The 137,995-nt window shown below is 51.5% G+C and overlaps 9 protein-coding genes and 1 long non-coding RNA gene across 14 annotated transcripts; 4 read left to right on the plus strand and 6 right to left on the minus strand.

The window, feature by feature from the left end:
• Positions 1-8,638: 8,638 nt before the first annotated feature.
• On the minus strand, positions 8,639-10,707 carry LOC310917587. The gene is made up of 3 exons (XR_014591462.1): positions 10,599-10,707; positions 9,393-9,601; positions 8,639-8,863 (listed from the first exon to the last, which is right to left on the minus strand). It is a non-coding gene; the product is annotated as an uncharacterized lncRNA (long non-coding RNA).
• Positions 10,708-10,805: 98 nt separating this feature from the next.
• DPP7 (dipeptidyl peptidase 7) lies at positions 10,806-27,538 on the plus strand (the record flags this gene model as incomplete). Its single annotated transcript, XM_083876024.1, has 13 exons — positions 10,806-10,947; positions 11,234-11,347; positions 12,326-12,465; positions 13,167-13,330; positions 14,064-14,199; positions 17,298-17,379; positions 19,773-19,939; positions 21,136-21,196; positions 22,979-23,097; positions 23,181-23,337; positions 23,642-23,706; positions 24,544-24,614; positions 25,130-27,538. The coding sequence occupies 13 exons, from the start codon at positions 10,806-10,808 to the stop codon at positions 25,269-25,271; spliced, it is 1,560 nt and encodes a 519-aa protein (XP_083732150.1). The 3' UTR covers positions 25,272-27,538.
• MAN1B1 (mannosidase alpha class 1B member 1) lies at positions 26,076-45,156 on the minus strand. Its single transcript, XM_083875987.1, has 13 exons — positions 44,977-45,156; positions 42,670-42,778; positions 41,414-41,550; positions 40,288-40,439; positions 38,495-38,604; positions 37,067-37,252; positions 34,834-34,982; positions 34,020-34,208; positions 33,000-33,190; positions 31,783-31,903; positions 29,924-30,121; positions 29,508-29,639; positions 26,076-28,704 (listed from the first exon to the last, which is right to left on the minus strand). The coding sequence occupies exons 1-13, from the start codon at positions 45,103-45,105 to the stop codon at positions 28,501-28,503; spliced, it is 2,007 nt and encodes a 668-aa protein (XP_083732113.1). The 5' UTR covers positions 45,106-45,156; the 3' UTR covers positions 26,076-28,500.
• A 1,831-nt stretch (positions 45,157-46,987) lies between these two features.
• Positions 46,988-65,025, minus strand: UAP1L1 (UDP-N-acetylglucosamine pyrophosphorylase 1 like 1; the record flags this gene model as incomplete). Its single annotated transcript, XM_083875988.1, has 9 exons — positions 46,988-49,312; positions 50,181-50,247; positions 51,009-51,194; positions 52,735-52,875; positions 53,695-53,888; positions 54,819-54,991; positions 56,021-56,196; positions 57,494-57,698; positions 64,749-65,025. The coding sequence occupies 9 exons, from the start codon at positions 65,023-65,025 to the stop codon at positions 49,226-49,228; spliced, it is 1,506 nt and encodes a 501-aa protein (XP_083732114.1). The 3' UTR covers positions 46,988-49,225.
• A 2,153-nt stretch (positions 65,026-67,178) lies between these two features.
• Positions 67,179-77,660, plus strand: SAPCD2 (suppressor APC domain containing 2; the record flags this gene model as incomplete). 2 transcript variants are annotated; one of them, XR_014591457.1, is made up of 7 exons in its annotated part: positions 67,179-67,584; positions 68,944-69,077; positions 73,101-73,247; positions 73,362-73,460; positions 73,954-74,067; positions 74,926-75,139; positions 77,238-77,660. XR_014591457.1 is itself a non-coding variant. In XM_083875845.1 (6 exons), the coding sequence occupies 6 exons, from the start codon at positions 67,179-67,181 to the stop codon at positions 75,052-75,054; spliced, it is 1,029 nt and encodes a 342-aa protein (XP_083731971.1). In that variant the 3' UTR covers positions 75,055-77,660. The 2 variants fall into 2 exon arrangements, 1 of the variants encoding a protein (XP_083731971.1); XM_083875845.1 differs by having other exon boundaries at positions 74,926-77,660.
• Positions 77,661-90,030: 12,370 nt separating this feature from the next.
• Positions 90,031-94,512, plus strand: ENTPD2 (ectonucleoside triphosphate diphosphohydrolase 2). Its single transcript, XM_083876113.1, has 8 exons — positions 90,031-90,187; positions 90,684-90,834; positions 91,447-91,606; positions 91,699-91,926; positions 92,246-92,512; positions 92,718-92,837; positions 93,115-93,249; positions 94,249-94,512. The coding sequence occupies exons 1-8, from the start codon at positions 90,109-90,111 to the stop codon at positions 94,447-94,449; spliced, it is 1,341 nt and encodes a 446-aa protein (XP_083732239.1). The 5' UTR covers positions 90,031-90,108; the 3' UTR covers positions 94,450-94,512.
• A 2,376-nt stretch (positions 94,513-96,888) lies between these two features.
• Positions 96,889-98,566, minus strand: TMEM141 (transmembrane protein 141). 2 transcript variants are annotated; one of them, XM_083876182.1, is made up of 5 exons: positions 98,484-98,566; positions 98,304-98,370; positions 98,129-98,212; positions 97,835-97,966; positions 96,889-97,195 (listed from the first exon to the last, which is right to left on the minus strand). In XM_083876182.1, exons 1-5 carry the CDS (start codon positions 98,535-98,537, stop codon positions 97,116-97,118), a joined length of 417 nt encoding a protein of 138 aa, XP_083732308.1. In that variant the 5' UTR covers positions 98,538-98,566; the 3' UTR covers positions 96,889-97,115. The 2 variants fall into 2 exon arrangements, with proteins under 2 accessions (XP_083732308.1, XP_083732309.1); XM_083876183.1 differs by having other exon boundaries at positions 98,535-98,561.
• Positions 98,536-100,762, plus strand: PAXX (PAXX non-homologous end joining factor; the record flags this gene model as incomplete). The annotated part of the gene is given in 4 exon segments (XM_083876025.1): positions 98,536-98,679; positions 98,682-98,711; positions 98,943-99,219; positions 100,194-100,762. Coding segments are annotated over 4 exon segments (717 nt in total). The 3' UTR covers positions 100,460-100,762.
• A 268-nt stretch (positions 100,763-101,030) lies between these two features.
• Positions 101,031-104,404, minus strand: CLIC3 (chloride intracellular channel 3; the record flags this gene model as incomplete). Its single annotated transcript, XM_083875552.1, is given in 7 exon segments — positions 101,031-101,815; positions 102,154-102,329; positions 102,650-102,756; positions 102,879-103,004; positions 103,320-103,429; positions 104,290-104,364; positions 104,366-104,404. Coding segments are annotated over 7 exon segments (795 nt in total). The 3' UTR covers positions 101,031-101,653.
• Positions 104,405-104,778: 374 nt separating this feature from the next.
• ABCA2 (ATP binding cassette subfamily A member 2) lies at positions 104,779-137,836 on the minus strand. 3 transcript variants are annotated; one of them, XM_083876057.1, is made up of 49 exons: positions 137,744-137,836; positions 131,493-131,586; positions 129,162-129,273; positions 128,577-128,740; positions 128,225-128,352; positions 127,952-128,056; positions 127,303-127,488; positions 127,003-127,221; positions 126,095-126,429; positions 125,687-125,846; positions 125,359-125,487; positions 124,931-125,098; positions 124,139-124,235; positions 123,616-123,789; positions 123,433-123,535; positions 122,787-122,901; positions 122,247-122,437; positions 121,865-122,015; positions 121,373-121,577; positions 120,764-120,928; positions 120,277-120,457; positions 119,770-119,982; positions 119,266-119,462; positions 119,003-119,185; positions 118,406-118,590; positions 118,198-118,318; positions 117,472-117,759; positions 116,229-116,447; positions 115,985-116,087; positions 115,307-115,632; positions 114,640-114,853; positions 114,011-114,116; positions 113,600-113,711; positions 113,121-113,181; positions 112,690-112,864; positions 112,497-112,612; positions 111,900-112,047; positions 111,570-111,693; positions 110,618-110,750; positions 110,327-110,444; positions 110,015-110,193; positions 109,569-109,710; positions 109,099-109,233; positions 108,819-108,922; positions 108,460-108,552; positions 108,063-108,165; positions 107,788-107,925; positions 107,389-107,595; positions 104,779-107,158 (listed from the first exon to the last, which is right to left on the minus strand). In XM_083876057.1, the coding sequence occupies exons 1-49, from the start codon at positions 137,807-137,809 to the stop codon at positions 107,123-107,125; spliced, it is 7,527 nt and encodes a 2,508-aa protein (XP_083732183.1). In that variant the 5' UTR covers positions 137,810-137,836; the 3' UTR covers positions 104,779-107,122. The 3 variants fall into 3 exon arrangements, with proteins under 3 accessions (XP_083732183.1, XP_083732182.1, XP_083732181.1); XM_083876056.1 differs by lacking the exons at positions 131,493-131,586; positions 137,744-137,836 and having other exon boundaries at positions 117,553-117,759; positions 120,277-120,460; positions 129,162-129,337; XM_083876055.1 differs by lacking the exons at positions 131,493-131,586; positions 137,744-137,836 and having other exon boundaries at positions 120,277-120,460; positions 129,162-129,337.
• Positions 137,837-137,995: the final 159 nt, after the last annotated feature.

The following is a 137,995-nucleotide window of genomic DNA, read 5'->3' on the forward strand; positions in this document are numbered from 1 at the left end:
GGCCATAAGCGGCTGGCACACACCCCCCCCAAATCAATGTTCCGGGGGTTCTCGGGGCCACACGAGCACTCCGGGCGTTTTACCGGTTTCTCCTCGCCGCCTTCCCCGGGGAACTCCCGGCTCGGCTCCAGCTCCGGGCACAGCGCCAGCGTGTCCCGCCCGCCCGCCCGCCGGGGGATCGGCAGCGGCCCCGACACCGCCTTCGAATGGCCCGCCGAGGAAGCGGCAGTGACGGCGGACACCGGCCCGGGGTCGCCCCGGAACTGCCCTCGGCTCGTTCGGTTCGGCTGAGGGGGGCAACGTTCGGGGAAAGTCGGACGTGTTCGGCTCTTCGGGGAAACTCGGCTGGGTTCGGCTATTCGGGGAAACCCGGCGATTTCCGTCAGTAGTCGGCTATTCTCGGCTGTTCGGAGAAACTCGGTCATTTCCGTCAGCAGTCGGCTCTTTTCGGTGACGTCGGCAACTCTCGGTCATTTTCGTCACACCTCGCCTTTTTTGGTGGCAGAGAGCATTACGTCACTTTCGCCCCTCCATGCCGCCATCTTTAGAAGGTCAAGAGCAGCGAGCCGAGCCGCCATCTTGGTTGTGGCGCCCCTTAAGACCCCATAGGTGTCTAAGACAGGCGCCTGACTAAAATGAGTAACCTGAACCCGCCTGCAGCGAGGATGAACCCACAGCCCGTGTCCCTACACCTGGAGACGCCACAGAAAATTGTCTCCGGGCGGCGTCGTGGTCGGGATTTTTGTGCAGGCAGTCTGATAGACACACATGCGGGGGGGGCCTCATTTTTCCCGCCCTTTTGGCCGCCATCTTGAGAAGGTCAAGCGCCGCGAGCCGCGCCGCCATCTTGGTTGTGGCACGCTTAAGGTCCCCATCGGTGTCTAACACAGGCGCCTGACTAAAATGAGTAATTTGAACCCGCCTGCGAGAGGATTGATCCCACAGCCCGTGTCCCTACACCCGGAAACGCCACGGAAAATTGTTCCCGGGCGGTGCCGCAGTCAGGTTTTTGTGTAGGCAGTCAGATAGACAAACATGGGGTCCTCATTTTTCCCGCCCTTTTCGCCGCCTTCTTTAGAAGGTCAAGCGCCGCGAGCCGCGCCGCCATTTTGGTTGTGGCACCCTCCCCAAATGTCCCCCTCGGCTGCTCGCACAAACGCCTGACAACATCGACTGCCCAAACACTGCCGTGGCGCCGCTCAGCCCCCATCCCGTGTCCACGCACCTGCGTATGCCGCGGAAAAATCGCTCCCTGGCGGCTCCGTGGTCCGGGTCGCGCGCAGGCAGCCGGCTGCCACGTGCCCTGGGTCCTCTCATTTTTTTTCCCTCCTTTTTGGCCGTGAACGTTCGGCGCTCGGGCGGCAGCACTGCCCGTGAGCTCAGAGACCGGGGCTGCTGCGCGTCTCGGGTACTGGCACGGGGGAGAATTGCAGTACCGCTGTATGTCCACAGGATGGCAGCACTGCCGCACAGCTCTCGGGACGGGCGCGGGGGACAGTTGCAGTACCGATCTTTATCCACAGGATGGCAGCATTGCCTTACAGATCGGCTGGGGGGGGGGGGGGAGGGGGAGCTGCAGTACTGACCTTTATCCACAGGATGGCAGCATTGCCTTACAGATCGGCCGGGGACAGTTGCAGTATTGATCTTTATCCACAGGATGGCAGCATTGCCTTACAGATCGGCTCGGGGGGGGAGCTGCAGTACCGCTCTATGTCCACACAGTGGCAGCACTGCCGCAGGGAGCGGAGGCAAAAAAGAACGTGGCCAAAATTCCCCTTCCAAACATCCTCTAAAATAAACGCCCCAAAAGACCCCCAACCACAACAACTACGAGAACCCTGCCATCAAACAAACCGAATCCAAAAAAGCCTTCACTTTAGGCTGCATTTCAAAATAACTTCAATTTCTTACTTTGATATATCTAATAACCATTACAAATTTATCTATTATATCATGTACATTATATTAAGTATATCTTACATATTATAATAAATGGAACATGTAATAATCTAGTGTATCAATAGTGTATCTATTCCCATTATCTTTCATATTTTATCGTTCTCATTTTGTTACTTATATTTTTATTTTTTTGCATTTGTATTTCTTTTCAATTCGTATTTACTTCTTTCCATTTTTAGCGATATTTTAAACTATATGAATTCATTGACCTAACACATCACAACCACAGTTAATTAGAATTGAAGGAGCCTGGTTTTCTAAGAGATAAATATTTAATCGTTATTAAAATATGGGCATATTTTCTCTTTCTGCGTGCTTTTGGGGAGAGGGGGTTTGGTTTGGATTTCTTGGCTAATAAACAAGGAGGTTCAAAGAACTACAAAAAAAGTGTCTATATTATTTTATCTCTGCCTCTGAAATACACCTTGACATCAAGTTACTGCTGGTAATACTGTGCATGGGTAGAATGAGACCTGAAAGGAAAAAACAGGCACCACAGTGTTCACAGCTTTCTCGGTTCAGGTTTATTAATTTAGCAGAAAATACAGAGGATTTTTAGTAACTGCACTCTCAATTATATCCAGACGTCCAGCAGACAGGGAGGTCATTTCTCAACTTCTTCCTTGCTGAGAGTCAACCTCCCACATACTCGGGGGAAAAAAAAAAGGATGGATTTTATACCCCTGCATCTGAAAGAAAGTCAGGACAAAAGTCAAAGTGCTGCAGGAGAACTTGACAGCTCCAGACACTTTGTGTCCATCTAGGGATACCCACTGCAGTCCAACTACACCCTACATGACAAATTTCCACTCCCCAGGACTTCTCCCATTCCCCCCACACCCAGACTAAGCAACAAGGCAGAGCCGCTCCGAGCCAAACACCAACACCCGTGACACAGGACAGGACAAAAGGGGGGACACAACAGGGACAGAAATATCTCAGCAAGAAGAATGACCCTGAGGACCGAGAGAACTCGCAATGAGATGACCGAGGTAAGACCCATGGGGAGCTGACCAGGCTCAGAGAACCCTGCAGGAAGAAGATGCCAACGGGATCACTGACCCCAAGAAAAGCAGAGATGGATGCCTGAGAATCCTACGGTCAGAAACCTCTACCTGTCTCTGCATTCTGACAAGACCTAATCCACCTGAATGGATCACAGCAGTGCACAGCTGTGGATACAGCTCAGAACAAAACCTGGAAAGGCATCAGCCTGGACACTTGTGAAGAGAGATGGATTCTGAGGAGGCTCCTAGCTCCCGAGTCAAAGGTTTGATGCCTGGCCTGGTATCAGCACCAGGAATAGGAAGATGTTAAGAACAATGCCTGGAATTTCCAAAAGACCCCTTGAAGGGTTAAGGCAAAAGACACACAAAACAGAACACACAACAGACACAGAGTGCACAACAGACAAGTGACACAACGTGCCCTGGGACTGCTCTGCCCTGCACACCTCAGCACTGGGATCAAAAATGAGATGTGCCCTTTACACAGCCTAAGGGGTCACATCTTGGACATCCCCATCTCCAAACCTGATTTAAAACACCCTCCTGGTGACCCCTGACCCCACACCCCACTTTCATCCCCTCTGTGGCTCCAAGCCCTCCACTTATCTCTCAGACATCTGGGGATGCCAATCCGTGACAGGTGCCAAAGAAGGTGCCTCTCCCTCAGGGAAATTCCTGCTGTCACTGGGCTGGTGTCTCTCAGTCAGCTACAATAAAGAAAAGCAAACCTGACCGTGTGATCTCAGCAGCACATCGGCCAAAAACCAGCAATTCTGCTACTCACCACCTCCTGAGCACACCCAGGTCCTCGGGCCCTGTGCTCCAGCTGTGCTCAGACACCAACACTGCGGGGTGTGCCTGGGTTAAGAGCAGACAAGGTGATGTGGCACTGCTGAAACTTGAGCAGACCCTCGCTCCTCCTCCCTGACACACCTCAACTCCTCGGCTGTTACCAAAGCCCACCTGGATGGCCCCGTCAAATGGAGAAGGTCAAAGCTTCACCACAGAGTCCTGTAATGCCCCCATTGTCTGGCTGGTGAGGGGAGCTCGACATCGTGTGAGTGGAACACCTAAAACACACAGCACTGGATGCTCAGAGTTCCACCAGCAAGTGAGGCTGGAGCAATAGTAATTGCTTCTGTCCACTGATCACTGCTCACCTTGTCCACTTCACCTTGACTGCTGATATCCAGCCTTACCTCCTAAAAATAAGGCAAAGAACAGAGTGCTGTAACATGGCCACCATTTACACTCCCCTGCAAACACAAACAGTGACTGACCTTCTCAGGGGAGCCCCCTCACACAGGATGGGGCCACTCTGCCATGGATTGAATCCATCTGCATCTGAAACAAAGTCAGGACAAGAGTCAAAGTGCTGCAGGATCACTTGACAGCTCCAGATATTTTGTGTCACCCTCACTCTTTTTACTCCTGAGGGGTCCATCCCACAAGGGCCCTCACCTCTCTAAGGTAACTTTAAATTGCCTCCTGGGACTGAAAAGGTTTTTCCCCTTCTCCCAACCACCAGCCCCAACAACTTAACTTTTGGAATACGAGCAGACAAAATCCATCCTGGACAGAAATGAATGTGTTGGCTCCGTGGATTTGGAGATGTTCTCTCAGTGCTGCCATATCCAAACTCCAGCTGTGCACCTCCTCACACTACCTGCGACCACAGAACAGAAAATGTGACTATTCCCCTCCAGAAGAGTCACCCCCGGGGCTCCTCTGCACCGCTGTCCCGGCTCCCCCTCAGATCTTCCCCCCACTCCAGAGGCTGCCCAGAGTGAACCCAGCAAAAGGAAAAGGGACACACTGAGCACAGCACTCACCTCTGGGCCACCTGCCCAAGTGCCAACTCACCCACTCCCTCTATTCCTTGGCACACCTGGGGCAGCAGAAGCACCTGCAAAGAAACAAAAAAGGAAAAATCATGGTGAGTTCCTGTGAAACAGCAACGTCCACACTCTGACTGAAGTGCACCACAAGTGAACCTTAATGTTGCACCCATCCACCCTCTGGCGTCCTGGGCCAGCACATCTGCCAAAGGGATCACCTAAAATAAAACAAAACAGACCAGTGAATGCTTAGAGTAGAATCAGAAGTGAGACTTCAGCAAGAGCAACAGCTTCTGTCCACCCATCACTGCTCACCTCGTCCACTTCACCTTGACTGCTGATATCCAGCCTTCCTTCCTAAAAATAAGGACAAAGAGCAGTGCTGTAACATGGCCACCATTTACACCTCCCCTGCAAACACAAACAGTGACTGACCTTCTCAGGGGAGCCCCCTCACCCAGGATGGGTGACTCTGCCATGGATTTAATCCACCTGCACCTGAAAGAAAGCCAGGACAAGAGTCAAAGTGCTGCAAGATTACTTGACAGCTGCAGGCATTTGTGTCCATCCAGGAACACCCATTCCAGCCCAACTACACCCTACATGACAAATTTCAAGTCCCCAAGACTTGTCCCATTCCCCCTACACCCAGACTGAGCAACAAGGCAGAGCAGCTCCGAGCCAAACACCAACACCCGTGACACAGGACAGGACAAAAGGGGGGACACAACAGGGACAGAAATATCTCAGCAAGAAGAATGACCCTGAGGACCGAGAGAACTCGCAATGAGATGACCGAGGTAAGACCCATGGGGAGCTGACCAGGCTCAGAGAACCCTGCAGGAAGAAGATGCCAACGGGATCACTGACCCCAAGAAAAGCAGAGATGGATGCCTGAGAATCCTACGGTCAGAATCCTCCACTTAGCTGTGCACTTTTAGAAGACCTAATCTGCCTGAATGGATCACAGCAGTGCACAGCTGTGGATACAGCTCAGAACAAGACCTGAAAAGACACGAGCCTGGATGCTTGTGAAGAGAGATGGATTCTGAGGAGCCTCTGAGCTCCTGAGTCAAGGGTTTGATGCCTGGCCTGGTATCAGCACCAGGAATAGGGAGATGTTAAGAACAATGCCTGGAATTTCCAACAGACCCCTTGAAGGGTTAAGGCAAAAGACACACCACACAAGGCACACAAAAGACACAGAGTGCACAACAGACAAGTGACACGACATGCCCTGGGACTGCTCTGCCCTGTTCACCTCAGCACTGTGAGACCTTCCCTCTATGTGCCCTAAAGGGGTCACATCTTGGACATCCCCATCTCCAAACCTGACTCAGAAATCCCTCCCGGTGACCCCTGACCCCACACCCCACTTTCATCCCTGCTGTGGCTTTTAGCCCTCCACTCATCTCTGGGACGTCCAGGGATGAGAATCCACATCAGGTGCCAAAAAAGGCCACCTCTGACTCTGGGAAATTCCTGCTGTCACCGGGCTGTTGTCTCTCAGCCAGGTGCCATAAAGAAAAGCAAACATCTCAGCAGGTCTGTTGGCAGGTCAGTGAGGAGATCTCTGTGTAATACAAGTGACCACCTGAAACACACAAACAATAAGGGATGTTTAGAGTTGCACCAGAAACACCACGACCCTGACCACACAAATATATCAATTTCAGAAAACAAAACACAAACAAAAGTCCGCCAAAAAAAAGCCAACTCATTACCCATACTCATGCCATCAAATATAATAAAAATAACCCTATGTCCATTCCCCTCTAAAAACAACCAAAATATATACCCAGAACCCCCAACTTAAAGACCTGCCTCTAACCAAATAAGAAGCAGAAAACCCATGTTTTTTGAACTATATAAATTCATTAACCTAATGCATCAAAACCAATTATTCCTAATTCAGTAAACCCATAATACCTCAAAACGAGCAAAACAAAGACACCACCTATAAATACACACAAAACCAAAAGATCAAATCAACTACAAAAGACATCTCCCAAATTTTCCAAAACTATAAAACATATAATCGCAAACATGTGTAGTCAAACATGCTAAAGAAACAAACCCTTATAATGCAATAAACAATAATCTGACTATAAATATTAAGAAACTCTAAAAAATGAACTACATCACACCATCTCAAATCCACTAAAACAAACCCTATAAAGCCACCACTAAATAAAAATCTCCCCTATACCTCACACTACAGCCAATTACACCATTATAAGCTTTAGAAAACACACCCTTGAAAAGCACAATAGCCCGCCAAAACTAATTCAAGGGTAAAACTGGGTTCAAAAATCCTCTGAACCAACATGTAAACTACAAAACCTAACATGAAATAAATACACCACATCCCTCATCATATGGCATCTACAAACTAAATAAAGCTACACAACAAAACATTAAAAACCACCAAATAACAAAAAATAACTAGCCCTATCCAACCTCAATCCCTACATATAATACACAAAACCCAAATAACACACTAGTCATACCTAAAAAAAAAAAGCTAGTTAATTCTTCCTCAAATACAAAGTGCCCATAAAGTTATCTTCACTCAAAAACCAAATTACACATAATAGAAAATACCAAACAATCAAACAAAATGCTACATACCACCAAAGAACATAACACTGAATAAAACCCACATAGAAATACCACAACTCATTAAAATTCCAGGTGAAAAGAAATTCCCTCCAGTTTAAACACAGACAGCAACAGAAGAGGAAAATTTTTTTGCTCAATTTCAACTCCTTTTGTCTCCATAACACCTTTTTCTTCGGGGAGCACCAGGGAGGGATTAGCAAGATGAAGCTGAAAAGGAAAAAAAGTTCCCCCTATAAGCCAATAGTGGTTTACCCTCTCCTGCTGCTTCGCATGAAGGTTTGTCCCTCGTCGGCTCCCAAAGTGATGCTGCAAATCCAAATGCTCCAAATCCAGGTGCTCCCGCAGCTGCTCCATGAACCTCAGCCGGAACCACGGCCAGAACTCCTCACCCCCCCACGGCTCGAAACCAAGCTGAGCTGAGGCTCCCCCTCTTAAACTGCCGCCGGCCAGAACCGCCCCCTCGTTATCCATTACAGCTCCCACCTGTGCCTGGTCTGTCCCCTCCTCATCCAAACGGCTCACACCTGTGGGGGCCGGCGGACCGAGGCCCGGGCCGGTGCCGAGAGCAGGGCGGAGCCGGAGGCGGTTCTCAGGACCCGCTGTCCAATCAGCGCTGCCGATGCCTCAGCGAACCCGCCAATCACGAGCTGGGCGGGGAGTCTCCGGTGGGGTCCTGGGGCCTCGCACCTGGGACCCGCCCTGCGCCCCTGAAGCCCCGCCCCCGAGCTGCCCGCCCCCGCCCCCGGCCACCTGTGGGCCCCGCCTTCTCCAAGTCCCAGTTAACCAGAATGATTTTTTGGGGTAGGAGCACCCAAAGCCAGCAGTACTGGCCTTAATCACTTTTTGGGGGAATCTCTCTTTTCTTCCTCACCAAACTCCCACTGTCAAAACCCAGCCTCAGGCTCAGCTCCCCATCCCTTCAATCCCTCCAAGGACCTCGGCTTGGATTTCCCAATCCAACAAGGCAGAAATGCTGCTGTCCTCATTGTATATCTTAATTGCAGTAATTGCTTAAGAAATAATTGAAAGACATTAAAGGAATGAAGAGAAATTAAACAAGAGCTGCCTGCTCCAAGGGCCATCCAAGGGTTGCTCAAAACCCTCAAACCAATAATTTGCTTTAACCAACTCAAATGGAGTAATTAACACCACATTGATACAGTATGATCCTTTATAACTGAGTTACAGATTAATACTGAAGAATGTAAAAACCTTTCAAAACCTTTTAAGGGATATACAGAAATTCTTTTAAGAGACATACAGGGCACAGCTGCAGACAGAGTCTGGTGATTCAGAGGAAAAACCCCAAAGTTTTCAGTCTTTAGCATCTTCCACAATGTCACCGTTGACAGCAAACATGGCTTCAGCCTCAGCAAGACAGACTCAGAGATTTTGCAGATCCTGGTCTCGCCTCAGCCTTTCAGCAGGTTCAGTCTGCAAGGAGAGAGAAGAAAATGTGTCAGAATGGACAGCCTACCTCCAGAAAATCAGCATCATCCATAAAGCATTAAGTAGAGCTGGAAGACCTTCCCCAAAGGTCCATTTCCCTGCGGACTGAGGGCTCCAGGTTGAAGCAGAGGCTGCACCTGCCAAGGGCAGGCTATGGAAACCCCAGAAGTAAAAGCTGCTCGGCCAATTCCATAAAGCATTCCAAAATCAGGCTCCTAGGATGGACCATCTCTTCTCTCACCTTCAAATATCCAGAATGAGGTCTATTGCTGTTGAGCAGCATTCAAAAGCTTGTTAGAGCAGAAACTGCCTCCCAAATGACACTGGAGAAATGGAAGCTCTTATGCAATTTCTCATACAAAAAGCAGACATGGTTGTTTTGTTTGGGGTTTTTTTTCTAGGATTTGCCTTACACAGGTGATGTTCCTCACAACTCAGCACTACAATGCCAACAGCAGCAATACAGAAAACCCCTCTGGGACAGAGCAGCAGAAAAACCCACCTCCAGACTTACCAGAGAGATGACAGGAGGGCCCTCCGTGCGATGCCTGCTGAGCCAAGTGGAGCTGGCAGGGTGACCCATGGACATTCTGTGTTCACCTTTCAACAGAGTCAATGCGGAAACAGAACAAATCTCTCTCGGTGTCGAGATCCCTTCAGGTGCACTTGGAGATGCTCTGGAGTGTCCTTCAGCAGCCAGAGCAGAACAGGGTTTCTACTGTGCTGTAAGTAAGGAATAACATTTGTTCAGAAGAAAATAAAAGGAAGGACCTCTCCCCATGCCTTTCTAAAACATAAAAATCATACATTAGAAATTATTTAAGCATTCCTTCTTGATTTACACTGTGTAAATTACGAGCACTTATCTTTCAGCCTGAATTTGCAACAGCTCCTCAGGCTGACTGACCTCAGCAAGACCACCAGAATCACTGAATTGCGGAAGGGAAAGCTCGTCCCATTCCAGCCCCCACCCAGGGCACGGACACCTTTCACTAGCCCCGGCCGCTCCAAGCCCCAACCTATAGATATATTAGTTTAGGTTTTAATAAAACATGTTAACTTTTTGCAGGATGCTTTCATTTTGTAACTAGCTGACAGTTATGAGAATAACTTGGAAATAGCTGAAACTGTCTGTGTGATTAGATAGCATTGAAGGAACCACACATATAACATTGGAAAAAGGATGTAGAAAAACTCCTGTTACTGGCTCTGCATTCCGTCTGTTGTTGTGAGGAAGTGGCACATACATTGTAGAGAAACAACATACGCGAGTCCCCAGAATAAAATCTACACTGTTGAACAACGGGTCAAGGGTAGAACAAAGCTGGAAGAATTCCCAGAACAAGTAAAAGCAATAGTAATCTTTGAATATGCATAACCTTGTGAATAGGTATATAACCAGTGCACCAAAAAAAGTATGTAAGAAAATATTTACTTTTGAATGTTTTAAGCTAATGTTTTAATGAATGTTTTAAGCTAATGGTGTGCTCCTGGCATTTAGCCAAGGCATCCCAGAGCTGGATATTCTCCCTTTTATCCTTTATTAAGCCTTAAAAACTTTTAAAGAGTGAGTTGTGTTTCTCACACTTAGGAGAGACCGCAACAAACCTCATCGGGAAGGGAGTGCCCCCTTCTCCTGGCTCTGACCCAAACATACAGAGGATGGAGTGGCCAGGTAACCCTTACCAGATGTGCAAATTACAGAACGAGCTTGCCACACCTGCTACGTTTTTATCCTCTGCAGTACACCGTGGCACGGCTCCCTCCAGCCCTCCGAGGCTCGGGAGGCGCCAGCCCAGCCGGACGGGCAGGGACACCCGCCCACAGCCGCCGCCATGACGGACCCGCAGCGCGCGCGGCTCTCGCGCCGTCAGTGAGGGGACGCTGGGTCACGTGACTGGTGCCCGTGCTGGGGACAGCGGCTGCCATGGGGCCGCCGCTGCTGTTCCCGCCGCCGCTGCTGTTCCCGCCGCCGCTGCTGTTCCCGCCGCTGGTGCTGTTCCCGCCGCTGGTGCTGTTCCCGCCGCTGGTGCTGTTCCCGCCGCTGCCGTCCGCCCGCGCCGCCCCCGGTGGGTGTTTCGGGCCTGTCCCCCCTGCTCCTCTGGTCCGACCCCTCTGCCTGACCTTCCTTGGCCAGAGCCCCGGCTCTGCCATGGACGGAACACTCACCTAGCTTTTCCAGGCCCCCGGCAGGATCCCGAACTAGCCTCGCTGCGCCGGAGTCCTCAGCCAGCCTGGGGAGCACCGGGAGGGCGCTCCGAGTTTCCCCGGGTCCCCGTTCCCAGGCTGGGTTGTGCCGTACGGGGTGACAAGGCCTGTTATCGGTTTTCTCTGTACTGACGACGCCCCTTCCAGCTGCCCGGGTCATGCGGCCCGGCCTGGAGGAGCGGCTCTTCCCACAGGTGAGGGACCACTTCAGCTTCGAGAGCTGCGGCAACGAGACCTTCCCGCAGCGGTACCTGGTGTCGGGTAGGTCCTGTGGGTGCTGTGCCTTCGGAATGGATTCCTTTTTGCTTAAGTTTTAACTGCCTCTGTTCCGAGGTGCAGAGCAGGAGCTAGATCACTGGGCAGCCAAGAATCAGCATTAGCAAAGGGCCAACTCTATACGAGCCAAGCATTCCCCAGCATTATCCTCCTCTCCTTTTCCTTTTCATCCACTTTTCACAAAGGCGTGTACTTACAGGACAAGGGAGTTTGGCTTTAAATTGAAAGAGAGTAGGCTTAGATTGCATATTAGGAAGGAATTCTTCCCTGTGAGGTTGGGGAGGCCCTGGCACAGGTTGCCCACAGAAACTGTGGCTGCCCCATCCCTGGAAGTGTTCAAGGCCACATTGCACGGGGCTTGGAGCAACCTGGTCTGGTTGGAGGTGTCTCTGCCCATGGCAGGGGGCTTGAACTGGGTTGTCTTTGAAGGCTGCCCCCAACTCAAACCATCCTACGATACGTAATTTACAACCTTATACATCACAGTAGGAAGATCAGAAAGATACAGGCAATTCCCTAACGTCAGTTTTGTGTGAAAATTGAGCTGTGCAAATGTTTTAGAGGGAGTTGGGCTAAAAAGGGTATATAAATGGGAAATAGCTCTTTTGGGGGGCAACTGTCTGCAAAGGACTTACAGAACTTGAGATTTTAGGTATTTTTCAAGCAGAAATGAAATTTTCAGGCGATGAAAAGGAAGCTCTTATTTACCCCCCGCCCAAATGAGAGATTTCTGGAGCCTGGCCTTTCTAACACAGTTGTGTCCCAGGTCAGGACTTAGGAATTAGCCTGTTCACGGGCTTCTCCCTTGTTAAGCTCCTTCCTAAAGTCACCAAAAATTTACTCATTTCATGCACATATTTTTGTTGCGTTTTTGGGGGTATTATGTGTTTTTAGTGGGTTTTGGGTTTTGTGGTGTTTTTTTTTTTTTTTTTTTAATTTATTTCTTTATTTCAATTGCCTCAGCAAAGTTCTGGAAGAAAGGATTTGGACCCATCTTTTTCTATACTGGCAATGAAGGTGACATCTGGACTTTTGCTCAGAACTCTGACTTCATATTTGAATTAGCAGAGGAACAGCAAGCACTTGTCATTTTTGCTGAACATGTGAGTATTTTAGTCATTATGTATCCTTTAGATTGCTGTTCTGTTCAGTGTTACCAAATTCTGCTTTCTGCAGGTCTGGAATAGTGGTACCATTTCTTGCCATGGAGCTGAGTCAGACCTGCTGTAAGCTTTCTCCCCATGACAGCAGATCTTCTTTACATAATCATGGCTTTTGAATAATTTTCTACTATACCTTCCAGCACTCCAGGATACAGACTTGTATTTCAGTACAGCCTATGCCAGGAATGATTTGCTTTTGTAAATAGTTTCTACAGGCCTTAAACTCCGTGTTGGAGTAGAGAGATGCTTTGTTTGGGTGATGTTTAATCTCTTTACCCTGCAAAATCCCAAGCCAACCTTTCCCAGACTAGCCTATTAAATCTACTATCTATCGTCTTAGGCATGAAAAGATTATCCTGTTCCTTTTTGTAGTTGGGGACTTCAGGAGAGATACACCTGCTGAGAACCCACTTGACACCTACTGAAGCAGCCGTTGTATACTGGTCATCCACTGCATGATCTGTTCTGAAGGTGTCTGTGTATCAGGTGCAGAAGACAAGGCACTTCCTCAGTTATGGACAAGTTAGAGGACACCTTACGCTCTGTTTTCTCTTTATATGAGTGCACACTTAGCCCAGCTCTATGGTGAAAGCAGAGAAGACCCAGATCAGCATTGCCAGAGTGTATGTCTTTCGTTTCAGAGGTACTACGGGAAGTCTCTTCCATTTGGACTTGAGTCAACACAGCTGAAGAAGACTGCTCTGCTCACTGTGGAACAAGCCCTTGCTGACTATGCAGTGCTCATTACTGAGCTTAAGAAGCAGTTTGGTGCTGCAGACTGCCCTGTCATTGCTTTTGGAGGCAGGTAAGGCTTGTGTGGGCTCCTTCTCGATGCAGAGCTTTAAGCTATCCTTTTGAGAGCAGATGGTCCTGTGCCTCAGCTCCCATGAGCTCATTACCAGGTTCCACTCTGCTTTCCTATCAGAAATTAATCTCCATTTGTGGTTGCTTTGGAGAAGCGCCCCTGACTGGATGCAGCTGTCATTTGGGGTGCCCAGGGAGGATAGTTTCCACTTTCCAGGAGTCAAGAGGGCTGCCTGTTCTGCCACATTCAGGAACACCTTTTGCCAAAAGCCTGGCAAAGTTCTGACTAGTTCTAACTAGTTTTTGTCTTTCTGTATGCAAAATGTACAGTGTGTATTCTCTCTTTGAATGGTGAGCACTTCACTCAAACCCTGCTTTGCTTTGTTGTGAAGCTGTCAAGACATGCTCAGGAAGGTCCAAAGTTAAATATTGAGGCAGGATTTACATTTGTCTTCAGAAGCAAACTGAGCTGCTGTGTTCCCAGCAGAGCTGATGTGAGCATTTGAGGAAAGGCCAGTAAGAGCACTGTGTGTTGCTCATTAGCTATAGCTGAATCAACATGAGGAGGAGGCACAAATCATCACAGATATCCGTGAGCATCATGCATATCACAGATACTCATGAGCTTCTTGTTACGTTGAGTTAGGTGAGCCTGTAAATGTTGGCCTGAACTTCTGAGTTATTACAGTATAAATGGTGTGTTAAAGGAAATAACTCTTGTCTCTCCTTGGTAGCTATGGAGGAATGCTGAGCGCTTACCTGAGGATGAAATACCCAAATGTTGTGGCTGGAGCATTAGCTGCCAGTGCTCCTCTGCTGTCTGTGGCTGGGCTTGGAGACCCCACCCAGTTCTTCAGAGATGTCACGGCAGTAAGTAACGTCTATTTTCAGGAGCAGTATTTTCTTCCTTTAGGAATGCTGTTTCTTTTTTCTTTTCCAGGTGTTTAAATAGTTATCTGTCTTCACAGCATCACTGCTAAGCAGGGAGTGCAATTAAATGGCAACTGCAAGGAAAAGCAGTAGCTGCAGTATGGCTGAGCACTGCCTTAGCGAGGGCAGCTCAGGGTTCAGAGGTGCTGCTCTGAACAGCACAACTCCGGGTCAGTACCTTTAGTACCACTAAGAATTGGCTTTCCCATTTTTAGTGGCTTGACCGTTATACAGCCTGAAATTTTTCCCTTGTGCCTTGGCTGAACCCTTTTTGGATAATTTATTTTTCAAATCCTCTCTCAAAATGCTGTATTGGTACCAGTGATTCATAGCATCTCCTTAGTCCAAGGTGATTGGATTTCAGTGAAGGACTTGGAAATCTTAATTTCATAACTAAAAATGTGCAAGGTGTCCTGAGATCACTTAGACTAAAATTTAAATATAACTTTTGCAGTTTAAGGCCATGGAAAGTTAATGTTAGAACTGACTTACATTTATCTTATAAGGAAAGAAATGTACTACCTGGTTGTACTGAAATCTTGTGATGGTATCTGTTCTGCCTCTTTTTTGGCATGAATTTCTAGATCTGGGTGACACAGATGGCTTTGTATGAACTACTTTTGTTGTCCCTGAGTTGGGGCTGATGTCTGTGCTTGGTGCAGGAGCCAATGAGCACACAGAGCTGAGACCTTTCATGCTTTTCTGCCCAGAATTAGTGCTAGTCTATAATTCATTAAGCTGGCACCTCTCTTTGGCGAGTTTGCAGGCTTTTATATAAGTTACAACAAAGAAGTTACACAGAACTTCTTCACTGGTCAACTTAACCAGTGCTTTTTTGCACATGCTCTAGTCAGTGCCCAGTTCTCTATACCAGGGTGGTCTGACATTAGTATGTGAGATGTCTCAGGGGTGATTTTTACCTTGCTGCTTAGTCTTAGGTCACTTTTGGCCACCTTAGCATTCTTCTCTCCCATCCTGGAGATGATTCATCTTTATTCACATATTCTTCTCATTCCTGTGTTACTTTGCTGTTATTCTCCACTTCAAAGACCCCACCTGTTTATGTAACTTCTGGTGTCTTTGTTCTTATTGACATACATGAACAATTGTTTCTATGCAGAGATTTGCACAACAGATAGCTTTAGCAGTAAGTATAAAGAAGAGACTATTATATGAAAATAAATACATTAGAAACTCCTAAGTGCATAAAAGAATAATAGACATCTTGTCTTAGAGTTACGTGTTTTCAAATAAAAAATGTAATATCATTTTGTGTGGAAAAATTCACAGTGCCAGAGGTTTATGTCCAAAAAGGAGACAGAGGAGCCCTGTAATTTTATTTGAATAAAGGGGGAAGCCATGGGGCATTTCCCACAGGATCTCTAGAACTGATAGTTTCTTCTGTTGCTTCTCTGTCTATACGTCCCTGGTCCTATCTACAAGCAGATTCACAGTCTGTTTGTGGAGACACATTCATCCTACTGCTTTCAGTTTAGTCAGCTAACAGGCTCTGCAGTGGGAATTCCCTTTGTCCCAGTATCTCTGTCTTCAGCTTCAGCTGTAGATATGCTGTGAGTCATTACGTACCCTCAAACTTAGAGCTTTAACCTTTCCACGTGGAAAAACTTTCCAACTAATTTAAAAATCTATTTTCTCTGCAGCAGTAAGCCAAGGCTGAGATTTCAAGCAAGCACTATGTGGTTTCAGTGTACTTCCATCTTCAGTGGAGGTTGCTCTGATTTCCAATTTACGCATCTGAAATCTGAATTGTTCTTCTTGCTGAGAACACCTGTGAGAGCTGTTAATCCCAATGGAGGCACATGAAATGGCTCCAATTCTTCCCGCCTCTGCTAAGCTGAACTGTGTCTGGTCTGTAAGGGTCTGGAGGTGAGCTTAAAAAGGTCCTCATGCCAGGCAATGCTTGGCAGCAGCCCAGCAGGAGAGGAGAGGAATGCCTAGAGGAGAGCTCAGCCATCACAGCAGCCAGACCAGACTTGCTCCTCTGTCCCAGGCCAAACTATTTCCACACTCCAGTTAGAGCCATTAGTAGGTAAAGATCCATAAGCATATCCAGAAGAATATTTGGAACTCCTAAAGGGATGCCCAGGTAAACTGTGGAAAACTCCATAATGATTTCTTTAAACATAGTTATCAAAATAGGAAGACAAATAGGAAGAATTAGGTGGGAGAATAGGAGAATTAGGAAGAAAAACAAAGGTCCCATATCTATTTTTTAGTTGAGGGTGGGTCTTTATAAGAAGAATGCCTAGCTGCTGATTTGTGGTTACTTACCTTGCTCTAGCAGGATAAAGAGACCTCAGAAAAGTCCTAATAATTCTTCTTGTTACAAAACACTGGTTGCCAGCAGATCTAAATCTGCCTTACTACTTGAGAGAGGAGAAAGAGCTTGAGTTCCTAGGGCTTTCAATCATAGGAGCAATTTGATCCACCATAACCAACCACAGCTCTTCAAAACCTAACTTAAAGTGCTTTTTCAGGTACAGTGATGGTTTTTTCAAGAAAAAGGACATGGTCATTTGGCAGGCCACTAGCAGGCTTAAGAAGAAAAGCAGATCTTGCTCTTGTACTCCCAATGCATAACTGACTTTTCTCATGGCTCCTTCTCACAGACTAAGTGCAGTTTTCAAGGACTCTGCTTTGTGCTTAAAAACAACAAAACCCTTATGACACTTGCAGCCTGCCCTCCTCTCTGAGCATGCTTCATATTCTCTTGCTGCTTCATGTTCATCCTGATGCTCCATGAAGCACAGAATGTTCTGTCTGATGTCTCATCCCAGCCAGACCTGGTGACACAGCTGCTGCTTGGCCTGAGCTGTGCAGAGTGTTGGCTTCTGCAGAGACATGCTGACTCTCTGAAGGCAGAAGCACTGGTGTCACTGCTCCTGGAAATACAAATGGGGTGCTGACCAGTAGACCAATAACCCCTGTCATCTTCTGGTGCTTCTGGCAGTTCTTTCCATTGCAGCCTCTTCAAGTATCTCCTGTGGGAAACCGTCATATCTTTTCTGTCCCTTCAGGATTTTCAGAAGTCCAGCCTAGGCTGTGTCACAGCTGTCCGTAAAGCCTTCCAGCAAATCAAGGACCTGTGCCTGAGCGGAGGTAAGAAGGGAACCCTGCAGATGGCTCCTAAGAGCAGCCAGCATTCCCAGCCACAGGGGAAAAAAGTTGATACAACTTTACCTCAGCTAGTTGTTCAGATAAATCAGTGCAGGTGCCCACATGGCTTCTTCTTTCTGCTTGCACAATTGATTTTTTCTTTCATTAATAGTTTCAGTTAGCATTAAAATTGGTAACCAGCACCAAAACATAAGTAGCTCTGTGGAGTTTTGCACTGTGTTAATGAAACCATTTTTTGTGCACCAAAATGAAAAATCACTTGCAGGTGAAAACCGCTTGCATGTTATTTTATGCTAGTAAAGCCACATGTTTCACCAGATACTTGCCCTCAATATCCATACCATGAAGAGCTGTTCTGGTGGATATGACAGCTGTGTGGCTCAGCTCACTGGAAAGATCTGAGAAATATGTGGAAGATCCTGAAGCAATCATCCAAGTCCCTTCTGTCTCCAGTCTTGGACAGTTAGCACAGACTGGTGAAGACCTCTGCAATGGCTCCTAAGTGGGCTGGACCAGATGCAGTGGGCTGATGCAGCATCTCCTGGAAGCTGTGCATGGTGTTGGGATGGATGTATTGGCTTCTGGGTCTGTCTTGAGCCTTGGTCTGTGATGTTGCGTGTCAGGATCTTGTGCCTCCCAGCTGCTACTGGCCCTGGAGCTGCCAGAGGAGCCCAAGGATCAAAATGCCATTTTAGCTTTGGGTCACAGTAGGAAGAATGTTACTGTTAACAAGTCAAGCTCTTCCAGCTCTGCCTGGGGCCATGCTTCCTGCAGCTAGGGGTAAGGTGGTTACATTTAAGGCTTAGGTCCTCAAGTGTGTATGCAGAGTCAGGTCCCAGGCCATGGGTTTCCAAGCAAAAGCAGCTGTGCTCTAGAGGTCAGCTGTAGAGCAGGATGTGGACAAGAACTGTAACTCCAAAATGTGGAGGATGAAAATGAAGGGAGCAGCTTTCCTCAGCAGAAAAGCAAAGGTGTATGGATACATCTTGAAGGAATGTCTTCAAAGATTAATTTCTTGACTCCAGCTGACCTCTGCATCCCACTGACATTTGAAGGCATGTCTTGGGAGTCCTTGGTGAGGACTGGTCTCATTTGGCAGTTCTTACTGTAGATGCACCCTCCTCCCAAGAAGCTTTTTTTTGTTTTGTTTTGTTTTGTTTTGTTTTGGTTTGGTTTTTTTTTGAGTAGGGGGTGGGATTGGTGTTTGGCTTTTTGGGGTTGTGTTTTTTGTTTTCTTTTTAAAATTTTGTTTGTTTGTTTTCCCCTGCCAATTTTTACTGATTTTGAATCTCACTGGGTCTTATATGTTCTACTCTGCTCTCCTGCGTGAGAGCTTGCCTGGGGACCCTGCCTTGCTGGACACAGCAGCCCTGCCAGGGAGGGAGCCTGCAGGCATGAGCAGGAACAGCCATCAGGGCACTGGCAAAGACAGGCTGTATCAAGCTGCTCTGCTCACTGTTTCAGCTGAGACCAGTTCTGTTCTAGCAGGTGCTGATTGCTGCAGGCTCCCCATGGAGGTATTAATCGTCCCATGAGGGGCAGAGCATGGGCTGTGGGCCACACGAGGTTGCGACGCTGCTCAGGGAGGCTGTGTCAGGATCCGCTAATGCAAGCGGGAGTCGTGATGGTTCATTTACTGATTGCAGAGTGCAAAACAACACAGAGGGGATTTCAGTATTAATCAAAACAAATGCGCCTTTATTGTGTGCCAACAGCAAATGCAATAGAAGGATTTGAAGGGAAATAAAGGACAGCGAGAAAAGAGAGAGGGTGGGTAATAGCTACCAACGGAGAGACGAAATCCTTGTGGTCTGGCCAATAGATCCTTCTTCTTCCGTGGGGTGATCACAAAGGCTTTGGTTAACTCAGGGGTCTTTATAGTCCTTTCCAAAGTGACAGGCAGTTGGCCAAAAGGTGGGGAGATCATTATGATGTGTTCGTTTTGAAAGAGCGAGAACACGTACAGCCGTCAGCAAGTGCGGTCAATTCACCGTGACTTGCCCATTGTTTCTGCTCATGTTCTGATGGAAATGTGTGCTATTTTTTCCATTGAACACACCTACAGGCAACACTTGGCAGACATCCCCCCTCAGCCAGGCCAGAACTCCTGTGTTGGGTTTTAGAGTCCTTTAAGGGTTTCAGTCTCTGTCCTTGATGATGGTCATGAGGCAGACAAGGGATCTTTGGACTGTCTCTTACAGGCTGTGCCTGAACATTCCGTTCACATGTGTAAATTTAGATGTAACGTGTCCTTTCCACTAAAAACCTCATCTTATGTTACGGCATCTTCTTACTCCTGAGTGAAACAAGATGCTGAAGCTTGTGTTACTTTCCTCTGTTGAAATTTGTGTCTTTTATTTTCCTTTCTTTTGCAGCCTATGATGAGATCAGCAGCAAAATGGCCACATGCAATAAGATCTCTAACAAGGAGGATGTTTACCAGCTGTTTGGGTTTGCTAGAAATGCCTTCACCATGATGGCCATGATGGACTATCCATACAAAACCGACTTCATGGGTAACCTCCCTGCCAATCCAGTGAAGGTGAGGACATTGGTGTGAGTGGGTGACTGGAGCTTAGGACACTGTCAGGCAGACACCACTGGTGATGGTCACAGAGCAGTAGTGGTGGATGTTGCAGCCCTCCCAGACTTCCCTGCTTTTGAAAGGTACCAGCTTTGATCTCAGATCACCAGAGGCTGTTGCAATTCTTGGTGTGTTCTGGTGTGTTGTCAAGCCCATGGGACTTCATTTGCTGTGTGGCATTTAGGGTTCTAGTCCTATCTGGAGCGCACTGTGCAAGAAGTCACACAGGCTCTGCTGCATTGGAACTCTGGATGTGCTACCTCTGGCTCCACTGGGCACCCAGTTTCCTTCTAGGGTCTGTGTAATGACCTCTAAAATGGAAATAATTATTCTGCACATTACCCCCACTCCTTGAAAAGGGCATTAAAATATTCTGATTGTGTACTGTTGTGTATCACTGTGGCCCTTCCACAGCTCCCTGTGGTGACTCCAAGAGGAGTCACCTCTTGTCACGTCTCCTTGCTTCTATGTATTTTGTTTCTACAGGGGACGGTAGTAAAGCATTTCCCACACCCAGCAAGTGTTTTCTATATAGGGAAAAGTTAAGGCTCACCCTTCGAGGTAAAGAACCCAGAAACTTCTACATCTTGCTGACAGAGATTGGCTCAGTGCCAGCACAGGGGCATGGATTGGGCTCTGAGAGTGTAACTCAAAGCCTCTTAGTGATCTTATTGGCTGCAAGCCAGGTTATCCCTCCTAGAACATTCAGTATTTAGGAAGGAGCACTAAGGAAGTGAGAGGCTTTTCGGAGTGTCTTAGCAAGGTGTAAGAGATTTCTCAGACACCTGTGTGCGGCTTTATTATTTGTTTTCTGTAACATTTGTTATTTTGATATTTTTCCTTATTAAACCTTTTGATTTGCAAAACACCTCCAAGGAGCAGTCTCACTAATTAATTATAGGCACTTCTCTGCAGATGGCTGGTCCTTCGGAGATTGATATATTAGCACGTGGCTTATTACACTCTGGCCACGTGCTGCTCAGTATCAGGGGCAGAAGCTAAAAGCTTCAAGACCTGTTGCATTACGCCTTTGAAAAGCCATCGAACCATAAAATATGTAAATGATAATTTTAATGAATCTTCCAGCTTAGCCCTTCCACAGAGCAACTGGTAACTGTTCGGTCTGCTATTTGCCTGTAATGTGTCTCACCCAGGTTGGCTGTGACCAAATTACTGCCCACAAAGACCCAGTTGAAGGCTTGGCTGCTCTTGTTGGTGAGTTAGTATTATCAGTTTGATCTTTTATGTTCTAGAAGCATCTATTAGTAGACCTGTCACGTTGCTGTGTCAGAGGAGCTGGTATGACTCTGATCTCCCTCTGGGACATTTTGCCTCTTGTTGATTTTGTTGAGATGTCTCACAGTGGCCCATAGGTTCACCTTTGCCAACTTATTCTAGTCATGTTTCTCAGGCATTGCAACCCCATAGTCTGTTGTCTGTCCACGAGATGTGGACTTCTAAAGTACTTAGTTCTTTTCTAGAAGTTTACCCATATTCTGGCTCCAGCAGTCACAGGCTCAGTGCACGTTTACTGAAGGAAGTTTTCTGGTCTCCTTGTTGAGGACAAGTCCTGTGGTCTTAATGCAGGGGCAAGGCAATCTTAAATATATAATGTATACACATAAATACATTTATCTCTGACAAAGCAGATAAAATAACTTTTGTCAGCCAGCAGTGTTTGTAAGAAAATTATTAATAGACATAGAAATTGAAGAACTTTTGAAGACTTCCTCATAAAATCTCTCAAGTTCCTTATTAAAAATGAGTTCTACCTTGGTCATTATTCAGAAAAACAGGTTCTGAATGACATTTTAAAAAATGAAGGAGTTCTTACAGGTTTAATGCAATTTAGTATGACTGGGAGCTATTTTTTTTTTCCCAAATGATGTATGTGCCCCAAGTCAGAAATGTACCAATCCTAAATCACTGCTAAAGATGTTTGGCTGGCAGCTAGAAGCGTTGTTAAAACACTAATGTCTTGGCAAACACTGTCAGATCTACTGGATGTATTTACATGCTACTTCTTTTGTGAGGAGTGGGAGTCTTATTTCTTTGAGATGAATAAGCCAAGGGTGGATTTCTTCCTCACAGTTGCAGGGGAGGAGCTCATGCCTCTCCCTGTCTCCCCAGATGCATTCACTTGGTGGAGTTTAATCATACAAGAGGAATGATCCACCAGAAGTTCAGGCAGGGGACTGGCTTTTCTCTGTATTTGCTCCACTGTGTCACACAGGAAAACACTGTGTTTTTTCTACATGTGCTGCATCAGCCCACCTCCTACCAGGCAGAGCATAGTGCCATGGGCTGTAATGTTGAACTGGCAACAGGCGAATGGGGACAGTGTTGTCCACTGGTTGCTTCCAGGGCAATAATACTCCATATCCTTAATGTGAATCCATTCCTCCACCTGCAGAGAACCAGACTAGCACTTACCCATCGTATCATGTCTCAAGTGGTATTGCTGTATGCTTGATTCATGATAAATGAAACTAGTGTCCCAACATCTGTTTGAACATTGTACTGTACTGATTTTTGATCCAGATTTAGCAATCAGAAGAAACAAAGAGAAATTTAGCCTCAGAAGAAACTGAAGAAAATACCAGAATGGCGTGGCTTAGAAGGAGTTTCCTTCTTGGGAAATCAGAGTAAGCTGAGCAAGATGCCACAGGGACCTGCCAAACCTGGCATAGCTGAAACCCTGCCTGCTTTCCAGGATTTTAACCCATTAGAAAGGAAATTGTTTAAACAGGAGAATATTGCATTGGATTAGGGGCAATAGCCAAGTTTGTGTCATCTGGAGAAATTTATCAGCCCCATGTAAAAGCTTTGCTATAAGGCTGGATTGTAACCTTGCACAGTTCCAGGCTCTGTGAGTTCTGTCCCATCCTTGCACATTCACTCAGCCCTTGGCTTGGTTTTGGCCATGAAGTTCACGTGGGAGGTGGTGGGCGAGACAGCAGTTATTGACTGGTTTTGTGCTGTGTTCCCACCTGGCAGGGGTGTTCTACAACTCCTCTGGCTTGACGCAGTGTTATGACATATACCAGCTGTACCAGTCCTGTGCTGACCCCACAGGCTGTGGCATCGGCTCGGATGCAGAGGCTTGGGATTACCAGGTAAGGGGTTGGAGCCCCCAACAGGTTTCAGCTGCTGTCCTGGCTCTGCCCCTGCCCCCTGACAGCTCTTGTGCTTCTCTTAGGTTTGCACTGAGATCAACTTAACATTTAACAGTAACAATGTGACAGACATGTTCCCTGAGATGCCCTTCACAGAGGCTATGCGTGAGCAATACTGTTGGAACAAGTGGCGTGTGAGGCCGCGAGCACACTGGCTGAAGATAAACTTCTGGGGAGAAGGTGAGTTGTGCTAATTGCTTGTCCCTTTGTGCTACCCTGTAGCTGTGTCCCTGTTTCCCTCTGTCCAGCTGAGCCCCATGAGGAGAGGCACAGCACACTAATGAGTCCTGGCAGAAAATCACAGCCTTGTGCTGACTTCAGCCAAACAGACCTTTCCCTATCTCTTTGGGACAGAAGAGGAAAACATAAAAACTACCAATAATTTATTCAGTTCTTTAATGTTTTCTGTTCTCGGTCATGTTTGCTGTATTTGGGTAACTGGGCAGGAAGGAGACCTCTCAGTTATGAACTCTCTGAATTTCAGACCTGAAAAGTACAAGCAATATCATTTTTTCAAATGGAGACTTGGACCCCTGGGCTGGAGGTGGGGTAAGCATGTGCACTCCTGTACCCTGAGCACAGAGCAGCCTTTGCAGGTGACATACTACACTCCTTCCCTCCCTCCCTCCCTTTCAAAGCAGCACTGGCATTCAGTTTTAACCTGAGTTTCTGTGAGCAGCTGTTGCATTGGGAACCAGTGAGGAATCTCGGGACACTAATGACAGACACATTGAGTAGTGTCCGTCAGCCAGGAATACTGATGGATAAAATGTGGCTTCACTAGTGCAGACACAGCAGGACCTTCCTTACCCCACACCCAGGGTCTAAACCACAACCTGGTGTGTTTCTGTATTCACACATGGTCTCAGTGCTGCTGGCCATGTGCTCCTGGCTCTCTCCAGTCCCAGCACACTTGGTGAGACCAGGTGGGTGCTATGAGCAGCGACTCAAACCAGGACATGTTTTGGCTTAGATTTAACAAAACTTCAGAGTGCTGTCACTGTCCACATTCTAAAATTTAAGAACAAAAATGACCCAGGACTGGATTTTGAGTTAGTTGAGCTCCTGATTAAATTCAGAAGCTCAGTGTTTTAGACTGGCTTGGAATCCCAGGAGGAATTAGGGTGCATGGGCCCAAAGGAGACTTAACTTCCTGCTGCCTGTGCTGGAATCATCTCAAAGTTCCCACCTTGTGGAAAACATTTCCTTCATTTGGGACAGGTGATCTGGTCATTCAGACTGTTAGCTATGAATACCAGCCATACCAAGGATGTCTTCCCATGCTTTCCCTCAGTCTTGCCCAGATCATATTTGAGTTTTCAAAACTCACGTCCAATTCTTCCCGGTAACTTGGTGAGAATTGGTCTTTGCTCCTTCTCCTCCCAGATAAACAGCAGCCTCAGCCCTTCACTGATTGCCCTTACCATTAAAGGAGGTGCCCATCACCTTGATCTCCGGTAAGTACCGAACTCTCTTTTGGCTGGCAAAATACTGATGCTCTGGGTATTTGATCTCAGCAAGCCACAGCCCAAACAACTAGGAGATATTTTAGAATCACAGAGTTGTTGGGATTGGAAAAGACCTCTAAGATCATTAAGTCAAACCACACCACCATGTTCAGCACTAAACCATGTCCTCAAGTGCCACATCCACAAGTATTTTGAATGCTTCCAGGGATGGTGAATTCAACACTTCTGTGGGCAGTCTGTTCCAATACTTTACAATCCCTTCCATGAAAGGATTTCCCTGTTATCCAGTCTAAAGAGCTCCTGGTTCAACTTGAGGCTGTTTCCTGTCCTGTCCCTTGTTACCTGGGAGCAGATCGGACACTGCAACTTGGTTTCTAGGGTATAAATGTGAAGCACAAACCAGTCAGTCTGTCCTTAAAATCACAGACTCTGCCTGCACAGGAGGCAAAAATCCACTGTCCAGTAACACTGTCCAGTAACTGATACTGCTCTGCTTTCCCTAGGGGACACAACCCAGCTGATCCCCCATCTGTCACGGAAGTGCGCAAGCTTGAAGCTGGGATCATCAGCAGCTGGGTAAAAGCGGCAGGAATGGAGCGGCTGCGGGAGCAGGGCACAGGAGCTGCAGCAGGCAGCCAGCCCTGAGCCCTTCCATCCCCACAGCCCCTGGGTGCAGCTGCTCAGGACATGGCAGCCTGCTGTGCTGGTTCTAGGCTGCCTGGGACACTATTCTCTCCTCTGCCATGATGGTGGGAACTCCCGTTTTCCAAACTGTCCCATCTACACCTCACTGAGCATCAAAAGAAACGCAAAATGCCAAATCACTGACAGAAGCCAAAACCACATTTTCTGGGCTCCATGCTTGCCTGCTCAGAATGAGCCGTTAAAAAGTCCACAGTTCTGCAGTTCTCTGTGGCTCTGCCTGTGCCTGGCTGTTCCTCAGTGGAGGCCCAAGGCTCTCCATTGTGAAGGAGAGAATCCCTGGCTCAGTGGTGGCTTTCCCAAAACACTCAAGCCATGAGTGCCCCAGCATGCAGAAACACCAAAGTGGATTATGGACTCAGCAGTTCAAGCCTTGAAACAAGGAACCACAAGGAAACTTTGAGCTTCTGTTGCACTGGGGGAGCACACCATGGAACAGAAATAGGCTGTGGAGCCCAGAGTTTGTTAAGGAAATAAAAACAAATAAGCAATTAAAATGATCTCTGCAGAAGAACGGGAAAAACAGATGAGCTTTGTTGAGATTATTTAGTCTGTGCTATTTCACACATGATATAGGGGTCCAAAACAAGCATTTGTTACCAAAGGGAGTGAGAGCTAACAATCTGAACCTCGGGTTTAAAGGCTGAGGACAAAATGTAAGGCCACATTTTGAGGAGACTGCATGTCCCAAGAGACACTAGACAGAAATCAGTTGGACCAAGAGGCTCAGCTAAAAGACAAGACATGTTTGGGAAAGTGACAGTTTATTTTCTCTCCTTCAACTCATTAGGAAATGAATGATTACTCTCAAGCCAATCATAAGGCAAAAAAAGTATCACACAGACTCCCATAATTGCATTTGTAGAATCAATTAACAGTAAGACTTGTATACCTTCAAAACCGGAAGACTTTTGGTAAGGTTTATATGTATTCCATTTTCTAAGAAATGTCTCTCTAGCTTCAGTCAGGCAGCTCTCTGGGTGAAAGACCAAACCCTGAAGTCTTAAAATCCATACCAAAGTCATAATAAAAGGTTCAAAATTTGCTTTATTCAAAGGCACAAGGCCAAAGCAACACAGGTCAGCAGGACCTGAGTAATGTCACTGAACTTATATTTTTCATTTTTTTATTTAGTCTCCAATTTTAAGCCTTTAGCTTTTAGCCAAAGCTCAGCTCCTCAAGCAGCACAAACCTGCTTCACGAACAAAAAAGCTGAAGGTGTTTCCTTCTGCATTTGCCCTGCACTGTCCTCATTTGTTGTTGTGCCAAAGAAAACAGAAGCCTTGGCAGCAAATCAGTTGTGCAACCAAAGCTGCAAAGTTGCGCAGCCTATAGTGACTGGATTCCACTGCACTTGTAAGTGAGAAGCTCGTTCTTAGAGTTACTTGCTGGCATGTGAACAGGAGGAACGTTAACATTCTGCACTGACTAGTCATGTCCTGTCAATCCCTGGACAGGGTCCTTCTGATGACAAAGAAATGTGCATTTAAATAATTTGTAAAATTTGTCCATTTCCATTACTACATGGAATGATAAATAATATATAAAAGACTTAAATAGTGGTCCCAAGAGTAACTTGTAACTCCAGAAAACAGAATGGACCAGCATAAAACAAATAAAGAGGCATCTTACTTTACAAATCTAAGGTTACAATTACTATAAAATACCTCCCTCAGTCACTGGAAAATGAACCATTATAGTAAAATTCAGTCAGCTCCATTAATTGCCAGGGACCCCTGGATTTAGTGGGGACTGCAGCTCCTGGCCCTGCCCATAACACCCAGTCCCATGGGGGAAAGAGACTTTCAGTCAGACCAACCTCTTCTGGAAATATGAACAATCCCATTTCTGAGATCTTATCTGTGAATACAGGACTGTCCAAGTCCAAATTCAAAAGGAAAAGCACTCTAGAACACACATTTCCAAATTCATGGCTTAAAATCTGTAACCGTGCACATATAAAAATGTAAGATCTCAGGGCTCCTGTAAGATTCTTAAAAAACCTGGGTCTACTTTATCTTCAAGTAACTGAAATTAATTTCTCCAATTCTACTGGGGTCTAGAACTGCTGTAATACCTTTAGACTTTCTGCTTTTAACACTACTGCTGAAAATACCAAATGTACTCCTAAGGAAAAAAACCAAAACAATGAAAACTTGTCCATGGTCCAAGAAATTATGAATAACATGAATTTTGCTGTACAGTTATAAGCTTGTTTTGAGTCAACAAACACCCATGATGTGATATCTTAAGAGGAAGGGGTGGAAGGAGGCCAATACCTAATATGCTCACAAGCTTTCCAGTGCCCAACCTCAGAAAGCAGCTTTCAGTCAGAATACCTGAGTCTAACTGATGCAAATAAGATATAAAATGCACATGTAGTTTTACTTGCATTTCACATTATCTCCTGCATTCCTGCAGGGAAGTTAAAAAACTGCAATACCTCTACAAAATTATATACCACTTTGAGCCAAACCAGCAGCAAATTCTCTTTCACCATTAATTTCAGCCACAGCTTGAATAGACTCTTCAAAGTGCTCTACAAATCTAAGACACTATACAACAAATGCTCTGCTGCCTCTTCCTTCTAAGGTGATGCAGCATAGCTTGGGAGTTTGGAATGAGATCCGAGTACCAGCAGCAATACTGACAGTTTCTCCCTGGGACAGCACTACAGCTTTTTGTTTATTCCACTTTCCACCTGAATCACTGTCCCAGTCTGACAAAGGAATGGCTCTGTAATCCAGTATTTCAGTGAATCTGGGATAAACCAGAAAACTGTAGGCTTATTCCTGCTCTCCAGGAACAACGCTGTGCCCTAAGCCAACTCATTGCATTTCCAGTATTTAATGTGCATTTTGCAACACTGACATAAGTGAGCTCTGGATCATCAGAGCCCCTGAGAATGTCATGGTCCACACTACAATTACCTTCTGAACCTCATCATCAGTACCAGGGAAACCAGCTTCATATGGTACAGCTTTGCCCATCCCAGAATCAGGGATTAGATTTAAGACTGACATGATTTCTTCAAACTGAGATGCTTTTCCCAAGCTTTTGTTTGTTGTTTGAAGTCAAAAAAGGTGCATTATAGCATCTCTCCTCAAACCCCGAAAAGTAAAGTGACTAGAAGATAAAAATGCCACCACTGGAAGATCCACTGATGCAGAGTCTATGCTGGCACCCAGATAGGGAGTGGATGAGCCTCCGTGTTAAAGATGTATTTGTCAAGGTTGATTAAGTCTACGTCATCTGAAAACAGCAGAAACATGTATTTGAGTGTTTCCCCAAGGAAGAAGCTCTCCATTTTATCCCGTGGTTCTGGATTACTCGGATTCTGAACATTGTTAATGGATGTATAACCACCTGTAGGAACCTGTGCAAAAAAAAAAAAAAGTATCTTTACATAATCTTAAATAATTTTTTACTTCCTAACATCCAGATGTACTTGGAGAAGGTAAGTGCTAAGAAACAGATCATCATGTTTTTGTGCTTTTCATTTCATACTTAGCTTTTCATTTACATGTAAAGCTTCAATGATTAAAAAAAAAATTGCATTGCATTTTAAAAGAAACCACAATGATAAATGAAGCAAAATATCCATTTGTGCTTAAGGTAGAGAGGTAACACAAAGAACATCCCTTCGAAGTTTCTGGACAAATATACAGAAAGGAACCAGCAATTTCTACATTAGAGCTGGTCCAAGCCTTGAAGCCATTTCTCTTCAGAACAGACAACTGATATTTGGTGCCACACTTTCACAGCACATCAGTGACCTCTCCATAAGCACTGTAGTCAGAATGAATAGAAAAACCTTTTATTAAACCATTAATGCCATTTTGTGCTATTTTTTTTCTTTGGCAACTTTAATTGAAAAGTTCTTTCAATCCAGCCATGTCCTTCTCAGCTTCCAAGGTCTAAAAACTACAGATACTAACACTTTGGTAGTCTTGCCTAAAGCTTCTGCATTTTTCCTTTTCATCAATGTAATACAAGTTCTTTCATTATATGGACTAAGCAGGGTATCTCTATCTGTAAGAAAACGATTTTTCTGTATATACTTACAAATTCCTCCACATTCCTGATGAATCTTCAAACATAGTATATTTGCAAAGTCGCTGTTAGAAAGCAAGTGAGCAAATACAGTCCTGACAGAAGGTCATTATAATCTGGCCTTACCCGGGTGTATCTGTTGAAATTCTGAAAGATTTCCCAGCCCCAGTCTTGGTATTTCTTATCACCAGTGAATCTGTACATATAAAAAAGGCTTTCCACAGTTTCTGGTCGCAGTAAGTTGTGCCTGTCTGCAGGCTGCAAGAGAAAAAATGGCAAGAGTATTTCAGACAAGGAATTTCCTCAAGGATATATGCAGAGAGAAAAACAATTATTCACATCTCCATCTGCTCCCAAGAGTTTGCTTCTAAATATACTGCTGAAGTAACTAAAACCAAAGCCTAGGGTAAAGGTAGAAAGCAAGGCAGCAAAAGAATTAACTGCTTCACAACAAACCCCATCTGTAATAACTGTCTGGGAGTTCAACAGCAGACAGCTATGGAGAAATCATGAACTGGAGTTCAGGCAAGCTATCTGCTCACCTTGATTTCCACATCCTTGTGGCCCTTCTGTGCATGGAGGTTGAAGTGTACAATCTCTGGGCTCAGGCCTGTCTCTACTTGAGCATACATTTGGTAGCAGGTTTCAATAAGAGTTTCAGCCAATTTCATATGATCAGCAGCCAGTCCATTGTGAGCTCCCAATGCTAAAGTACCCGGCAAGAAGCAAACCAAGTGATCCTGCAAGGCAAGACAACTCTTACTAAGAAGTTACACATCAAACAGCAAGGAGAGGTAAGGGGATCCAGGAGTGTACCTTTGCCTTTCTATTTTTTTTTATTCTTTCCCTTTTTCAAAGCACATTTATGGTACCAACAACTTGAGGGTAACTTCTTAAAAATCTGATATAATCTAACATGAGGCAGGCAGAAATCATTAATTTCAAAAATGAACAAGAATGTGCATAATTTTATGACAAGTTTCTGAAAAAGAAATCTCCCGTCATGTTGAGGGGAAGGAGAGTGTCTTTTGGTTTACCAGAAGCATACATTTCATATCAGTTCAAGCAGGGTGTCAACTGAACCTCCTAAAGGCTTGGTTGTCCTCATTCTGGGGCTAATCTAACACTGATATAAGACAGTAAAGCACTGCAGATAATTGTCACATATGGGATCTTAAATGATTTTCAACATTCAGAATCAAAGCTCAGGTCTCATCACTCAAAAACATAGTAAAACCACTCTGGTGCCCCTGTATGGATCTTCAAAAGCTTTGTCCAGTCCTTAAGGAAAGCTGAAGGTTGTAAAGGTCAGCATAGACATAGGAGCCAAACATCCCCCGCTTTTGCAGCTGGCCAGGGTAAGAGACCTGTCCAGTCTTTCACTCAATAATAATGGAGTAAAACCAAAATTCTGACTCCCCAAAACAAAACTAAGTGTTCTGACACATACAGATACCTAAGCAAAATTCATCTGTCTCAATTCAGCTCTGTCCTATCTTGGGATGGGGCAGCCCCCTCTACCCAAAATCCAGACTCTGGTCTTACAGCAGGTTTTTGGAGCACTTTTGGGAAATTCAGATTCACATGCTGAAAACTAGAACTGAGTATTCTTAAAAATACTACATCAGGAAAGGCTATACATACATTAATAATACATCACTTGTCTTTCAGACAAGCCACACACATACAATACCTGAGAATTTTAATTGAAAGATCTTAAAATGCACAAATTAGGCACAGAGGGTTAAAGATCAATCAATTTTCCCTACAGCAAACAACATACTGTTTTACTCAGTAATCATTCAGTTAGAAGAGTAAAGATGTCATAAATGGACAGAAACCTCCAAAATTATTAATTTCTTTTTTAACCCCATAATACATTATTAGATTACATGCTTCTTTTGAAGGCAAATCTGAAAACACAGGTATGCAAGTGTCTACATATATTTTGGAAAATTATTAATACGTAAAGTAGGTATTATCTCAACAATTTCAGACACTGGAATTTTATGACCAAAACAGAAAAAAAGGAAAAAAGAGAAAGAAAATTTAATTCCAGCACCAAAACGTTCAGTCTTGAAGGAAGAAAATGAGTTTACTAGAGTAACTCAGAGAAAAAAAGGCCCCAGGTTTGCACAAGTGGTTAGTATCTAACAAGGCAGTTGCTCATTACTGCCATCACACTGGACAGATGTGTATGTATAAATTGTCTTGGGTTTCAGGGGTTTTGGGTGGTTTTTTGGTTGGGTTTTTTTTTTGGGGGGGGAGGGGGTTGGGTTTGTTTTTCTTTTCTTTTGGTTTTGTTTTTTGAGAGGGAAAGGCTTTTCATTTGCCTCTGTATTGGGTTTTATTTAAATTTTGTAACGGTTTTTCTGTTTTATTTTGCAGTTGTATTTCTTACCATCTTGGCACTGAAATGGCCATGAGCAAGCTCTCCTACAAAAGTAAGCTTCTTGGGTTCTGATCTCTGAAGAAGATGCTTTTTCACTCCTTCTATGGCTCTCATATAGTCTTCCAACAGCCTGTGAAAAAAATCATTCCCACTTGGCTCACATGCACACAGAACATATTTGGTCATAGCTGATGTTCAGCACAATCTTTTAGGCAACTGTTACTTCAGTCTAAAAAGTAGTATTTAACTAAACGTGAAAACTTCAAAAATCTCTCAGTAATCATCAACACGACATTAATTGGTTGTCAGTACCATGTAGCAATAGTAAGTTTACTTGAAAAGTAAAGAGTAAATAATAATTTTTTAATACTTATTCAAATATTAAAGAAGACACCTGCAACTGTTTCTAGGCAATAATCAGATTTCAAAAATCCTTGGAAGCTGGGTTATTCAAATCACAGAAAATCTAGGCTGGGAAAAGACCTCTTCGAGGTCTCTACTTCAACCCTCTGCTCTGAAGCAGATTCAATTACATCAGGTTGTCTGAGTGGTTACCCAAGCAATTTTTTAGTACCCCCTAGCCAAAGATGGAGATTCAAAGAGTTTGGGCAGTCTCTTCCATTTGACCTTTCTCATTGTGAAACATGATTCACAGTGTTTAATTTCCTATTTCTTCATTTTCAGGTACTTTCAATGTGGAAAACAACTTGTTGATTGTGAGGCTCACAAAATGCCATTGTGGTCTCAAAAGACACTGGTCTCCATTTACAGTAAGCCTTGGAAAGAGCAGTGATGACAGCTTTTTTTGCAGGAAGGCATCTGGTCTGACACTTCCAAGTGTCAGAAATACTTCCAAGAGGCACATTTTTGCTCTGTCTGCATTAAACTCCTTGAAATTACCAAGGTCTAACATAACTAGCTTATATCAATATCTATTGAAAAGACTTAACTCTCATCTCCTGTCTGCGACACTCCTCACATTTGATGACCTGAGGAAGAAAAGGTTTTTGTGGAGAGGGAGTTTTAAAACTAAGGCTAACTCTCATCATGTTCTTTCATTAAGTTACCACAGGTCACTCTTTCTGCTTAGCTTGCTTTTAAAAACAGTAATTAGTTCAGCTGACTCTTGGGCACATGCATTACTTTTCTTTAAGCAGCCAGCTACAACAGAGAGTTTTACATCTCACCTAATTATCACACCGATATGAGAACTGTAAAGAACTTACTCATTTTCTTTCTTTCCACCCTGAATCCACTGCTTGAGAAGATACTCATAGTAGCTGTCAGCTCTGGCTCCCAGAGTGTAGACCCCCAGGTGCGTGAATTGCCCGCTGTTGGTATTTATGAACATAGGCACGAGGCCATCGTTTTTCCCTGAGAGGGTGTGAACATGCTTCATCACCTCATCTACAGCTTTCTTTACAAGAAAGAAAATGGCAAACATAAATGATAAGTATAAATTAGGTCCAGAACTGTGTCTAGTCACTATAGTCCAGTAACAAATCTGTAACTTTGCTTCCCCAAATAAGCATCAGGGACATCACGTTCAGCCAGAGCAATATATTAAATTCAATATTTCAGACTTTGGGACTCTCAAAATATTGTGTTCTGGGTATGTGCAAGTACTCTGAAGCAATTATAACTGTTTCCTCTCCTTGAAGGCAAGCCCACTCAAAAGCCAGTACTACAGCACTCGGATTTACTCGGATTTGCAAAGTAGAAGTCCAGCAAAAATAACATCTACAAGAATCTGTTTAGCAATAGCTAAAGTTATTTAAATTACTGCATTCTTCAACACTGAGCTGTGGACACAGTTCAAAATAATAACATCAGCAAACAAAAAGATAAGTGGAAAATACTATTTTCCCTGAAATTCTATTTCAACTAACTTTTCCCTATATGCTCTCAGACTCTTAGCTAGTGAGTGACATTTTAGTTCCTTGGATGGTAACATTTCAGTTTTGTTCTCTGCATACAGAAAATGGTATTAAGACATTACACTCAGAATTACTTTTTTTTTTTAGTTAAAAGCTGTTTCTGAGGAAGACAAGTAATTACTCATCTCCACTACTACTTTTGGTATTCAATAAAATAATGGAATATTTTATTTCTTCTCTTGTCTAGAGTTTCACAACTTATTTATCATAACTTAAAGACTTCTGAGACCGCAAGTACCAATGGAGAGTCCAGTGGTAGAGCTCCAGAGAAATGGAAAACGGAAGAGACACCAACTGATTCTTGCATACCTGGAATTTCTCATCTCCAGTCAGACGAGAGAGCTCCCTAAACTCCAACTGAATGCTGGTCACTTCTGCCACAGTGCTGTCAGATGTCCAGCGAGGGGGATGTGCAGTGCCCCGACCAATGTTGACATCAGAATATGGTATCTTGGAGGGGGTCTTGAATGCTGGCATAAGCCTGTTTCCAATGTCTTTCTAAAGAAAACCCAGGAGCACAGGACAAAACAACAAACAAACCAAAAATACATATATACACATGCACGTCCCATTAGATTTTCTTCACAGAGCAGACAGAAAAAGACAGAACAGCAGCTTAGTTTTAGATGATGCAAGGAATTAAAGAAATTTTTAAAGTCATTAACTTATTCATAGTAATGAGCAGAGTTTTCACCTTGTCCTTACCACTGCAGGCCTCATCTGAGGCTGCAATCCCTATCACACAGTCACTGGCTGATCTAGCTGATCTGATGAGGTGGCTGATGCTGTTAAGACACACAGAAAGGGCAACAAAAGACAACCAATACCCTCTGCCAATCATTTATTTCCTCTTTTGTTTCATGAACTTTGTGATGGTCAGCCATTCATCAGAAAAGGCGACAAAGAGGTGACAAACACAGCAAGGCTTTGAGCTTGTACAGAGAGCAGAGGTGCAGCCTTCAAAGCTTAATGGTAAATGCCTTTCCCACCATTTTAAATATGAAACTGTTAAAAAGAAGCATTGATTAACTTTCTGAGGAATTTTCCCTCAGAAAAGGGCAAATTCTCATTTGTCCAATATGGAATACAAAAACCAGTTTCATTTGTAAGGCCAATCACTCACAGCTTTTTCCAGGAAAAGGCTATCTCCGGAGAGGTGGTAGGTGCTCAGCAAGCCACCCAGAATACGGATAGTGCTCTCAAATAGGTTCACATCCACATTTTTATCAAATACTAAATCATTTGCTACCCATTTTCTTGCTTCTTCAAACTCTGCAAAGCATAAAAGGTAATTCAGTTATGAACTTCTGGCATGTTCCAACAACTAAAGACATGAGTACTCCTTATATTGATGACAGTTATTTGTATTTGTCTACAGAGATAATTTTAGGTGGAAAATTAAAATGAAGAACACATGCTGACAGAAGTTTCATTATATTTGGCTTAATTCTTATTCAGCATACACCACAGATGCATACAGACAGAAATTCCCACTAAAACAGAAAGTCCTTAATAGTTTAAGGAAAAAAGAAATAGAGGAATTTTTAACTAAAATAGTGCAGAAATTAAAATCTTTCAAACCCATCCATTTGACTTGTCAGATAATTAGTTACACTTCCACCAAGTCATATAGTTTTAATTAAATCTTTTTCAACCAAAGCTGTTATCTATCAAGATAACTGGTAACATTTTCAGTTAACAGCTTTAGCCTAGCAATGTCCTCAGGAGCCTGCTTCCTGCAGTACATTGCAATTTTTTTCTCTAGAAACAAAAATGGTTGCTTATCACACTACTAATTCAAAAGAAAGATTAAAAGAAAAGCCGTATTAGGTTCATCGACCAGCTTAGCAGCAGCATCACTCAATGACTGCTATGGAACAAGGTGTCTTCATGGTGCATGAGTCATCTTAGCCCTCACAATTGGAGGCTGAGCTATTCCAGCAATCTCACAGCTTCTGGAAACTCCTGCTTGTGAGAAGCAGCAGAACAACCAGTTTGCCAGAAATTGAACACATTCCTTAGGAGATAAATTCTGAAGCAAACGGATGGCTTTGCACCCTCCAGTCTGGGATGCTGGGCAAATACAGGATGTTTGGCACATTGAGAAGAATTACTAAAAACCTCCAGTGTTGTCAGCAGTACAACAGCAAAGGCAGAGTTCTCTGCTTTCGCATTCATCAGCTGATAAGAAAGACTAGCCCCAAACAGAACTCCCATTCACACAGCAGTTGTTATTCCAAAGAAACCCCAGGAGCTTTCTAAGACAGTCAGCAGAACTGATATAAAATAGAAAAAAGCCCTCATCAAGAACCCATTTTCAACACATCTCTAATACTAATAATTTATTTTAAAAACTCAACTCAGTTCACAATATTTTAGGAAAAAAAAAAAAAGAGCAGCACACTGACAACTTGATCAAACTTCAAGATAGCCTGCTCAGGCCTAGAGTGGCACACACATTATTTTACCCAAACTTCAAAGGTAGAAGAGACAGAACCATGAAATAGTTTGAGTATTTATTGTACCCTCACTGGCAGCTCTCTTCTCCCTATCTTCACAGAAAAAGCTGCAAGATCAATAAAAGTTTACAAAGGTGGCTATCTACCATGGTTAAATGGATACAGTTCCAGAATTTTTAAATACCATTAAAAAACCCCTCTGCATTACCAAAAAAAAAAAAAAAAAACCAAAAAAAAAAAAAAAAAAAAAACAAAACCCAACAAAAAAACACACCCAAACAATCAACAACAAAAAAATGGCCTTAAACACTAATTAAGCATTTCAGTTTTTTGCAAGAGAATTGCAAAATTTTTTGGCTTAATTTTTAAAATCTGTTCAAAAGTTTTCTAACATTGTCATTTCCAGAAAAACTCTCAAAAATACAGACAGCAAAACAATTCAGGAAAGAGGTACTGAGCACTCCCTTTCTCCACCCATGGATTCATTACAGAAACAGCCTTCTTAAATCCACATATGAAATATTGATATTAGATGTGATAAAACACAAGAGAGGAACATATGGCAAACTACCCAAGAGTGATGGGCAGAAAGCCTTCAGTGGCTGTATGATGGCACAGAGGTTTTAGTATAGAAATAAAGACCAGGAACTTTAGTAAAACATCCCTCAAATTCTACCATATATATATACTGTGTACACATATATATGTATGTATGTATGTATGTATTGACACTCACAGGAAAACTATATTTATAGGCCACATGTAATAATACTCCCCTGTGCTCAGGTCAGACCAGTCCCAGAGCCCCCTGAAAGAACTCTGAATATACACTGCCTGAAGAGAAATTAAGGAATTAATTTAGAGCGGAAAAAAATGGAAGAGGAAAAAAAAAATTACCTTCTTTTAAGCCTAAAATCCACATGGTATCCAAGGCATCAATTAAGGTAAGCCCAAGTCCAAACCACTCGCTGTAGGACTTGGACAAAGGCTTCAGCTCATCATGGCCCCAGGCAAAATCCTTGTACCCTTTCCAGGCATGGCGGAAGGCTTCAATCACAGCCAGCTGGCGCTCGTTGATGGGCACTGCAAAGGAGAAACAGCACCTTGCTCAGGACTTCTGCAGGGCACCGATGGAACTCTACTATGCACTACTTTACTGCATTCCACCGAAAATAAAATTTCTTCCAAACTAACTGATCACTGCAATGGAAAAACCACCCTCACACTATTTGTTTCAGAACAGCCTTTCCTCTGCAGAATAACCAGTCAGTGTTTCCAGTCAGCAATTCAGCCAAGTGGAAACAGAAAATTTTCCTTGGCAACAAAACTGTCACTTCTGCAAATAAAACATTAAAATAATCACATGCACAGTTGTAGATGAGTATCACTAAATCTCAAAGAGACTAAAGTCAGGAAGTACCAGATTAAGATCCATGGCAATTCAGGTGCTGAATACATATGCTTAAAAATAAAAACCTCAGCTAATTCAACACTTAACATTTTTTCTTCATCTTCCCACTCTTACTAAGTGCTTTCTGTTAATTTCAATATCACTTCTACAAAAATATTTCTATTGAATTTTCTATTTAATATCAAAATAGAAAGAAAATTACATTTTTCATCTTGGCAAAACCATGTCTTTTTCCATAGTTGTACTGATTTTTGCTTGCAATTTGCCATGAAGTGGAGCCTACATTGAACATGAAAAATTTCAAGCCGTTAGCTGAAATTTTGAAAAATTAGGAACAAAGACTTCTAGAGTGGAAAATAACAAGCAGCATAACTAACCTCATAAATATTGAGCTTGCTAAAGTGCAAATACATCACGCTGAAATATGCCATGTTTATCACACCACAACTTCCCGGTTTCTTTTCTGAACCCAGGAAAAGGAACAATAGGTTCTTTGTTCCACAAGCACAGCAACATCAAGAACAATTTCTGCAGCTTTCTGGTGAGCCTTAAAACCACTTCCATTTAGTTTAGGGAGGAAGTCACTTTTTGCAGGACAAAAGGAAAGGCACAGCTGAAAAGGAAGCTGTCTCTCTTTCATGCCCTCCTTCTTTGTCCTGCCTCCTCCCAGAGGCTATATTTTGCAGATTTGTCTCTAAAATTTATTTTCGAATTCTGAAGACTAACAAGAACAAAGGCTGGCATAGTGAAATAACACTGAAAAACTAGGATGCTCTAGGTAAGCAATCTCTCCTACAGTTTTTGTTTCCTTTAATCTACATAAATAAATTAAATAATGTGTATGGAGAGAATCTGCACAACTTAAACCATGAAAGCAAACAACAACAACAAAAATCATTAGCTATCCTATTTACCTGGTTCTTTCTGGTCTTCAGCTTCCACAGATGAAGGTTTTTCTGGTTCCATTATTCTATTGGATGGAGGTTCAGTGCTTTGGTCAGGTTCTATCACTGCTCCTCTCCAGCTGCAAATACAAGGGACTGTAATTAAGACATAATTTTTTTGTTCACATGAAACCATTCAAATGAACAGGACTTATCTCTGCATTTCATCACACAATGCTTTGATAAAACAGAAGTTAGATTTTGTATCAGGGATCAAAATAACTATGTTGCCCACTAGGTAAGTTTTCTGTTCAAAGAAATTTTCTTTGCAGAGAAATTTTATTTGATTAAGAAACACGTGTTACAAGCTCTTGGAATTTCATTAAATATCTTGGCAAAGGAATTTAATAAAAAAATTCTTCAAATAAATCAAGCACCTGAAAATGCTGTATTACAAGCAATTTCTTATCTACCAGCTCTGAAATACCACAGTAACTACTAATGCTAAATAGTACCACATAAATAATGACCACAAAACTCATGATTAAGCAGAAAGGATGAGAAGCTCAAAGGACTAACTTTGCTATCAAGGGATCACAAACTTTCTCTGCCACCACAGAGTCATAAGTCAGTTTTTACAGGTTCTTTAGAAGAATCTCCTGAAGAGATTTCAGAATGGACTTCAAGTCAAGCCAAGTTCATATCAAGATCAAACAATCTCAACCATACCATTTAATATATAGGTATCTTGCCTTTGAGCCCATTATATGCTTCTTAAGGGAACCAGGCTTACAGGACCTTTAAAATCTACATTGTTTACAGTCAGCACATCTGACTTAAATAAATGCCGTATTTCATTTCTTACTTTCATTCTTTAAATTTGTAACTAGTCTTCACTATGTTTTCATTGCTCTTGTAAGTTCTCTTGTTACCACCTGTTTCACTCTGTGAGTTACAGCACAAGCAAAAGCAAAAGAACAAAACACTTTCAGACAATGCTGACAGCCAAAATGCTGAGCCAGATAGAGTTCTGATGCTGTGATCAGATCATCTGAGCCAGTGCTAAAGAGAACATAAACACATAAAACCCCCAAGCCTTGTTTTCCAAGTCTGAAGAACCTCTGCTGAACTTTTAGTGGTCTTTTCTATATCCACATAGTAGTCTTTTCTATATCCACGTTACTTTCCTTCACTTATTCCCAAATCAAAACACCTCCATATCCATAGAAGCCCAGATGACCTGTTAAAGATACTACTAAATCTGTAAATGGGATGAGATATCTTGTAAGAAAGAAGCACATGGTGTTGCACACACACAACTACATACACATCCATTGGTTCTGCCTGGTCGGCCTGAGCCCACTGTGTTTAGTGGCACCAACTCACAAGCAGCACTGACACTGCTATCACTTTCCAAACCTGCCCTAGGACAAAAACAGTTGTAGCAGCACTATTATATTGATACAGTTACATTAACATTTATTACAACAAAGAGCAGAAACCTCTGGACACAGAGAATCTCTCTTAACTTTAAGAGTGTCTCAGTGCATTAGAAATACAGCCAGCCTCGAAGGGCTTCAAACCCTCTGCAGCTGTGTGATGCAAACAGTAAAATGAGAGAAACTGCACACTCATCAAAATGAAATCTATCAGCTGAGTAATATCAACAGCTATCAGGCCAGGCCTGAGAGCAAACCCATGCAAAGAAAGAACATAACCTCAGACACATACAACAAAAAGCCCTTAAAATTTTCACTCCAACCCTCAGTGGATCTTGGCTGGGGCAAGGGGGAAGCACTGCACCTTGCCTGAAACGTTTCTACCTGATAATGGATTTCTCTGTTTTCTCCGCTTCAACCAACTCTTCTACAGCCCTCATGGTATCATGTCGGGTCTTCAGCCTCGTGTCTCTCTGTGGTGCCTTGATCTGAAGATTGGAAGGACCGCGACGAACATGAGGCAGTTTTGGTGGCTTCTGAGAATATAAAGGAAAGAAAAAAAGTGCTTGGTAAGTTGCAGAGATGGTAAAATTTCAAACCATAAATCAACATCATTCCAGTATTAAACATAAATTCAGATAAATCTTATTTTGTTTGTTTTGCAGCAAGAGAATTCTGACCTGAATGGAAGGTATGCTAAATATCTTGTGGTTTTGTTTGCTTTAGACTTTTGGTAAAATCATCCAGTTCTTTAAGTTTACACTGATAAATTACTTCTAAACTACCTCTACTGCTACCAGGTATTTGTTTAACACAAGGCAGTGACAAAGGAGTGTAAAGGTACTTGATTCCATTTTACTAGGCACAGTAAATTTACAAAAGTGAGCAAGAAGAATGCTTCATACAAAAATGCTTCTTGCTTCTTAAAAGAATTACTATACAGTAATACATGTACATTTTTGCATGATGAAGGAAAGATTTAATACAAAATGTTGTATTCATTAACTGAAAACCTCTGAATCCATGAGATAAATCCATGACAAACAACACAGTAACCAGTATTCCTTTGCTCCACTACTTTACACAGTCAGTTAACATTCCTTTCCCACTGCATTCCCTACAAACTAACCCTTGAAAACCTCCTACCATGTGCTCTTTCTGATGCTATTTCTCAAGCTCCCAGACAAACCATGATTCCAGGCTCCTCCCAAGAGTGGAGACCAATGCACATAGCATGAGTGAAGCCTCAAGTAAAAGGTCACTGTGACCTAAAGTCCTGGTACTCCTGGGCAGAGCAGTGAGTAAAAAACAGCATACAGAACATGCAAGTAAAAAAGATAAAGCCAAGAAATACTACACCAAAACCCTTCCTGAGAGGACAACATTCCACCAAGAGTACACTTTTATTGCAAGTTCTAACTCCTTCCTCCACAATAATTGTTGGAACCAAGCACTCTTTGCCTTCACAAACTTTTTGTGGCATTAGAAAACTAATTTATTCTCACATTACCTGCAATGAAAGCTCAGGGTAGTCTCCATGGTTGGCATCTGCTTTCTGGGGTGCTGGTAGAACAACTGGATTTGCCAGCTTTAATCTAGGAATTGCTTGTTCTGTTCTCTGATCATCCAATGATTTGTCTGTTATACCTAGACACACGAAACTACTCAGCACAAGGAATCAACAGTTAAGGCTGCAGTTAGAAATTTATAACAGTTTGCTGTATTCAAGTAGTAGATGTACCTCCAAAAACTGTTTGCATTCACAAAACATTGATAAACAAACAGTAATTGTTAGATACGAAGCATCTTTTGGTATTAATCCTCTCCCTAACATAAAAGGAGGCTGGGGATTTTTGAAATTTATACTTTTTCATTTTTTCAATACAATTAATAAGATAGTATCAGAGGTAAATGTGCATTAGTATTACACAAATGCTTGGAATTTCTAAACTGACAGTCAGTCAAAACCAAGAGAGGATTATCTTATTCTAGTAGTTAGGTTTGAGTTATCTGTATCTACCATACAAACATAATCAAAAACCACACTCAAAATCTTCAAATCTTAATCAACTGTCATAGTTTAGGAATGGTACTCCCCAATTCAGTGCTCCCTGAAACCACAAAAACCACACTGCCACTCTCTCCCTTGTCTGTTCCCCCTCCCCCCAGCTTTCCATCTGGAGTGGAGGAGTTGAAAATTGGAGGCACAGAAGGCAAAGATCACAGGCTGAGAAAAGAACAATTTACTGGAAACAGCAATGAAATAAGAAAACAAACAGTAAGGCCAACAGTATTAATAACAAAAGGTATAGGAAAAAGAAACAATTTACATGAAGGCGGTTGCCCCTGCCATGTTTTCTCTACCAGAAGGAACCCCTGCTCCCTCAGCACAGAGTCCCTTTCTCCCCTCTCCCATGCCCAGCAATGACTGAGGTGGTACAGGACAACACCCAGGCCTTAGCCACAGCCCTCCTCACCATCCGCCCCAGCTATTTCAACAAATTAACAATCCTGGCTGAAACCAGGACATCAACTAAAACAAAATGTTGCTCTAGTCAAGATAAAGAAAGAAAAGGCATACAAAAATATATTTTTGATTAAGCCTTACATCATTCAAACATCACATAAAATCATCTCAGAAATGCACTTTAATAAATACACCCAGTCATTACCAATGGAAATTAAAACTGGTTCTAAGACCAGTTACACAATCTCCTAACTCTTAACACCTCGTTCTGGCAACTGCGAGCTGTACAGAACACATACTTTTCCATGCTTCCCCCACGCTTGTGTACGAAATTACTCCACACACTGCCAAGAACGCAAACAGGAAGAGAATGACACTCCGCTGGAGTCGGGACAGCTGCTTCCATTTCTTTAGAAGAGAAAAGAAGTGAAAGAAAGAATATTTAGCATGACATTAAGAACCTATGTGGTTAAAAAGAAACTCTTATTGGTTCATTCAGATTAAAACCCACAAAATTGAGTAGGTTTAATTTTACCCTGTTTCCAACTGCATATATTCATTGCTTATTTTCTTTGATGACAGAGAAAACAGAAATCCAACCAGCTAGCACAGGAAGCTCACAAAAACATAAGAGCCACCTGCTGCAAGAACCTCAGAACCTGCAAATGCCAAGACTCCCAGCAAGTTTCAACTACAGCTGACTTTGATCACAACCTCCACCGAATGACCTGAGCACCTGCCCAGCTGTGACCTGGAAAGTCAGCCAAAAGCCTCCTTCCTCCTGGCTGGGGAGGGACTGCAGACTGCACATTCAAAACTAGAAACAGAAGAAAATGGTAGGAAAACTAAAAATGTTACTGCAACAAAGAAGAAAGGCTCAAAATAAGCTGAGCACCAATCACTGGACAAGTTGTTGGTTCAATCCTCATATGGGCCATTTGCTTAAATAGTGGGTCCCTTCCGACTCAGAATATTCTGTCAGTCTGTGAAAGAGAAGTCAGAAGTCAGGTATCCTGGCTGTGACAAGCATGGGAACTGTCACACAAGTTCTGCACCACGGAAGGAAAAAAAAAAAAAAAAGATACCAACCTGCAGCAATGTGAAATTGAAGTAAAACATCACAACAACAGACAAGACAAACCCACAATCTTTTCAAGCTCAGTCCTGGGCAAAAATGTATTGTTAGCACTAGATTATATGCAACGACCACTGAAAAGCTGACAGCAAATTACATTAATCTGAAAGAGGCCAGTGTACATTAACCTCCATTTACAGAGAGAGAAGCTGGAGTTAAACATTAAGGGCTAAATCATCACTGTTAATTTTCCAACAGTCCTCCTGAAATTCACTAATTCTGGTTTGGGTATACAGAGAGGGAACTTCATTGCCAATGCTACACTTGGGAATGACCTTTCCCACAAACCACACAGTACTTCCCACAGTTCTCATCCTCTTAGCAACAGCCAGAGACGAGGAATGTTTCAGTGCAGAACTGTCAATGTGCTCAACACTGTGAGTCCCACAGCGCAATTTCCTGCCTTCCACCTGCACTGTTGACTGTACAGGAATACTGTACACCCTTCTCTGTGGATACTGCAAGATGCTGGTCCCCCTGAGTCATCCTCAGTTCTGCCTGCATGGCAAACTGTATGACCTCTCCCCATTGCAGAAAGACACTTGAAATGCAGCAGCTCTGTGGCTCATCAGGGTAGGACAAGAAAAGAAGCTTTAATTGTGGTGTCTTGCAAAGGGTAGGAGCAAGGAACAAGAGGGCAGTCACCACCATCTTACTGGTTTTTTGCTCAGAAAGAATAAGTATAAAATGAAGGGTGATGACTTGGGCCCATATCTCTCTAGTTGGTAATAAAAAGAGAACTGTGTGCCTAAAAAGCTCTTCATACACTTCATCTGATGACCTCTGAAGCCTCTATAGGTGACTATACATCATCTTCTATCTGTATCAAAGGTTATCTTGTCCCTCTGACTCACTCTTTCCCACACAAGACTCTCCAGCCCAAAACTGCCATCCCATGAAAATGGCCTGCCCATTCTACCCACAAACAAACGAGGTCACTTTCCAGAGCTCTGCCAGAGGACCCTTCTCCTCATGCTCAGCTTTCACACTGAAACCAGAATTGCTCCCTTTCCTAGGGCAGAAGACAGGACCCTCCCCTTAAACCTTAAGACAGGGAACAAAGACACAGAGACCCAAACCTCACTCCCTTTATTCCTGTCCAGAGAGCGCAGCGTTGCCTCTAAAATGTCCACTAGCAGAGGGCAGGATTTTACCGTATGACTCCGTCTCAGCTTTGTTCGTGTAAATTAAGACACGAGGTGAAGCCACTTGAGGCAGTCGGCGCCTCGCCCCGCGAAGAGCAGCCCCGTGGACACCCCGAGAGCAGAGCCCAGCGCGCCCCAGGCCCCACGGCCGTGGCCTCTGCCTGACTCGGAACTGGGGGACCACGCCAGGTTCCGCATGACACTCCAGTTGCGCCTAAGCCCAGGAACGCTCCTGACCGCCCAACAGCCCTCTCCCCTGGCCGGGTACCCTCCACACCCACACCGGGGATACCCCCGGTACCGCACAGCTCCCGCGTGTCCCTCACCCGCCAGCAGGAGCGCCGCCGCCAGGCCTTGCTGTTGTTGTAGCCACCGACCCCGACCGCCTCCTCCGGGCCGAGAGTGACAGAGATGAAGTCCCGACGCGGCGGTCCCGCAGCGGCACCAGAGTACATGGCGGCGCCTCAGGGGCCGCCAGCCGCCATCGCCCCGCGGGACGAAACGGCCGCTTCCGGCAGCTGCTTCCGGTGCCGCTCTAGCGCCGGCGCATCCGCGCTCGGTGGCACCGGGGTGGGGCGGGGTCTGACGTGCCCGGCGGCGCCGCGGAGGCTCCGGCCCTGAGGGAGCCCCGTGGGGACGGGGGCGGCCAGAGGTCTCAGCCCGCGCTGCCCGCTCGGGGAGGTGCCCTAAGGCTGCACCCCTCGGCCTGGGCCCGGCCCGAGCGTCCCACCTGCTTAACGGGTTCCGGCTTCAGGCCGGGGCGGCGTTGATTTTGCCCTTCTCGCTATCCCGGGGTACCTCGCCGAACCGCGTCCTGCCCAGCGAGGACGGCAGCTGCCAGGGTGGGCTGTGAGGCAGAGGAGAGGCTGAGAATCCTCGCTGTCCCTTGGTAGAGGGAAGAGTACATCACAGAGACCAGTCACAGAGTCATTGGCATGGAAGAACTAGAAATGAAGACGTGCATGTGGGAGGTCGTAAGGAAAATCAACTCAGTAAATGGCCTGCAAGTCCTCATGGAGCTGGGAGTAGACCGCTGTGGTGAGGCACAGAGTGCTGTTCCCGAACCGTGGAGTTCTCCTCCCGCCCACCTGCAGAGTGAGCACGGCCAGGGAAAACTCCGAAGTGCTGCTGCCTCCATGAGGACAGGGAGGTGCTGTCAAGATGGCATTATCACCTGCCACCGAGAAACCAAGACACAGTTTTCCAGCAGGCAATACGGAAACACGGACCTGAGAGCAAACAACTGGAATCTGTGAGAGGATGTATGTGAGTGGGTGAAAAGCAACCAGCTGTGTAAATAAACCCTTCCATAAGACCTGGCACTGAATTTTGGTGTGCAGCAGGAAGCACTCATCCCACACAACTCCTTCCATCAGCTACTCCTTCACAGCCCTCCAGCCCTGTCACTCCCTCTGCAATAAAAGAGTTCTCTGCATCTTCCCTACAGAGTAGGAAAGAGCACTGTTTAGTGATGTCCACTTTCAGAGCCATAGGAGGACCGGGTTTGTAATAATTTTCAGCTGAGGTTCATAGTCCAATAGGAAGAAGTCAGCATTGACGCAGCTGCTTTAAGACTGCTGCTCTAAGTGCTGAATTCAGCTCCAGCTGTGCCTAAGTGGCAGGTTAGCATTTGAGCCTAATTTAAGATGCCTAAAACATATGTTCATTTTTAGTATTAATTTTCCTATCACAGGAAACTACTGATTAATGTAACTTAAGAACATATTTAAATTCCCAGCAGCCTTCACATGGGTGTCAAGAGAGAAACAGGGGGAAAGAGGTAAGAAAGGAAGATTCGCTTCTGACATTTGCTGGGTTCAGCCCTAAACCCCCAAATGAGGGCAATTGCCATTTGTGAGGTATTACTGTATTTCCCTACCGATTGTGCTATAAATATAGCCCTGTTTAAGAAGTACCTCTCATTGGAAAGCAAAGTAAAAGTTGCATTGCAGCAAGTGCTCATTACCTACACACCAGCTGTGAGACAGACTCAGAACCATATTACTCAAATCGACTTGAAATAAGACAACCACCACCTGCAACTAATCTCCCTGCCCTCAATAAAATAAGCTGAAAAGCTTGGAAAAATATACAGCATTGCAGACAAGAACACAATATTCTGTTTTCTGATGAAATAAAAGATCTCACTATGTCAACCACCTTCAGGAATCACCCTCTGTTCAGTTCCATATGCCCCTATAATCTGAAGAGTGGACACTGCAGCCTCCAGATCCGTCACCAGTGACACCATCCTGCAACTGTGGCGACAACATTCATAGAGACAGAGACAACAAGTGTTTTTCTCACATACAAAAAACACAGACAAACACACAGAAATCACAGTAACATCTTTATTATTTAAAATGTTTAGATGTCCATTAGTTTCTGGAGTACTACAGGCCTTCCCCTTGTTTCAGGTACTTTTTTTTTCATTTTTATAATGCATACAAAGACTTTATTACATACAGGACAGATTTTTTTTTTTAACGTTCTCTCAAAATTGTTTCTATGTTCCAGTTTAAAATGTGAAGAGTGATAGAAAATAAAAAACCTAAGAGACAAGGAATTCAGCCTTCTAATTTAGCTTCTCCTTGAAAACAACATTGGAAACCATGTTAGCAGCTCTGTTCTGTGTACATGGAGACTGAAGCTTCAAAAGAGAAAGAACTTTAGAAAAAGCAAAATAAATGTTTATAGCACAGCAAAGTGTAAAAGAAGTGTGTGCTTTAATTGCTGAGCAATACTCACAAATACACAATACAATTTGTTCTCAGATATAAAACTTGACTGACAGGAATGGAATGTGTCATAGAAACATTACAAAAAGACTACAGAATTGGGTGACAAGGACAAATGCTTCATTTATACTGAAAATGTGAATTACTGGCTGCACATGCCAACTGAGGTAATCAGAACTGTCATTAGCTGGTCTGCATGTGTGAAAGGATCTTTACTCAAGTTCATGTAGAAACATTTTACAACCAAAAACCCTGATACTGACATTTAGATGCTTTCTTTGGAAAACTTGAGAATACTTACAAAATCAAGTATTTGTATTTACTCTCAAAAAAATTTTTATACCTCCCCACTCCTCACTCTATTATTCTGAAGAGAGCTTCACATCAGAAATTGCAGAAAGCCATGGAACTTAATTATGCTTAATGAAATAGCATAAACAATTTGTCAGTAGAAGCTGATGCATGAAATAACATTTCACGTGAAACATTTTTCTCACTACCTTTCCTAACACCATGTTTAGGGGAAGAGTATGGAATATTTCTAATGCAAAGGCCAGCCACCAGAGAGTGAAGCTGATGTGTTCTCATCAAGGCTGAAATGACTCAGGTATGGTCAGTGCAGATTCTGCATCAGATGGGCATGCACTCTCCAGGGCAGTGTCCAAAAACTGAACAAGAAGAATCACTGGGGGGGTCAAGGGTCAGGGCTACCCTTGGACAGGTCTAAGTTCACATGCTACATATGTTCTGACAATTAGTGTCCTTCATTAGCAGAAACTTATCTTTGCATTATGGTTAGTAACATATCTAAAAGAAAGAATTATTTTCTAAGTGAAAGAGTGCTGGAAAATCACCTGGGCAAAAACTGTAGAAGCGGAGGCTGGTCTTTTACTGTGTACCCTGTTGATGCTGAGAGTAAGTCTTTTTTTGGTTTTGGTTAGGCATTAAATTGTACTACTGGGATCTGTTTCTGTTACTACTTTCAGGTACCTCAAGAGAGCCTTGTCTGAGGGATATGGTATATATTAAACAGGAAATGAAAAGGAAAAATTTTAAAGTCAGGAAGGGCAGAGGGTTGTGAAAATATTCTTTTTTTTGTAATTAAAATACCCAAGTTATTACAACTGTAAGGAGCAATCAATCTAGGCATAGCACCAGCAAGCCCAGATACAAAACTAGCCTGTACTACTTTGGACTCCAAGCCTCAAGCAATGCTTAGGCACAGCAACAAAAAAACTGGATATGCTATTCTGGACAATCTTTTGAAGAAAAGCACTATTTTTTAACCATGGCAGGAAGTTAATCCTATGTTCTCTTCTAGGGAAAAAAACTGACCACTGGAGAGAAAACCTCAGTATCCAAAGTCCTTCCATACTTTTCAGGATGAGACCTCAAACTGACTGCAGCTGTGCACATGATTTAGAAACAAAACCAAAAACCAACTACACCAACACAAACAAGATACCTAAAAAGGCACTGAAGAAATTGAATCTTTTGAAGGCAAAGTTGATTTACCAGGCCATGACTGGCTCTTTTCCATATTCATATGCAACAGTAAATAAGAAATGTAGAATCTGTTTAGCACCCAGAAGATGTTAATCCACACTCACATCCAAGCATACAAAAGACTGAGGTAAAAGGCAACGCCTTCCAAGTTACCAAAAAGAACTAGGGAGCTCACACATGCGTGCAATCGCAACTGCTGCAAGGATTTTACATCAATCAGACATTGCAATTTTTTTAATAATGCACTTCATAGCTGACATTTTAGTACTGTCTGTTCTTATAATGGATCTGACAAACATGGATCTGATTTGAGTGGGAAAGGCTTCCCACTTCAAGAATTTTCCAGCATTTCCACTTTGTTTTCGTCGAGTATAAAGGGAGAAGGGAATTCTTTGTTCTTCATGTACACCTCCAGACCCTGAGAAGGTGTGAGAACAGGATTGTTAGGCTGGAAATGCACTATTTTAAGTCCTCAAGGAATGACTGACAAAGGTCAAGGACACACAACAGTAACAGTGACAGAAAGTGTTTCTGGGGTTCAAGAGGCAGAGGTGCTAAGGAACCCTAAAACCTGATGTCAGAAACAAGCTTCTTGGGGAGGCAGCATAGGAAGATGTGTCCTTTAACTGACATTAGAATAATCCTGGCAAAGGAAAGCCAAATTGCCTTGTTTTCATTTTGTTCTGACAACCTATTGATTGCAATGAGTTCACTACCTGCACATGTTGAGGAATACACCTAGTGCAGGTAGCTGGTTTGCAAGTTAACAGATGTAGAAACCTAGCAAAGAGTGCCCACACATTCCCCTGCAATCTACTACTGCTCACCTTGTCCGTGCAACACAGAAATTCCTATTCTCATTACTAAATAGAAGCAGGTTTCTCAGGATCAATTATTTTCAGAGGGATGAACTTGAGAAATGGCTTCCATAAAGCAAACACATATATCACATTTCTCAGTCAGGATTCACTTACTGTGGGAGATGGGCATAAATGAGCACAGAACCCATGGATTTTCCATTTGAATATTCTGCACTTCTCATTAAAATCTCAAAGTGCTCATGAGTCTTAATGAAACGGCAGCCTTGTTGCAAGTCTCATTTTACAGATGGCTAAAACTGAGAGTGAACAAACAGAACCACGTTATGGTAACAGAGAGCCCAAGTCCCTGTTTCCTTGAACTTAAAATTTCCCAGCAAACCCAGGCTAAAGAAAACACCTGTGTTTGGAAGGAAATCAGATGCATACCTGCACACTCTTAAAAATACCATAGATGGTTATTCTCACCTCTCCAAAGTAAGACACTAATGGAGAAATCTCACACACAGCCGGAGGATCTTCAGTTCCTGAGAGACTAAAGAAAAGAACACAGGATTAACTTCCTGCCATGGTTAAAAAACAGTGCATTTCTTCAAAAGATTGTTCAGAATAGGATATCCAGAAGGATAAGACATTTGTTATAGTCACATGCACCAGAAATTATGTGAAAACAAAGTGTGAAAATAAAAATAAATTAGCAGGTCCCAAATGTTACTCAGCAAAACCACAACACCCCTTTTACAGAGATGCTTTTCAAGTAAAATTAACTTGTGAGTTTATTGAACTATGAGTTGATGAAATAATGGCCCCATGGAGTAAAAGCATCTTTCTATTCTACATGAGGCAGGAAGGTATCCAAACTGGTAATCACTCTAACAACCAATCCTTAAGACCACCTGAGAATCCTGTTGGGGCCACAGTAAGAAAAGCTGTCAGGGCCTATAAATTAAAATTCCTTCCATTGCTAAATCCAGAGTGATAGAAAAGGCTGCCCCTGTCTAACAAGGTGCTATAGGAAGGGCCAGCTCATTACCCCAAAGCAGGGATCTACCAGAGAGAATGCCCAGAACCCCGTGTGCTAACTACCTGGGGCAACAACAGTCATAAGAGGAGCAAGAACTGTAATACATATCAACCTGCATTATCCAGAGAGGACCAGCTGAACAAAAATCACGCAGAGCCACCCTGTGACTACACTAATGCCCAGTTTTGGAGAGCCTAGCATGTGCCATTGGCTAGCTGGCATGGCTGAGCACTTCCAGCAAAGAAGCTGCAGAGAAGGTCACAGATTTATACCTGAGTTTTTCTGGTATCCTCAAACCATTTTCATCCACAAATCTGGCCCCAGCCTTGAGAGCCCAGCGGTAATGCTGGGCCAGGAGGGCTTGCCGAGCAGTGGTAGGAGTATCTTTGTCAGCTGTGTCAGCATTTTTTAGTGGCGAGAACTCCTCTTCTCTCAGAACTTCAAATGCCACAAAATTCCTACCCAGCAAAGGGAAGAAAACAATGATCATGAAAACCAGAGCTAGTGATCAACCCCACTAATGCAACAACATTCATGGGGAAAGGCTCATATATATTTCTGGGAGGATCATCGTATGCAGCCTGACATTGAAGCCAAGGGAAGCCCACTGGTCATCTGAAGAGCCAAAGAGTACCAGGGCTGTAGAATGGAAAAGCATAAGAAGCCCTGTCTCGTTGGGAATGTAACAGCAGCCTCCCAACCTATCGGAGCTGTGCTCAGAGGAGAGAAAAAGCAACAGTTCTGCAGAGATGTCATAGAAACATCTTTAGGCAGTGGGAGGTTCTTGGACCAGACAGCTCAGAGCACAGCAGGACAGAGAGCACAGCACTGTCCAGAGCTTAGGCACAGCATGAGCAGTCCACTCACTGCACAGCACCCCACCATGCCCCAGAAATGTCCCCTGCTTGGGAGTCTGTAGGTAAGGACCAGCTAAGGATACTAGTTCCCAAGGACAAACAAGCAACAAGGGACACCTCACAGATGAATGTGAAGTATAGCTGTTTACCAGAAATGGGAATGCAAATTAAAAAGTCCCACAGCAACATCTGTGCATTTCTGCACTTCATGTGTGAAGCACAGATGCCAAGGTGTTTGAGCTGTTACAAAAAGTTCAAGGAACCACTGCTTGCAAATGAGTCTTGTCACGGCTCAGAACTCAGCAGTGTTCCATCACCCTGGTTTTGTCTTTAGTTTGATACTACTTTATTAAACACATCAGGAAACAGAGACTGGTTCAAACGTTAAGCTCTCTATTCTAAAGGAAATAATATAATAAGATAAATACTATCCCCAAACAAAGATAATTCAGTTTGCCTGAGGGCTCTCTCTGGCATTTATTAAAGCCTAACACAGAATCTTCACTGCTGAATTTGAGACCTTGGAAAAATTGATTTTACAACAACACTTATGCTTAATTGCTAAAATCCTACATTCCCTAGACACGAGTATCCCTGGCTATGTATATCACAGCACTCCCAGCTACGTTGCAGAACTTGGAAAGTGAGCACTGACAGTTCCCATAGCATCCATAACTTGGCCCCACGGTGCTTAAGTAAACAGTTTTCCAAGCAGAAAGGGCGTAAGCTGAGTCCTGGAAAAACACCACCCAAAAATGTAACCAGAGCTGCAATTACCATGGAAGCCACAATGTTGAAAGACCCAATTTTTGCAAGTCTGAATACTCCAATATAGGCTTCACTGGCTTTGCACTCAATTTCCTTTTATTTTTCCCAGGCTGGCAGAGGCCAGACCAGCCAACACATCCTCAGGAAGATGACCAGTCTGGGAGCAGGGTTGGCACAAGCACAGAGTGCCTTGTGAGGTCCCCTTAGAGCCTACAGCGCTACTGTTAGATTGTAGCTGGGTGTAGATCCAACAACCTTCCTAACAAGCCACCCACACACCATGTGCTCCCTGGGATGGCTTGTTTCAACCTACAGTCATTCAAACAAACACTGAGAAGGGGAGGAGAAAAGTAAAATTATGTCTGTCACTAACTTAGAGAACTGGAACACATCAAACACAAACTTCTCCAGCTTTATCCCGTTCGGTTTTAGTGGTTTTACCAGATTTCCCTCCTTGTCAATGTAGGGCACCTTCTTTATGGCTACATGATGCTTCAGCTGTGACTCCCATTTCCTGCAGAAGGAGAAGAAACCATTTTATTTAGTTCAAACCCACTTAGAAAAAAATCAATAGACTTGAGGGAAGCTGATGGCTCATTATCGCTCTGGGTCAACCCTCAACTGTTTGTGGGTGTTGCTCCCTCCCAAGTGATCCAAGTAACATCCAAGAAACACTTCTCTGAGCAAAGCAGCCTGGCCATGGGCTCTCTCTGTACCACTGGGACACGACAGACAGAGGAGAGGGAGAACTTTGCATCAAGCTGAAATTGCAGGCAGAGGTTACAAAAAAAAAGAGGCAACCCAAATTGTTACCTGATTGGGATGAAAATGGAGCAGAGCACTTCCCTCACCCAAGGGTGGTTCAAGCTTTTCAGGAAGGCTGCACAGCTGCTACTGAATGCCCAGCATCACATCCTCATTCCTCAACACCAAGATGCAGAGTCCACCCACAACTTCACCCTCTCCTGCAAACTCTGTTGTCCCAAGCATTGGCATGGGTGACATTCCCACTGGAAATCCATGATGTGAGGCTGCATCACTGACCACACTGCAGCCTGCACAGCTGCTCACCCTTGAAGGCCCAGGAAGATCGTGCAATGGTATATCTCAATTTAGTTACAGTTAACCTGGGAATCTCTGTCTTGGGTAGGGCCTGGAGAGTAGGCTGGGGCTACTGGGTCAGAAAGGGGACTCAGGTGTTTGGAAGAGAGAGGAGGTGAAAGCCAACACAGGGGATAACCATAACTGAAATTACAGAATGGGAAACAGGAACACCCAGTCTTGGAGGCATTTCTGGGCTGCACAGCTACCTAGAAGGTCTGCTGGGACTTACTGGGCCACTGCTTCCAGGAACTCAACAGTGAAGAAGTGGTTACAGATGTTGCCAGCACTGAACATCAGTCCCCCGTCAGGGCGCTGCTGCTGCGCAGTCTCCGGGCTGATCTCGCTGTACTCCACCACCTGGTACACCCCATCCACACAGCACACCACCCCAACAGGCTCCGTGGGGTAGGCCTTCTCCACTACCTGCAGCCACAGGACACAGGTTTATGACAAAGAGGAAAAAAATCCCAGGACTATTCCAGCTCCCAAGTACAAACAATCCCATGGGACTGTTGCCTGCCGATCCTCCAAGAGCAGGGGCTATGGCTGCACAGGAAACTACACGCTGGAATTGCTTCGCCTCTACACCCAGCTCTTTCTACAAAGGCACTTGGGCTGTCTAGAAGCCACACTGCTCAGGGCCTACTGCGTAAGGGGCACAGAGCAGTCTGGAGGCACATTTTGCCCAACAATTCAACATAAACCCTAGTACTCAACCAGTTAATTTGACAGTTTCTCAGAAGACAAACCAGTTAAAAGCAGTCAGCATACTGGGGGGCACTTTTCTTGTCAAGGACTAGAATCTGGCATTAAAAGAAAGCTGTTTGCAGCTATTAGCCTTCAACTCCCTATTTGCCTGAACAGTACTAATGACTCAAGTAACATAAATTTCTCTTCAGGCACCTGCTGCTTTAGGTTAACAAAATCTAGGCTGTTAAAGCTTTCCCCATCTTCCACAGCAGACCATAAAAAATGCCTCCATTAGACTGAAAGGTGCATTTATAAAACACAGCCCAGTCCAATATGGCTCCTAGATAGCCCAAGTGCCTTTGAGAAAGAGCTGGGCATAGAGGCAAAGTGATTCCAGCATATGGTTTCCTGTGCAGCTATAGCCCCTTCTCTTATTGAAGTTTATTTTCCACAGTACTCTGGGAAGAACAGAGGACACCCATGGGCAGGGATTTGTAATGCAGTGCAGGCAGCAAGCAACTCTAAATCTGCTCAGAGTGAGCTGCTGATGGGCAAAGGGTTGAACACTGCATGTCATGCAAGCTCCCCGCAGCCAGCAGCTTCCAAGCATCATCAGACCCAAACTCCCTGTGGGAAACCAGCCCAGTGCTAGCACTGCTTCACCTTTGCACCGCAGTCTGCCCCTTTGGAAACACAGAAACCTATGAAGACTGGATCTGCCATTTTCACGAGGATATTATCCACACAATATACATGGACATACTGGATTCCACGCTGCTTCATATCATCCAAGATCTTATTATCCATCAAAGCACGGTATAAGCCACCATTGCCATCTATAATGCAAGAGAAAAGAGAAAGTCTTGGCTCATTAATGACTTTGAGGTGGTTTTTTGTAGCTGAGCAAAAGCAGAAAGTACTGAACAAATTTTCTTGAACAGAAGAGTAGGGAATGCTTTCTAGTCCAGAGTCAGTGGTACCAGGTTTTATTTCCAGTTCTGCCACACAGTTCAGGAGAGCATGTTTCTTATTTTCACCCCAGTTCTCTCACTTGGAGAGTGGGACCATGGGGACTAGCCTCACTGAGCAGAATTATGAGATTTTATGAAGTCTAGTAGGATTCTCAGAGGGAGAATACTAAAGGGCAAATCTATGCAAAGGGTGAGAAAAGTATTTTACACTTCTCCTCCAGTACAGGGCAAAAACATATTTATTCTCTTTCTTCGAAAAAGACTAAAATAAATCTTATTCTCTGTTTATCTTCCCCCCACAAGTTCTCAATGCTTTTTTAAAGGCTTGAACTGCAGCTTGAACTGTACAAAAGACACATTTATCACAGATCACCCATGTACAGTTCCTCCTGGGATGCCCCTGTCAGCTCGGGAGAACCACTCTGCAGCTGCAGCATGGTCCCAACTGGGCTGCCATCACCACGTCTCTCACCATGTCTATATGAGACATTGCTGTAGCTTTGAAAAGAGTTCATATTCTTGCTGCTTTTTAACCCATTTCCAGCTATCAGCCTTGAGCTCCTGACCTTCACCACAGGAGGCAGCATCCCAGAGACCTCGTAGAAAGTTCTGCTAATGCACCTTTTTCCTACCCTGCAGCCACAGCACTCCTAATTCTGCCAACACTCCTAGACTTGGATAAAAAACATGTGCTGTAGTCAAATCTCCAGCAAGAACTAAACAGATTACCAGCTCCTGATTACCAGCCTGAAACATTAGCAGAACCTTTCCACATTAACTGGAAGCACTAACCCTGACCCCCAAAGGTCAGGTGCTCTGTGTGCCTGGGCTGGCTGACGGCCCGTAGCAACTATCAACACACACGAAGGTAATGGAAGAGCAAACAGCATGTACCTGGAGCCATGGCAATTTTCCCTTTCTCCTCCAAGATGGCCTTCCCATCAAAGGTGACAGCAGGCAGCATCCTCTGTTCAAACATGACAACATTGCATCTATCCAAGTTGAAGTAGTTGTGTTGTACAAAAAACTCTTCTGTTGGCCTCAGTGTGAACTCACTTGTCATGATGTACCTGGGCAGGAATGGGGGCTGGGCAATGAGAAAGAACAACACAAGCAAAAGGCAAAACTACAAACTGAACACAAGAGAGGAATCCCAGGAGTGTGAAATGAGAGACATGGCAGCATCCTGTGGTGTGCATCTGCACACAAGAGCTCTCCTCCAGAACACATCCTGTGGTAAGGCTGCACAGGGTCCTATGACCATATCAGAGTATGATCCTACCCTGGCCTAGCTTTGGCCAGGACAGAAGAGCCTTGCCTTAAATGTGAACATCATCTGGATATCTGGATGAGCTGGAAAACAAGACAAAGGGCAGAAAACAGCCTCATTCACTCTAGATTCAAAATTATGTTAAGTGTCTATAGAAACCCTGACCAGTTCACTCTGCCACCACCTCTTCAGTGGAAAGGCAAACAGCAGTATTTCCATATGTTGGCTGCATGGTTTGTTCTTGTCATAAGTTTTTCTATTTCCTCCTTTCCTTTCAGGTCCACACTGCCTCTGTCTCTTCCTTCACTGTGGAGTCCCTACAGCCCCTCGACATAATACCCAGGGTCTGGCCTTGGCAGGACAGATCATAGAGTCACCTGAAGCCCTCAGACACCTCTTTCACTGCCAAAACCCTGCCTCAGACCAGACACTGATTCCATAAAGGTATTTCTACAAAGTCCTCATGGTCTAACAAAGAACATTTAGCAGAAAACATTTCCAGACACATCTACAGTGCCTTCCTCTCACCCACCACATCCCATAGGGAATTTACATTTTGCACCTTGCCCAAGGCTCATGTCTTTTGAAAGCCAGGAGCAGCCAGCAGAACTGGCAACTGTAAACACTGACAGCAGGAAGTGGCCTGCAAGTGGCTTGCAAAGCAAGTGGCTTTTTGCAGAGATTATGGACAGGGGCAGAAAGAAGGGCTTGGAAGGCAAGCTCTAGGTTATCTTCCATGCAGAAACCTGAGAAAGAAGAAATGGATGAAATTTCTTGTAAAGCATCTGAAACAATCACTAAAAAGTGCAGTTTACAGTGCTGCCAGTCGCTGCTTGGAAAGCCAGCAAGGTACACCAGTTAGGGCTGTGGTCAGTGATACAAAGGCAGTACTCAATCCCTCAGGTCTGTAGACATGGACCTGCCACCTCCCATCCTTCTGCACCCTTCTCCAACCACTGCCATCACAAATCCTGCAACAAAAGGCTCCCCTTGACCTGTCTCTGTACAGCACTCAGCTCAATGCCGCTTGAAGACAACATGGGCAAGACTGGAATGCAAAGGGCCCTGTACAGCAGGTCTGGCTTTAGGTCACCTACCAGGGAATGACACATTTGCAGTGGTGTCTCTTGCCAGCAAGCTGCTCCACTTTGCGTATTCTTTCTGCTTGGATTTGATATAAGTTCTTGCCACTGGGCAACCCCACATTGTACATGCCCTTGGGATAGCTGACTCCCAGGCGGGTTCCTTGTCCTCCAGCCAGGAGCAGCACTGCCACCTTGTTCTGTGAGATCTGATGTAAACCTGTACAGGAAAAGAAGCCCAAAGGAACATAAGAACCTCCAAAGCAATCAACGCCCCATGTTCTTCTCCTCAGCCTTTCTGCAGAGCTCAGGCAACAGCCAGAAGCTGCCAGTTCAATGTTGGCAGCTCAGAGAGAAATATGTCACTGCACACACAGGAGAAAATTCATTTCACCTCCTGGATGCAGCAGTTTCCTCACCTAAAGCAACAATTGGTGCAAAAACAACAATAGCCATGAGCTGCAGCTTAAGAGATTCAAATTAGGATACAAAATCTTTACTAGGGAGGTAGTGCAGCACTAGAAAAGACATCCAAAGAGGAAGCAATGTCCCCATAGGTTTTCAAGGCTTACTTTAGTAAAGCTGTAGCTGACCTGGCCTCGGGCTGTTTAGAGTTCTATTCCAAACAGGAGTTGGACTAGAGACCTCCAGAGGTCCCTTATTTTTATATCCCAAAGAAGCCAAGTCTCATCATCCTGAGTAAAGCATGAAGGTTTATGGAATCTGCCTTAATCAATTATCTGTACCTGTGCTCCAGCTTCAACAGAAGCTGAACACAGCTAGAGTCAGGGCAAGTAACATAGCCAAGCCTGCAGGAGCCACAACTTCAACACTCTAATTAAAACCAGTGTCAGTGCTCCTGACAAACCAGGGAAGTCCAGAACCTGGGGAAGAACCAGAGCACATAATTAACACTCAACTCACTCTCAGACTTTGGTCCCTGCCTTTTCCAAAGTCAGCATCACAATAATGACTGGCAACTGTAAGAATGATTTTTCATTAGGGAACACTTTGAGTTTCTCTGGCTTGTCCATGGCAGAAGCCACAGCTCTGCTGCAGTAGCTATCAGGGCCTTCTGCCACTGCACAGCACTGAACTGCCACTGCTCCTGCAGCCAAGGACAGCCTGTGGAGCACCCCAGCCTTCAGCAAACACCCCACATTAACCACAGCTGAGGCTAAAACATTCCCGATTTGGACTGAAAGATATGGAGACCAAAGAAATTGAATTAGGAAAAAAACCAGGATTGGGTTTATGCTAATCTTTAAATAATTGGCTGTTTAAATAGAGCAATAGAGCAAAAACACCAAGTGCTGTTTTAACAACCTGGGTCGATTTTAATTCTGTTCAAAACTGCAGCTTCCAGCATTTTTTCAGCAAAGACTTAAGTTGTCCATGACATTGCAGTAACATGACTCCCCTTCCCATGCTTACAAGTTTCAGTCTTACCACAGCAGTTACACAATTCTTTCTCCCTAAACACACCCCTTCCAAAAAGGCTGGTGGTGTCCAGGCACACAGGGAGCCGGTTCCACAGCCATGGTTCTGCTGTAGAGCAGCCTCTGGGGTCACAGGGCCACAGGAGTGAGAGCTGGAAGCCACCTCTGGAGATCTTCAATCCTCCAAGTGGGATTAGGAGAGCTCCCTAAGAAGAAACCTGTGAGTGGAAATATTGGAATTTCACAGTTTCAGGAGGTCCTTGGATAGCAGGGAAGCTTAAACAGGTTTAAATTGGTAATGTGAAAGACATGGAGAATCTGGGTGAGCTACATGATGAGGCGAATAAGACATCCAGCATTTCACAACCAGCATTTCACAACAAACCACAAGCAACAAATGGATCCTTTGCGTCTTCACTGAGCTGCCTATGAGACTCAAAGTACAGAGCAGAGGGTCTGAGGTATTACTTACACCAGGAGTACTTGCCCCAGTCCCATCACATGGTTTTCCTGCATGCTCAGCTGTTTGCCAGCACAGGGCACCACTGCAGGAGAAGGGAAAGTGCTGAGTGGAGAGGTACCAGAGCATGGCTCCAAACCTCATGCCCTGGCTTGGGTGGTGGCTGTTTCCCAACTGGGATCCAGCACAAAAAGAACTTACGGAGGGGAAAAAAAAATCCTAAAAGAGTTGCCCTGTGGGACACTTCCAAATTGTTCTGCTCCATCCCTAGAAATGCTCAAGGCCAGGCTGGACAAGGCCCTGAGCAATCTCATATAGTGGGTGGCATCCACACCCATGGCAGGAGAGGTAGAACAAGATAATCCTGGCTTTAACATTCCTTCCAACCCAAACCATTCCATGATTCTAAGAAACGGACAATTAAAACATTTTTTTTTAAATATTTTTCTTTAAAATAATCTAGAACTGAAACTTGAGCTAAAGTATTTCACAGCCATTTAAACCAAAGCTGCTTGAGGTCTGAGCTCAGCATTTGCTGGTCTCAGTTGCTGCAGCATGGGGGGTGCTGCTTTGGGGTGCAATTGAGTTTCACCCACCAGTAGAACAAGTCGGGCACTTGCTCTGCTGCATCTCCCCCCCTGTACTGCCAGCCTCACACCAACACGCACACTGAGGTTCTGATGCCACAGATCACATCCCACCAGATCCCAGCTTAGATATTCTGCAGAGCAACAGATTGTGACCAAGGGCATCATTCACGTGACATTCTGGAGTGAACACTGTATTGGGAAAGTCAAGGAGGTCCCGACTTTGTCCCTCAGCATCAAGGAGCTAAAATTCTCAGCCACAGCTCACAGATACCACAGCTGGCGTCACCTCACTGAAATGCAGATGCCCCATGGGAGACAGCAGCTCTCCAAAGTCTTCCATGCAGTGATAAGGGAATGGGATCTGCACAAGAGAGAGTTGGCATCTCACATCCATCTCCTGAAGGGGCCTCTCACTGCAGGGACTGAAACCACAACCTCATTGGGATAAACCCAAGCCCAAAGCAATATCACTGATAACATCAATGATGTCACTTTTTTTTACAATCCAGCAGACTGAGAGGGTCACATTCCAGGAGGGCTCACCATGGTGCACATGAACAACCCAAACAGGGAGTGCAACTCATCATTTATGGCACTCTCAGTATTTATGGTACAACCCTACAACCCAGAGAGTTTTTCCAAGTTCTGATCTTAGGTCACCATGAAAACAAATAACCAAAAAAATTTGAGTAACTAGCTCTGCTCTGACTTCCCAACTGTAAAATTACCAATATTCACAACTAAAGTTCATAAGAACTGACTCTTCTGGGTGCAATGAAAAGATCTATCCACTTTAAAAAAAATCAACCTTATTTTCTGCAGCACATGAAATACAAACACCTCAACTGAAGAGAAAATGTAATGGCTGCTGAGACACTCACCAATGCTGCAGTCAGTTCTACTCTGCATAAAAAGTAAAAAAAAACCAAAAATAGATTTTGTAGGAGGAACAGACTGGTCTTGCAAGAATAGACTGAATTCTCATACTGAACAGGCACATGAGTCCCATTACAACACCAGTCAGCAAGAGAAGAAAACTCCAAACTTTTTGATTCTGCAGAGCAGCCAGATAACCAGAATGGCTCATCAAACTCTGTGATGAAATGGGGTACGACCTCAGCCCATGGCCATGACTTAGATTTCATTAATGAAACACAGGCAATTCAAAAATGCTTGTGTCGGTGTTTGATTTATACCATCATTCCTAGGGCTGCCTGGAAAATGTGATTATTAAAAGTCGGTGTTTAAGACCTGAAAGCAAATCTGACCAGGCAGTTTTGTTGTCTGAGACACAATAACAACATTATTTATTTATTTATTTTAAATTAATTTTTAAATTAATTTTTTTAACTATTAAAAATATCTCAGGTGCTCCCAAGACAAGTTTTCAGTTGTCTGGTTCTTTTATCCATCTTTTTTTATTATAGAAAAAGGGGGACGGGGAAGGAGGAGACATCATTTCAGCTGTTCAGTCTTTGGAGGAAGCAATGCAGGTGGCAGCTGTGGGAGCTCAGACACTCATGGACAGAGCACAGAGCAGTTCAGCTCAGCTCAGCTCAGCCCAGCTCAGCTCAGGCTGACAATGACCCCACAGCCACAGGCTGAACCAGCCAGGCAGCCTCAGGGACACTGGGCAGCAGGTTGGGATGGCTCATGTACTCCCAGCCTGCTCAACACATCACAAACAAAGGCATTTCAGAGCTGCATCCTCTCAGAGACGCACGATCACGCAAAGCCTGTGCCCACAACACCAGTTCCACTGGGAAATGCCAGGCAGGAATGCTGCCACATCTGCAGGGACACACAGCAATGCCCGGGTTCAGTGGAACAAAGTCTTTGCTCCTGACTGCCCTCTTCCAGGAAATAAAATCCCTCTTCAGCCTTAAACCGGATCATAGAAACAAGCCAAAGGAAACAGAACATCTGTGTGTGTATGTACCCTTTCTGGTAGAAATTCAGGCTGCCTGTAAGGCTGAGGTGGCCTGGAGCCATCGGACTTTAGGGACAGATGATTTAGGCACAGTGGCAGGATGTCAAACCTGGGCTGCTGCAGGCAGTGCTGGCAACCAGCAAGGCCAGCCCACACAAGTACCCTGGGCTTCCTTTCTCTTCCTTTCTGGGCTATGGCCAGTGGCACGAGGCAGACACACCATCTCCTCACTCATCTAGGCAGCTGGGGACAAGTGACCCGGTTTGATAAAGCTGTTAGTTTAACTGTGGGGCCCTGACCCAGCCCCATCTGCCTCCAGGGCTCAAAGGGCCCCTTCCTCCTCACTGCAATACTCTCAAATAGCCCTACCAAGATCGACTGTGGGAGTGTGGTGGATGAGAAGCTCAAGATGCTCTGACCAAGGCACTGGCACTCAGAAAGCCCCTGTGCTGATACCACAAGGGGCAGCAGGTGAGGGGGGAATTCCCTGCCCTGCTCAGGAGAGACCCCACCTGCAGTGCTGCCTTCAGCTCTGAGGTTGTCAGCATGAGATGGACACAGAGTTGCTGGAGCAAGTCCAGAGGAGGCCACAGAGATGGTCCGAGGGCTGCAGCCCCTCTGCTCTGAAGTCAGGCTGGGAGAGCTGGGACTGTTCACCTGGAGAGGAAAAGCTCCAGGGAGACCTCAGGGCCCCTTGCAGGGCCTAAAGGGGCTCCAGGAGAGCTGGAGAGGGACTGGGGACAAGGGATGGAGGGACAGAACACAGAGGAATGGCTTCCCACTGCCAGATGGCAGAGATAGATGGGATATTGGGAAGAAATTGTTCCCTGTGAGGGTGGGGAAGCCCTGGCACAGGTTACCCAGAGAAGCTGTGGCTAGAAGTGTCCAAGGCCAGGCTGGACAGGGCTTGGAGCAACCTGGTCTAGTTCCTGCCCATGTGTTCCTGCCCATGGCAGGGGGTGGAATGAGGTGGTCTTCAAGGTCCCTTCCAACCCAAACCATTCTGGGATTCTATGATTCACTGTACCAGCTTATGTTCCCTCCCTCACCACTCAGCCCCATGAGTGGAGTCTGACACAGCAGAAAAGCTCCTCTGCCCTGTGACCCAGACGCTTCTATTTCTGTTTCTGCTTGGAAAATTTGACTCCCCTGCCCATATATCCTCACCTCTTCACTGGCAATGTTGGGCCAAGGTTGTGCAGCCACTTGTCAAAATTTAGGCAAGTATCTCTACAATCACAAATTTAGGCAAGTGTCTCTACAGGTGGGTTTTCCTGGCTTTCTTTTTTATTAAAATTGTTTTTTAACAGTGTTGTTATATTTTTATAAAGAAAGCACCAAGACACATATGAGCCCTTATAAATAAATAAAAGTATGCACTTAGAAAAAAGTACAGGACATCAATGTAATATTTACATGCTGTGGGAAGGGCACATCCAGCCACCATCTCCCCCATTACCCCGAGCTTTCACACACCCACGTCTACCAGGCTCCAAAAACCATGGATTATGGACTTTCCTGGGCTTATTTCATCCACTCTGCTCCCAGATCCTATCAGCCTCCTGCCACACATGACACAGTGTGGATGGGAATCAGCACCTGAGACAGGCCTTTGCACCTGTTGGGGTCTGGGAGCTCATCCTCACATGAAGGCAGCTACCCAGTTCAACAGCAATGAACCCTCCACCCCAGGGACCCCTAGTCATGGAATCATTTGGGTTGCAAAGGACCTTAAAGACCATTTCCTTCCACCCCCTGCCATGGGCAGGAACACCTTCCACAGCCCAGGTTGCTCCACAACCTGTCCAGTCTGGCCCTGACCACTTCCAGGGATGGGGCATCCACAGCTTCTCTGGGAACCTGTGCCACGGCCTCACCACTCTCACAGGGAACAATTTCTTCCTAATATCTAATCTAACCCTGCCCTCTGTCAGTGTAAAAGCCCTTTGTCCTGTCATTCCATGTCCTTGACCAAAGTCCCTCTCCAGCTCTCCCGGTGCCCCTTTAAATCGTTTACTATTACATATTTTTCATAACAGATACTGTAAATCATTTTGACAGAATACCCCCTAAACAGTAATTTAAGTGTCATGTCCATTTGTTTTCTGAACACTTCCAGGGATGGTGATTCCACAGCTGCCCTGGGCAGCCTCTGCCAGTGCCTGACCACCCCTCCAGCGAAGAGATTTTCCTCAATACCCAACGTGAATCTCCTCTGACACAACTGGAGACTCTTTCCTCTTATCCCATCGCTTGTTACGCGGGAGGAGAGACTGAGCCCCGCCCGGCCATCACTCCCTGCTTGTCAGGGATGTAGAGACCTGACCCTGCCTCGGCCGCTGCATTTCACAGCGCAGAGTGAGACGCGGTTGTCCCACCCAAAGCTCCCCGGTTGCCGGCGAGACGGGCAGGGGTGTGCGGTGACCCCGGTAACTCCCCCCCTGCCTGACCCGCCGTCCCTGCGGCTCCCCCGGCCGGCCCCGGGAGCCCCGGGAGCCCCGGAGCGGGGACGGCCCGTCCGAGGAGCCCCGGAGCGGGGACGGCCCGTCCGAGGAGCCCCAGGGCGGGGCTGGCCCGTCCGAGGAGCCCCAGGGCGGGGCTGGCCCGTCCGAGGAGCCCCAGAGCGGGGACGGCCCGTCCGAGGAGCCGCGGGGCGGCCGCAAGAGGCGCCTCCTGCCCCGGGCCCGCCGAGCGCGGCCCGTGTCCCTCCCTGGCCGGGCCCCGCCGAAACGCGGCTGCCCCGAACCCCCCGGACCCCCGGGCCGGCCCCGAACCCCCCGGACCCCCGGGCCGGCCCCGCAGCCCCGGCAGGGCACGGCAGGACAGGACGGGCGGCCTCCGCCCCGCTCACCTTCGGCCTCCCAGCGCTGCAGGTCGGCGGGGCCGCTGCGGCGGGCGCTGCCCATCAGCTCGGCGGGGAGCGGCTCCATCCGGCGGTCCCGGCGCTCGGGCGGGCCGCGCTGTTGGGCCCCGGCGGCCGCCGCCGCCCGGCAATGCTCGCCCAGCCCCGGCGGCAGCGCCGCCAGCAGCGCCCGGCGCTGCGCCGCGTCCAGCTCGGCCCAGAAGCGCAGCAGGTGGCCCTGCCCGCACCGCTCCAGCCGCGCCAGCGCCTCCGCGGGGGGATCCATGGCCTGGAGAGCCCGGGCCGAGCGGGCAGGGCCGAGCGGGCAGGGCCAGATGCGCCGTCCCGCCCCCGAAGCCCCGGCGGTGACGCGCCCGGCGCTTTCCTCTCTCGGGGATCCCGGTGATGCCTCCGGCCCCACCCACTCCCCACCCCTCCAGAGCGGCGGCCGGCGCAGCGCTTCCCCCGTGGAATCACGGAATAGTCTGGGTTGGAAGGGGCCCTCAAGGATCACGGAGAGAGGCAGTGAAATGTTGGGTGTCACCGCACCAAAGCCGCGTGTGCCACTGCCAGGACCCAGCTGGGCCAGGTCTGGATGGCAAATGGTGCTTCCCAGCGGCTTGAGGGAAGGAGAGCTGAATTATTACATTGTTTGTATTTAAAAGAAACCAAAGACATCCGTCAGAAGAGTCTGGGCTGGCCCCAAGACAAACTATGTAGTGAGAGAAAATAAACCCTCCTCTAAAAACAAAAACAAACCCCCAAGAAGTCTTTTCCAGGAATATCCAAAATCTCCCATTTTTATCTACCAGACCCCCCTGAGGATGGAAATGTCAGCCTTCTCAAAGCAGCTTTGCCAAGGGCACTTTGGTACAGAAAACACAGTCAGAGCAGAGCTGCAGTTGTGTCCCAGTTCCCTGATTCCACATGGACATCAGCAAGAGTCTTTCAGCTGAACTTGCAGACACGGTAAACACCAGGAATTGTTTCTGGTATCTCTAGTTCGCTTTCCTGGTGAGATACACTGGCTAGGCAGGAAGATGGGACACAAGACATTCAGGTCGTTCTGATTTCCCCCTGTTATTCCTGGCTGTTCCTGCAAGGTCAGAGATGGGGGAGGAACCTGGAAGAAATCTCCTTTTTTTGCAGATCAAGCCTTTGCTGAGCAAAACATCCCATGTGCTGATGCTGCCAGAGCTGCACAGCACCAGTGACTGCCCTGCTTTTGGAGTAGGAAGTCAAGGGAAGCACTGGTTCCTTCTCCCTGTGTCCTGAGCAGGTGTGAACCTGTTCAGTCAAACACAGCTAAGCCAAGCAGAGATCTCAAACAGGTAGGACAGGTCCAGGGAATTTATGAAAAGAAATGAGTTAAAGAAAAGCTGGCTGTGAACAGCTCGGCTGCAGCACAGAGAGCAGCACCTTGGTAGAGAAAATCCCTGAGGGTCTCCAGAGGCTGCTGTGACTTACCTGGCCACCCTGGGGCTGTCAAGGCTGAGGCTTCATGGAGAAGGGGCAAAAATGGTATTTTCTTACCAGTGCATATTAAGTTTGTAAAAGATCCAGATCCTGTTTCTCTCACTTTTGTCAACACTGGTGGGTTTTTCCCTCTTTTTTTTATGACCGTGGTTCAGTTGGGCTCCTATCCCATCTCCTGCTGGCTGCTGGCCACTGGTGCCTTGCCAGCCACAGCACTGGGAGGATGGGATTCTCTTCCCTCTGTCAGCATTTATTTCCCTCATGGCACCAGACAAGTACAGCACACAGGACTCCTCTGCACTGGTGCTCTACATCCCCCTCCTGTAGGGATGCTGCATTCACTGACATTTCTTGGGTGTGTTTGCGAAGGTGGCAGTAAGAGTGGTTTCCTTGTCCCTGTTCACTAATCACATTGGCTCTGTACCCTTTAGAAATTGTGCTGATTTTGGCTGGGTTAGAGTTAATTTTCTTCACAGTAGCGGCTAAGGCAATAGGTTTTGGATTTGTGCTGAAAATACAGAGACCAAAATATGGTGTTGACAATATGGAGTTATTTTCCTTATCGGTGAGCGGAGTGTGTACAGACCCACGGCCTTTTCTTCTTCTCACTCCACCCCACCAGGAGGGGATAGGGGTGCATAAGGAGTTGGGGGCATACACAGCTAGGACAGATGACTCCAACAGACCCAAGAGATATTCTGGGCCATACGACATCATCCTCAGTGTACAAAGCGGGGGAAGAAGGCGGAGGGTTTGGGTTTGTCCGTGCTCCGCAGGGGAGGGTTGGGCTCCCTCCGCCGAAGGAGCGGCCCAGGGCGTGGCGGGCAACTCAAATTGCCGTGCTACCTCTCAGCCAATGGCCGGAGCGCCTGCCCGCCGCTAGCCAATGGGAGCACGGCACTCCCGGCCGCCAGCCAATAGGCGCCGGGGGGCGGAGCGCGGAGTAACGCTCGGAGCGCGGCGATGGCCCCGGAGCGCGGTGACCGCTCTGTCCCCGCCGGGACCGAGGGGCTTCCCCGGCTTTTCCTGCAGAGCCTGCGGACTCTGTTCGATATCCTGGATGACCGGCGGCGGGGTTACGTGCACCTACGGGAGATCGAGTCGCGCTGGCGGGGAGCGGAGGCGCAGGAGGTGCCCGCCGGGGTGATGGAGGGGCTGCGGCGGGCGGCGCCGGCCAGCGGGTACCTCACCTTCGAGAGGTTCGTGCTGGGGCTGCGGGCGGCCCTGCCGGGGGCCGAGCTCCCGCTGGAGGGTGGCAGCGCCAGACGGCGGAGCGCGGAGGAGCCGCCGAGCCCTCGCTGTTCCGAGGAGCGGCGGGGGAAGAGCGCCCGGCAGAGGGACCCGGGGCACGGCGCGCCCCGAGGCCGCGGTGAGTGGCGGGGCCGGACCGGCGGCTTCGGGCTCGTGGGGACGGCAGCTCCGGGCCGGGGGCCGGCTCTCGGGGGTCGGGATGGGATCCCCGGCTCACCCCGCTCCCTGTGCCCTCCTCCGGGCTCGGACCCCCCGCAGGGCCGGGGTGAAACTTCTGGAGTTTCTGTTGGTCTTGGTTTGGCTTCACTGAACTCCCATCCCGGTGAGAATATCCATCCCAGCGCCGCTGCCCGCCCGGGGCTGCGCTCCCCTGGCCATGCCCTGGGCTGTTTATAGCGCTGATCATCTAAGGGCTCTGCCGTTACCTGTCTGTGGTTGTCCCCTGGCGTGGAGTCTGTCCTGACCTACCCCGGGCGCTGTCCTGGTTAGAGGCATTTCCCCAGCTGCCTGCCACCGCCTGCCAGCTCCCTGCTGCTCTTCTTGAAAAGCCGGGTTGGGAAAGGAACTCTTGAGGAAACCTGTGTGCAGGGAGCAGGTGAGCTGCAGAACTGTGAGGGTGGCACGGCACAGGGTGCACTGGGCACTTGGCTGGGACTGGGGCAGGAAGGGAGGGGCAGGAGCTGCTGCCCAGACTGGCCTGGGGATGTGCTGGCTGCGCCCCGGCTGCCCCGAGGCTGTGGTTTGGGACAGGGGGGTGTCAGGGGGCTGTTCTCCCAGCTCGGTAGCAGTGGATTGGAGCTGGGTTTCTGGTGAGGGCAGGCAGTGTGTGGGGCTTGTATGGACTTGACTGCAGGTGCCCAGGGAATTCCCTTTCTGACGGGCAGGAGGTGCCTGATCCAGCCGGGAACCTGCCAGTATGAACTTAATCTTCAAAAATAGGTTATTTGTGGATTTGCATCAGCACTACATGTTTGTAGTAGATTAGTCTTTTGCAAGATAGGATGTTGGGGTTTTAATAAAATTTTGGAAAATCGACAGCCTGATTTACTTTATGGTTGCATCGTAGACATAGTGTCTGGGCTGGATATCCACATGGCCAAGTCCATCACCAAGCAGGAGCTGTCTTCAGTTGGTTTCCTGGCAGATCTGGTCGCACCTGAGTGGAAGCTAGGTGTCCTATGAAGGCAGGCAATATCACTAATGGTTTAGTTGCCCCAGCTGGGACTGGACCAGCTTAACTTGAAAGCTGCTTGCTCTCTACAGAAGATGACATTGAGGTCTCTTGCTAGCCTGGCACAACTGAGTCAGTTATTCTGACACCTGTGCTGCCTGGACAAAAACAGGAGCAGGTGCTCAGGCTGGTGGTTTGCTCAGTCTCTCCCTAAGAGAGACTGCCCTGCAGATCATCTCACAGAAATGGTCCTGGGGAGGATTTTCTTGAAAGTAGCTTGTGGCCTCATGCCTTCCTCTGTTCCAGGTGGTGATGCAAAGTCTGCTGGGCAGTCCCAGGGAGACAGTGGTCACCCGGGGGCTGGGGACACTCGGAGGCATCAGAGGGGCCGTGCAGAACACCGGAGACACACCATCACCAATGGCGTGGACTTCAGCATGGTAAGGGAGTGTTGTGGGCTCCCATGAAGGGGAAGATGGATTGCAGGGATCCCTCACTGCTGACACCATCTCTGGGCTTTGGCTTCCTCTCAGGCCACTCTGCACATGTTAGCTGTGGGACATCAGGCAAATCTTGATATTTTGGATATGAAGGTCTGTTGATGTATGTGGATGTTCTGCCATTATTTCCAAGGTACTTTCTGGATGCCTTCCCCCAGAGTGGGGTCAGCCCATGAAGCCAGTGTGCTGGCTGCCTTCCCCATGGGCAAGGTCTTGGAAGAGGAAGACAAAAGTGGAGATGTGGGAATAGATGGATCTCTGGGCCTTTAGAGCACCCCAGCGAGGATCAGGTATTCTTTGTGCTGGCAAGCAGTGGGGCCAGGCTATGTCTCCTCTCAGGTGTTCTGTGTAGATCGTGGCTCAAACATGCAGATCCTCTTGACTTTCTGGCAGCAAAGCAGAGAAATCTACATTGAATTTATCCAGGCAGCCCAGGATGGAGGGATCTCCACCGCTGAGTGGAGAGGCTTGGATCAAATTGCCTGGGTAAAGGGATCTCTTTGCTCCCAGGTGGAATGGAGTTGCTGCCTTGGACATGTTGCCCACAGGCTCAAGCTAAATTGTCCTAGGCAGAGAGCCAGGACCAAGCCTGCAGGATAAGTTCTTTGTGGTGCTGTCACCACTGCATTTTCACTCCTTGCACCCTGGTATCACCCCACTCCTGCAGCCCAGCAGGCCTGACCAATGGTGCCCAGCCTGTCGCTGGCTTTGGGGGACACAACATGACCTGCTGCCAGCCTGGGGGAGGGGATGTTTGTGCAGGTAGTTTGCTGGGCTTGCAGCCGTGCGAGGGGTCTCTGCTGGGAGGTGCTGATAGGGAGTGATAAATGTAGCTCTGTGTGTCTGAGATTGAGGACTCTGCTTCTTGGGGTTTTGGGGGTTGCTGACTGGAGAGAGGAAGGTCTCTGCTTCCCTGTCAAGGCTCTTACCTGTGTGTGCAGCTCTGGGCTGGAGTACATCTCAAGGTCCCAAGCTCAGGCTGCTTTGTGAGGGGGGTGGTGACCACCATGTCTGTCCCCAGCCCTGGTCTCTATTCCCACAAGTTGTCATGTGAGCAGTGGGAGGGGGATGTCCCTTCCTTCCATCTCCCTATATGTTGCCAAGTGCTGCACTGTCTTTCTGTGCTTCTGACCCCAGAGAAGGGGTGTCTCAGCCTTCCCTGACACCCTGAGCACAGCCTTTAGGCACTGGTGCCACTTCCAGCCTACAGAGGCAGCTGGAACAGGTTTTAGTCCAGCAAGGACTGGATCTTTGTACTGTCACCTCCCTTACCCCTCCCTGCCCTGATGCTGGGCTCCCAAGGGACAAGGAACTCTGTCATTAGACTAATTTACCTAAAGCCCATGAGGAATGGGAGCACTGGTGCCCATCCTGTGCCCCAAGGTGCAGCAGGACTGGTTCCTTCTGAGCAGGGAGCAGAGCTGTGGAGGCTGTGCTGCAGCCCCAGGACCCTTCGCACCATCTCATCTTGGTGCCCACTCACTCAGCTGGTGTTTTTCCAGCCAGTGCCTCATCTGTTGGCCTGATTTCCCCATGGCCACGATGGTGGCTGGGATGAGACTTTCCCTGAGAGGTGGAGCACTGTCATTTGTAGAAATCTCAGGGCACAGCTCTGCCCTTCCCTTTTACCAGCCACTGAGCACCAGCCAAGTCCAGTGCTTTGTGCTTCTCCTGCCCCAAGTGTCTCATCCTGGCAAGATGCTGCCTGTCCCACACTGGCAGGGCTGGCAGTGTCCCTCTGCTTTGTGGGATGCTCCCTCTCCCTCCAGTCTCTGTGTTGGCCAGCAAGCCCTGTGGGAGGAGGGCAGGCTAGGCAGCAGTGGGCTGCACCCCCAGCTGGGTGGGGGTCCTTGCCACATACAGCACCTTCTTCATGCCCCTCAGCAACAGCACCAAGGCTCTGCACTTCTTCCTCTAGGTATGTCCCTTTGGGCCATTGGAGGAAGGTGCAGGGGGAGTTGTTGTGTTGCAAAAAGCATTTCCAGGAGCAGCAGGAGCAAGAGCAGCCGTAGTGTAATGGGTGGCAAGTATGGGATGCAGGGAGGTTTTGGGGGTGGCAGTGGGGACATGGAGATGCTGATGGCCCAGAGAAGGCCATCTGGTGCCACTTGTCCACAGGGTTCTGTTCAGGGTCATTTCTGAGCTGCACCACTCCTGATGCTCTCCAAAGAAGGAAGTTCTGGTGCATCCAGCATTTTTTGGGTTACCAGAGTCTCTGGTGCCTGGAGAAGACTGTGGAACCTAGGCTATGCTGTGAGTGAAGGCCAGGCTGTGCTGTGGTAAAGAAGGCAGAGACAGTGAGGCAGGACGTGGGGAGCCAGGCCTCTGAGGGTGCTGCAGAGGGGGTGGTGTGTCCGGCACTTCCCTGGAGGACTCGGCTCCCTGAGGGGTTGGCCAGTCCCCATTAACCGAGTTAAACACTTCCTGGTACCTTAACTGTCTTGTTTCTGATTGGATGTTGCTTTGTACCCCAGTTCTGTCCCCTGATTGGCCCGTTTTGAATCCCTTCCCTGATTGGTTGGTTTCAGGTCTTTCCCTGATTGGTCCAAGTTTCAATCCCCTAATTTGTTTATTAATGTAGCCTCTGGTTGGTTCCTTTTCTCAACCGTTAATCCCATTGGCTGTTTATGAAACCCCGCCCCTTTGTGTGACTGTATAAAATCCCGCTGACTGATCGCCTTGGGGTCTTCAAGTCGTCGGCGGGGATGGAATAAAGAAGATTCTTGGAGATCAGCTTTGGCTCCTGAGTGGTTCCTCTGCGTCACGTGAGATCACCCTCACCAGGGAGAGCCATTTTGGGTTAAAAGCCCGGTTAGAGCTGGGCTTTTCCCTTACAATAGAGCTGAAATCATAAATAGAGCTGAAATCACAGTAGAGCTGAAATCACTGCACCGGGGTGCCTGCACCACCTGGACTGAGGTGCCTCTTTAGAGGCAACTTGCTAGGGAAGGTCGCTGCCCCCAGAAGAACTATAGCTGGTGGCCTCAGCAGGATGGCGACAGCAGGAAGTTCCTCATGCCTTTGGGAGCTGGGGGATCAACCTGGTATCAAAAAGTGGAGAAGGGCCGTGGACTCCAAGGGTGAGAGTAGTGAACAGGTCACTGCGTCAGTTGCTGTGTTCCCCAGGGATGTCCCCTCTCCTCCATCTCTGATTGCCGGTGGAGGCATGGTGCCAAGGGGCAGCAGGGGCAAAGGAATAAGTGGAATAAGGACTGTGTATCTCCTAGGGGTGTGGCCAAGCCCCCGTGTTCTGCAGCTGTCTTGGGTCCTGCTTGGCATATTCCAAGGGGTTTCTCTGGGAGCAGGACCCCCAGGCACCCTCATAGCACCTCCCTGTGCACAGCAAGGCCCCCCACTGCTCTCCAGGTGATACTGGTGCTGGAGCCTGAGCAACTGGCAGAGATCCTCTGCAGGGAGGTGTAGTGTGCTATGTTCTGCTCAGCTTTGTGCACCTCCAGGGATGAGGCAAACTGGGGAAACAGGGCTGCAGTTTTTCCTTGACTTCCAGCCTGCACAGTGAGCTTGACTCCTTAGTGCTCACTGAAATCCAGGTGTATCTGTTCTGGGGCTGATACTCACACCCCAAAGGGGGGAGCCGGGGGCAGCTGCAGGCACTGCTCCTGCTGCCTCCCTGGGTAAATAGGTGAAGAAACCTGCACCTACAATGGTGAGCTGGAGGGTAGAGGTGACCCAAGCATCCTTCACATACTTTGGTTCTCCCAAACTGGAGTACTTATCTTCCAAAAATCTTGTAAAGCAGCATTCAGGCTGCAATCATTATCCTGCTTTTTTTTTTTTTTTTTTTTTTTTTTTTTTTTTTTTTTTTTTTTTTTTTTTTTTGGTGAAAAAGGGCTGAAACTCTTGTCTGTGTCCACATCCCCACAGCTCATGAAGAAACCAACTCCTGGGACTTGACAAAGCCTTGGTGGGGAGCAAGTGACATTCTTGTGTTCTGTTCTGCAGCTGAAGTACATGAAGGAGCTGGAACAGGAGAAGGATTTCCTGTTGCAGGGCCTGGAGCTTATAGACCGGGCTCGAGAATGGTACCACCAGCGCATCCAGCTCATGCAGGAGCACCAGCGGCTCCTGGGGAATAAGAGAACCAGTGCTGTGAGTCTGGGGCTTCTGGCTGTGTGTGGGTTTGGAGAACAGGGCTAAGAGGTGGCTGAACCTGGAGCTGGCCCCATTGTAACCTCCAGCTTCTTCTTCTTCCCCATCCTGCAGGATTTTCCTGAAGGTGGCCAGAGCCACCTGGGATGCCTCGTCCCCAAGCTGCAGGAGGTGAACCGCTGCCTGAATGACCTTCTTTCCATTGCTGGCAAGGTGAAAACACCACATCAGCAGTTTGAGGTTGTGTGATCTTAGGACTCATTCTACCCACCCCCCCTTGTTGGTGGCTGGGTTGACATTGGAGCTGCCAGTTTCCCCCAGCTTGGGGAATGTGATGGGGGACAGCCAAGAGGACAGCACAGCTAGTCCTGAAATGGGCTGGAGGATGCTTTAGGGGACTAAGGGAGATCCTCAAAAAAGGTACACCCGTTGTCAAGGAAATAAGGAGCTCAACCTCCTCTGATGCTGAGTCAGCCACTTCAGAGCTGACTGTCCTGCTGGGCAGGAACCAGGCACACTGGCAGGAATGCTTCCCCATTCTGCCTGTTGGGTTGGAGACCCTGTGATGGTCTGTGCTGGGACTTTAGTCCTCTGCTGGGCTTCTCTCAGTTCTTTGTGTGCCATAGAAACATCTTGCCTTGAAGAAGGGCTGGGAAGGGCCACAGGGTAGGAGGCTCAGTGTCTCATCCCTTCATCTTCTCTACAGACAGCAAACCCCTCTTCAGCCCTTAGCAGGCTGGTCCCTGTGACATCTCCAGCCTCCACAGGCTCACAGCAAGTCATCAACATGCTGAAGGAGCAGAATCGGCTTCTCACCAAGGTGAGCGGAGGTAGGGGTGGGGGAAATGCCCTTGGGGGTGCTGGGAAAGGGAGGGGATGGGATGGGACCAGGCAAGGAATGACAGGCAGTGGGAACTGTTCCTTCAGCCTGACCAGACTTGGTCATCCCAGAGAAGGGTATGTGGGCTGCACATGGAGACCCAGCTGTCTCCAACTGCTTCCTGGGTGAGTCAGTGGCAGGGATGGGGCATTCCTGACAGAGGGAAAAGACTGACAAATGGCTGTCACAAGAGAGTACAGAGGCTGCAGCTGGGGGCTGCCAGGGAAGAGATAGACTTCCAGGGCCAGGCTCACTACTATGGTTTCTGTCCCAGCACGTGGCCACAAAGATCCTCTGGGGGCTTGAGTCACTCTGCTCTGGAGCTAGGCTGGGACTGCTGGAGGTGTTCACCAGAAGAGAAGGCTCCAGGGAGACCTTAGGGCCCCTTCCAGTGCCTAAAAGGCACTTTATGGGCAATCTGAGAGCTGGAGAGGGACTTTGGACAAGGGCCTGGATAAACAGGACAAGGGGGAATGGCTTCCCATGTCCAGAGGGCAGGGTGAGATGGAATACTGGGAAGAAATCCCTCCCTGGGAGGGTGGTGAGGCCCTGGCACAGGGTGCCCAGAGAAGCTGCCGCATCCCTGGAAGTGTTCAAGAATAGGTTGGACAGGTCTTGGAGCAACCTGATCTAGTGGAAGGTGTTCCTGCCCATGGTTAGGGGCTGGGATGAGATGGGCTTTAATGTTCTTCTACCCAAAGCCTGTGATTGTGTGGGTCTATGAAATTTTACTTGCAGCACACCAGTTGTCGGCATTTTCCTCCTCTAACCAGTATTTTCCTCCCCTGTCTTGTGCAGGAGGTGACTGACAAGAGCGAGCACATCACCCAGTTGGAGCAGGAGAAATCTGCCCTGATCAAGCAACTCTTTGAGGCTCGTGCCCACAACAACCATGAGATGAGCCAGCTGGACTCCACCTTCATCTAGCATATGCCTCCCCTGTCCCATTCCCAAACTTCCCGGGGGGCTTCAAGGGACTCTTGCCCCAGACTCCTCACACCCACTGCTCCAGGTGTTGTCTCAAGGTCTGCGGTTGCTGGTGGCATCTCTGTGGGAGGAAGCTGGGACCCCTCTTGAGGAGCATCCCTGTCCTGCTGATGGCTTATCAGTCATGCTGCTCTCAAGCTGCTCCTTTCCTGTCTCTAAATGGGCTGTAGGGATGCTGTCCCCAACCCTGTGACCCCCCAGCATGTGGGAGACATGGTTGCTGGCTGTGTGGGGTGAGCTGCTGTCCCCTTGCTGACTTAGGCTGGAATTTGGGTGCTCTTGGGAAAAAGTGATGCATCTTCAACACTCCAGCCAGCATCTCCAGACAAGCCTGGCCCTTAGAGGGTGCTGGCTCCTGCTTGTCCTGGTGTTGGAAGACGAGATTGGAAATCCAAGGAGGCAGGCCGGGCCCCTCTCTGCTCCCTGTGTTCTGCCTGCCAGAGACACTGTCCTGGCCCTGTAGTGGCCAGTCTGGTGGTCCTCATGGCAACCCCTCTGTCGTGGTAGTGATACCATAGTTGCTGTTTACATGTCTGCAGGCTCCTGTAGGGAATAAGCCATAGACCAAACCAAGATAGCCTACACCTCTGAGCTGCTGTTTTGGGCTGTTGACAAGTTGAGACAGAAACCTCACCCTTTATTTGGCTTGACCTGGCAAATACTTCCTGGTGTCTGCCAGGATCAGATTCTTTTCAGGATGACTGTAAAAGGAGCAGTGAAGTTCCATAGCCTGAGGATGCTCACATCAGCCTGACCTCACAGAGGGGCTTTAAAACTTGGTTTTGTATTTAACTGAGTGTGGGAGAGAGCGGAGGCTGACAGGCTCCTCCCTGTGCACATCTCCACACGGAGAAATGGCTGCTCCTGCCAGGGATGACATCCTGACTGTGAGCTGCACTGCTCTGCAAGGAGTGCAGCACCCTCTCTTGAGGGATGGTGGTTTAAGATGGGTCCTGGCACATCTCAGGACTCCTTCTGCTTCCCACCCAGCTCGATGATGCTTAATCTGAATGACATTTGCCTGTGGCTTGGTATTTGGTATCCATGGTACTTTGTCATGGTTTGAAAGCAAAATGAGTGAGAGGCTCCAAGTCAAAAATACAATTTAATAAGAAGAAAGAAAAAAAACCCAGGTAAAATAAAATAAATGCAATAATACAAAAGATCACTGACAGAGTCAGAATAGAACCTGAGCAGGGTGGTGGGAGCAGTCCAGGTGAGGGGCTCTTCCTGAAGCAGTGATCCTGTAGAAAGGTCTGGTAGCTCTGGTCCTCTGGGAATCCAGTGAGTAAGGGTTAACTCGTACTGTTCCCAGATCCCAGATGATATCCAGGTGGGAATGCTCAGCTCCTCTGCCTGGGTGGAGCATCTCCCAATGGGATAATGAGTCGTGAAGTGGGTCCTTGAGGGCCCATTAAACAGAGAGAGCTCCTGGAGGGAGTTCCCTGTGAGTCCTGGGCAAGGCATTGATGGGCCATTAGCAGAAAATAGCCCAAAGGAAGGACCTGGGAAGAACACTACCCCACCTGGTTTCAACAGTCCATGAAAATGGTGATAGAATAAATTGTGTACATCCTACACTGCAACTCAGGACATACTTTCACTGGAGATCTCATGTAGTGCAATCTGGAATTGTTTCATGCTCTGACTCTCCAGGCGTGATGTGTGACACTGAGCTGGGCAGAAGGTGCTGACTCTGCCCTGAGCTGACACATGCAGGCCAATTCTGTTCTCACTCCTGTTCTTATCTGTCAGGACTCTGTCCCATCCAGCCGTTCTCTTTGAGATCGATCCTGAGCTAAAGCTCACTGCAAGGCATGAATCCCTGCTCTGCCCTTGTGCCTGCAGCTGGAGTGGGGATCAGCAAAGTGCCAGGGAGATGGTGGAGGAGGAGCAGCAAGGCCATGGCTAGTCATGTTCCCTTTCTGCAGGAGTTGGGTGTTAGTTGTCCCCTGGGCATCAGTGCCTGCCATCCTTTTTGTGATGCCTCCTCTGGTGTCCAATGCCTGTTCTGCCTGAGGTTTAATTAGAACTGACCCTTTTTATGAGGATTACCTCTCTGTAGGGATAATAAAGTGGGGTGACCTATTTAATTTATCCTTCTGTCTCTTTTCCTAAATCAGCCCATCTACTGCTGCCAGCCCTGAAGTCCCTGACTGTCCTGTCTCTCAGAGTGCAGGGGAAGCTGAAGCTGCAATCTGGTGAGCAAACAAAGACCCTGGGGGTCTCTGCGTGTGGACAAGTTTCCATGTCCTTTCCCCTCGCCTCTGGGCTTCCCAGGGACTGAGGATCCCCTGTCCCCTGCTGTGGGGAAAAGGAAGAGCCACCTGCACCCCTTCCAAGTGCTGTAGCCTCATCTGTCTACACCTCCAGAAGCTGTGCCAGTGTCAGGCTGTGATAATCCATCTTGGCTGACCAGTGCCACAGCTCAACAGCTGCCGGGTGCTCCAGCACTGCCTGTGAGTGTGCTAATGACTCCCCCCAGCGACAGATGGATGGGGAAACATTGCTACAGGCACTGCTGTGCCAGTATCCATGGTAGTGCTCTGGGAGATGCCCGGGGGTTCAGGCACTACTGGAGAAATCCTCTCCCTAGGGCACACATAAGGGCAGGAGCACAGCAGCACAGCTGTGGCTGTAAATGCACATGCTGTGCCAGGCTGTCTTGTGGACATGCACATGGTATCTGTGCACACACTGACTGTGGTCACGCCATGTACATGCTTGTCCTGTATCTGTTCACATCATGCTCATAAGTTACACTGTCCATAGTCACATGTATCCTTGCTCACACTGTGATCCTGGTCACACCATGGTTTTGCTTGCACTATGGCCCTGCTCTCACCACACCAAACTGTTCCCCTCTTTTTCCTGGCTCTCCAGCAAGGCAGAGAGGAAAGAGGCTTCCATGGGCAACCAACCAACTGCTGGGGCTCAGTGTTCTCCCCTCCAATGCCCCCAGACACCCTGGACACATGAGCACTGTTGGTGCTGCACAGTTAACCTCATCCTGCAGCAGCCTGGGAAAAACAGGCTGGGGATAAAATTAGCTGAAGTTTTTTATTACTGGGATTTTATTTTTAAAAGCAATGGAAAGTACATAACTGGTGAGAAAACCCCAGAGGTCTAGACCAGCCTATAGGATAGCAGCATGCCTCTCCTCTGTGGTGGATATCCTGCTCACCCCAGGAGGGATGTGATGTGGGAGCTAGCTGTAGGAACAACCAGCATGGCAGCAAGGACTATGAGGGGGCTGATCCTGCCCCCTGGGATGCACCAGGGTGGTGCAGTGGCACATGGGGCAGCAGGGACAGCTGAGCCCTGCCAGGATGTATCACATGGTCATAGGGTCCCTGGGAAACTCTGGTGGGAAGGACTCTTCTGTCTAAGCAGTACTGGGACCTCCAGCCAGAGAAGATACAACTGGGGGGGCCTGCAAACTCAGAGGGATGGAGCCACCAGCTCTTCCAGTGCATGAAGTGAAAGTAGAAGCCAGATCCAACCCATCCTAAAGCAGGCAGTTCCCAGTACTAGGGTGCAGTAGCTCCCTGATAAGGGATGATGCTTCTGGAGGTTTGCCTGCACTGCAATAGACGGATTTTGAAAAGTACAGGGAAGAGGGATCTACTGAAGGGTAAAAATCAGAAATTCATGGCTGGCTCAGGACACCCCCCAGCTGAAGACAGCTGGAGACAGGGAGAGGGCTCAAGGAAAGTGTCCCATATGTTTGCTGTCACTTTCCTCATTCATGGACACCGCTGGGTGGCAGGAGGGCACAGTGGGAATATCACAGCTGTGTTATTGCTGGCTGCTCCCAGGTTTATTTGCTGAAAGTGATATGTGCCAGCAAGGAATGTGGATTCTGATGTTATTTTTTAAACAAGTGGAACTTGCACCTATAAAGATCTCACCTGAAAGCTTAAATCTACTGCTAGCAGCCTAAGCAAGTGCCTGCTCCCCTGGTGAGCTGTCCAGTGACTCCCAGGAGACCCAAGCTATTCCAAACACTGGAAAGATCTCTCCTCATGCAACCCACTGCTGAGCCACAGAACCTGGTGTCCATCCTCTGCCTGCCTCTCAGGAGTGATGGTCCTGGCAGATTTTTGAGAGGAGCCCGAGCACAGGGCTCAAGCTCTCCTGCCTCTGGCTGGAAGTGGCTGGGATGTGGCAGCTGCCTGGCAGCTCTTCTTGACCCTGGGCTGGGGAAGTCCTGCAACCCCCTAACCACAGAAGAACTGACATTGCCAATCGTGGGGCTTGCTTCCAAAGAGAGATGTGCAGGGTATTGGAAAGGGAAGCTGAATCCTTTAGCAAGGCACATAAAGCCTTCCTGCATGACAAGGTGAGGGTAGGAGACTGGCAGCCAAGCAGGCTTCCAGTGCCAGTTTGGCACTCAAACCAGCCCTCAGAGGCTGAGCAGGCTCCTGCCATGGGAAGGCAGAGGTGTGGAATATTCCATGGGCCACAGGTGGGTATCTGCTCCACCATGGACCTCCATAGGTTTCAGAAGCACAGCTGCCTCTTCATGGTCAATCCCACGGGCTGCAGGTAATCTCTATTCTAGTACCTGGAGCACCTCCTCCCCTCCCTCTCCACTGAACTGGGATCTGCAGGGCTATGCAGTCATTTTTACTCTTGTCCCAGAGGACCCTTCATTCACTCTGGCAGGCTGAGCTTTGGGTGGTGGTGGGTCCAACACAGGGACAGCCTCTGGTGGTTTCTCACCAAGGCACTCTACAGACCCTGACTGCCCAGACCGTGCCAATGCAGTCCCAAAGACACCATGTCCTCCTGGCAGGATGGGGACCAGACTAGAGCAAAAGGGGGATGCACTGGAAGGGGGATGTGGATGCTCACCCATAGCAGCCTTGTGGACTCAATATTTTCTGAGCTTGAGAAGAGCTAGCTCAACAATTTTTCTTTTTCCCAAAACAACCTTGTGTAAACAGTATTCCTTTTATTCCTTTCCCATAACAGCAGGTGTTGTTTCCTATTTCTGTTACTCAAAGGGAGAGGTCTCAGTCCTATGGACCAATAATGTGCCCTCTTAGCACAGTGTGTTATAAAAGGGCTGAATGAATTGTAAATAATGCCTTTTGATTTCTACTGCCTTCTGACATCTTTATTTCATGTCCTATTGCAACACAGCCTCTGCCCAGCTCCTGTCTGGTTGATACACACCAGGCAGGACCATGTCTGTTCTGACAGACGCTTCGCACACCTGGGTTGATGTCAGCTCTCCTGAGGACTCGCCAGCCTGGGCAGCTCCTCCAGCACCTGATGCAAGTATGTTTGAGATCTTGATCTCACTGTCTGCTCCTCAGAAACGAGATGAGCAGCTGCTGAGTGCCCCTGGCAAGCTGCCTGCACCACCAGGTGCTGCCAAATTTCACACTCATGTACTGTTTCTCTGCTGAGGGTTTAACTTCAGCCCTTCTCAGGGACTTTGAGCAGAAAGAATTTTCCCCAGTAAATAAACCCACAACAGAGTAGTGTCTCCCTGCAGCACCTGTCATCAGCCCATAAAAGCATGATTATTCTTCCATCTCACAAAAGCTGAAATCCACGTCAAACTGGAAAATTTGCACTCAGTAGTTTCATCCAAGTCACCTACTGAAACCTGAGAGCAGGAGGTGGGACAAGCATCCTTCCCATGCTCTCCCTGGGCACGGCCCTATCCCTACAGGTGCAGAGGAGCACCTGGAGGTCACTGCCAGTTTCCTTCCAATGAACCCGTGTAGGCTTTTCTTTTCCTTTTGTCCTAGCAACAAAGCACAAATGTATCTTAAAAGGGCAGGGCCATGGCCTTGAGTGAAGCTTTAGCAGCCCTGAAGGCCTGAGATCATTCCAGAACAGCTATTCTCTCTCTTCTTTCCCCTCATGGTGACTCAATCACCTCTGCAATCTACTTTAGCCTCAGGGATGTGTTTAACTGGTGCCATCCCAGGTGAGGGTCCTGATTGCTCTCTTGTCCTGAAGCAGAGCACATTTGTCATGGGACCTTTTCTTCAAAATATTTTCTAGATCAGAACCATAGAATGGTTTAGGCTGCAAAGGACCTTAAAGACCATCTCCTTCCACCCCCTGTCATGGGCAGGGACACTTTCCACTAGCCCAGGTAGTTCCAAGACCTGTCCAACCTGGCCTTGGACACTTCCAGGATGGGGCAACCACAGCTTCTCTGGGCACCCTGTGCCAGGGCATCACCACCCTCACAGGAAGGGATTTCTTCCTGGTATCCCATTAAACCATTGAGGCCAATCCCCCCATGTCACTTCTAGGCCCTTGTTGCAAGTCCCTCGCCAGCTCTGGGCCTCCATGTGCCACAGACATCTCTGACCTGGGGCCACAGCACAGGGGACAGGTGTTCTGCTGGCAGGTGTGGTGTCCTGTGCCAGCATCCACAGGCTTATGTCACGAGCCTGGGGAGAGAGCTCATCAGGCGTCATGGCAGGGCTGCAGGAACAGGGTTGTCAGTCTGAGGGGCTGCTCTCTGGCTCAATACTTCCTGGCCCTCTGTCCTGGCAGAAAAGGGCTCCTGGCAAGACAACCAGGAGAAGCCAGTGGAGCTTTTCTGCTACCCACTTCCTGGCTGGTTCAATGTCAATGCAACAGGGATCCCTGCCCATGGACCCCCTCAGGGCTTGCATCACACAGACACTGTCCTGGGAAACAGGAGGGAAAAAAAGGGTTTAGAAAGCGAGGCAAGAATAGAGATTTGTACTTGGGTTTGATTTTCCTTCCAGGCAAGGATCCTTGCCAGCAGGGGGATTATAACCTTGGATACACTGAGATCCTCCCAGACCTTCAATGCCTCTAGGAGGACAAGATCTGGGCTTGGAGCCAAGGCTGGAATACATTAGTGGGTTCCCTTACACAGGATGCAAAGGCCCAGCAGGAGCTGCACTCGGTCAGTAGCTCTCTCCCGACTGAGGGAGGTTGTTGCATTCCCATATTTTTTACTCTACCAGTGTAAACACTGGTTGGATTTGCAGCTTCACTGGCCACACTCAAAAACACCCCAAAATGCCTCATATGTGTGTGCACATGGCCTTACTCAGTGCTGGGACTCACATGGCTTCACTCAGTGCTGGCACTGGTGTGGGCAATCCCAGAAATTCCTGACAGGTCCTTGCTTCCACTCCAGTCCTGTCTGACTCCAACTTCGTGCAGGTGGAGATGTGGGTAAGTGCACCTGAGCAAAAGCATTTTTCTGGCTCCAGGTCCACATATCTCTGCTGGACTGTGGGATATACCCAACAGCAGGACAGGCAGATGGGAGGTTTTGTGATACCCCACACAGAATATTGTGACGACTCCACTCAAGGCAATGAGATATTGGGGAGAGAGTCACTTCCTGCCTGAAAGTCCCTGATGAAGAAGCACCTCTGGGCTTGCACAGTGGCCTGCATTGGCCTGCACTAGCCAAAAAATACACCCAATGTCTCAGCTGAGTCCCAGGGTACGTCAGTCCAGGTCCTGACTGGAGTCACAGAGCCTTGGGGACTGGGAGCAGGTTCCCACTCCTCCATCCGTCTGTGCCTCCAGTGCAGCTCCGAGGCATAGCTGAGATTGGGAATGGGAGTGGGAGTGGGATTTGGATTGAGAACGGGGCTGGGGGTTTCTCCCATGGACCACAGTCTGTGGACGGGTGAGCAAGCAGCCTCAGCCCAACCTGAGACCAAAGGAACCCGTATTTCTCTGTCTGTGCTGCAGAGGCAGATGGGGACTGTGCTCCTTCTGGGAACACCTCTGCAGCCTCATGCTTTCCCAAATGTCCTTCTGGCTGCTACAGGGATTAGACTGCTCTCCAGCCAGCCTCCCTCTGTCCCTGCTGGTTCTTGGTCTGGGTGCCTATGCAGAGGAACCCCACCTGGCTCCCAATGCTCCCTCAGGAGTAGGTCAGGACCTCTGGGGCTTCTGCCAGGGCTGAGATCAATGTTGTGCTCTGGAGTGTATTGTGGGATTGTTTGTGCATTGCTCAGGGCTGGCCTGCACTGGGCCAATCCCAAAGCTGTTGAATGCTTCTGGATTAAATGGTCCCCTGCACTTGCTGTTGGCTGAGGAGCTCACAGATGGGAGCAGAGAACCTTGTCCCTAACCCCTCCCTTTGGACCCCAGCCTGTTGCAGTGTCTACAGGTTCATTATGTTCTTCCTGTTATTACCCAACCACATATGGGAGCTGCAGGGCCGCCCACCAGTGCTCCCAGATGTTCTCATCCATGTTTTACAAAGCCAGTGAGCATCCCTGAGTCCCACAACTAGCAAACCTCACCTCTCAGAGCCACTATTGACATAGATTTTCGAGGGTTAAGTGCTTAATGAAGTGAGAAGGTAAACCCCTGCAATCAGACTCACAGATTAAACACAGCAGTCCTGCAGAGAAGCCACAGTGATGGACACTGCCAGGGTGAGGATGACTCTGTGCCCCAGTTTAGCCATTTTATCCCCCAGACTCTGCTGCCAGTCACTGCTTTGGGGACAGCACTGGAGCTCATTCCCTGTGGGACCTCCAGAAGCAGAACCTGCATAATGGAGTGGTGCTGAGGGCTCCTGCACCACAAGCCCTGGGCAATGGATTAGCCCCATGAGCACCTCTGTGCCCCAACACCACCAGGATGGGCAGGAAGCTCTGCAGAAGGTCCAGTGCTGGTGCAGTGTGTGATGGGACTGTGAGCAGGACTGTAAATGGCAGGAAATCTCCTGCTTCAAAAAATATTGAGAAGTGAGGCAGGCGTGAGGAGCCTCAGCTCACACCCTCTGTGTGACCGTCAGCCTGCAACCCAGCTGCTCTGGGAGGCACGTCCTTCAGCCTTCTCTCCTTGTTTATTATTTTGTTCACTGTTGTATCCCACTGTGTCCTTCTCAGAGGAAGGAGCCCAACCTCCTTTGGCTCGCTGCTCCCTCTGCAAATGCAGCACATAATTCACTTGTGACCATATTGAAAACAGCCTCAATATACATCTGGGCTCCTCAGGGCTGTCACGAAGTTCTTGTGATGATTAAGAGCAGGAACACAGCCACAGTTGTTAATCATCGTAGCTGAGAGGTTCTTGGAGCTTTTCTGTCTCTCAGGATGCTCCCACGTCCCACTGAACCCATCTCAGGGCCCAGCCCCAGGGCGGGGGCAGGACGGGGTCGAGCCTGGGGTCAAGGACCATGCCCGGAGGGGTGGATGGGGCCGATCCCCGGCACACAGGCTGTGCCCAGGGAGGAGGAACGGGACTGGGCTGAGCCCTCCCAGTAACGGTGATGCTCCAGAGACAAAGCTGACTGTGGAGCCGGAGCGGTGCCCGAGGGGCCGGGCTGGGGCTGATCCCGGGCAAAAGGCCCGTGGCCCGGGGGAGGCGGCTCGATCTGGTCCCGGGGCAGAGGGGGCAGGAAGATCCGAGTCCGAGTCCGGGGCAGCCGCAGGATCCGCAGCCCGGGGCCACCCCGCGCGGCGCCACAAGCCCCGTGTCCCGCCCGGTGCGCCCGGGCGCGGTGACTCAGCCGGGAGAGGCGGGGGAGGAGCGGCAGGAGCCGCCGCCGAGCGCTCACCTGCCCTGCTCCGCCATGGCCCGCCGCCTGGCCGCCCTGCTGCTGCTCCTGGCCCTCGGCTGCCTGCTGGGAATCCTCCTCCTCCTGCTCGGCTCCGGGGACACGCGGGGCCCGCCGGGCTTCAAGGTGAGCGGGCGGCGCAGGGCACCGGGCGCGGGGCGGCGGCGGAACCGGCGGGTCCTGGGCGGGGGAGCCGCCGTGGGCACCGCGGGTGCGGGATTCCCGGTGTGCGGGATTGCCGGTGTGCGGGATTAGCGGCATTCCCGGTGTGCGGGAGAGACGCGGCATCAGGGGATCTCCGGGGGGCGCCGGGGCTGGCGGGTCGCTCATCTGCGGGCGGGTGGCGGGTCGGGGGCGCAGCCGCGGCGGGAGCGCGGGGACGGGGCTGCCCCGGCAGCGAGACCCCCTGCGTGGCCCCTCCGCTGCGGGACCCCTCGGCCGCCCATCTCTTGTGCCTTAGGACGTGCGTTTTGGGAGGGGAATCTGCTGGACACACTGAAAGACAGCGGCCCCCCGGGCTAGAACAGCCGAGTCAGCGTGGGCTGCTGCGGCTCTGCCCGGGCCAGGGCTCCCCGGCACAGCCCAGCATCTCCCCGGGCTCCACTGCATCTCCCGAGCCAGCGCTGCTGGGGGACAAATGCACGTTCCTTTGAATACGAGCTGCGTTGGTTTTTTTTTTTTTTTTTTTTTTTTTTTTTTTTTTTTTTTTTTTTTTTTTTTTCTTTTTTCATTGTAAATTCAAATGATGAAAGAAGTTCTCGAACAATTTATTGTTGGCCAAGTACTCCTTTTGTAGGCCAAGCCTTTTGTTTTAAAATACTCCCAGGCTCTTGTCCTGAAAAACAGTTCATCCAAAACCCCCTTTTTCTCATCCCAAGCAATTTACTTGGAAACTTTCTGAGCCAGCCTGCGTGCCAGATGTGCCACTGCCTTCTCTCTGGGTTTGTCAGATGTAATGAAGACTAGAATGAGAAGACGAGCTGGCTTAGCCAAGATGACCCCTTTTGCTCTTAACTACTCATTATTAACTCCTTCTCTGTGACACCTTTCTCTGCCACCTATTGCCACATGCTGGGGCAGTGCCGACCTGGTTTCAAAGTGGATTTTTTCTCTTAGATTGGTTCCAATACCCCATATGTAGCACTTCGATCAGCCTGGAAAGCCTTTCTTCTTTGTGGTTCCAAGACAGACTTTTGGTTTTAAACCAAATGAATTCCCAGAAACCTTTTTTTCTTGTGCTTTTTTTGGTACTTTTTCTCTCTCTGAGTGGTAGCACCTCCTAGTCTGCAGGCAGTGTTGTGGTTTGGGGCCAAGCATCCCTGAACACCCGCCTGGGTCCTGACTCTGCTCAGGACAAGGCCTGGCCCAGGGACTCAGGGTTCCAGGACTTCCCAAGTGCTACAAGGTGCAGCATGGTGTGTGCACCAGTGTCCAGCAGTGCCTGTTCCCATGGGGCTGGCACTGGGAAGGTGCTGAGGAATTGCTTTCATGCAAAGCTCAGTGCTGTTTTGAGAATGAAGAACTTTGTGTTATTTTAACTCAGCCCAAAAGATGCCCACGTGATTTAGAGGTCGGTCCTGCTATGGGAGACCCTCAGCATGTCTTCTGATATATCTCTGACAATTTCTATATTCTGTGGCTGCTGTGGCTACTGCAGCAGGAAAGAGACCTGTCAAAACTCACTGCAAACCTGGCCCCCACATGACCTCACTACCCTTGAGAGAGGCAGAATGGTGGGGTCCGGAAATGGTGTGGGGGCAGATGTCGTTCATACGACATGGGGCAGCCTGGAGAGCCTGTGGGATGGGGGCTGGAGTCCTGGGCATGGCCATGGGGCACAGTGCCAGGCACATGAGGCATTCTCAATGTCTGCATCTGCCTCCTCTCCTGGGCAGAGCCATACACTGATCAGGAACTCCAAGCCCTACCTGTGGCCTTTGGGAACATCACTGTCCTCTGTGTCCCCTCTGCAGGGGCTTTAGGATTGAGCAGCCCTGACTGGGGCTGGGCCAAGTGATGTTGCATTGGGGCAGAGCCCTTGGGACCATGGGTGACCCAGGAAGCAGCAAGAGATAGGGCTGGCATTGGAAAACTGTCCCAGTGTGGGGCCACAATGGGGACTCCTCTGTGTCCCCCCTGCCTGCAGCATCACCAGGGTCTGATCAGGGGATTCTGTTAGAAAAATCCCTGTGCCACCAGGAGATGCTGGTGTTGGAGACTGTCCCACATGCATGAGGCCCTGCTAAAGCCCTGGGCGCCATCAGGCAAACATGCTGAGACTTTCATCCTCCCTCCTGGGGCTTCCCACCTGTAGGGCCCCTGGAGCCCACCTGCCCATGCCCATGGCTCAGCCACAACTCAGACCCACATGGCAGTGCACTCTGCTCTGGGGAATGCAGTGGGTCTGATGTCCAAGCCCAGGGTCTGGGCAGGGACAGAAGGCAAAACAGGGACAGGATCTGGAGCCAGGGGCTGACACCTTTGCACACCACTGTAGGTGACCCCATCGTGATTTCTGTGTGAATGCTGGAGGCATGGGGTGCCCTTGGGACTGAAGATGACATTCCTTCTTCACTGGGAACATACTAAGCTGCCCAAGTCTTGTGCACACGATTCCCACCCCTGCTTATCACTGCCAGGCGAGGACAGCTTCTCCACAAGGACAGGCTGGGGTGCCAAACCCTGTGCCCCCAGGAAGGGCTGGCACAAGGCTGTGGTGGCTCCTCTCATGCTGGGATGGCTGTCGCAGCAGTTGGCAGGCACTCACTGCAGTAGTAGTGCTATCATGTTGCAACACCTCACCTCAGCCTGGCCAAGCGCTGCTGCTCCATCGCCATGGCCAGGGGACCCCTGGGATGCCCCTCACCCACAACTCCATACCTGGTGGCAATGGGCTGGGGGTCCAAGAGGAGAGATCCCCACCCTGGCCCACAGGTGTTGGCAGCAAAGCACACTGGGATGTGCCTACATGGGGCAGCCAGTTCTGCATCCTGCCCCAGCACTGCCACTGTCACCCAAACATGTCACCTCTGCATGGTGCTTGCCCTGGGTGCAGGCTCCATGCTGCCTCTCACTGCCTGCACTTCCCTGGGCACGCACATGTGCCCACGCACACCCATGTACACGCCCCTCCTAAATGCATGTATGCACAGACGTGCACCCATGTGCCCACAACACTGGCACACCTCTCTGCATGTACACCTCACCTGTGCACACCCACAGGCAAGCACCCCCACATACCTACCTCCACACCTAAATTTGCACACACCTTTGTATGCCCACGCACACACACACAAACATGCACACTCCTGCAGCATGTACACATACATGCGTGTGCATCCATGCATGTGCACAGACATGGGTGCACCTCTCTACATGTGCAGCTCCACCCCAGGTATGTACCCCCATGAATGCACTCTGGTACCAGCTCTCCATGGGTTGAGAAGGGGGGCACAGCCGAGCCAGCCCCACTGAAGGCAGGAAGAAGCTCTTGGAACCAGCCTTCTCCTGTCACAGGTGGTGGGTCTCCTCCTGCTCACCCTGGAGCTAGCCCTGTGGCCATGTCCCTTCCTGCCATGGGGTGAATCTGGCGTACCCAGCATCCCCCTCCCAGGCTGACCCCATTCTTGGTGGGTGGTGCCAGGTATCCCTGGCACTGCAGGTCATCCTCATTGTCTCATACTCCAGCATCTCTCAGCCCTTGCCACCATGTAGATATCCCTGTCTCCAACCTTGTCCCTCTCTGTCGACTTCAGCCCCTCCCATGGCAACTCCAGGCTGGACACTACTCCCAGGGTCTCTGCTGTGCTCAGCCCTGGGTTTGGGGATGACCTGTCAATGTTTTCCCCTTGGGGACAGCCTTGTCACCCTGCTCCTGCTAGCGTCACTCCAGGTGATACTTGGGGTAATGCGGTGCCTTGTGAGCAAACTGGAGACATCTGCATGCTGGCTACAGGGTGCGTGGGCACGTATCCCACTGAGGTGGACAGAGAGGGTTCCCTGGGCCTGCACCCTCCTCAGAGTCCCCTGGGCCTGGTCAGTGACTGCTCATCTGGGGACACAGGGGTGACCACGGTACTCCAGGGTGGGCAGGCAAGGCAGAGGCTGCCCTGGTGAGAATGGACTGGGGTGCCACATGCTGGGCAGAGCGGGCATTGAGAGTCCTCTACGCCTGACCAAAGCACTCACCCCAGCACCCAGCACAGGAGGCTGGGGAGGGGTGTTGGGGGGAGTTGTCAGCCTCCTTCCTCCTCTTTGCAGTGTCTGTCAGGAGCTGAAGCTGCTCCACTGCTCTAGCCTGGCCAAAGAGGGGGATTCTCTGCTGTCTTGTGGCTTTTGGCCAAGGGCATGAGCAAATCACTGGGTGAGTCTGGGAGGGTAACCCATGTGAGATGGTCCCCTAAGGGAGCAAGAGGTACCACTGGTCCAGGGCCATGGGTTTGCAGTGTAATTGAGGCTACCTGTAAGTGGGGATCTCAGGTGTCCCTGCCTCTGCCCTGACACTTCTGTTGCCTGAGCTGCTGAAAACCAGGTGATAGGGACAGGGGTGGCATGGGGCACCCATGGCAGGCAGAGCTGGGGTGGGTTCCAGAGACGGGCACGGAGAGGAGCTGTCTACTCCAGCCCTTGGCTCTATCAAGTCTGGGCAGGGCAGGAGCAGACAGAGACTCATAGGAAGCTTAAGCCTTAGATGGCTTCACCCTAGAGATGCTCAGCTGGGGTGGTGCTGAGTCCTGTCTTGCTTTCTCCCCATACTCACATCCCTGAGGGGGCACAGTGGGGGCCAGCATGGGCAGCCCCAAAAACATGGGCAGTAGGGGTCAGGCAGAGGGGTCCACCCTGGGGTGCTGCAGGCAGCATGTATGGTGTCCCCTCCCTGGGAGCTGGGTAACCTTGTTTGGCAGAAGGAGCAGGGTTATTTATAGCCAGAGAATGGCCAAGCCATACAAGGGCAGGAGGGATGAGGGGCCTGGCTGCCCTTCTTTGGCCAAGAGCATCCCGAGGAACCATTTCAGGTGTCCCTCCCCACCACCAGTCCCAGGGACTTGCTAGCATGGCTCAGCAGGCAGCCAGGAGTGATGGTAACCTGCAGTGGGGGGAAGAGACCCCTGGGCTGCACTCTAGGGGGTCCCCTTACCCAAAAAGCCAGAGTCCCTGTGCTGCTCCAAATAGCTTCTCAGAATGGCCAGTATCCCACTCCCAGTCATATCCCAGGCAGTGCCCTGTTTGGGCAGATGTGGGCCCGGCAGTGCCAGGCTGGGCTTAGCAAAGTCTGCCTCTGCCAGATGATAGAGCTACTGGATACTGATGGGGTAGGGGTGGTTGTCCACTGAGCCCCAGTGCCTTCCCTTGGTAAGGGCTGGAGCAGCCAGGGGACCAGCCTCCAGGCCTGACCCACTACCTTCCCCCTGCAGTACGGCATCGTGCTGGACGCTGGGTCCTCCCACACTGCCATGTTCATCTACAAGTGGCCTGCAGACAAGGAGAATGACACCGGGGTGGTCAGCGAGCACAGCATGTGTGATGTGGAGGGTAAGGTCTGGCCCTGGCCTGGGGCTGGGGGCTGATGGTGGTGTCTGTTGCATGCCTGTGGCAGGGCAGCAAGGTGTGAGTGCCTCTTCCATGCCCAGCTGCCTCCCTCTGTATTCCCTGGTGTAGTGATGTGCTCTAAATGGTTCAGCTCTATTCCTAAAATGTCTCCTAACTGCCCCCAAGGCTTGCAGCCATGCATGCTTGTGGTTTGTCTTTTCCTGGCAGGTACTGAACCACCAGGGAACAACCCAGCTCCCTGCCTAGCCCAGTGAGAAGCCAGGCTCAGTTTTTCTCTCTATTTATCAACCTTTCCTAGACTATCAGCCAGCAGGGGATGTGATGTGGGCAGGGAGATGTGGCTGGACCCTGGATGGCTCCATGCCCACAGAAAACTGCCTTTTGGACAGCCTGGAAGGGGCAAAGCTGCTCACCAGGCATCTTCCCACTGAGCATCATCCCTTCACCAGCAGGGAGCAATGCTGTTTCCTCTTCACAGGTCCTGGCATCTCCAGCTACAGCTCGAACCCTCCGGCAGCTGGGAGAAGCCTGGAGCACTGCTTGAACCAGGCCCTGAGAGATGTGCCCAAGGAGAAGCACGCGGGCACCCCGCTATACCTGGGTGCCACGGCTGGTATGCGCCTGCTCAAGTGAGTGCTCGGGGAGCCCTGTCGTGCCACTGTGACATGCCAGCTTGCCACACACAGCAGGGGTAGAGGTGGTGAAGGAAGGCTGAAGTGTTGTCCCTTTGCTGGGCAAATTTCTTCAGCACCCAGCTGCCCAGTGCTGTGTGCCCTGCAAGAAGGGGTCCTGCCTTTCAGAGCAGGGCACAGCCAGCACAGCACTAGTGGAAAGGGGCTGGCGGGGGGCCAGAGCCAGGATAACACACCCAGCTTTTTTGGGTGCTAGGAGGAAAATCCCTTGTACCCACTGTCAGCCTGATGGGACACAGTGAGAATAATCACCCCTCAAAAAGCACATGGGGAAGGAGTAGTGCTCCTCTCACTCAGCCCAGGCAGGATGGATCCCATTGTCTGAGCAGGAGGGAGCACGCTGCATTCCTGCTACCTACTTCCTCCAGCAGAGACAAAGGGAATTAGCTGGTGGTTTTTTGGGACATGCCTATGGGAACCTAGGCAAGGGCTCACCTCTCTTCTGGACCCTGCTATGGCAGTGCTGGCTCCCACGGGCTGTTGGGACAGGGAGGGCTCTGCAGCACTGTGGCACAGGCCTGTCACTCTGCCCTCTCACTTGGCCCACAGCATTGCAGACCCACAGGTGTCGGACGCTGTCCTCAGAGCTGTAGCAGCCACGCTGAAGACATACCCTTTTGATTTCCGGGGTGCAAAGATCCTGTCAGGGGAAGAGGAAGGGGTCTTTGGCTGGGTCACTGCAAACTATCTCCTGGAGAACTTCATCAAGGTAGGCAGGGGATATTGACATCCAGTGGGATGGCTGTGGTGGCTGGGCAGTTCATCATGTGCTTATGCCTGCTCTTGCTCTCCTTGGCTCAGCGTGGATGGCTTGGAGAATGGATCCAGCCTCAGAAGAAGACCCTGGGGGCCATGGACTTCGGGGGTGCTTCCACACAGATCACCTTTGAAACCAGGGACACGATTGAAAACCCCAGAAACGAGGTGATACTGAAGCTGTATGGCCAGGGATACAAAGTGTACACACACAGCTTCCTCTGCTATGGGAGGGACCAAGTCCTCAAGAGGCTGCTCTCCAAGCTCCTCCAGGTACAATGTGTGCTTGATGTGGATGCTGGCTGTCACAACGCCACAGTTACCCCCTCACCCCAGTGTTTACACTGTCCCTCAGCCTGGACCAGCTGCACAGCTTTACCAGCCAACTTGGGCTTTGCCCCTAGCCCTCTCTTGTGTTCCCAGGGCTTTCTCTCACCATCTCCATGAGGTGATGGAGCCCTTGTCTAGGGGCGAGACACCCCAAGCCACTTTGAGACACTTCTGGCAACTGCTCTGTGTCTCACTGCTCAAGCTCCAGAGGAGCTGTGGCTATGGCACAACTCATGCACCCCATGTGTCCCTCCTCTGGCAGGCTGAGAGGTACCAAGAAACTGTCTCCCATCCCTGCTGGCCTGTGGGCTACAACAAGAGCCTGTTGCTGAGCAGCACCTATGACAGCCCCTGCACAGAGAAGGAGAGGCCAAGGCTTGCCCTCAACAGCACTGTTACCTTGGTTGGCACCGGGAATGGGAACCTCTGTGCTCTGCATGTCAGCAAGCTCTTTGACTTCATCAACTGCTCCTTCTCCCGCTGCTCCTTTGATGGTGTTTTCCAGCCGGAGGTTTCAGGAAACTTCATTGTAAGTCCTGGCATGGAGGAGGGTGGTGACAGAGCTGCTAGCTGGGCAGGTTGTCCCTGGCTCCCCAGCATCATGTGGCCGCAAAGCCAGACCCCCAGCTCTGCAACAATGATTGTTGGTGCCCACCACACTGGCCTGAGAGTCTGCTCCTAGTGAGAGAGTTTGCTCCCAGCCTGACCCACAGCTGCTCATTTCCCTCCATCAGGCCTTCTCTGCGTTCTTCTACACGGTGGACTTCATCCAGACTGTGATGGGAAGACGCGTGCACCTGCCGAGTGACCTGAAGGATGCTGCAGACGCCATCTGTGCCACCAGCTGGAGTGAGGTGGGCTCCCTGGGCATCATGGGAAGGAGGGGGCTGCTTCATGTGGGGTATCACCCAAGCTTTGAGAGAAGCCCTTGGAGATCACTGGGTTTCCTGGCACCAGTGGAGTAGGGGGAAGGCAATTGATGGCTCCTATGTGGGACTGAGAGGGGGCTCAGGTGGTTATGGGCAACCTTGGCCTCATGGATGTAACCACCCTGAGTTTCAGGCCATAGACACAAGCCTGGCCACTGCTGGCTTGACCCCTCTTCTCTTTCCCTCTGTGCATCCCACGCAGCTGCTCCAGAAAGCCCCCAAGCTGGAGAAGAGATTGCCGGATTACTGCGCTGTCAGCACATTTGTGTATTTGCTCACCACCAAAGGCTACAGCTTCAACGACCACTCCTTCCCCAACATTGCCTTCCAGAAGAAGGTGGGTAGCACCAAAATACATCCCCATCCCATGGGATCTCTTTGGAGTTATGCCAAAGGACCCTGCAGGAGAGACGATCCCACACAGAAAAAGAGCCAAACAGAATCTTCCTTGATTCAGTGAACAGGGGCAGAATGGAACTCTCAAGTTCTTGGAGAGATCTGCTGGGGGATGGAAACAAATGAGCTGAGGTGGCTGTGGGGTGGTTATAGGGTTCTTCAGCCCTTCCTTGGCCCTCAAGACACCAGCCATCCCAAACAATGCTTTGCTGAGGCTTTTTGGGAAGTTACCTCAGGGTGGGATCTCACTTTTGCTTGCAAGTGCCATGGGATGTGCAAGGAGATCAGGATTGTCCTGAGTGCACAAGGTTTTACTCCCAGGGGATGAGCCCAGTTTGGCACAGGATGGTCACTGCTCTGTCCCTGGGCTGGCTGGACCTGTGGGCAAGCAGAGGCTATGGGGACTGTGGGCTTCCCCACACTCTTCTTCCTTGGGCTGACACTGAGGCAGGCCCTGAAGGGTCTGGAGTGCAAGTCTTATGAGGAGCAGCTGAGGGAGCTGGGGGGGCTCAGCCTGGAGAAAAGGAAGCTCAAGGGGGACCTTCTCATTCTCTACAACACCCTGACAGGAGGTTGTAGCCAGGTGGGGGTTGGTCTTTCTCACAGGTAATGTGACAGGACAAGGAAATGGCCTCAAGTTGTGCCAGGGGAAGTTTCAGTTAGATTTTAGGAGAAATTCCTTCATGGTAAGCGTGGTCAGGCATTGGAACAGGCTGCCCATGGATGTGGTAATTACCGTCCCTGGAGGGATTTAAAACACGTGCGAATGTGGCACTTGGGGACATGACTAAGTGGTGGCCTTGGCAGTGCTGGTGTTAGTGGTTGGACTCCATGGTCTTACATGTCTTTTCCAACTTAAATTATTCCATGATTCTAAGGTGTCCTGAGGCCCATGCAGCTGAGCTAGCTGGGTGGTGACCTTGCCATGCTGTTTCCACAGGCAGGAGGAACCTCCATTGGCTGGGCCCTGGGCTACATGCTGAACCTTACCAACATGATCCCACCAGAGAAGCCCTCCTCCCACAAAAGCATGTTGTACAACTACTGGGTCATCCTCATTCTGCTCTTTGTGGTCACCACCCTGACATCCCTGGTGACTGCTATCTGCCTGCTACGGCGAAGCAAGTCCAGCATCATCTGATGGCAGGGACAGGATGGGGCATATCTGCAGGACCAGCACCACCCTACCTGCTGGAGCTCCACGGTCTGAATGCTTGTTATGTGGCAAGTGCTGAATGTCCTCCTCCAAGGCCTGACACCATCCCAGAAGGAAAACTGTCCCCTTTTGCCCTCCTCTTGCCCTCAAACTGCAGGAAAAGAAGGACAGAAGAAGATCACTGGTCCTGGTAGAAGGGCTTAAATGTTTCCCAGCACTACTCAGGGATGGACTTGGGAGCAGGCTTGGGAATGGGGCATTCAGAGCTAGGACATCTTTTTGCCACCAGAGCTGAGCTGAACTGGGTCAATGAGCCCATGCTCGTTCGGATTCGTTTTCACGTGTATGTGTATGAATGGGGAATATTACTTACACTAGTCCTTAGAGCTGACATTGCTAGCCTGTCCCTGGAGCATCAGCCCTGCCTCCTGGGGAGCTCTGGGCATCACCCAAAGCCCATGTTGTCTTTCTGGCTGACGCACAAACCCTACTGACCTTCCTGAAGGCAAGGTCTTGGCCTTGGCCATTGGCCTCAGCTTTGGTTAAGGACTTAGCAACAACCAGATGTGGGAAGCTGGATCTTCCAGGTCCCACTTCAACAACCTAGACATGGTGCCTTCATTATCCCCTTGGTTCCTATGCCAGACTTGCCTTTGCCACAGCCAGAGATTCCTGCAGCTCCGTGGTGCATGGCCATGCTGGCACAGAGCCGATGGGCTCCCACACTGTGGGGTTTTGCTCCGCGCTGGGATTTGAGCCTGGCATCACCCCATACCAGGCAACTAGGAGGATGCAGCTTCATTTCCAATTGAATAAGAACAGGGATGTACAAACATGAAGAAGGTTTGGTTTTGTTTGAGATTTTTTAAATAATCTGAAATAAACCTTTGTAACCACTGCTATGGCTCAGTGGCTTTTGATCAGCAACAGGCAGTTCAGCCTGGCTGTCCCATGGGGACAGAGGCCCTTAGCCACATCCACAGGTCAGGCTCTGCCCAAAGATCTCAGCCCTTGCAACCTGTCCAATGTTGAGACACCATCACAGCTCTGTGTGCTCTACCAGCCTGGAGATGATCTCAAACAGACCAAGGTGGGCTGGAAACCTCCCTCCAGACCCAGGCCTACCTGGAGGTGGAGGAGCTCTAGCCAGCCAGAGTTACCAAGCTCATATTTCCCCAGTGCTGGAGGTGCAGTCACTCCAAAGGCAGGAGCAGGCAGCTCAAGCTGTCCACCACTGCCACAGCCCCCAGCAAAACAACCTGCCAGCAGCCTCCACTGCCAGGGCCCAACACTGGTGGTCAAGGGTGGCAGCAAAGCAGCTCACATTTGCTGCTGCAGTCACTGGCAGCTCAGAGACAGCAGGACACACATCACAGTGCTCAGCAGCTGCATGGGACTGTTCCCAGCACTCCAATCCCCCTGCCCTGCACATTCCATGAACACTGGAGAGGAATGGCTGTGGGGACCTGCAGTTTCTCACTGCTCTCTTTGATCCTGCTGGCAGCACCAACTCTGCTCCATGGGTTTGCTCACTTCCCAACACCCTTCCCTGCTCCAGATGAACTCCTAGAATGCCATGCTTGACTTAACACACCTGTTCCCTGCAGCACTTTGCTTTCAGCTCTTCCACTGGCTGCTCCCCATCTCTCTGCACAGGACAAACCTGATTCCAGTTCAGGTGATGCTGTGAACCCCCAAGCCCAGTTTCCTCCCCAGGCTCCTCATCTCCTCAGCACAAGGGCTCCCTCCTGTGGTGAGTTCAGGGCCTGTCTACGTATCTCACACAGAGAAGGCACTTCTGGTTCCTGACGCAGAAATGCTGCTCTAAGAACCCGGGCAGTTCCCAGAATTCAGGCTGGGTTTCTTCTTCTAAGAAATTCAGCTGCAGCTGAATCAGAGCTGGACATCCACCAAGATCAGACAATTTACCTAGTCAAGACTTGGAGTCTGACATGGAAAAACCCCCCATGTCCCACGGTGCGCATGGGATTTGAGGCAGAATCATTACCTTGCCAGTAGTTACGGATCTGGACAGGCAATCTGGGACTAGCCAGTGACAGGTGAGCACTGCTGAGAGGGGCCCTGGGCACATGGTCGCCTGTTACAGGGGACGAGGACACCCCAGAGGCCACCCAGCTGTGGGGTTCATCTCAGGCCTGTTCAGGTAGGTATGAAAAGCCTTGCTGCTGCAGTAGAAGGGACATGGGGACTGGCTGGGCTCAGGAAACATAGGGGACACAGCAACAGCTCTGCCCTCACAACTTAGCCCAGACCCCTCTGTGCCTGTAGCTGTCTCAGAGCAATCCAGGTGCTGACTGTGAGTGCATTACCACAGAGGGACCAGAGCTCTCTGCTCCAACATTCACTGCAGAGATTGCCTCAGGCTGACATTCACCTTCATCTCATCCACAACAAGTGCCTTCGGCTCTCAACTTTTATTGTACCTCCAGTACAATGTGCAAAGGCCATGGGGAAGACAGCAGCAATCTGTGAGGTGCCTCCACCACGCCCTCACTGCAGGATTAAGTCCTCTGAGCTGTCCAGCAGTGTCACCAAGACTACCATCCTTACAAGCAGCATGGGCAGTGCCAGGTTGGGTACGCAGGAGGGGGTGAAGCAGGACATGGGCACAGCATGCTGTGCTCTGCTGGCTACTCCACCACATCACCGTACCTGTTCCTCCTCACCAGGGTTGCACTGCTGTCCTTGCCCCCTACACTGGGCAGGTTTTCTGCAACAAGAAAATACAAGTTCCCTGGACCTCCAACTACCCTGGTGAAATTCACTCAGGTGAATTTGGCAAAGGTGAGCAAAGAAGCACAGAGCCTTGGGGAAGCATATAAAGTTGGTCTAGCTTTGGGAGTTCAAGGTATGTGTGGGAGACAGCAGTGAGCAGCCATGCAAATTGTCCAGCAATGCCTGTCTTGATGCCCCTCCCGTTCTGCCCACCCTACTGAGCAGCAAATCCCTCCACATCTCAGTTACTCTCTCCATCCCTTACCTTCTTCTTCCTCTTCCAGCAAATGAGCCTTTTGTGCTGGGTCTCATGAATACCCAACGCAGGCAGGGCAGGAGGCAGCAGCAAGTACACCCAGCCCACATCACCAGCCCTGCTCAGGAACCCTGTGCCAGGTGCACAGAGGGACAGGGGAGGCATGAAACCAGGTAAGGTGTTCCACCCACCACAGGTGCTCTTGCTCCCACCCCTTGGCTGTAGGGTGCCAGTTGTGGAACTTATATAATGAGATTTTGGCAATGACACAGTCACCAGCTTAATTACAAGACAGGAACAGCAAAGCAATTATTGCAGCAGGGAAGAACCAGGCAGCACGACAAGCTCAGGGAAAGCAGCAGGAATTTCTGACTGTACCTGCGGGCTGAGACACCCCACCAGTCACGGCGAGCTCCTGTGGGGACTTGCCTGTCTCCAGGTAAATCCAAAAATTGGAACATTTCTGCGTCTCAGCTCTGGTCACCACGTAGCTCCCGAGGGACCCTGCAGCTGAGGCGGCCAAGGTGCTCCTGGGCGTGCCAGCAGCACCTCGGTGTGGGCACCACCTGCTGCCGCGAACCCTCCAGGGGCACAGGGAGGGGGCTGGAGCCAGAGAGGAGCCCCCATAACAACGGTAAACACCCCTCTGTCCCGCTCGGGTCGGGCACTTACCAGCAGCCAGCAGCAGGCTCCACTGAGGGCCGTAGGGCAGCGCCTGCCGCGCCAGCTTCTGCAAGGCGAAGGCGGCCCCGCTACCTGCCGAGACAGGGCCGGGGTCACCGGGCACGGCCGGGACGGCCCCGCTGCCCCGGGGAGCGGCCAGGGACAGCCCGGGGGGTGCCCGTACCTGCCAGGAAGGTGCCGATGCCCTTCACGAAGGCGTGAGACTGGCAGGCCGCGTACTGCTGCAGCGCCTGCGGGGACGCGTCAGCGCGGGGCCCTGAGGCCCAGCCCGGCCCGCAGGCCCCGGCCCCCCCCGCGCCCCCGCGCCCCTCAGGCCCCCCAGGCCGTTCCCCGCGGGGCGCACCGGGTGCTTGGCGGCCACATCATCCTCCACCCGCCGCACGCCCAGGTTCACCATGGCGGGCCGACCGGGCCCTGGCCGCTCCCGCCCCCTCGTTCACCCGCCCCTCCCAAAGCCCGCCCCTTCCACCGCCCCTTCCGCCGCGGTCCTGGCGGGACCGGCTGGGCCCTTTCACCTGCTCCGGGCCGGGCCGGGCCGATTTTCCTCTGCTACTGCGGACACGCCGGGGCCGTCTAGTGAGAGCGGGGCGGGTGAAGGAGCAGGCGGGGGTCGAGCAGCCCTGGTCTGAGCCGCTTCCTCCCACAGTGTGACCTGATGGGGGCCTGGGCCGGGGCGCTCGGCGGGTGCCCTGCCTGTACCGGGGGGCGCGGGGGGCTCGGGCCTGAGGCCGGAGTGCCGGCGCGGCGGGGTGGGTTTGGACCCAGGCTATGCTGGACGTGCTCTCCTCCTCTCTCTTTGCAGCGGTCCTGGCTGGAGGAGAACGGCGTGGGTGCCTCCGCCCTGGGCCCTCCCTCGGTGTGCGCCCTCCCGCCCTGGGCTCTCCCGCTCCCCGCAGGGCCGCGCTGGGTCTCCGGGGCTGAGCCTTGGCCCGGGTTCGGCCACGCTGCGGCTGCCGGAGGAGCCGCGGGGCCCAGCCCTGGCCCCCGCCCCGCTGCCCGCCCCGAGGCTCGTCGGCAGCTGCAGGCCGTGGTCTCCGGCATGGCCGGCTGCATCGAGAGCCTGGAGAGGCGCCTGGAAGGTCCGTGCTGGGTTTAGAAGAGGGGAGAGCTAGCAGCTCCTGCCACCTTTATGGGATCGTCGTCCCCACCTGAAGTGCCCAGGTGCCTGAGTTCAGCCGCAGCAGGAGAGGGCTTCACCCCAGGTGCAGGTGGTTTCTTCTTCACAGTAGGCCAGCAGAAGAGCTGCTCCCTGTGACTTCCCTGTTCGGGCTGGCCCGTTCTCAAAGCTGGCCAAGGTCTGCACCAGACCAGAAGAGGACACAGTGGTATGTCTCTGTGTGGAAACAGCCTCTATGGCCAGCACCACACCGGCATCCTGAATGTGGGAGTCACCTTACAGACACCTTTGCGGGATCTGGGAAGATTTAGGAGCAGCAGCAGTTTGGATGGACGTGCTGAGAGGAGGATGAGGCTCAGTTTGGCTGTGGAGGGAGCTTGTTGGAGAGGCTTGAAGTGCTGCATGTGGAATTGGGGGGTGTTGTCACAAGCTTTGGCTTTGGCTCCTGTCTCAGTAGCAGTGGAGACATTAGCATTTAGATGTTCCTGCAGCCCAGAGAAGAACACTGCCCAGAGCCAGCAGCTCTTCCTGCCAGGTAGGCACAGCCAGGAGCACCTGCCCTGGTCCTGCAATCTTTTGTCTTCTCCTCCACGGAGGCAGCTGGTCCCGTATCCATGTGCTCTCTAGGACACTTTGAGTGCCCTCTGCTGTGGCTGCTGGCAGCCACAGGGCAGGGCTTAGTCTGGTGGCTCTCAGGGTGTCTGGGATGCTCAGGTCAAAGGCTGGGTGGGCATTGCCAGCCTCAGAAGGAGAGCAGGCTTTGGTGTGCTTCCAGACTGGAGGCTATGGTGGATCCATGGCTCGTTTTGGGAGAGGAGGCTAAGTTTGGCCCTTTCTTGCACTCTGGTGACTGCTGGTCCTGCCAGGCGGGGCTCCCAGAGGCTCCCCTGGCCCTGGAGGGACTAGCAGGGCTGCCAGAGCTCCTGGGTAACCTGTAATCTGTGTCCTGCCTATTCCTGACTGACACAGACCCCAGCCCCAGGAAAAGTAGGGCTTCTGGCTCAGCTTTGACAGCCAAAAGGAAGGTCCCTGGAGAATCTCTCATTAACCCTGGTTTCAAAAGGTCAGTGCTGGGTCTGGGTGCTGCTCACTGGGCACCCTGTGGGTTCTGCTCCGAAGCAGCAGGGCTCAGGGCTCTGATGTTTCCTCCATCTCCTTCCAGCAAGAAGGTGTCATCTGGAGTGAATTTTGAGGACTCCTGATGGGTCCTGTCTTGTGCCCTGATGACAGGTTATGGACCCCTATGTCTGAACGAGGTGTCCCTGTTGTTCTGGACCTGCTGAGACTCCTTGACCCAGGGAGACAACAGAGCCAGCAGTACCAGGCAGCCACCCCTCAGCTGGGGTAGTGGCAGGGCCTTTGGGGGGAACAGATAGAGCAGAGGGGACATCAGCATGGTGGGTTTTTCCCTTGCAGCTCTTCCCTGCTGGCAGGGACCAGCTCCTGATCTCACTTACTATGAACTGGTAGAGTTTGGATGGAGCTTTGATACCATGGAATGGAAAGATCACCTGTGCTTTGCTTCTTGCTAATAAAGGTGGTTTTAGCTAGCTGGTCTCTCTAGGTGTATCTGCCCATTCTGCCTCTCCCTTTCTCAGGAAACCTTGTGCCTGTTTCAGCTGAACCTGGAGGTCTGGGCCTCAGAGAAGTTCCCTTCCCTGCCAGCTTTTTGCAAATGGGCTGATGGATGTCTGGTTAGAGCCTGGCCAAGCCTTCTGGAGAGCTGGAAAGGTGAGCTCTGCCTTGTCAGGTACTGGGTGAGGAGGAGGAGGTCAGGACAATGCCTTGTGAGGGAGGAGCTGCTGGGGTAGTCACTCCAGACTCACACTGGTCTTGCTTGCAAAGCTTTTATTTATTTCCAGGAACTCTGAAGCTTAGCTTGGGCTTTCCCCACTTCACAACCCCCAAGTCTGTTGAGAGCTTCCTAACTGTGAGTTTTGGGGGGACTGACCTCTGCCTGTTGCCTGTGCCATCCCCCTCTATCTCCGTTCCTAGTCTCAATGGCTGTGCCAGGTCCCCTCACCAGGTGCAGGTGTGAGGGCACCCTGTGGTGCCTGCAGCCCAGGTGGGTGGTACAGTGTGCCTATGCAGGTGGCTGCAGGGTAGCTCGTCCCTCAGCTGGGCACAGCTTCGACACCGATGGTGTCCTGGCTGTGCCCCTTGGCTCTCATCCTGATGGTGCTTGAGGGGTCACAGATCTTGTCCTGGTTGTGAGGAAGGATGGGTGGCACAAGAGGGGCTCTAGTGCACTGCGGATTGCTGCCAGCATCTGGGTGCCAGTGGAGGGAATTAGGATGTGAGGCGCACAGCTCTCCTGAGCCCCTGCAGGCAGGGGCTGGGTGGGCTGACCTCCTGCCTGACCCCAGCCTTGGCCCTGCACCCCACTGGGGCCTGGCTCACTGCAGTGCCCGGACCACGGAATGATAGGCTTGTATAATCTCCTGGCTGTTGGGGCAGGTGTATTTGAACTCCTTGGTTTCACTGGCACTGTTGAGGTACCGCCACACGCCCCGCAGGTCCTTGGGGATCCCAAAGCGGCGGTAGTGCTGGCACACAACCTGCAGGCACAAACAGGGGAGACTTGCCTGACACTGTGCCAAGGAGAGCCCTACCACCAGGGCAGGCACCAGTTGGGAAGGGTGGCAGGGAGCCAGGGGCATCCCTGGCACTGCACATTTGAGGGCTGGCACTCAGGAGAGGGTGTGGAGAGGAGTGGGACCTGTGGAAGAGCACTGTGCTGGGCAGGGCTCCTGGGTAGAGGGATGCTGAGGGGCACAGAACTGAGAGAAGAACGGGGAAAGGAGCAGGGGTTTGCTGTAGGCATGAAGAGGAAAGTGGGGGCTTGGGGATGCCAGGGAAAGGAGAAGGGCATGGTACTGGGATGCCCATGGCTTGCCTGAACAATGTTGAGCTTGGGCAGCAGGTTGCAGTCAGCCAGTGTGAGGTGGTCTCCATCAAGGAAACGGCGCTGGGAGACCCGGAGGCGGGGGTCCTGGGCCAGCTCGTGCTCCAGAGGGGCACTCAGGTACTCATCCAGCTTCAGCAAGGCCCGCAGCAGGTTCCGCTGCAGCGCTGCAGGGAGGGTGGACAGGTCATGGTACAGCCCTGCTGTGGGCATGGGGCCCCTGGTCTGCTATGGCCTCCTGCCAGCCCAGCCCCATGTCCAGGTAGCACCTGTCAGCCTCTTCCCACCTGGCTCAGTCCTCCCACCTGCCTCTGTCCTCCCACAGAGGCCTGGCACAGCCACACTGGCCCACGTAGGGATTGCAGTGCCTGGACAGACCTGACTGTGGACTGGGTGGGGGGACTGGGAAAGCTCAGTGTGACCAGGCTAGGCTTTGGGGTGTGGCACCCGAGAAGTTGCATGGGGTGCTCCTCCACCCGCTCCTCACCCTCGTCCTGGGCAGGTACTGGGTTCTTGATAAAGGCTGAGAACTTGTGGAAGATATCATTCCCAGCCAGGCTTGACTCCGGGTACTGCGGGACCAGACTGGGGCACCTGTGGGGACATGGGCACAGCTGAGGCAGGTAGCAGACTCATCTGTCAGCCCCTTCATCCCTCAGCTTGTTCTGCCCTTTGGGGGGCCTCTTCCTCCTCTCAAGGCAGCACCAGCCACTGACATGGGGGGGCCCAGCTGGTCCTCCAGGAACTCCTCAATGGTGATGGTATCGGTCTTGGCCTCGCCGTTATAGAGGAGGACGGGCAGCTGGGCACCTGGTGCGAAGTCCTTCAGCACGTCCAGCGCCCTGTTGGGAGATGGGTACACTGCTGAAGCCTGGCATGTCCAGGGTTCTGCAGGGCACTCTGTGTGTGTGTGTGTGTTTGTATTATGCACATGTCCCAAGCAAAGGGAGTTCTGGGGGGCCGGTGCACAAGGTGGTGCCTTCAGGCCCCTCCTGCCTCAGTGTGCGCCCAAGGAAATACCTGCCAACCTTCACCAAGCGTCAGTACCTGTGGAGGTACAAAAAGCTCCATGCATCCTATAGTGCCCACCCTTCACATCCCTTCCCAAAGTGTTGGGGACCTACCAATCCCCCACCCTGGGAGGGGCCAGCACTCACCTCTTCACATCCACAGTGGTGAGGGTGAAGGGCACCCCTTTGAGCAGCAGCACCATGAAGAGCCGCTGGCAGAAGGGGCAGTGCCCCAAGCTCTCCCCGTCCTCGCTTGCCTGTGGGCACAGAAGGAGACCTCAGCTGCCCTTTCACCCTGGCATGGCCCCAGTGGGGACAGCCCCAGAGAGTACAGGGTGAAGATGATAGAGCACATGCCCCAGCCCAGGCTGGGAAGCTGTGCTGCAGTCCATGGCACCTGCTATACCAGGCAAGGCACCAGCTTCTGGCCCCTGCTTGCTCCCAGAGCCTCAGTGCCACACCCCAGAGCAGCCACTTGGCACAGCAGGTGCTGGCCCTGGCACCCTCTGGGAACAAGCACCTCCAGGCTGTGCCAGCCTCACAGTGCCAGGGGCACAAGGGCTTGAGAACAGTGGTGGCAGCAGGGGTGGCCGTGGCAGGGGCAGTCCAGCAGCAGAGATGTGCCAGAGGAAGGTGACAGCGATATTGGTGGTTCTGTCAAACCCAGCCACAATCCCAGGTGAGCCCTGTCCTGCCCTGCAGAGACAGACTGCCCTGGCCAGGCAGTGGCTAGGAAGGGCCTGGCAGGTGCAGGCAGATGCTGTGGTGCTGGCTGCTGGGCCCTGCTTTTGTGGGAGAACCTGGTCCAACCTCCCCAGGTTTAGCCCCCACAGCCCCTGTGCCTGCAGGGCAGGAAGCAGAAAGCAGTGTACCCTGGAGAAGAGCCCAAGCTCTCTGCTGCCTGTCCCCCCACCTGCCAGCTGCCCACTGTCTGTCAGCCCCACCCTAACCTGGTGCCTGGCCCCCTGCCCACTATCTGCCCCCCTGCCTGCCCAGTGCCCCACATTTGGGCAGTGCAGTGGGCAGGGGCAGCCCAGCCACCCCACCGCAGCACTGCCCGGGTTGGTTGCCAGGGCTACCCACTGGCCTGGAGCACTGACCTCAGGACCCCCCTCACCTTGATGAAGAGCTGGATTTGGGGTTTCTCGGCCATGCTGTGTGGTAGCTGCTGGTGCACTGCTGGCTGCACCCTGAGTGCCCCAGCTGAAACCACGGCCCCTCCCAGCCCACATTCCTCCTCAGGGTGCACCCGCTCCCACCCACGCCTGGCCCCATGGCACGGACAGGACGCCCTGCAATGGGGCCCCGCCACCCTGGTTGCTGCCAACCCCAGGCCAGTAAGGGCAGCTGGTGGCATTGCCAGCTGCTGCCACTCCTGCCTGTACCCCCCCAGCCACCCCACACCACCTGAATGATGACAAGTAAGTACTGGGCACAGACCCGTGTTGTGCCCAGCACTCGTTGCCCCTAGCAAGGATCCCTAGCAGGATCCTGCACCCCACCCTGGGCACTGCCCCTCTCCTCCTCCGACTAGGCCCTCCCAGGCACCCAGCCCTGCCCTTCCCCCATGCCAAACTACACAGCCTCAATGGATCCAGTTATTACTTTTTATTTAAAACGATCATTATTTTCACATTTCATCTTCTTTTTGTTTGGTAGCAATATACAGGCAGCTCCAAGACGTCCCCACCCCCAGGGTCCCCATGCCTGGGGCTGAGCATGGCACTGGCACTACGCCTGTGGCTGGTGGCCAAGGATGTGCAGGGAAAGGCAAGGCCAGAAGCGGGGCCAAACTCAATGAAGTGAAGTGTTAAAGCAGCAGCCACCCCTGTCCTGGGACAATGCCATGGGGCGCTACCTTCCCGCTCCCACCCTTAGAGTGACTCTCCAGCAGCGACTGTGCCCAGGCAGCCCCGAGCCCAAGCCAGGGAGGCCACCATGGCCACACAGGCTGTATGGGCACCTCCCCTAACCCTCAGAAGCCATGGGGATGATGGCATGGTGGCAGGGGAAGACTGAGTGGACAGAGAAGACACTCTGTGACAGGGTGCCAGTGCCCATCTGAAGTCTGGAGCAAGAGTGTAGTGTGGCAGGTATGGGGTGAGGATAAAGCCCAGAGCAGAGCAGCACTGCTCACCCTGGTGTGCCCCAGGCTGCCACCATGGTGACAGCTGGGGACTTAAAGATGACACTGTCTGCTCTCCCTGCTGGCAAAGGGCAAACTTTGAGCTGGCTTGTCCCCCAGCATCCCCTGGGGAAGGCAGAGTGTGGCCAGCATAGGAGCAGGGGCATGCTGGTGGGGGCTGCCCCCCTGTGCCCTCCACCCCATCCGAAATCCAGCTAGTTTCCCATATGCCATTAAAAAAAATATGATCTGAAAATAGAACTTCTTCCCCCAGTTTTCCCCCTATTGAAAATACTGTATATTGTATCACAATCTATAGCAGGTGGTATATAGGGCTGATGGGACCAAGGGGCATAGGGACAGTTGAGGTCAGGCCCTGCTCTTGTGCCCAAGTGGGGCCAGAGCCAGCTTCTCCCCATCTCCCATGGCAGCCGGCTGAGGTGCCTGGTGCTGCTCAGGGCCTCCAGCCAAGCCTGTGCCAGGGAGGCCGAGAGGCATCAGAGCACTCAGGGCAGACAGACCATGGGTGCTCCCAAGGAAGGTGCATGGCCACCCTGGGGTGTTGCCAAAGACTGTGGCACCCAGCAGTGAGTGGGTGGGGTCAGCATCACAGACCCTGCTGCCACCCCATCTCTAGGCACAGCTGCAGCTTGTTGAGAGCTGCAGGCACCAGCATGGTCCCTGTGGGTGACCAGGCAGCAGGACCCTCTGCAAAAAGGAGGGGCACTGCTGGCTGAGGGGGTGCCCATTGCTGGCCAGTGACTCTGCCTGTCCCACTACTACAGTCCATCCTTCCCTCCCCACCACCCCAGGCACCATTGCCAGGCTGTGCCGGCACCCACACCAACTGTCCTGGCCTCGTACCTCAAGGCCACCCCACTACCAGCTTCCAAAGCCATCCTGGGGTGCTGCAACCCCCCTCCAGTACCACCAGTGACCCAACACTAAGAACCTAGTGCAGGTGGTTCCTGTACAGGGCTGGACACTGAGGAACAAGTGTCAGGCCAAGAGCGATGTGGAAAGGGACACAGCAGAAGGGTGGCAGAGCTGCAGCAAGGCCCTGTGATAGGGGAAGCAAGTGGTGATGGCAGGCAGGAGGCAGTACACTTGAGGGTGAGGGACATGATTAGGGGCAGAGGGGAGAAACAGCTGGTGCCAGCATGTGAAATACCCTGTGAAATACCCCTCTGCCCCTGCCATGTGCCTCTGCAATGGCACTGCTGCCTGGGGATTAAGCCAGTGCCCAAGGCCAGGCAGGGCCGGGGCGAACAGACCCCAGGGTGGGCAAGATGTACCAGTGGGGCTGAGACCCCCAGTGACATCCCACTGGTGACAGAAATCGGTCATAGGTGAAGCACCAGAGCACCTGCCCCAGTAGTGTCCAGGGCAGCATCAGCCAGGGGTGATGTGGAAGCAACCATCCTTCTTCTAGCTCCAGGGCCAGGCCTGGGGGAGTTCACACAGCCAAGGGTCCCCAGAGTGAGTGCAACATGGGTGTCCAAAGGCACTGCTCACAGGTGTGTGTCTCTGCTCCAAAGTGTGTGGGGCTGGCAGTGCTGGCACCAAGCCATGTTCCTTCCTTCAGGGTCTCCATCCACGGCATGTTGAAGACCATGCTCCCAGCACCATGCAGTGATACTGCTCTGGAGCTGAAGGGGGAAAAAGCCATCCCAGTGGTGGCTTGCAAAGTCCATCCAGGCATTGCTGTATCCACTGTGTCCTCCCTGGCACGTGACTCCGGCTGCGGCAACTCCGCTCCATGGGGCAAAGGGAGGGGAAGGCCAAAAGGGTTTGGTGGCTTGACAACATTGTTGTCCCTGGGGTCTCAGCACAGCGTGTCCGTGTTAAAGGAGAGCTGAGCCTGAGCAGGGAGAGACAGGCACGGCTCAGGGGCTGCCCACTCAACCAGCACACACCAGAATCTGGCACAGGTGGCAGAGCACTTACCTATCCAAGAGAACCCCCACCCATGCCAGGCCCAGTCCTGGCTCCATTGTGTCACCTTTATGGTGCCACAGCACCCAGTCCCAGGGCCCGTGGCATGAACTCAGGTGTGACCAGGAACACTCAGATATGGGGACAACCTCTCACCCTCTCCTCCTCAAAGCTGATGAGTCCTTCGTCATCAGTCTCCAAGTCCTCCTGCTCCTCCACCACAAGGGCCCGCAGCTCAGTGGGGGTGGTGCGGGGGCGCAGCAGGCTCAGAACACGCTCCAGAGGTGACTGCAGGACACACCTGGGGCTGGTCTCCTGCTGCTCCAGGTTGTCACTTTGCTTCTTTGCAAAATTCACAAACACCTGAGGAGGAAGAGGCAGGAGACTCAAGTATTTGCAGGCACCTCCACCCCACCCTTGCCAGGTCAGGACGCAGTGCATCCTGCTGTGTGGTGGCTGCCACCATGTTCCCCATCTAGCTCCAACCCCTGCCCCAAAGGCAGATCCTGCCTGGCACTTTGCTGGCACTGCTGCCCATGTTGTCCCCAGTCTTACATTGTCCAGTGTGGTCTGGCTGACAGAGTAGTCTTCAATGCCCAGCACATCCACCACCTGCTCCATCTTGCTGAAGATCTGTGCCAGTGAGATCTGGTCTGACTTCAGCTGGTACTGGGCCTTAGTGTGATGACGCTCCTGGAGGGTGGTCACAGAGGGCTGGTGAGGGCACTGAGCCTTCACTCCTGGACTCCCTCCCTTCACCTCATGGAGGATGAAGGCTATTTGTGCCCTGAAGTGGGCAGGGGACACCATGGCCACCATGGGAGGCTCACCTTGAGGACAGCCTCAGGGAAGTTACGGTTGAAGAACCTCACCACTTCCTTGACATTGAGGCTGGATTTGGTGCGCACTGTGATCATGTAGCCATCACCGAACCTGCACAGGAACAAGGCACCCCATGAGGACCTGTCCCCTCATCTGCACTTCCATGACCCTATGGAAGGGGATAATGCTCTCAGGCAGCCACTACTGGACAACAGGCCAGTGGCAGGGCACTTCAGTGACCCTTTCCCTGCCCACCTCTAAAGCAGCATCCACACAGAGAGCTGGTGTCCTGTCACGGATGCCACACTGTCACCCAACCATGGGGATCCAGCCCCCTCCTGCTCAGCAGCACACACGGACTGCTGGGCCTCATGCAGGCATACTGAGCTCCTGCCAGGCCCTTACCTGTTCTTCAGGTGCTGAATGCTGCCGAGACACTTGAGCCGCCCATTCACCATGATGGCCAGGCGGGTGCAGAGGGCCTCACACTCCTCCATGCTGGGATGACAAGGGAGGGTTCAGTGGGGGGCATGGGAGAACAATGCCAGGGCTATAGTGAGTGGAGAGCTGGGCCTCCCAGGGCATCACCCAAGTGCCGTGGACCCACCACCAGGGATGAGAAAAGGCAACAGAGGGTGTCCCAGGCTCCCCCTGCTCCTCATGCACCTACCAGATGCCATTCCTTGGGGATCAGGGAGCCCTCTCCCTCCCACAGAGCACCTCAGGTGCTTGCAGGCACCATGGGCACAGAACCCCCTCTGTACCTGTGAGACGTGAGCACCACGGAGCGACCTGTCTTGATGACATCCAGGATGAGGTTCCAGAGGAAGCGCCGTGCCTTGGGGTCCATCCCTGTGGTTGGCTCATCCTGGGGGATAGACAGCACCCTCACACATGCCAGCCCTGGGAGGGACCCTGCCACTCCCTTCCTGTCCTGAGTGCAGCTCAGGCCACCATCCCACACTCCTGGAGCCGCGTGGTGTGTGGTGAAGCAGGGGGTGAACACCTCCCACCCAGGGTCCTTTTTCTACCCTCATGGCGCACCAGGAAGATGAAGGCTGGGTATCCGATGAGTGCGATGGCTGTGGATAGCTTCCTCTTGTTGCCCCCACTGTAGGTGCTTGCAGGCTTGTCTGCATACTTGGTCAACTCCAGCTTCTTCAGTGCCCACTTGACCACCTGCAAGGCGTGGGGGACTGCAGTAATCCTGCCAAGGCCACGGGGCTGGCAGAGCAGGCAGGGGTTGGGCTCCCTGGCATGTCAGCTGCCAGGGAGACTACACGCCATGTGCCAATCAAGGAGCCCCATGGCAGCCCCTGGCACAGCCATGAGCACTGGTGGGGACCTGCGAATGCATGGGCCTGGCCCTGGCAGACCATGTGGGCACTGCCAGGGTGCCACTGCCATGAGAGCAGCAACACTGGCTCAGGCTGCTGCTGCTGCCCAGTGAAATATCATCCCTGTGGCACAGCACCAGCCCTTGCACGCTGCCAACTGCTTGCCCAGAGCCCTACCCGCTCCTCATCCTTCCAGGGGATGCCACGCAGACGGGTGTAGAGCTCCAGATGTTCCTGGGCTGTCAGCTCATCAAAGAGTGCATCGAACTGGGGGCAGTAGCCCAAGCTCTGCTGGACCTGCAGGAGCTCCTTCAGAATGCTGTGGGAGAGGATTGAGGGTTTGTGGGAAGAAGAAATTCTTCTTGTGAGGACTGCTGCTAAGCCCCCTTTCACACAACTTTACACTGGAGTATCTTCCCCTAGGTAAAACCCCACTGGGCAGCCCCAGCACAGGGCCATTGTCTCTTGCCCCACATCCCAAGGTGATGGTCACCCAAGAGGACACAAGGCTGCAGAGTCCCACTGGGAAACACAAGCTCACTCATGCTACTCTATCCTGGGAGCCCACCAAGCAGACCCCATCCCGTTCCCAGGAAAGCAGGCAGCCCCCAGGCCCCCCTTACCTGTGTCCGTTAATGAAGGCCTCTCCACCCGTGGTGGTCTCATCCCCTGTCAGCATCTTGAATGTTGTGGTCTTGCCTGCACCATTGACACCCAGCAGCCCAAAGCACTCCCCGGGGCGCACACCCACACACAGCCGGTCCACAGCCAAGATGCGCCCAATCTTGCGGGACTTGTACACCTGGCAGGGAAGGAGGAAGGTGGAGGGGAAGGTGGACTCAGTCCACCAGGAGCCACCTGAACCCGCTGCCCCGCCCACATTCCTGGGCTGGGGTGGTCCCAGGAGTCTCCTTGCAGCCTGATGCAGCCCCCACCTTTGTGAGGTTCTCGATCTTCAGCATGTCATTGTCAGCATCACCACGCAGGACCCGGTGCCTCTCGTTGGCCACATCAATGTCATCCTCGATGGGTTTGGTGGAGACGGGCAGGCGCCTGTGGGAGGGGGCAGAGGGAGGGGGGAATGTGGGACCAGGAACTGCATCCCTGACAGGCCCAGGCAGTTCCCACTCAACACTGCCAGAAGGGCAGCCTGAAGCTCAAGGGTCCCAATGTCAAGTCTTTACCCCATGGCCAGCCCCAACATCCCTGCCCTGGACCACACTCACTGGGGCTTTCGGAAGAAGTTGTACTGGCACATAATGGTGATGAAAAAGCCAACAAAGCCTTCAATTGTCATGGCAACAAGCCCCCGTGTCACGATGTCCCATTCGAAGGGTGATTTCATTTTATCAAACTGCCCTGAATAGGAGGAAGAGGAGAGAGCAGCTGGGGACACCTTCCCATGGGGACAGCTTGGTTGTACCTCCTGAGCTGACCCATGACAATGACACTGCTCCCATGCTTGCCCACCACAGCTGCCTGAACTGGTCGCAACACAATTCCCACTCAGAGCATGGGTGCTGTGGAAATCATTTGGGAAGTTTTCAACCTCAGTAGGATGAATCAACCCAACTGAGAGTGGAATCAGAGGGATTTGTCAAATCCTGACCCAAAATTGTCCCTCGTGATGCCAGCAGCACCTTGGTTATGTACAGAAGCTGCTCAAAAAGTGGAGAGCAGGGGAGCTTCTGAGGTCAGGATGAAGCTGTAAGTGGCAAAAGGCTTGTGATGGTTGGGCAGGACAGCCCCCAAGAACCCTGTCTGGAAGGAGAGTCCCTGCAGCCCCCATCCCTCCTATCATAGCACAGGCCCACCATAGCTACACTATGTCTGCACTAAGATCCACCACAGCCTCACCATGGCCCAACACAGGCAGCAGCAGCAGAACCACACACCTCTGTCAGTTGCCCTATCAGAGCTCACATCCTCTTCTCCCCATGGGGCTGCTATTTGGGATGGCCCAAGGAACCTATTTCAAGAACTGGCACCCTGCCACAGCTGACCCTCAGCCATGGCTTTTCTGTGCCCTCTCTAGTCCACCCCCTTGGCTTTTTGCTCCAGGTTGCTCTGGGTCTCAGGACACCACCATGGGGCAGACACAGGGGATGTGCCAGCATCATGGTCCCCTCCAGCCCCACATGCCCTGGAGCAAGGAAGGGAGAGAACAAGAGGCCATACCAATCTTGGCATAGTACTCATTGATGTATTCATTGTAGGCCATCTCCATCAGGCCATGGCCCAGGTTGTAGTTAGGGAACACAAGAAAGCAGCTCTTCAGGTAGCTGTTCACCACCTTCAGGTCCTGTAGGGCCAGCAGAGAGGACACAACCATCACACAACTATGATTGAGTGGTAGGACCAGGATCCTCAAGATCCATCCCAGTCAGGTCTCATGGCTGATCCCACTAGAACAGACATCCTGAGGTTCCTCCCAGCCTAAGCTGCCCCACAAACAGATATCAGCAACTGCCTTCCCGGTGACCCTCAGCAGAGCTGAGAATGCTGTACCTTGTCGTGCTCAAAGAGCTGCAGCAGGAACGTGGCAACAGTGGCTGTGATGCCAATGAAGAGGTTGATGACGATAAGGAAGACATAAGCAGAGCTGGGCACCTCAAACCAGAAGGAGGCTGGGTACATGATGGGGGTGATGGACCAGCTGGGGAGGTGAGAAGGAAAAGCACATGTCACTATGGCAGCAGAGGGACCAGCAGCCTTGGGACAGTCAGTTTCCATCCTGCTGTTCCCAGGCTCTCCCACCCCAGCCCTCACAGCCACTGCACCTCAACCAGCTATGGGGGCTGCAGAACATCACAGAACGGTTTGGACTGGAAAAGACCTTTCAAGGTCATCTAATCCAGTCCCTGGCCATGGGCAGGGACACCTTCCACTAGTGCTCCAAGCTGTCTAACCTGGCCTAGAACATTTCCAAGAAAGGGCAGCCACAGCTTCCCTGGGCAATCTGTGCCAGGGTCTCACCACCCCCTCCATGAAAAATTTCTTCTTAATATCTGGTCTAAATGTCTACCTTTTAGTTTAAAAACACCACCCCATAAGACTCTGGAGGCACCTCTAGTGTCTTTTAACCACCCCTTCTGAGCAACATACCCATAGAGCAGGAAGAGGGAGAGGACAGCAGGGAAGTTGGTGGGAGAGGTATATGCTGGGAGGTCAAACACGAACAGGATGATGATGCAGCAGGTAGCTGGTACCAGGTAGTTTAGCTGGAAAAGACAGAAACTTCTGTGACTGCCCATCCCCGAGCACAGACTTGGCCAGTGGGGACACGTGTCCTGCTTACCATGTCCCACATGTAGTTGGCCAACCAGTAGATGATGGGGTCACAGCCGCTCACAAACTGCAGATGTTTGGCCTTGGTGGCCTTTTCGGCCACCAGGAATACCACAAAGCTGGCTGGGACGAAGGACATGGCCACGATGATGAAGATGGCGATCACCACATCTGTGCCTTGCAGGCTGGATGGGGAGTAACAAGAGCAGGGACTCCATCGCCCTCAGTTGCCTAAGGAAGGGCCACCCACCCTGGTGTGGGATAGTCACTGTGCACAGAGCAAGGCATGGCACAGGGACGCCCACGTCACAGCCACCCTGTCCCTCCCCAGCATGAAGCCTGTGGAGCAGAAGCCTCAGCCTTCCCCTGCAATCACCAGTAAAAAACCCCCTACCTCCCATGGGACAGCCACCCTCCCTCAGACCCTCTCCTTGGACCTACAGGTAATCCAGGGACAGGCTGGCACTCGTTTTGTTCATGGGGTGATTGGTGACTGTGATGCCTGCAACAACAACCAAGAAGAAACATGGAATCATGAAAACTGGCCTGGGACACAGACCCCTATCCCCCAGTCTGCCTCGTCCTGGCTCTGAGCAGGATGGGTTTCCAACTCAGCAGGAGCTAGGCTCTCTGAAGCAACTCAGCACCTCAAGGCCAAGCCCTCCCTCACTGGAGAGAACCCTTGGACATGTCACAAGCCCAGGCACTTTCAGGCAGGACTTTGGGACATTCCAGCCTAGGCCTGACAAAGAGCTCATCCCAGCTCTCGTATCTCAGAGCTCAGGTGTGTGAACCCCTGTTCCAGCTGGACACTAGCCTGCTTGACCCAAGGTGTGCACGTGCACTTTGGAGCCTGGTTGGACCATGCCCTAATGCTGTTCCTGACATGCTCCTGCCCTCAAACACCTCCAGATCCTCACCATAGGCAGCAGGGTTGCCCTTGCTCTTGGGCAGGTTGGCTCTCAGGATGGCATTGTTGAGGGCATTGAGGTAAGTGGGCATGCTGTGGTAGCCCTTGTTGTTGTAGAAGACCTGGCGAAGGAGAGAGGAACAGTGGGAGATGGCAAGAGAGCTGGGCCCAGAGATGCACTGGGAGGGAAGGATAGGATGGGACTGGACAGCCAGCCACAGGGCAGGTGTCCTCTGCTCAAGGCTGTGGGGAGAATAGGTCATTGCTGACTGTGCTGGGCCAGACCTGCTGACCATTCTCCCATGGCTGAAGCCTCCCAAAGCACTTGGAGAGCAACGCAGCAGAGCAGTCCCAGAGGTCCCCGCCTGCCCCCTTTCCTCCCCACCCATCTCCCCTGTGCTGAGGGGCAGTGCTGTCCCACCTGGGCCGTTCTCCGCACAGCAATCTTGCGCACTGTGGCTGGAGCCCTGGCCCCGAAGGAGGCTGGGATGGACTTCTGGATGTTTCCAAACGTGAGTGCCCCATACCTGTGGGACAAGGTACTGCTGAGGAAGCTGCAACTGCTGTCCCCCACCTCCAGGGGTGGAACCATGCTTGAGCATATTGCTGACTCCAGCCAGCACCCCGGGGCAGGCGTACCCAGGCCCCTGGTTCTCACCCTGTGGGCCTGAGAGATTTCAGCCTGCTAGCAGTTGCTAACTTTTTTCCCAAGGAAAAACTTCTCAAGAAAGTTTCTTCTCAAAACAATCTTGTCAAACAACTATCCTTTCTCAAAACAGTCTTTCTCTAGGTGGTGTTTTGCTGGTTTTCTCTCTGGGAATCAAACCTGGGTTGCAGCAGTAAGAGCACCAAATTTTAACCACTAGACCACCAGGGAAAAGCTGTTTTGAGAAAGGATAGTTGTTTGACAAGATAGTTTTGAGAAGAAACTTTCTTGAGAAGTTTTTCCTTGGGAAAAAGTTAGCAGCTGCTAGCAGGCTGAAATCTCTCAGGCCCACATTCACCCCGGCTCTGTGGTGCAGAGCAGACCCTCCCAGCCTCCCCTCTTGCCTGTGCAGCCGGAAGCGGTCTGAGGTGTAGAGCAGATACTCAGAGACGTTGCGCCCTGTGATGTCTGTCAGGATGTCCCCTGTCACCACCTTCATCTGTGGAGGATGACCCCCCACGCCACTAGGGCAGGAGAAGCCAGTCCCCTGCATGGAGCACGTGCACTTGATGGGCTCGTGGATGATGCGGGGCAGGGCAGGGGCTGATGTCACGGTCCCTGAGGAGCAGAAGGGGTGGCTCACAGCCAGGCTCCTGCCTGCCCCAGCTGGTGGGGACGGCATGAGGGTTGGCTGGCTGGCCAGGCAGGGTCCTGGTGACCCAGAGATGGACATGCAAAAAGCTTTGGGGGGACAGAGATTCAGAGATGGGCCATAAGGTGTGGCTGGAGAAAGGAAGAGCTGGGGAACACATCCAGCAAAGGTGATGCAAGGCTGGCCACAGGGCTTTGTGACAGTGTCACTATCCAATGGGCTCTACTGGCATGGCTGAGGATGAATGGGGACAGTGTTCCAGGGCCAAAGCCAAGTTCAGCCCAACAAAGCTCTGCTGTGTGGCCAGGCCAGACTAACAAGTACTCCCAAGGGTCCCTGGAGCCACTTCTGTGAGGGGAGGGATCATCTCCCTGCTGGAGACAAATCCCAGACACAAGAACACCCAGCACAGGTGATACCTTTAACAGTGGAGAAGGTTGTGGAGTTCCAGGCATGGAGCAGGTCCTCATCCACTGACATGGGGTAGTCAGAGGGAGCAGGGGATGGAGGTGGTGGCACAAAGTTGGAAAGTGGAAGGCCCTGGGTGAAGGAGTCGATGCACATGGCACCAAAGTACTTTGCTGCCAGCATTTTGGACTCATTGCTGTTGAGGTTGAGGGTCTGCATGGGCTGGTCCAGCGTGTTGTTGAAGGGTGTCTTGAGCACACAGGTGGCCCCCACACCAGAAGGCAGATGGAAAGTGTTCACCAGCTGCTGAGGACTGGCATCAGGTGACAGCCTAATGCTGCAGGAACAAGGAGCAGGAGACAGATCTCAGCACTGTAGCCACCTTCTTCTGGGACCTCCCTGAGGCCCTGGCACTTATCATGAGCACACACAGCTTGTGCCTGGCATGACTGAGCTGCTAGTCAGTGTCAGGGCTGGCACACCTCCCAGAGACACCTTGGCCAGGACAGAGCTTGCTTTCTGTCAGGGGACATGGCACCAGCCAGGCCCTGCTCCAAGCCTGAGCCTGCCCTGGCACTAGACCTGCTGTGGGCTGCCCTCCCCACTTGCCCCAGTTTGCAGTCCCATGGACAGAGACAGGGATGGGCCTTGGGCATGGGGTGCTGGTCACCAGCAGTGGCAGCTCTCACCGGTACTCACGCCGCTCCTCGTTGGCGTAAGGAATGAAGTTGCCCTTGGGCTGAGTGTAGTTGTGGTATTGGGACGGTGAGAGGATGAGGGGTGGCAGGTCACCTGTAGGGACAAGGACAGGAACTTGCTCGTACCCACAGCACCACTGCACACAGGGCCTTGTTCTCCTGCAGCCAGTGGCCACACTGGGGCAGGAAGAACAGGCCACCCAGCATGCAGGTAAGGTATGTAGCTTGCATGCACCTATTTCGGGCACAGAGAGCGCCACAGTCATTGCCACGCAGACAAAAAAGGCAGGCAGGAGGATCTGCGAGAAGAGGGCCTTGGTGTTGCGCTTGGCGCAGTGGAAACGTTTGACAATCAGCCCATGGAACTGGCGCAGCTTCAGCCATGAGCCTTCCAGCTTGAAGCTCCCCTGACCTGCCAGGTCATGATCCTCTGCTTCCACCTCTGCTTCTTGCTCTGGGAATGAGAGAAACATCAGCCCCCTGCCACAGTTGCTCCCACACCAGCCTGGGCTCCCAGGGAGCTGAGCCAGATGCCCAGCCCAGCTCAGCCACCCCAAGGGTAAGGGCAGCATCCAACCCCAACTGCCACTGAGCCACAGCAGCAGTGCAGTGGGAAGCAAGGTATCTGGCTACCAGATTCCTCTTGGCCCCAAATGGAAAATTTACACAATAGTTAAAAAAAACAAGCTGATTTGGTGCTTTTTTCTAGGACCCCTCCATTTTCCCATCAGCTCTGCCAGCTGGTGGAGGATCAGCACAGTCAGAAACAGGGGACAAGACACAGGTGGGAGTCCCTGTGAGACAGTGGGAGCTCTGCCAGAGCACTGCCCCAGCTCTGCCTCCCACAGCTCTGGTGGGGGGAAGAGGTGGCATATCCCTGAATTAGTCACAAGAGTTGTGAGATAACCCAGAACAGGATCTCTTGACTACAGCAATAACCTTGAGGCATCTGCCTGCACCCTCTCTATCCAGCAATCCCAGCATCCAGGCAGACAGAGCCTTGCACCCATGGCAAGGTATGACAGGTGAAGCCATCACCTGGAAAGTGACCCTGTCCCCAAGGACCAAGAGGAGAAACCCAACTGGTGCCAGTGTGGGAAGAGGGCATGTTAGTGGGGCAAGTCTGCAAGGTGGCACTGGAGACCCACAAGAGGCAAAGCCAACAATGGCTGCTCTCATTGGCTCCACGCCTTTGGCCCAAGACCTTCATGCACACCCTACCAGTATGGGGTACAAACTTGTGGAAAGAGCCTGTTCCCAGCCCCCCCACCCAGGCTGTGGCTCTCTGCTGTGTTACCAGATGCCCCATCAGCCTCCTCCTCACAGGCTCTTGTCCCAGCAGTCACAGCCACCCATCTCAGACACAACCACATATCCTGAGGGACCTGGCCAGCTCTGCCCACCCTGGGCAAACCCTCCACGTCCCAGCTAAGTGCATCCCCTGGCCCTGCCGCTGGCCGGGCACCAGCGGCACCAACCTTGCAGACTGATGTTATCGGGGTCCTGCCGGTTATCGAACAGGGGCGCGTAATCCCCAAAGAATTCGGAATAAGCCCCACCTTCATCGCCGCGCACGGAGCCCACCGAGGACACTGAGCGCAGGGATGCCTGCGACTGCGTCAGCTTGGAGCAGGTCACCAGGTTGCTGAGCTCCACCTCGGGCTTCTCTGGCACGGCTGCTTCAGCTAGGGACTCCCCATTGGCTTCAGACTTTGGGCCCAGCTCAGAGGCAGGTGGCTGCAGGGCATCCTTGGAATCCTTCATGTCTGAATGAAAAAATGTGGGTTTGCCACCAGCCATGCTACCCTTCACTGCAGCAACTGGGGATGGATTGTATCACAGAATCATGGACTGGTTTGGGTTGGAAGGAACCTTATCTCATTCCACCCCCTGCCTACGCAGGGACACCTTTCGCTAGACCAGGTTGCTCCAAGCCCCATCCAATCTGGTCTTGGACACTTCCAGGAATGGTGCACCCAAGTTCCTCTGCATGACCTGTGCCAGGGCCACACCACCCTTGCAGGGGAGAATTTCCTTGTAACAACTAATCTAAAGTTTTCCTCTTTTAGTTTAAAACCACTCCCCCCTTTTTCTAACACTACCTCCACCTGGGACAGGAAGACTCCTGCAGCCAAGTCCAGCAAGATCACACAGCCCCACACCAGCCCCAGCAGCACCTTGTGCCCCCCCCCCAGCACCCGTACCCACGTCACTGTTCTCCAGAGACTGGTCCTCCTCAGACACCTTCAGGAAGACCTCCTCCAGCGTGGTGTCCATCAGCCCAAAACTGGTGAGGTCCAGCTCTTCCAGGCTCTGCTCCAAGTGCTGTGGGAGCGAAGTGCTGTGTGAGGAGGGCAGATGCCACAGTGCCACAGCACCTCACCTGCCCACTCTGCCAGCCCCTGCAAGTACCTGGAAGAGCCTCTCAAAGCAGCCCTTCTTGACAGCCTCACTGGGCAGGATGTAGGAGAGCTCTGTGTTGGTGTCTGAGATGAGGAGGCAGGAGGCCACGTATTTCTTGATGAACTGGGAGACACGAGGCTCAGAGCAGGGGCTGACAGAGGAGTGGCTCAGGGGGCTGTGTGGCTGGCCTGGTTCTGGAGCAGAGGGACAGTACCCATCAGTCAGTTCACACCAGACCTCCCACCAAAACCCATATTTCCCCTCCTCCCTACAGCCATAGGGGCTTCCCTATCACCCTGACTGGCCTGGGGATGGTGTTCTGCAATGTGGCCCACACTGGACATCTCAGTGGGCAACCCACAGGCTCAACAGAACCAGCATCTGAAGACAAATACCACTGTGTAAGGTTTGGCCAAGGACTCAGCTGAGAAAAAATTAAGGCTAGGCAATGGGACCTCCTACACCCCTGCCCCTTCTCCTCTGCCCTCTATGTGACCTAAGGAGACTCAGGATGGGAGTACTTGGGTGTTGACCTCTCATTTGCTGGGCTGAAGAAGGGCTGGTGCCATCTACTCCTTTAACAAAGGATCCTACTGCTTCCCAGACCTGTGCCATTCCTGACATCCGACTGCTTCTTCACCACTGTCAGCTTGTAGCCGTCACCATAGGTGCTCTTGAGGAACAATGGGGAACCGCAGCACTTGAGCTTCCCATGGGAGATGATGGCAATGCGGTCCCCCAGCAGGTCAGCTTCATCCATGTGGTGTGTGGAGAGCAAGATGGTCCTCCCTGATGGCAGCAAAAAGCCTCAGCAGAGGGGCCACGGCTGCCACAGAGGAGCATGCTAGGCTCTGCCCAGCTCTGCTCACCTGGCTTGTACTTGAGGATGAGGTCCCAGATGGCCCTTCGGGCATACGGGTCCACACCAGCTGTGGGCTCATCCAAGATAACAGCCCGCGACCCGCCCACAAAGGCAATGGCCACCGACAGCTTCCTCTTCATGCCGCCCGAGAGAGTCTGCACCTGGCAGTGCCGTTTGTTGGAGAGTTCCAGGTCCTCAATCATCCTGGGGACAGGGCAGAAGCACCAGGAATGCTGGGGGGCCTGTACTGGTACCTGTGGGGAGTATGTAATGCCTCTTCCCCACATGGCATCTGCGGCCTTTGGCTGCTGGGACTGCCCAGCTGCAGTCAGGCTATGAGCATCTTCTGCTCACTTCCACAGCCTGACACCCCAAGGGTGGGAAAACACTTGGTAGAGCTGCTCCATGTGACACCTCTGCCACCAGATCTCCCCCCCGGCACAGCCAGCAGGAAGGAGACTCCCTCATGCTAAAGGCATGGATGAAGGCAAAGGAGCTGGAGGGTGCCTACTTGTCCATCTCCTTGCGGATCTCCTCCTCTGCCATGCTCTTGAGCTGCGAGTAGAACCAGAGATGCTCCTCCACTGTCAGCCTGTCAAAGAGCACGTTGTGCTGGGGACACATGCCCAGGTTCTTCCGGATCTTGTCCATCTCTGTACGGATATCGTGGCCATAGATGGTAGCAGAGCCCGATGTTGGAGGGAACAAGCCAGTGAGGATGGACCTGGATGGATGGAGAAAGGCAACCATGTGAGGGAGCTCATATTCCTCAGTCTGGCACCAATCCCAACCACCACCTCTGGGAGCATCTGCTGGGCCTCAGGCAGAGCAGTATTGGCACAGGGCCATGAGCCTACTGCCTGTCACATATTTGTGCCAGCCCCACACCCAGCACTGCTGCCCTCTGGGCATGGCACCAGCTGCCACAGGGCCCTGCAGAGACAAGCTGAAGCCCCTGCCTCATACCCTGCAGCTGGCCAGAGGAACATGGTCTCTCTCTGCCTGGACAGGCACTCACATGGTAGTGGTCTTGCCTGCACCATTGTGCCCCAGGAAGGACACGACCTGGTTCTCGTAGAGGTTGAGGCTCAGCTTGTTTAGCGCCAGCTTCTTGTCTGTCTTGTAAACTTTGGTGAGCTTGTCGATGCAGACGACCAAGGGGAGGTGGGTTGGCTCCTCCTCGATGCCCCTTGTCTCCTCTGCTGTGACAGTAGGATGGTGAGGAGCCAGGGGAGGGCAGGGAAGCCAGGCTTTGAGTGGGGCTCCCTGGGAATGCATCAGCCCGCCTCCATCCCATGGTGGCTATGCTGGCTTCTGGTCCCTTCCCTTCTGCTTCTCTCCAATTTTCCCCCTCCCATGCCAGAATGGCAGCTCCCAGAGAGGCCACAGTGCTTGGCCCAGTATCCTGCCCTGAAAAGAGCACAAGGGTCCATGGCCAAGCAAGACCCTGTGGCAGCGCCAGGGCCACCCTTTTTCCACCCACTGCTGCTCCCAGCTGCCCTCACCCAGCCTCCGGCTCTCCATGGCACAGGCCTGATCCTCCTCCATGATGCTGAGGCGGGTGGTGCGTGACCATGGCCAGGTCCACTCCCAGGTCTCCACACGCCCATTGCCCAGCCAGTAAGATTTCTGGAAAGGGAAGTACCAGGGCCGTGGCAGGCCGAACATGCCTGCAACCACAGCCCCAGGGAGTCAGAGCCAACCATACACCCAGGGCCATGCAGAAGCTGCTGAGTACTGGGTCAGAGCTTGGCACGGGCATGGGCATTTTCCCAGGTCACGTCACCACTGCAGGGTGGGGGCTGTGAACACTCCAGCCAGCTGGGCTCAGGGCAGCTCTGTGGGCTGTGCTAGGAAACAAAGTCCTTTGGACTCGGGTCGGGTTGGTAATGCTTCAGCTTTACAATGAAAAAACAGGGAGCAACTGAGATGCTTCAGGAAGAGGGGATAAGGGGGATTGGTATCTTAGCTGTGGACATCTGACTTTGCTACAGCTGGCCCCTGAACTGAGACACCTGGCTGACACCAGCAGATGGACACGTGGGCAGGTGTCCCCCAGCAAAGAGGCTCCTGTAAGGTCTGGGATGCTCTCATGCCCCTCTGCCCACACGTACCCGGGTGCACAGCCTCGATGTACCACGTGAGCACCCCATACACTACGGCATCCACGACCAGCATCATCATGGACAGCAGGAGGTTGAAGTCATCTCCTTCCACGGGTGACTGGCTGAAGGTGTGCCACTGGATACCCACGCCAGCCACCTCATACAGTGCAAAGTACTTGGAGCCCAATCCAAAGGCCGTGGTGGACATGAAGGACTGTGAAGAGGTGGAGGGAAGGGAATGGGAGGTCAGCAGGAACCACAGGCCAGCTCCAGAGAACACGTTGGGGTAAATTCCTACCCACTGCTGCCCCACCCAGCCCCATGGAAATGCTCCTGGCCCAGAGAGGCACCAAATCTTCTGGAGATACCTTCAAAGCACCACAGAGAATTGGGTTTATACAGGCAAAGGCTTGCCCAAGGCTTGGTGACAGCTTGGTGGCTTTGTACTAGACATGAGGTGCCTGAGGCAAACCTGGGATGAAGCTGCTGCAGCCAACTCACCGCAATGCACTTCTCAAAGGCTGTGATCTTGTCATGTGCCACCTCCTCCCGGATGGCCACGTACATGTAGGGCACATAGCTGAGGAAGTAGATGATGCCGCCACAGGCAGAAGCCAGCTTGGCCTTGGAGTAGAGCACCGACACCAGAAAGCTGCAGGGAGAACAGTGTCTCCTTGGATCCCACCCCAACAGGACTATCCCCACACCATCTGGTTTTAGTGCTGTTAAGGCAATAAATTGGCTCCCCAAATCAGCTGCTTGGAGGGACTTGTGCCCCTCCACTGACCCTTGCCCACACAGCTCCCAACACCCTCGCTCCATGGTACAAGAACCTGGCACTGCCCACGTCCCTTTACTGCCCAGCACAGACCACGCAGCTCACCAGAACATGATGGTGGCCACAGCATAGATGGCAAGGAAGAGCCATATGATGAGGACGTCGCTGTGCATCAGGACCTTGCCGTACTTGAGAATGGCAGTGAGTGCCGTGACCGAGATGGAGAGCTGGACAAAGCCAGTGATGAACCAAGCCACCCAGTGCACCGCATTGTTCAGGCCCATCATCTTCATCACCTGTGAGGCCAAAACTACTCAGCAGGGCTGTCCCCAACCCTGCACACCCCTGCTTACATTCTCACTGGGCTGGGAGAGCAAGGGGTAGCACCAGGGGAGCTGCTGGGAGTGGGCAGAACACAACACCCTGTACTGGGGTGCCAAGGAGCTCAGCTCCCTCCAGTGCTGGGCAGGGCTCATCTCATGCTGGGGACACTCAGAAGGACCAGCTCAGCCTAGGAATTTAGGATCTGCATCTGCCCTAGTTCATGTAACCCAGAAATACAAGGAAGGTGACCAGTAACACAGCATAGAATGTAGGGCTCAGATATGCCCACTCCTCCCCAAGAATCTCTTCCAGCATCCCTACCTCTTTCAGGCGATGCTCCTTCTCTGTCACGATGTGCTGGATCATCATGGCCACTGAGTAGACCCAGGAGATCACCATGCAGAGGGGCATCATGTGCTCGATGACAAAGAGAAAGCTGATGAGATAGAGGAAGAGAGGAGAGAATTGGATGATGGCACTTGTCACAGAGACCTGCAGAGACCCTGAGACATGGGGCCTCGAGGGGGCTCTCCCACTGCTCAGAGACAGCCAGTCTCTGACCCCGCACCTCCTTAGTGCCCTAAAGAACTTCTCCAGTGAGCCCACAGGAAAATCAAGTGTTGTGGCTGGCAGGCCTTTGCAGGCGGTAGACGCTATGGGCTCAGCCCTTGGTGTGGATGGGGCCCCCTCCAACCTCCTGCCCAGGAGTGTTGGTGGCTCTGGGACTTCTACAGGAGCTGCCTCCAGACCACTGTAATCCGTAACAACCAACAGATCCATGTGCCATTCCTTTACTTTCCCCTGCCTCTTGAGCCTGGTAGTCCAAGGAACTGGACTTAACTCGTTGCTCATCACTCCCAGTGTCACCAATCTCTTTCGGGCCCCCAAACTTGTTCCCTTTTCCCAGCTAAAATATCCTGGCCCACAAAGTGGAAGGAGGAAGGTCCTGCAGGTAACTGTTACTCACTCATCCCGGGTATAACATGGGTAGGGAAACATTTGTACATAGTTTCCAGGCTCCACCACATCGTGGCCAACAAATGTGTTGATGAGGGCACGCTCCATCATGTCTGTGGAAAAGAAAGGGAGGCCAGGCTGAGCACACAGGGGCCAGGGCTGTGGGCAGCTGTGGCAGGGTGCTGACATTTACCCTGGATCCAGACAAAGCCATAGAGGAAGTAGAAGCGGCCACCGGTGTTGGGGCCAGGCCGCCAGTACGCCCGCCGGATCTCGTTGGTCTTCTCTGTGAAGCTGGAATTCTGCCGGATCTTGTACATGACGTGGGGGGGCAACGAGCCATCCTTGTTGGTCTGGAAGATGACACCTGTGGAAAGCAGAAGAGACAGGGAATCCACAGGGGCCAGCCACATCAGCTGGCCCACAGCAACAGGAGGGCACTGCGAGGGCTGCTGTGGATGGAGACAGTGATGGGTGGCATGGCTGGGGATGTGAGACCCCCATGGAATGCAAGGGCACACAGACAGTAGGCCATGTCAGTGGGAGAGCCAGGACAGCAGCATGGGGCAGAGGATGCGCACCATGAGATACTCAGCCCCCTCATCCACCCAACACGTGCACCTAGGGACCCACATCCTGCCAGTGGCTCCAGGGCACAGCTGGAGAAGGGCAAAGTTTCAGGGACCCCTGAGAAGAGCTGGTTCCCAGGGACATACTGGCAAAGACTGTGACATTGTCTTGATAGGCCTGGTTCAGCGTGTAGTTGACAATGCTCTCCTCATCCGGGAAGCCTTTGAAGATGTCCACACTGACCTAGTGGGAAGAGAATCACAGAATCACTAAGACTGAAAAAGCCCTCTAAAATCATTAACCCAGCACTAAACCATGCCCCCAGGAGCCAAATTCACGTATTTTTTGAACACAGGGGTGGTACCACTGCCCTGGGCAGCCTGTTCCAGTGCTGACAACCCTTTCAATGAAGAAATTTTCTCTAAAATTCAATCTAAACCTCCCCTGCTAAAACTTTAGGTTGTTTCCTGTTGTCCTGTTACTTGTCACTTGGGAGGAAAGATCAACCCCCACCTGGCTGCAACATCCATCTATATAATTATAGAGACTTAGAAGGTGCCTCCTAAACTTCCTTTTCTCCAGGCTGAGCTCCTCCAGCTCTCAGTCCCTCCTCATGAGACCTGTGCTCCAAAACCTTTCCTGGCTCTATTGTCTTTCTCTGGACGTGCTCCAGCACACTAATGGTATCCCAAGGCCCCGGGTCTAGCACACAGAGCATGCACACAGTACAGCATGTGCCACCCCAGCCCCTGAAGTCAACAGTATGCGAGCACCTCCATCCTAGACATCTACCCCAAAACCCTGGACACTGCAGGAGCCACCACCTTCCCCACGGCTCCTGTCCAATGCTTTTAAAAAGGTCTCAGTGGATCTGACCCTCTTCAGCCTAACAGAGCCTGGCTGTCAGTGGCTCAACCTTCCCACAGGGTCCATCTCACCTTGGCCATGAAGCGGACCCAGCCGCAGGCAGCATTGTCAATGGTATCCAGCTGCTGGAGCAGGATGCTGGCATTGGGCAGGGAGAAGTTGCCATTGAGAAAGTTGTGGAGAACATCACTGTCAGAGACATTCAGGATCTCTGGGTGCTTGTGGAGGTCAGCAGTCAACTGAGACAGAGAGGAAGACATGGGATGGAGAAGTTGGGGGTGTGCCCTGCCTCTCAGACCAACTGTCCCCCCTCCATGCACACAGGTAGGACTCAAAGCTCCTCCTGGGGATGGGGGACAGGGTGCACACTGTGCAGGGATCTAGACTAGTCTCCACAAGAGCAAGGTGGACACCAGGGAGTACCACATGAAGAACCCCAGGGTATCTGGGGGGAGGATGACCCCTTCTCCACCACCAGGGCAGTAAATCCCTGTCCTACCTGCTGGAGCCAGTGGATGCGCCTCTGCAGCCTGCCCTCCTCCAGGTAGGCTCGGATCTCGGGGGAGATGTTCAGCCATGCCTTGGCGTAGTGGGTGACGTTGCCCACAAAGGCGAAGGTCTCATTGGCCTGGGGGCCAGGCAGAAAATCATACAGCGGGCAGAGGCAGGGGCTTTCTCCTCTCTGCGATGGCTAGCAGCCATGGAGATACCTGCCCTCCTCCCACTGCCTGTGTCTGGGAGCCAACCTCTTCCCTGCCACGCAGCCCATCTGCAAAGCAGGACTAGTGGGAAAAGAAGGACAGGGGTCCCAGACTATGCATCCTCACCTTCAGGATGACCTTGTCAACTTCAGTGCCCACAGGTGCATACAGGATTTTGGGGTTGCTGGTCATCAGATGCACAAGGAGGCCCAAGTTCCGCTGCTCCTTGCTGGTGAAGCCCAGCGAGCTCATGTTGCCCTGCTTCAGTGCCTCAGGCTCGATGGTTCTGCAAAGGGATCTCAGGCTTTCCACTCTGTTTCAGGCCCAGCACCCCTTGCTGCAGGCAGCCCCCACCCATGCCCATGACAGGCCTTGACACTGACTCCAGTGCCTGCCTGGTGCTGCCCAACACAGGGGGCATCCCTGGCTGCAGCACAGGCAAGTGTGGCACAGCACCCATCCTGCCTGCTCAGCATGGGGTGACACCCCTGGCCTGCACAGGGAGAACCTGGAGCCATCCCCCAGCACTCCTACCGGTTGTTGCCACAGAGGATGGGCTGCAGCCCCGCCCAGAGCTGCACGAATGCTGAGAACTGCCCCTGGGGGTTATCGGTGCCAGATGGGCCCTCCCCGGTGCCCTCTTCCTCCTCTGCTGTGGCATTTCCAGCCGTGGCATTGGCGCTGGCCCAGCTGGTGCTGTTGGCCATGGGTGGCGGGGCCTTGCTGGCACAGGCTCCCCTGGGAAGCAGCTTAGCCAGTGCCGAGAGGATGTCCACATCCCGGAAAACCTTCTCCATCTCCACCAGGTCTTCGAGGAGGGCACGGAGGCGGTGCTGGGTGGCTGTGCTGTTCACCTCCTCCAGCTTCAGCTATGAGTATGAGTGGACAAGAAGTTACTCACTGTTGGAACAACAAGGTCCTACTTGCCATTAGGAAGGGACCAACAAGGACCCCAAGCAATAGCAACTCCACTTTCTTGGTTGGAGCTGTGCCGAGGTAAGGCCCTAGACTCATTGCTGTGCATGGTGGCTATGAGGCAGTGAGAATGGTGGCACATGCTGGCAGGGACTTGTGTGAGGACACAAGATATTACTCAAGACAAGAAGGGTGGACCTACGCTCCTACAAAGGACACATTGAGCTTGGGTGGGATAAAGAGTGAGACCTCAGAATCAGGCTTGAGCTGTGCCACCAAGGGCTTTTCCTGTCCTGGGGAGAGAATCTGGCAGGGACACCTAGGAAGATGCTGGGGACTCCCAGTCCTATCCAATAGGCAGTGTTCAAGCAAGTCTAGAGGGAAAACCACCTGGGATCTTACCATGGAGCTGGATGGGGCAGTGCTCACGCCAGAGAAGTGGATGACCAGGAGAAGCCAGGCTGAGTAGAAAACCCTGCCCAACCCTCTTCCCTGCCACCAGCCTGCTCCACCTGCCCAGCTCTCACCCTGCTGATGATCTTGGGGGTGTCCAGCTGCTCCTGGAGCTTGGAGGCCAGCTGGGCAAAGCGCTCCTGGCGGGTGGCTTGGCTGCCGTTGCAGGCCAGTGCCCGGTATGCTGCCAGCAGCGGCTGCTGCCTGGGGGACACGCGCAAGAGGCGGCGCAGTCCCCCTGAGTTCTGCTCACATGTCAGCTGCTCCAACACTGGCCCAGTGAAGAGGACATTCTACAAGGCAGGAAGTTGTAGGGACAGTGCTGCAGTGCCTGCTCTGGCAGAGCAGCCCAGGCTGCCCCATGAGGTACTCACCTCCATCTCAGTGATCAAGGCCTGAGGGCTATCAGAGATGGCAGGTGCCACAGCAGTGCTCGTGAGGCCCAGAGCCTGGGAGAGCATGTGCAGCAGTGCTGGCTGATGTGGGGCTGCTGCTGGGTCCTGCAGCACCCTGTGAACCAGCCCTTCCTGCAGGCTTCTCCAGCCACTGGGAAGGCTCTTCTGCAAGAATGGGGATAGCTTGGTTGGTGGAATGTGGGCTTCCTGCAGGTCCCTCTCCTTGTGTGTCACTAAGTATACATGAACAGCCTCACAGCATCCACAGTCTCCACAGGGAGGGGAAGAAAAGGGATGTGCAGATGCAGGGAGCCTGGCTCCCCCGCATGTCAGACACGGGGGAACAATCTCCCCTGCTGCCTCCACAGCCATGACCCAGGCAGCACCAACCCCCATTGCAATGGTAAACCCAGGCACAGGCACTGGTGTGTGTCATAACACTGGGGGAACTGGTGGCAGCACCAAGATGGACCCCAGCCATCCCTGCTGCTGCTCTCCCTTTGACAATGTTCTGTCATGGTCCCTGAACTGGGACAGACGTCCCCAGACCACCTGGGGTGGGATATAGAGGAGACAAGAGGATGGGCTCTACCCTACCATGTCCCCCGCATGCTGCACCACTCCTCACCTCCAGATGTGTCATCTTCTTGCTGGGGCCAAACCCACCCCACAGGTCTCGCTCATGGGTCTCATCAGGTACCAAAGGAAAGGCATCAAAAAACTGCCGGTACACCTGCACCAAGATAAGAGCAGGACTGCCAGGTGTGCCAGGAGTGGAGCACCAGTGCTGCACCTGCTTGCCCAGCAAGGGCCTGGTGTAGGGTTGCAGGAAAGGACAAATCCCAGTTGGGTGCTATTCAAAGGGCAGCACAGACCCCTGCAAAGCCCAGAGGCCACCCACCTCTCGCAGGTCAATGCTGGAGCCCAGGAGCAGCTCAGCCGTGCTGTTGGGAAGTGATAGGTTCTGCATCAGGAAGCGCCGCAGCTCGCTCTGGTCTTTGGCTGCCCATGCCAGTGTGAAGCTGGATCCTGCACAGGAACAAGGTGGGAGGTCAGAGCAGCCACCAGCATCAGGGACATGGCATGGCCTCAGAGCTGGCCCTGCCCAATGCAGCAGTGCAGGACAGTGGCAGCAGTGGCAGCAGTGCTGCTGTATCCTCTGTCCCATACCAGCACTTAGCTGGGTGCCGTGCAAGCTGGCGCTATCTGTCTCTGCCCACACAGGCAGCAGGGGCAGGCAGAGCACAACCCACCTGCTCGGCTGAAGTGGGTCTCCATGGAGCTGGGCTCAGGGCTGCTGAGGGCCTCCAGGTGCCGGCGCAGGGACTCCAGCTCCTCCTCCAGTCCTGGGTGCTGCGGGTCGAAGAGGCTGCTTTGCTCTACTGCCTCGCTGAGGTGTTCCAGAATCTGTGTCACCCTGCGAGAGCCCAGCACCACCCTGGCTTCAGGGACAGAGGGATGGGGACACCTTCCCCAGAGCTCTGGGGAAAAGACCCTCTCAGGTGCAGGGGACAGCAGTCCTGTCTGAAACAGGGCACCACTGTCGTGCCTGAGCACTGAAATCCAGTGTGCCAGGGTTCAGTGGAGAGCCCCAGCACCTCAAGGTGTCCCCAAGGGCCACCTCCATCCTCCTCCCAGCACCGAACACCTGGGAGCCCACAGCAGAACAGACAGAGGTGTCCCCTGCACTAAGGACACGGTGGTCTGCTCCCAAGCACTTTGGGGGTACCAACTTGTGCCTCAGCCCCAGAGTGGCAGTGCCAGCATGGAAAGGGGCAGGCTCTGTGTGGGGAGTGTGAGAGCTGGGAGAGGAAGTGCATGGTGAGGGCAGGACTCACGTGGAGTTGGAGTACTGCAGGAAGCCAAACTCATCACGCTGGCCGTCGGGGCACAGGGACTGCATGACCGGCAGAATTCCAGCTGATGTGAGCGGCGCCGCCGTGTAGAAAGCTGGAGCCAGTAAGAGTGCAGAAGAGGACAAGGAAAGTGCGGGCAGCGGGGAGGAAAGGCAAAGAGGCAGGGAGGGGGAAGGACCACCAGAGAAACAGACACTCAGTTCAGAAAAGCACACGCTGGGGTCTGTGAGCTCATGGGAGGCTGGCAGCCACGATCAGAAGTCAGCAGCTTTCTCACCAAGGCCATCCTGGCCGGTGACTCTGTGGAGCTGCAGGCAGCTCCAGCATGCCTGGCTCCAGCCCTCTTGCCCCCACCCACTCTTCCTTGGGTGATGGCTCCCTTGAGCCCCATGACGATGCCAATTTCTGCCACTTGTCTTCAAGATGGCCACCAACCTCCTCCAGGCTCTCAGCCCCTCCTGTTAGTAGCCTCAGAGGCAGTGGTAGATCTCCAGAGGAAAAGGAGGAAAAATACAACAGGGAGGAAAAATACAACAAAATAGATTTGTCACCTGCAGCTCCCAAAGCCCCCAGCCTCCCCCCAACCCAGCTGCCTCAAGGTCCGGTGGCTGGAGGTGGATGGAAATGGAGACACGGAGCAGGAAGAAACAAGAAGCAGCAAAGGGCTGGCAAACCTTTCCCCCTCCGCTGGCACTGAGCCATCATCCCTCCTAGGACCCTCCTGTGTCCTTCCCCAGGGCAGGGCAAGCCCAGAATGCCCCTGCCTGATGTGGCTGTCCACAGGTTATCACCGGGCAGTGCCAGGCAGGGACCCTGTTCTCACCACCCTGCCAATGACCTTGTGGTTGGAGATAGGTCAGTGCTGTTAGCAAGGCTACAATCAGCGGAAACTGGTGAATATGGGCTTCTGGCAAGAACAAGGGACAGGTGCAGCCTGCTGGGGTGGTGGAACCCACACTGGTGGCCGTGTCACGGTTTGGTGACAAAGTCAGTGCATGGCATCTTGCTGGCCTTGAGGCTCCCCTAGTGCCACATCCCAGCTTGTCCCAGTCATGAGGGGCCAAGACAGGGACCTGGTGGTGGTGCCAGGGTGAGAGCCAGCCCCAACCCCTTGGAGACTGGCCAAGACTGGGTGACCAGAGGCCACCACGTAGGTGACAGGACCCAGCAGACTTTGCTCCAGGAGGGAGGCAAGAAGAAGGGGTTAAGACAAGCCTCCACCTGGCCTGGAGAGCCCTATGCAGCCCAGGAGGCTGGGGATATGGCCACCAATGGCCCCAGCACATGGGGAACTCAGCACCATCAACCAAGGGGGTACAACACCGTGGCTGGTCAGTCCCCAAGGAGGAGCAGGCAGGGGCCATATTGTGCTGCCCAAGCTCATCTTCACCAGTTGTGGAGGAAGGCAAGGGGTTTACAGAGGCATGGATTAGGGCAGAGTGAGTTGATCTAAACCAGGCTCTTCCTCCCCAGACTACAAGGCCAGCACTGGCAAGGGAATGGGGGGAGGCGCCCACCCGTCCCACCAACTTACAGACTGGCGCATGCAGTTGAGGCATGAAGGGCAGGCGGGTGGGGGAGATGGTGGGAAAGAAAAAGAAAACATGAGCAGAAAAGAATGAAAAACCAAACCAAAAAACACACAACACGGAGCACATGTCAGTGTCAAGTCAGGAACATGGGTAGTGCCTGCCGCAGCTGGACGGCGCTAGCAGCTGGGCTCTCCCTCGCAGGCACACTCTGAAACACAGGCTCAAACCATTGTTACATTGTCACCACCAGTGCCCAGCATCTCCCCTGGCCTTGCTGTGCCACCTGTGCCAGGGCATTCATCAAGGTGGGCATCCACCAGCCCTTGCGAGCTGACAGCTTCACTCCACTGCCTCCTCCCAGCAGCACAGCCCACGGGCACCAGCCCAAAGCTCCAGCTGGAATTACAGGGCTCCCGTAGGTCACTTTTCCCCCCACTGGGGGGTCCTTCCCAGAGCCACTCCAGCTGACCCTTGACTACTTGGGGGGAACTGTTCCAGCCCCGTCCAGCTCCCCTTTCCCCACACAAAATGTCCATGCCAATGACAGGCACAGGCTGGTTGGTGCTGCCACCCCCAGGGGAGCCTCCCCAGGCTGGGAAAGACTGCTACTTTCACCCACCATCTCTGCCCCACCAGGCCTTGGCTGTAGCCCCTGCCCAATGCAATGTCTCCCAAACGGCTTCTCTAGGTACCCCCTGTCCCCAGGCTAGAGCACCTCCCCAGGGTCACAGGGTGCCCCCAAGTGTGCAAGTGCCCCAAGCACCTCCTTGCTGGGACTCACCTTCCTTCACAGGGATGGTTGGTTTCTTCTGCCGCAGCCCCAGAAGTATGAAGAAGAGAACCAGGGGGATAAAGATCTCGAAGGTCAGCACCCACTGGGGATGACACAGAGCAGAGGAAACAGGATGCTTAGGGACAGAACCCAGCCAGCAGGGAGAAGCATGGGCAGTACAGGGGCTGCCAGGCACTGGTGCAGTGCAGCACCGTGTCCATGTATTGCAGGCTGGTGGCTCTGTCACAGCTCAGCCAGCAGCAAACATGTTTCTGGGCATCCCACAACTTCCTGCTTGCACCACCCTGTACAGAGCACTGCAGGACAGGGCAGGGTGCACAGAGGGGATGGATGCCTTCTCCAGCAGTGCAAACAGGGGGCTGGAGCTTGAGCTCAGCGTCGATGGTCAACCATAGCTGGGGCTACTCAGGGATAAGACCTCAAGTCCTGAAGGCTACTGCCTTCACAGCCTGGAGCAGCATGATGTCCCCTTGTCACCCATGCCATTGTTGGCTCTAACAAGGTTCAATAGCTGAGTCTAATAGCAGAGGCTAGACCTTCAGTTCAGCCAGGCCCTGGCACCACCTGCAACTGGGCCATCCTGGCACCCCTTCCGTGCCCTCCCAAAAGGCTCTAGCTGCAAGGAATTTCCACTGGCAGTACATGGTAAACAACAGCAAATTCCCAGGAATTTCTGGCCACAGTGGCTCTGAAGTCCAGGCTAGGCTCTGTGCCCAGAGGCACTGGGGACAGGCATCAGCATCTCCAGCCACCAGGAGCAAGCACTGGGCACACTGCCAGCACAGCTGTTGCCACTTTGCACTGGAGTACCCAGGCACGTCACAGCCCCGCTGCCCAGCGGCAGGGAACCACCGCAGATTCGGAAACTGAGGCACAAGGTGAGGTGAGACAACTTTGGCTCTCTCCAGGGCCAGATCAGACCCAAGGCAGCTGCTGAGACCCTGAAACCTGCTGTCACCCATGGGCAGGGCAGGGCAGGGCCCAGCTCCACTACTGGGAAAGAGCTTTCTACGTCACCCACACCAGCCTCTTACCAGTGATCAGTGCCAATGGGCAAGTTCATGAGGTGACAAGAATGGACTTTAACATGAAAGATGCACCTGCCAACAGGTGACAGGGTCAGGCCTTCCTGTCTCCAACATCACCTCCATGCTGCCCCACTCAGGGGCTGCCAACACTGTATCCTAAGAAAGTCAGAGCAGCCCCAAATGGCAGTAAGCAGAGGGAGGCATGCACCCAGGTCCCTGCCAGCAAACGGCCACAGTGCTATTTCTGTGGGATGAGCACAACTGCATCCATGGATGCTGCCCATGCTGCACTCGCCATGTCAGAGTTCCTGGTTTTGGAGAGGAAGAAGGACTGCAGGAGATGGAAAACACCCCCAGGAACAGTACCTGAGAATCTTCATCTTTCTGGTAACGCCAGTCCCAGGGACAGTCCCTGGTGTCACTGTTCCTGCACAAGGCAGGATAGCAGGGGACACTCTGACACACATTGCTGTCCCGTGGCCCCTGCCCCACCCCCTGCCTGTTTACCAGGCACACAACAGGGCCTCTGTGCCTGGGCACTGGGGGGACCAGCCCCACACACCCACGCTGGCCTGTACCAGGCTCGTGTGGAGACTGTCCTTGGTGGCAACAGCTTGTTGGAACCTGCTAGTTGTTATTTATTTTTTTGACAGGGGTCATTGACTTTTGCTCATCTCCATCCTCAGAGATGTTCCTTGTTCCCAGCCCCTTCTGCACTGCCACATACCCCAGTGTCACAGCAGGCTGTCCCACACCTTTGGCACCCAGAGTGACATGGTGATGGGCAGACATGGTAGGATATGGCTATTTACCAGGCTACACCTCTAGAACTGACCCTGCCCTCCGGTCCCCAGGGCTGCTCCACACCCACAGTGGAGCACTGGCATGCAGCGGGGACCAACAGAGCCTCAGACTTCCAGAGAGGCGCCCAGCAGGGACACCAGCACAGCCTGGGGATGGTGGGGTCCTTCCCCACAGGTGAAAAACACCAGGGGACACTTTGGGATTGTGTGAGGAAGCAAGGAGGAAAGGCCACAATGCAAGCAGCTGAGAAGGAAATGCTCCCCAGTAGGTAGGAGAGGGCCAAGGAGAAGAGAAGGGTCAGTCCCTGCCAGCAGCTGGCCATGATTGCACCAGCTGGTCTGCCATGCCCTGTCATCCATCCCCTGCCTCTCTTCTCTGTTGACAAGGGCACAGGTGCAGGACTGAGGGTGGGACACTGGTCCCAGGAGCCTTTGTACCAGGTGACAGTGGCTGTGGGGGCCAGGGACAGCTCCTGGGTGGTGGCATTCACTCCTTCCACATCCCCTGCCACACATTCATTTCAGTCTGGTTAGATGTGAGCAGGATGAGGTCATAGGTACTGTCCAGGTTTGCACAAGTGCCAGGTGTCCACCTGTCACCCTACAGACAGTGGGGTAACCTGTCCCAGGTTCAGCCCTGCCCTTGGCTGGAGGCAGGGGTGGTGGGGTCCTGCTCAATTTCCCCAGCAGGGGGCAGAGCTGGGTGGGTGCCCTAGCAGGGTGCTGGCCCCTGGCAGGAGGACACGTCTTTCCTGGAGCATTGGGACAGTGATTCAAGGCCTCTGCCCATCCTCTGCCACATGATCAGATGGGAGTGAGAGGCTGCGAGGAGGCCGAGCAGGAGGCAGCAGTGCCTGCTGCGACACACAGCTCCCATGCAGCCATGGGAAAAGGCCAGATAAGCCTTTGCACCACAGGACAGTGGTGCAAACAGAGCAGAGCAAACAGCCCAGCCCAGCACAATGGTGCCAACCACACCCACTCTCCAGTCAGTGCTGGGACAGCTGGGAGATGTGCTGGAGCCAGGGTCAGCACAGACATGGGTGTCAGGCCATGAACTGTGCAACTCCACTGGTGTCCCCAGGATGTGGTAGCACAAATGTCCCAGTAGCCCAGGGGGCAGTCCTTGTGGGGACAGCCAGGTCAGGCAGAGGCAGCTCTTCCTGTTCATCCATAAGTTTGTTCAGTTCCTTCCTGCTGCCCCCAGCAATGCCTGACACCCACAGCCTCCAGCCAGCACGGTGTGGGAGAGGGGCAGTCAGAGGCTGGGCACCCCCATACTAAGACTCCCAAGCTGGCAACTCCAGCAACACCCCTGCACCCCAAACGTGCCATGTCAGCCCTCCTCTCCCATAACCTGGCACCTGTTTTTGGCTCCAGCACAGGTGAAGTACCATCACACACAGCATCCAAGATCCCCGCACATACCCTCCAGAGGACAGGGCAGGGTCTGCCTGTGCTCCTCATGGGAGAAAGGAGCTGATGCCCACTCCATGCCAGCCTCTCTGCCAATCCCAGTGCTGCCCACAGTGCCAGCAGGAACTGGCAATAGGTGCTGGCCTGCAGGAACCCTGAGGAATGGGGCTCCTGCAGGATCCAACTTTCCCAATAGCATTTTAAGGCTGCAGAAATACCTTTACATTTTCATGGCTCCAGACTTTAATCACTGTTAAATGCCCACTTTTGCCCACAGCCAGAAAGTAAAGGCAGGTCAAGGGAAAGATGGCCATGGTCACTGGGAAAGATGAGCTCAAGAGCTCTAAGGGCAAACTAGGCTCCAAAATGCCTGAGGCTAAGTCACCCAGCTCCAGTGGAGACCTGACCATGGACACCCACTGACAGCCACCACCCAGGTGTGGGCCTGAGAGGTTTTCTCAAGGTCACCTGCCCCATGGGGACAGACAAGGCCAGGGACTGCCAACTCCCATCCTGCCAAGGCCTAGTCACCCTCACCTCTGCTTCTGGTCACTTCCAATTATGTCCATCTGTCCCACTACCCCCTGCCCTCCAGCATGGGCACATCCCCACCCCTGACAGCCCTGGCACAGCAGCCTGGAGTCCTGCCTTGGGAAGGCTGAAGGAGCATGAAATCCCTGCTGGGGTTTGTCAACAACTCTCCTGAGCTGAAGACTCAGGAACACCCACCAAGGTTCTCCCCATTCCTGCAGTGTCAGCCAGGCACCTGTGTGCTGGGCCAAGAGGGCACATCATCAGTGCCCTCTGCAAAGGCCACACAGCCCTGGGACAGGGCCACCCTCCAACTGGCACAAGAAGCCTGACCTGAGCACAGGGTCCTGCCAGCAGCCAGTGTGGAGGAAGGTGTTCCACAACAGGTGCTCCCCAGCTGCCCTGCCAACAGTGACACTGCTAAGCCAACACACACCCCTGCCAAACCCACGTTTCCCCTTCCCCACACCTGCTGCAAACAACGAGGGGGCAAAGAGCACTCAGAGCCCGGGCAGTAACCAAGTGATTCCTGCTGCATGCAGTACCAGCATCCTCCCAGCCCTGGCAGCAGTCATGACTGAAGTCATGGGAGAGCCCATCCTCTAACAATTCCTGTCCCAGCAGACTCAAAGCATAGCCAGCAATCCCCAGGGCTGCCATGAGCACCCCAGGGGACCCTACAGCCTCAGCTTCCCTCCACCAAGAGCCACTGATACTGTTCTGCTCAGACCTCCATCACCCCAGGGTTCCTGCCTGAATTTCTGCTCTGGGAAGAATAAAATTGATGCTAAACCCCAGAGCAACCCCTGGAACAGCTGAACCCCACTAGGCAAGGTCCAAAGCCATCATGGGCTGGGAACAAGGCCTTACAAGAGGTGCCACTGGCCAGGGACAGTGCCTGGCCATCCCCCTGGCCATGCTGCAGGTCTCCCTGCACCCACCACCCACCTATAAATGGCCTGGCCAAGCCCTCACTAAGTGCCTATGAATAAAGTCTGTTCCCAAACCATAGCTGTACCCTACTGTAATCCTGTTCCTGAACAGCCCCTGCTGCCAGGGACAACAGGGATGCCCCCAGGCCACCAACACTCATGGGCAGACCAGGGACACCAAGTGACTCTGGGATTCCCACAGAGCAGTAGCACAAGGAAGGAGCTGACGCACAACCTCAGGGCACAGCTGTCCTAGGGACTGCATCAAATCCATCCATGAGCACCCACAGCACTGGGACCAGCTCTCATCCGGGCACACAGCTGGTCTCCTGCACACCCCATGCACTCACAGGGTGGGCAAGGAGGGGCTGCTCCATACCCTGTTACTCTCCCTGCAGCAGTGGCATTCCAGCAACAGTCCACACATATGGAGGTGATGGGGCCTGGCCTCCTCATCCTCCTCCTCTGGCCACAGCTTCCTGTGCTGCACTCCCATGCTGCCCACAGACAGGGTCACGGAGAAATGGGTCCCCAAAAGCTGTGTGTACCCCCAATCTGTAACCCAATGGCCATGGCAACCAGGGCTGGGTCATCCAGTGTGTGCCACAGCCCAGGTGTACCAGGCTGCTCATCCTTGCGGGCAAGGGTCTGGTGCAGCCCCTGCCGTGGTCACACAGCTCTGCTTAGGGTAAAGAGGGCAGATGACTCAGCCAAAGAGCATCATCCCCCTCACCCATTTTGGGGGGCACTGGGGCTGTCTGTGCAGGGAAACCTGCCTGCAGCGCCGGGCTCGGCCCCGCTCCTGGCACAGGGCCCTCTGCTGCTCCAGCCACCGGGACAGGAGCTCTGGTGCCGGCGGCTGCTGGCGAGGAACAGCAGGATCGGGCCTGCGGGATATTTGGGAGGGGAAGAGAAAAGCGATGCCAGCTTGCCAGCAGAAAGAAGCTCGCTCCCCTCCTCCAGCCGCTAAAAATAACGGGCTCCCCGGGCCCGCACCCACCCCCTGCCCACAGTGCGGGGTCCCGGGGGGCGATGGGTGACCCCCCACAGGGGCTGCGACAGGGTGACAGGGCCCCGGGGCCCCATCCTGCCCCTTCTGCCGGGCCGGGAGGGGCACACACCAGGCCCCCGGCCTCCCGCCCCACCGAGTGGCCTTTTCTCCAGCCCACAGAGGACCGGCGGCTCCGACCCACATACGATCTGAGAGCAGATTTATCCCCGGCGGGTACCCGGGCTCGGGGGTGATCCCACCCGGGGGGCGACATCCAGCCCCGATCCCGGGCTCCTCCTGCAGCCCCCGGGCCCTGCGGCCCCACGGGCACGGCAGTGAAGGCGGAGAGCCCCAACTGTTGCTGCCACACACACACAGAGGGCCCGGGGCGCCGGGCCGGAGGATCCTGCAGGGCGGCCCGAGGCAGGCGGACCCGCCGGGCCCAGGGACCGGGAGACCCTCCGGCAGCGCTCACCGCCCGGGCCTCGCCCCTGGGGCCGCAGGGCCCCCCGCCCCCGCTCACCGGGCCCCCGCTCACCGGGCTGCGCCGCTTCAGCGTCACGTTCTTCCAGAGCAGGAGATGGAGCTGGTGCAGGAACCCCATGGTGGGGCCGGGCCGGGCCGGGCCCGCCGCAGGGCAGGGCAGGGCAGGGCCGCGCTGGGCTCCGCGCTCACGGGCCGCGCACCGCCATCCCCCCGGCCGCCCGCTACCGCTGCCCCCGGGCTGCGAGAAAACAGAACCGGCCTCGACCCGGGCCTGGCTCCGCCGCACCCGCCCCGACCCTGCGCA

Source organism: Zosterops lateralis, assembly GCF_965231275.1.
Source record: "Zosterops lateralis genome assembly, chromosome: 20".
NCBI classification, from domain to species: Eukaryota; Metazoa; Chordata; class Aves; order Passeriformes; family Zosteropidae; genus Zosterops; species Zosterops lateralis.

What these genes read in the sequence shown, in the direction of transcription:
- MAN1B1 (XM_083875987.1), bottom strand. Translation starts at nt 45,105, where the DNA reads ATGTACTCTGGTGCCGCTGCGGGACCGCCGCGTCGGGACTTCATCTCT. An exon ending in GGCGGCGCTCCTGCTGGCGG is followed by an intron (nt 42,779 to 44,976) that starts GTGAGGGACACG and finishes TCTCTTCTAAAG; the next exon opens with AAATGGAAGCAGCTGTCCCG. An exon ending in ACAGAGAAATCCATTATCAG is followed by an intron (nt 38,605 to 40,287) that starts GTAGAAACGTTT and finishes TTGTATTTGCAG; the next exon opens with CTGGAGAGGAGCAGTGATAG.
- ENTPD2 (XM_083876113.1), top strand. Translation starts at nt 90,109, where the DNA reads ATGTTCATCTACAAGTGGCCTGCAGACAAGGAGAATGACACCGGGGTG. An exon ending in CAGCATGTGTGATGTGGAGG is followed by an intron (nt 90,188 to 90,683) that starts GTAAGGTCTGGC and finishes TCCTCTTCACAG; the next exon opens with GTCCTGGCATCTCCAGCTAC. An exon ending in AGGTTTCAGGAAACTTCATT is followed by an intron (nt 92,513 to 92,717) that starts GTAAGTCCTGGC and finishes TCCCTCCATCAG; the next exon opens with GCCTTCTCTGCGTTCTTCTA.
- TMEM141 (XM_083876182.1), bottom strand. Translation starts at nt 98,537, where the DNA reads ATGGTGAACCTGGGCGTGCGGCGGGTGGAGGATGATGTGGCCGCCAAG. An exon ending in ATGTGGCCGCCAAGCACCCG is followed by an intron (nt 98,371 to 98,483) that starts GTGCGCCCCGCG and finishes GCGTCCCCGCAG; the next exon opens with GCGCTGCAGCAGTACGCGGC. An exon ending in GAGCCTGCTGCTGGCTGCTG is followed by an intron (nt 97,967 to 98,128) that starts GTAAGTGCCCGA and finishes TGGCCGCCTCAG; the next exon opens with CTGCAGGGTCCCTCGGGAGC.
- ABCA2 (XM_083876057.1), bottom strand. Translation starts at nt 137,809, where the DNA reads ATGGGGTTCCTGCACCAGCTCCATCTCCTGCTCTGGAAGAACGTGACG. An exon ending in AACCATCCCTGTGAAGGAAG is followed by an intron (nt 129,274 to 131,492) that starts GTGAGTCCCAGC and finishes TACTGGCTCCAG; the next exon opens with CTTTCTACACGGCGGCGCCG. An exon ending in TGAGTACTATGCCAAGATTG is followed by an intron (nt 110,751 to 111,569) that starts GTATGGCCTCTT and finishes CCTCCTATTCAG; the next exon opens with GGCAGTTTGATAAAATGAAA.